At 39.5% G+C, this 144179-nt stretch overlaps 2 protein-coding genes across 8 annotated transcripts in view; one reads left to right on the forward strand and one right to left on the reverse strand.

Moving 5' to 3' along the window:
* Positions 1-6552: 6552 nt before the first annotated feature.
* On the reverse strand, positions 6553-68362 carry SEPTIN7 (septin 7). 2 transcript variants are annotated; one of them, XM_086468094.1, is made up of 13 exons: positions 68311-68362; positions 33741-33847; positions 27482-27582; positions 26758-26892; positions 23957-24074; positions 22063-22155; positions 20779-20875; positions 18602-18653; positions 17557-17682; positions 13064-13084; positions 10244-10379; positions 8100-8239; positions 6553-7572 (listed from the first exon to the last, which is right to left on the reverse strand). In XM_086468094.1, the coding sequence occupies exons 1-13, from the start codon at positions 68318-68320 to the stop codon at positions 7533-7535; spliced, it is 1176 nt and encodes a 391-aa protein (XP_086324220.1). In that variant the 5' UTR covers positions 68321-68362; the 3' UTR covers positions 6553-7532. The 2 variants fall into 2 exon arrangements, with proteins under 2 accessions (XP_086324220.1, XP_086324221.1); XM_086468095.1 differs by lacking the exon at positions 13064-13084.
* Positions 68363-123051: 54689 nt separating this feature from the next.
* The window catches only part of HERPUD2 (HERPUD family member 2), a 23816-nt gene continuing 2688 nt past the window's right edge, over positions 123052-144179 (forward strand). Inside the window, exons 1-9 of one of the 6 annotated variants that reach the window (XM_086467841.1) lie at positions 123052-123287; positions 129913-129990; positions 133297-133410; positions 135476-135633; positions 139609-139695; positions 140375-140497; positions 140817-141140; positions 142354-142468; positions 142808-143818. In XM_086467841.1, coding sequence (XP_086323967.1) covers positions 123141-123287; positions 129913-129990; positions 133297-133410; positions 135476-135633; positions 139609-139695; positions 140375-140497; positions 140817-141140; positions 142354-142468; positions 142808-142969 — 1308 coding nt within the window. In that variant the 5' untranslated portion in view covers positions 123052-123140 and the 3' untranslated portion in view covers positions 142970-143818. Of the gene's footprint in view, positions 123288-129912; positions 129991-133296; positions 133411-135475; positions 135634-139608; positions 139696-140374; positions 140498-140816; positions 141141-142353; positions 142469-142807; positions 143819-144179 lie in introns of those variants that run through there. The other 5 variants (XM_086467843.1, XM_009953817.2, XM_086467844.1 and 2 more) reach the window with 5 other exon arrangements.

Genomic DNA, 144179 nt, shown 5'->3' on the forward strand with positions numbered 1-144179 from the left:
TTTCCCACAGACACATCAGTTGCTGCGCACAGACACATAGGAGCAGGAGGAGGAGAGGCCAGGGCTAGAGGAGCAGGGCACGGACATGGGGAAGGCAAGCAGGAGACCAGGGAAACAAGGGCAGGATGAGGAGGCGGAAGGTCCTGGAGGTCACCAAGCTGCCCTGCAGGAAAGTGCTGGGAATGGAAAAGTGGAGATGTTTTTTCTAAATTGCCCATTTGAGAAGCCATTAAATAGCACACCCATACACATCCTTGTATTCAGGGAAAGCTTTTTTCTGCATCTTTCCCAAACCTACTAAAGCCACCATGTAGGGAAAGCACTCATCAGTACACGCGGAGGCATTCCTGCATACCCTCACACACCACCAACTCACTTCAGGTTACACTCAGTGAAAGCCATTTGGCAAACAGGAAAAAACCCACCTTCTCTAAACAGGAACCATAGCATTAAATTCAAGATGCTTCCCCACTGTGCTTCTGAAGACTTTCATTTGGAGGCACTGACAAGGTGCTCCTGAGAAAAGGCACAGTCTGCGAACAGAGCCTGAGGTTTGTCCTGCTACAAGACAAGGAAAACTAAATCCTTCGTGAATCCCTAAGCTGAATTTCATAAGGCAGCAGATGTTGCCACCTGCTGCTTAAACACGGACAGACATTAGTTCCCTGGGGTTTGGGGTATTCCTGTGGTTTGAGATGTTTTGTGGCCCAGTAAGCCTGGTTTGGGGGGGGGGCGGATCGAGTTAGCCAGTATGTTCCAGGGATTAACAGCTGACTTTTTGTGCTTGTAACTCAGGTGTCAGTGACTCCTCTTCCGCTGTACTGCTGGCAAACACAACAGACCATGAAACATCTCCTCCTCTGCAGTTTCTTTGCTGTAATCAGGTTTGCAAATCAGATGGGCTACCACAGCAAGCAAACATCACCTACAAAGCCTTCAGAGGAGCCTGGGTAGATACTCAGCTGCCACTTCTTCCCTGGTGCCTCTTAGTACAAGGTACAAATCCTCAGGGACGATGAGGATCACGGCTGGCCAAATCTTGGGCACTCACAAATTCAAGACAGAAGGGACTTTTAAAATTATTTTTAAAGAACTGTAAAAAAAATACATAGCCTAAACACTCTAGGAACAGACATTGAACCGCTGCCCTTATTTGCAATTCAAAGAATTAGGTTGCAGTATTGCGGATTAGAGTGTACACTCTTTGTAAAGGATTAAACAAAAAGGCACGTGTTTCTGTGAGACAGTGGCTTGGTAGTCAGAGAGAAATGAAGTAAAACCAGCCTGGGTTGCTCTGCAGGCAGAGCTGATGGAGCAGCAGCACTGATGGAGCAGCAGCACTGGATTGATATCCATCCCCCCCCCCGGAAATGCCTCCAGGGAAAGGTCTATCAATTACAACCATCTGGAAGAGACCCTCAGGTGCTGGTGCCGTTGTGATGGGGAGTGGAGGGGCAGGACAGAGCTGGGGACAGGGCTGAGCAGCCAGAACAGTGCTGGGGGAAAGGACAGCACATGGTGACTATGCCACATCCATCTGTGGGGCCAGGGGAGAAACCGCACCAGGGTCTGGTGCGCAAGAATGGACATGCAGAGTCCAAACATGGAAGTTGTGCTGATGTAATCTGAATCTACTTTCTGTAAGGTCTCTGGACAGGGTGAAATCATGCTACTTACTTTTCTTGGTTAGTTTTCTGGGTGTTGAATCAGCTCCATGCAGGGTCTAAACCCACAAAAGCAGCAGCAGAGAGGGAAGGCGAGAAGCTCATGCTGTACCAGGTGGCAGGACACTCAGCCACCAAAGGTGGCCAAACCATTTAATCCATTTTGCCAAGACTCATGCCCCTTCCTCCATCCCCTGGAAGAAAGGTATTTTTTTCTTGTGCAACAAGACCAAAATTTGTTTTCCAGATGGAAAACTGTAGAAAACTACAATTTAGGTGATTTTCCAGAGTTCTCAGAGGCCTTTACTAGCCAGTAGTAAGCCTGAATGCTGTCAGCACAGTTCTTGGACTTGGCACATATGAAGTAAAGCCTTCCTCTTAGCGAGGAACCAGTGGGGTGCTGGTGTTCTCACACTGCTCCAGTTAACGTTTGGTAAAGCCCATGGTAGCTTTTTCTAGGAAGAAGAGGATGACGTTGTTCCTGAAATTTAACAAGCTCTCCTCAGGTATAAGTGAAGTTCAAATCAGCAAAGATTTCAGACCTTCACCCTCGCATTTGCCTTGTGAGAACCATATGGATGAATTGTCTGCGGAGAAGTGATTCAGCAGCTCCTAAAGCAGAGGAGCAAATTATTCTCAAGGTTATCTAAATGAGAAGCTCTTGAGAGTAGAAAAGGGATTCCTCTTGCCTCTCAGTAATCTCGATAAACTCCAAAAATCTGCCTTGGTCATTGCGACATGACTGCTTTTTCCATTTCCTTTCATTGGCTTCCATGAAGATCATTGCTAGCAGACTAAGGGGGGGCAGGGGAATCAGAGAAGCCAGAGGAATTATTCCCTTAATAAACCCACAAGTTTTATCTTGACTTACGTGGTCTTGCTGTCCCTGGGCAAGCTGAAAGATGATCACCTTCATTAAAATATTGCTCTGGCTGCACAAAGGAAGCATCTTGGCTGCCTCAGAGACCTCTCCAGATGACAGCGTGGAGGTGATATATTGCAGAAAGAGAATCAGAACTGCCTTGCCAATCATGAGGGCAATGGATAAAGATTTCTACTTGCTTTCCTATGTCAGTCAGCAGTTTCTTCTCATGATAGTACTCGAAAATCCGTTCCCTCAGCCACCTGCTTTTAAGAGCTCATTAGAAGAAAAACAGGGTGCAGCACACAAGGACTATTCGCACCCACAGCCACCTGTGGGTCCAAGCCCACTTGCACATCCCCCAGTGCAGCTGCTGGGCCCCCACCCATAGTCACAGATACCCTCCTGCATCCCTCCTGCTCACACAGGGATGCCCCAGGCACCTGTGGGTACCTGATGAACAGACCAAACTCTCCAGTCTCACAGCTGTATATCCTGGTGACCACAGGAAGGGAAACACCTTCTGCTTACTGTGCTTTCTCACTGCTGTCCACAGTCAAAGACAGCTACTAACCTCTATCAACAAACCAAAACGATGGGAACGGATCCAGCAGCAGTGGGTGGTTAGATCTGGGTGCAGGGGAGGAATCCCATTTGCACTCTCTGAAGAAGACCTCTGCCATTTTTACCAGGACATAGCGCACATTTCTGAAGATGAACATTTGCGACCAGTGGGAAGCAAAGGAAGCTGCCAAGAGCAAGAGCTGAATAGTTCCTGGGAGAAGTAACCACGTGGCAACAGAAGGGAGGAGTGGGCAAAACTGCACCACAGTGCAAATCTTCAGAAGTGCTCCATTCCCGAAGGCGTTGGCACGGGCAGCTCATTTCAGGAAGCACAACACAGCAGATCCTGGTGTCAGGGGCAGGCTATCGTGACGGCTGGCCATCAAACCTATCACCACTCCGCAGAACAGGATACGGGATGAAGCAGGCATGGGTTGTGGGGAAGGGAATAACTGCCTTTGCTGAGCCTTAAACAGCCTAAGGTCAGGATATGGAGATGTTGGCAGCGGAGAGATGTAAGCTGTGTTAAGAGAGGTTTGTAAACAGTAAGGTTAGGCTGGCAGGAAGCCCGAGAACTGTATGCAAAAGCAGCCTCAGCAGCTAGTCCCCATGGAAAAAGCATATCCTTACCTTGGGCACCTGCCACAGCCCACCCTCGCCACCCAAAGACACATGAAGCTTGACAATACTGCGCAAATAGGAAGAGGAACCCCTAACATACCTGTCTGCTCCACAAGTTCAGCTATACTTTCTGCTTATTTCCAAAGCATGAGCTGGTAATCCAGCCCAGTTCTTGACTTCCGTATTGATTTATTTGTACTGAAACCTTTAAAAGCATTAATATTTCAAGCCATTTTATTTCAATCAGGTTGGGGGGTTTCTTGAATCAAATGAAGACAAAAAACCAGTCCTCAAACCATTAAGAATCGCTTCTTTATGCTTACTCTGGAAATTATGAAGGGGAAATGTAGATGGGCTCGCTCCCATGGGTGCCAGGCTGAGGAATGGTTTTGGTATTGCTTGAGCAGCCTGACCCCAAGGAGTACCCTGGTGACACAAGGTCACCTGAACTCAAGAGGTCCAACATAGGGCTTTTTGAGGAGTCAGAAAGGGCATCATTGACTACCGAATGGGAAAGCCACCGTGAAAACTAAAGAACACCACCACCACTCCCTCAAAACTTGGAACTTCGTATTCCATGCTGGAAGCAGCAATATTAGCATCCAGATACTTCAGATGCTGAACCTGAATCGTGGTTATGATATAGGAATGTATTTTACATCAGAAGAAAGTCCCAAGTTTGTGGTCTTTGTTCACTTCCACATATAAAAATATAGATGCATTTTCATACCTATCTCTATATGAAAGTAAATATACACACCCCACACACCGCCCCCCCCCCCCCCCCAAAAGTAAGGGCTAGTGTGGTTGCACATTCCACAGGGCTGTTCGCAGTGCCATGCTTGACAGGACCAGGATTATTTTCCCTTCCCCACTACCTCTTTGACAGAACACACTCTAAGCTGAATTGAGATCTTCGTTCTAAAACAGAGTACCAAAATTTCCAGCCTCATGTCTGCCTGAAGACTAGACTATATTATTCTAACAACTCCTGTTAAAGAAACATGCAGATGTGCACAACTGCTCTTTAATAGCCCTTGTCTTGTGCCTCAGCAGAGCGGGTAACGTTCCACAGCATACTGCAAGGGAAACGAGACAAGTCTAGAACTGTCCAGTGACACTTGGATCCAACAGGTTTCTCACCAACTAGCACACACACCACGAAACCTCTGTTGCACACTGAGTTGTGACACAAATACAGGGAAATTTAAGTACCTATTTATTAGCAAGTAAAACGAGTTTTGACTTTACAGAAATAACGCATTTAAATTACGATTTTTTCAGTGGAAGAAAAAAAAAAGTCCTGGGCTGTATCATAGCACCTCTTTAGCTTATAGACTCCTTATCAGCTGCACAGCTCCTATACTGCGAGCTGCACAGGTTCATGCCTCCTATTCTCAATTTCATTTTTTTTTAATACCCGCCATGCCCAACTAGAGAGTGCAGAAAGTCTGAAAAGGAATTCTAATTTTTGGCAAACTTGTACTCTTCTGGTGCAGCCCAAATTTACCATAAAAAGCCAAAGCATTTAAGAAACAATAAGGTGAAACAAGAGGTGACCAAAGTCTTCCCAAAAGGACAATGCTCCATTTCAGAAGAGAACTCAGAACACTTGATTTCTATATGCTCTAAGTTTTCATTCAAATACAAATGCTATGTTACAGAGTATTTATGGGCCCTCATACAAAAGATCTAATGAGAGCTTATACTAGTTTCTTGTTATCCCGTGTGTGTTTGTATGAAGGCAGAGGAGTGGGGAGAAAGACGACAGGCATGATTAAAACAAGTTTCCTGATAAGAGAAATCTCTGTTTCAGAGCAAAAGGGAACGCTGAAGCACTAGCATATGCACAGACATCATAGCCCGAGTTTTGATGAGTCTGAAGAGCAACTCAGAATCTGCAGCTTCTGTCCCAGACGGTAACTCTTGCCTGTTCTTTACATTTAGTTCCTTGAATTAAACTGAACCCTGAGGGGCTACGGGGCAGACACAGGCAGTGTACATCCTCCATGATAGACTAAAAGATCAGATTTTGCAATTGTTTACTTGAAAGGGAAAGCTATGTCCACTTACGACAATCAGTGTCTCCTCTGAGAAGTGATAGGCAGTGTATTTGAAATGAGTTATAAGGAGGCCTTTATATAGACTACTGAAAATGTCTTCATTTCTTTGGGAAGCTAGCTGAATAAATGATATTCCTAATAAGCATAACTCATGTAAAAGAAAAGTGAACAGACACAGAGCAACAGCAGGGGTAATACAAAGGACATCTGCAAAAAATGAGACATTATTCATGGTTTCGCAGGCAAAAGAGACATAAAAAGTCCCCATCAATTTTTTAACAATTTATAGGCTGTATTTTTAATATCAAGTTCCTAGTTACTACATTTATTAGAACCAACACAATTAACTAAAAACAAGGACAAAACCAACCCCTCACCCTTGCCAACGAGCCGAACAGAAGTACCCGAAGAGGCTGCAAACGTGTTGTTACACAACGGCCTCAGAGACGCACAAAAGCTTGCAGAAGGCGTAAGGGACAGCGGGAGCAGTGTGACCACCAAAGGCGGAGCTGGCGGGACACAGCACAGCGTGTGCAGGCACTTGGTGCCCTCTCCTGGGCAAGCCAGACCCTCGTTTTGCCAAGTCAGAGCACAGCCACCGAAACTCGATTTTCTAACCATTCCACAATGCACAGGCACTTTCCATACCTTAAACTAATTTCTCTGACAAATCACAGACACGGTCAATCAAGCCTGGATGGCAGCGAGAATGTTCAAACACTTCCCACAGAAATACTTGGCTGTTGAACTCCTTTAAAATTTCTGACACAGCAGCACGTTACATCACAACATTGTTTATTATGTGACTTTTTACAATACAAACAAAAATACAGAAATGCAGTATATGAATACAGCTAAATGCGAAACGGTGATATTTTTCTTGAGGCCATTTTCCCATTTCTAGTAAAATAAAGAAAGACTGCACACAGGTAGAAACAGGTTGGTAGTTAACTCCACAATTTTGCCTAGAAATGACCTATAAATGCGTTTTCCTGCTACTTACCATAAAATGTAAAAAGGGAGTTAAAGGAAAGTTTTACTCACTGGTTCCTACCATATGAAAGAAGCTATATTCTATTTAGGAGGGCCAATATATGGAAAAATATCTAAATTAAATGTTATTACAAAAAATGAAGCAGTAATGAGATCCTTCTGACTAAAGAAGTTACTAAATGAGAATAGCATATATTTAAAGAATCCAAAACATAAAAGGGTTGTTATAAAAAGCTTAGGTGCACTGTAAGCCTACAACTTTTGTTTTTCCATGTGTACTTTTAAACAATGGAAGTGTCAAAAATAGGGTCAACCGTGTTAGACTAAATTACATTATTGTATATGCTGCACTGAATGGAATTCTTGTATTATAATAATAGAGAAGCATTGTTTGCATCATATTATGGCAATTTATCCTCACTAAAAACCATCTAGAGTCCTTGCATTTTTTAATATCCTGTAAACCATCAAACCACCAGAACATGATTGTACAACAGTAAAATGTTTTCTTTTGCATTAAAATGACATGTTTTTTAAAAAAGAAAAAACCCAGGTACTTAGAGCTGTTATTTTTCCAAGTACACAACACCCTAGACAATTCAAGGCATCTCATTCTCCATCAAAATTAACAAAAATTTGTCATGCTGTTAAATCCATTACTATGGATACAACTGGTGCAAAATTGGTCAAATGGATCCAACAAACACTGATGTCCAGGCTGGCATATTGGCAACTAATACATAACTGGTGGTCAAAATGATGCATTTAAAATATCTTCCCTTTCTTCTTATTCTTTTCCAAGGTTCTAAAATGATAGATAAAAAAAAGTTTGTTAAATAACGCATACAGGCTCTGATTTAAAAAAAAATTACCAACTTACATCTTTTAAAATAGGTATTTTATAAAGCTTTACTGTTTGCAAAACAATGCATGAATCTTATTACGTGCGCAGTACTTGTATTACATGAAGTTAAGCAATGCATTTATCGCTAGATTTCCTCTTCCAAGGACTAGGAGAACTAAAGGCTTTCGTTCTCAAAGCTTTAACTCTCCATCCCTCAGAAGTCTGATGCAATCTACCTTTCAAATACTGACACAATTTTTTTTAGATAGTTATGTATGGATACAGTGGTTTTTCAGATTAAAATCTGGTTTAGAAGCTAATAATCTTCCCAACATTTCTGATATATGCTCATTCGTAACCAAAAGCAGTTCCAAGATTTTTCTTGGCTTTTAAGTGACACTTGCGTAGTGGTCAACCACCACTGACCATCTTTCAGCAGAACACTAAAGAACATTTACTGTGAACTGCAGGACAAGACTCCAGTTTACCTGGAAGAATTCTGTTGTTCCAAAATACGTTGTTGAGCTTCCCAGTTTGCTTTCTCATCCTCAAACTGGCGACGCTTTTCCTCTAATTCTTTGTGTTGTGCCTCCAAATTCTTTTTCATTTGCTCGTGGCGTCGCTGCAGCTACAGAAAAAGTTATGAACACAGTCAGTAAGCACAGAAAACACAGCAACTTTTGGAGCTGTAATAACAAATATCAGCAACTACACTAATGCAAGAAAATACAATACTATATTTTCTCTTCAGAGCAGGAAACTCTTAGACCAAAACCTCTAAGGTTATAGGTATTGCCAATAACAGAAACAAAAAGGGTGTTTATCCCATGGCCTCATTTTAGAGCTAGCAGAAAACACCCTAAATGCTGCCTGAGTAACAAATAGGAGTTGTAAGCAGCTACATGTGGTAAACAAAAGGATACTTTGATATTTGATGCAAATGTTAAAAAGCAAATTACAGAGCATTTGAGTATCAGTAATGCATAAATCAGCAGCATCTCTGACTTTGCGTGGGGGAAAAAAACCCAAACATGTATTTCATCCTATATTGTTAACTATATTAAGGATCTATTTGGGCAAACATTACTATTAAGTGGATTAATTTATTCACTAATTAAATGAATTAGTACTAGTATTATTGAAGTGAATTGTCTACACTGCCAGAACAGTATGTAAGAAGCCTCTCCTGCAACTTGCAGGGACAGACTGACAAGCAAACATGTTATATGTGAGAATGGAGACACTGTCAGCAAAAGTGGTTCCTTTTGTTCAGTGCAACACATTTCTGAATTGAGTTAAATAAAACTCCCTCTTTCCTTACTCTTGCAAATCCCTGGCTTACAGAAACCCTTCAAAACATATTTCCTTTTACAGATTTTTTTTTAAATGCTTTATACTCTACTGCTCACTTTTCTGCATTTAGAGAAATACCACAGAAGTTTATTAAGTCATGAATGGTGAAGGAAAAAAAGGAATGAATTGTACGAACATTTAAAAACTGCTATGACAGGATGCACTCACTCAAAAAGTCATGAGGTAGTACATGAAAAACAAAAAGAAAGAGTTTTGTTTGTTTTTCCTGTAACAAGGACAGTGTGGAGGCCAGAAGCACAAATGTGTCCAAAAAGATTCAACACAGAAATTGAGGAAGGATAAATCCAGTGACCAATTAAACACTGTGATCCAGATGAAACATCTAGCTTTACAAACCTCAAATTGCCAACTGGTGTATCCTAGCATTTATATCCTTATCTATTTGCTTCTCCAAAAGAAAAAAAACACAAAAAACCTAGATTGATGTATTTTTACCTCTGACTCAGTATGCCTTGGCTCCTTACAATGCCCACACTGCCAAGTATTTCAGCCACCCCTCCAAGTTTCCTCACTTCCCCTCAAATTTGGAGCCAAACTTCCTTTAGGAACATTGACAGGTTTGAAATTCTCTATTAGGCTTATTGTTATAAGCTGATTCTCAAAATTTAAAATTAATTTTCTACTTAAATGTAATTTTATGATAGTGTCTTAAGATCACTTCACGAGCTGCTTGAAGCCCATAAAAAAAGTTCACTGTGAGGACTTCACCTGGAGATGACAGAAATTAAGAGGTAACTAGCCTTAAAATTTGTGTGTTGAAATAATACCAAAACACCACCACCAACACATCCCTGCCTCTTTCTTACTCTAGTAATTCTCATTTAGATGATTTCTTATAGATATCGCATCAAATTCCTGAAATGGTGCTTTAATATGTAAAGCAAGTTATCATAACCACATCAGCTTATGAGACCGTGAAAGTCTCAAGAACTTCTTAAAGCACATGGAAGAAAACAGGCATAAAATATTCCAAAGAAGGAGGAGAAAAAGAGTGTAAGAAAGTCAAGGAGTATTTTAACATACTGTGAAAATAAAAAGAGAATGCACGTGAACATTAAAATTACATTTTAAGTTTGGGTTTATACCATTTCAGCAAAGACAACAAGCTGAGAAAGAGTAACCGAGTTGTCTTTAAACATAAAATCTAACTATGGAATCAATTCCTAGCCAGAGGTTATGTTGCAGAGCCTTGGCAAAAAGAGCCATCTCTACACTTGTTCAGCCTCAAGCACACTGCAGTTTAAGACACTTTGATTACCTCAGCTTCAGAGTCCTTCAGTTTTTGAACTTTTTCTTTGACCTTCATCTCAAACACTTGTTCCATTTCCATCTCCATTTTTTTCATTTTGGCTACATGCTCCCTCCTTTCCTCCTCCATCTGTGCCAACGGGCTCCTGCCATAAATCCAGAAGAAGAAGTTAGCTAATAAGAACTTTTTTCCCCATCTGTTACATTAGGGCATCTGTAAAAAACAAGGTAAAAATGCTGAAGCAGTAAGATAAATAACATCCCCATATGCACTGCTAGCTTAAATTCAATTTGCATTATCACATTAACTGTTTAGTTAAGCGCTCCTCAAAAAGACATTTCATACAACATCTTTTCCTCCCCCACCACTGATTTACATTATGTTTAGGTTAACAAACACTTGACTTGCTATCTTTAGTAGAACCTGGTCATGGGAAGAGAGGAAATCAAAGTAACAGCAAAAAATTTAACATCTTCCAAGTGGTCTTCCGGCATCTTTTTCTTTCCCATTCAAATATTTTCAAAAATTAAGGGACACAAAAATTTTAAGAGCACTGCAAACAAAATTCCCATTTCCTTTCTAAATCTTCACCGTTCAAAGTGAACCTAAGAGTAGGTTAACATTACAACTGTATCAATCTCTGTGGTCGTACTTCTGAAGAGACAGCATCTTTCAAAAAAAAAAAAGGTTCGGGCAACTGAACATCAGTGTTTCATGAAAGTGTTAGCTGGAAGATTTTTCATTTAGAAAGATATTAAAAAACCTAATGTATAAAAATAATGTACATTAATTTTCTATGTGCTTTATGGTAACTACTTTCTTGGATTCTACTGAATTTTTAAAGCTGTATAAGCCTGCTATCCATGTCACAGTGAATCAGGTTTTTAAATAGCAAGTTTCACATTAAATACCCAATAAACGAGGATGATTTTGATCTAGTGATGATTGCAACATACAGTCTTGTAAGACTTTTCTGCTGTTCAACAAAGAGCAATCAAAACAAATCACTGGCCTCTTGTTTCAGTTTTGAGTATGTATGGCTTAAAATGACAAAGTTTTAACTATCATGTTGGTAAAAACGAAGAACAACTGAATATATTTGGAACTGTTGCCATCAACCAGCAGAGAATGTCTACTGTAATGTATCCAAAAGTCACTCAGACTATTGCAAAACAGAAGCGGCAAGCCTAAACCCTATAAAAAAAAATATTTGTGCCTTTGATTCTTAAACAAAAACCCCCAACAAAAAAACCAAAAAGCCCACAAAAACCACACAACAACAACAAAAAAGTTCTGATTCAAATCATGCATAAAGTGTTCTAATAGGAGAAAAGAATTGACTGACTTTCAGTGATGACTGAAAGATCATTAGCAATGTCTAGTTTGATTCAGAATTTGCCACTCATTCTCAAAAGAATGGAGGTTATACATCAAACATCTGGTTTGACTATTAATGGTTCATTTTATCCTTCCTGCTTGCCCTTTTTCATCAACTAACCATACAGTGAAAGTAATCAATGTCATATGAACTCAAAGCCATATGAACTTTTTCCTCAAATACCAGTATTTTAAAGGCGACAATTGGGGCGGGCGAGAAGGAAAAAAAAAGCTATTTCCATTTAAAAAACTAAAATTAAATTGCATCTGAACTAATAGTTGCAAAGCCTGGATTGGTGAGTAAAATACTGTATAATACACAGAACAGAAACTGATCCTCAGTCTAACGTTTACTTTAGCCTCTCAAAAGGCCAACTGCTAACAACTTTTGTCAAGCAAATAACCCCCAATGGTGAAACACAGGTGAAGTAAAATAATACACAAAAATAATAAGAAAAATGAAAGAAGAGGTGAGTAGCAGTACTTGTGGAAGCTAACCAGCTGTCAAATTTTTTGTTGTGTAAAGTTCTCAAATGTATCTGCTCTTCAAAAATTAACCTAGGGAGTAGATCTGAATACCAAGGAATCATCGCTGCGGTTTCTACAGACTTGAAAGGGGAGCAGAACCGTCCTCCTATTGACAACCTAATAATCTTAAGGGGATGTCATGCCAGCTGTATTTGAGAGTGTGGTAAAAATCAGTCTGCACAGAAAATTTGATAAACAAACAAGCGAGCACTTACAGCTGAGAGCTTTACAACATAGGTCACAACTATGTAATGTGGGTAAAAGCACATCAACCTGTATTTCAGGATAAAATTAAAAAAGGTACTTGACCAAAAAAAAAAGCTGAAACCCCGCCCCCACACCGCTAAACAAAGCTGTAAAACATTTAATTGATTTAACAGGATGTATGTTAAAACAGCCCTCTAAGTTAATCTGCAAAAGTTAAAAGTTATTCTAGATGTGCGCAAAGTGGACCCTCTGCAAGCCAGTAGTAAGATAAACCCATGGTCAGAAAGACTAAAGTAATTAGTTCCCCAATCCAATGAAGAGTTATGAATTTATAGATAAGGATGAAAATTCCACTAACTCTTTATAAAGATAATGGACCTACGGATAGAAACTGGGGGAATTTCATAATTTATGCACTTCTACTCATTGTTGAAATTTGACCAAATTTGTCTCGAGGCTTAGCCAAGAAGTTTCTAAAGAGGATGGGTTTTTACAGAGATATTTGTTACTGAAAGTATTTATAAATTCCTAAAGTTTACATTAGCACAGCTCTAGAACAAAAAAAAAAAAAACCACTAGGGAAAAAAAACTCAACAATGCCAAGAGCGGGATAACAGAAAACTGTTTTAAATTTGAAACATTAAACAGTGAAACCCTTTTTGTGTTTATAGAATTTTTGTCTTAAAGTTTTTTGGAAAAATTTAAATGACCACTTACATGCCTTCAACTGTGTCAAATCTAAAAAACAAAAAATACAGAGGCTTAGCTTAGCATGCTTAAATAAAACCACAAAACCAAAAAGCAATAATTAAAAAAGTAAATTCATTATTAATAGATTCCTAAAGCTAATTATGCGCTCCCCCAAAAGCAAATTTTTTTACAGTAAAAGGAAAGACTGTTAGTTAAAGCTTGTTATACTTATTTCAAATTCAGTTAGTAAATCACTACACCATGTAAATATTAATGCAGGTTTGATGTGCAGATACTTTCAGGAACAGTTTCCCTAGAATATGAATGCTTTTAAAGCAATTTTGCATGTTTTAGTGACATGAACAACCACTTACTCTAAACAAGTTTTTGGAAACCGATGCCCTGTCGAGGCATTTAAAAACTGTCACCTAGTAAAGGCCGTTCTAGTAAACCCCGTGCACGTCCCTGTGCCTCAGAGGCACTTGACGCCCATGGGCAGCAGAGGTCTCACCGGCGGGAGGCTTGGCTCAAGGTCCCCTCCCCGGAGCATGATGCTTAACCCGAGCATGTCGTGTGTTAGCACCTCACTGATACTACAGGAGGGGAAAAAAGCCTGAAAACAAGATTCTGATATTAAGTCTCACCATACAGCAAGATGGGCTTAATACATTAGAACCATTTCACAGAATTCGCTACGACTATTGGCAGGAGGAGTTAGAAGCAGTCTAAGCTAAGCAGTTAGAAGGACCTACGCATTATGTATTTTGTTACCCTGTGTGGCAGGTTATTGAATGCATCAGTAGACAGGTAAAGCTCATCTTTACAGCGTACAATATGACTTTTCAATAAAATAAAGTTTTACTTTTAAACTCACTGAAAACAGCAGCTGCACACAGCAAAATGAAAAGATTTCTCAAATTAAAAATTTAAAATTTCAGAGCAAACGCCAATTTCTCACATGTCATGTAGTACACATGTGAAATGACAACTCACACAGTTTGAAAAGACAAGTTACCCATATAAGTGAAGATTAATCTTGACATTTTATTTTTTTAATGGTTAGGATGATGTTGAAAATTTGAAGAAATCAGACACTAAACCTAAAATACAAAAACGACACATAATCATGGAAAATACATGCTTTGGATTGCTCTTAGGACAACGAGTTACTTGTAGAACAGTCAATTAGTTTTACCAAATCAAAGGAGACAAAGTCAGAGAGAAAATTCTCAACTGGACAGAAGAAACTCCTTCTGCACATTATTATTAAAAATTGTAGCACATGCTTCTATTTGTTTTCACGTTTGCATTTTTGTTCAAAGAAATACATTAACAGTCGCACGAAAAACAACGATCTGCTGAGATTCTAAAAATAACAGCTGTTTTAAAGGTACAAAAGGTCAATCCAGTCTCCAACAGCTGCCAGTAGGAGATACTTTTGAAAAAGTGCAAGAACCACTGCATGTACGATCTCCGCTAATGTCTACTCTCCCAGCTTACAAGAGAACAGCAGCTTAGGAGGTGCCAGAGCCAGAGCCTGTATCTGTGTTTAACAGTAGGCTTGTAATACCACCAGATAGCATCAGAGCACGTCTCCATTCTCATATAGAGACATAGGATCTATCTCCAGTGAAAGAATCAGATTTCCAGAGGCCAGGTCAAATATTGCTCCATTTTGAGGCACAGACACTTCTTTCAAAAGGCAAGCAGGCAAGCATAAAATTCCTAAGGCGATGCACAGATAAACTGTAAACACCCGTTCTTCCCTCTTGCAATTAATTTCCAAGACGACACATGGTTATTAGGAAAATTCCTTCTATGCTGCTTCAACTATGCTACATTCAAAACTACAAAAACACATTGAAGCCAAAAAGAATGTTAAAGCTTAAAAAAAAAATGCTGTAACTCAACATACAGATAAGGTCACAAGACAAGAATAGCATCAGCTGCTTCATCATCAGCACATGCATTCAAGAATTTTCTTTCTTTACTTATCAAGTCATCCTACGTTTGGAGGAACAAACTAAGGAGGGTTCAAAATATTTCTTGCAAGTTTGCAATAGATTTTGCCATCTTTCAGATGGCTGGATCAACAAACTGTCATAATTTATTTCTTCCCTTGAAAAAAAAGAAAAGAAAAAAAAAAAGAAAATCTGATAGCTAAGAGTGCCAGTTGTACTTATTCACCTCCAAGCTGCAGTACTGCAGTGTTCTGAGCAACAGATTTCTTATGGAGAAAATTGTTCCAAAAGGCACATTTACCTAGAAATATTGAGGTGGGATAGCACAGTGATCTGAGATGGCCCAAGGTGCAAAAGTAAGCATGCTTCAGCAAGCAGGGTAATTCCAGGCCCTCTTAGTGTAAATTCTAGCTAAAAAGCAAATCTCAGCAATGCTGTCAGCAACTGACTGGAGGATGGCAGGGAGAATGAATAGCACAAAAAAGTTTCGAAACCTTCTGGTAGATGCGTTTACACAAAAATGATACAGTTCTTTACACAAAAATGTATCTTGTTATGTTTGCAAAATGGGAATAAAAATAACAAAACAAATCACTGTGTTACTCTAAGAACACAGAATAACCAGTCTTTAGTTGGATTAGGTAACAGACTAAGTTTGTAGGTGCAGACTAACACAAATCTAAGCAGGCACAAAACAAAGAGTGGCGAAAGTTATCACTAAAGTGAAGATTTTTCAAAATCTAAGGAAAACATATTAAGATTTGGAAAGGTATAAAAAAATAGTATTAAACAACAAAATCTAAACAACTTCCTCTCATATCCAAAATTACAACGAAAAAGTTTCACTTTTCAGTACAGTAATGGCAAACAATAGTACAGTAACAATTATAATAGCAGCAAGTTAGAAGTCCTGGAGGAAATGCAGAATTTTCTATTCTGTGCTACTATTAATAAACTATCAACTCAGCAAAGAGAAAGTTGACGTTCTTACGCTTAAGCACATTTTCTTCTGTGATGTGCCCACATGCACTGTTTTGTTCTCAAATGTGCAGACTACCTTACGTCCCCATCCCACCCACCTCACACCCCCCCCCCCCCCCCCCCAGCAATTTTTCCACAGTGACTACTTCATTTAGTAATTTTAGTTCTTAAAACTCCTCCTCTCCCTACCATCAACACTGTACTGTTAGGAGGATGAGCGTAACTTGAGAAATATTTCTAACATACTTGCTACATGCATTCAGAAGCCTTGAGATGCTAGTCAGGGATATTATGATGGCAAGAAACACGACAGTGAGAAGAAGTAACCACTATGTTACAGATACACATATTTGAAAATTATTACTTTTAAGACTTGACCTCACTACAAACTTTACCTAAATTTAAGTACACTTTTGAAGAGCTGATACAACTGACACATACTATTATATTTTTTGTCAAGGCTGAGCAGGGAAGCCTTGTGTAGGCTCACACTAGATGAAACTAAATCATGTCCACTTAAAATCATTCCCTCACAGCCACTTTCAAAGCATTAAGAGTGCAGAATAGACACTCCTTTACTGAAAAATGTCTTTGTAGCTATCTCATGGATGGGAATAGCAGATACTTCCATCTAATTTCAGGGATCCTTTTCAGGAAGAACATCTGTAATTTGGCATATCATTAGCTGAACAGACTAGTACCTTATATTTTGGCTGAGAAATTCATATTTAAATATAGAATAAATGAAAGAAATAAGAGTATCAATAATTATTATTTAATCACTAATGACTGTTAATAAATTTAAGTATTTTCCTGTTCTGCATGTAAGAGTAACTATTCTCAAACAGCATTATACAATACAGAATGCAGTAGAGCCTACTTTTAAATCTTCCAATAATCAGCTTGGCAAGCAACTTTCTGCCAGAGGCAATTAAAATTACATACTAGGGTTAAAAAATAAAAAACAAACCAACACTAACCAAAAAACCCACCCAAAACCAGTAACAGAACCCCAAGCCCCTGCATTGCAACTCTCCTCTCACAAAAGATAAAGACATTGCAATAATTTCCCTGCCATGATAAGCAACCATAGAGCAGCCAGGGCAGCATTTCAAAGACAACAGTAGTGGGTCTGGATTGTCAAAGTTTCTAAACAAATATTAACCCATTCTTCTCAAAAACATTCCTGACACTGAGCATTGAGCATTCATACCAAAAGAACCAATAATCCCCAAAGTAGTATATAAACTAAAATAGAAACACTAATCCCCAAAAACTTTGCAGTAAGTACCAGTGAAATAAAATTCAAACACAAATAGTAAATGTAAGGGTTCTCTTCAGAACTGAATCTAACTAAAACCCAGTTATTTAACTGGGGTAAACCTTAGTGAAACAGAAAAAAAAAAACCCAAATCATAAATAAACACGAGATATACAGTGTTCAAACAGAACACAGTGAAGAGGCAACTGACTGAAGGATATCTACAAACATCCGACACACATACAGGAAAACCAACCAACCAACTAAAACCAGAGCAAAAAATATTAAAGTGCAATACAACCTTAACAAGAACTTACTTTGTTAGCTGCCCTTTATTTTTGTTGTTGTCAACACCGTTGTATGTAACAGCTGCCAGTTTTCTGCTTCTGTAGTTCTCATAATGTACATTGTTAGTGACATCCTTCAGGTCCTGCATATGAGTTCTGTCAATAAGTGGAATTTATCAGCTTAGTGCACAAATACAAAATATTCTCTGAAAAAAATCAGTCCATGTTAATTTTGCAGATTGACAATTAAATTATATCCCTCCATTAATGTCCCACTCCCCACTATGTTGTCATTCTTCCATTTAAATTAGAGCTGTCAACACAGCCAAGTCACAGAAATACCCGATTATTTTGCACTGAACTATCTCAAGTTTGCAACATTCCAAACACTAACTTACAGGCCCAATCTTTGGAAGATCCAAGTTCTGTGGATAAACTTGCAAGTGTTTGGTGAACAGATATGAAAACTCTGTATTATGACTGTAGCAGGTGTGCCAAAGCATGTCAGGCAAGAAACAAACATGGCAAAACTTCCTGGTTTCTATATTTTAAGTCTGCAAGAGCTAAATGCAAAGTCCAAGACTAAGACACAAACATTATCTTCCTTTAATAATTTTTCATTGTCAGTCTGGAGAAAAACAAAGCTTTATAATCAAACCAACAGTTGTTACAGCAGACATCACTTACTGAACTGCTGTGAGTACAGTACCCGACACAATGAAGCACAGGCAGTCTTGCTTTAGACCACTGCGGCACTGAAAATTAAAAAAAATAAATGCCTACAACTAAGTACACACTAACACTAACTGACAACTTGGGTTCCTAGTGTTTATTGCAAATTTCAAGCACAAGTAATCAAAAAGTAAAGAGAACTATTTAAAAAAAATCACTGCCACTACCACTTGCTAAATATGTGGTTAAACAAGACATCACAAAACATAAGATATTGTTTACAATTAAAAAAATATGGGGATTAATTAGAACTCACTAGCTCAAACCCTTTTTTCAGCCAATATATGACACTCCAATCTCCCAAACATCCTAGAAAACTTAATGTTTCCTGTAAGTTACTTACCTTATCAACATGTTCCTCAGAATTGTGAAGTCACAGTGCTCACCGTTTTCAACTGCAAAAAAAAGTAAATTTCTGTTGAGATGCCAACCAAAATACGTGCTTCTCACAGAGGTAATGCTTTTAGATGTCACCCATCTCCCACATTCATTCCAACAACAGATTACTTCCAGCCTTTCCTTACTCAAACAGTATATGTGTTAACAGTAGGAGAGCATTAACAATCTTAACTATATCAACATATCTTACCAGCAAAGTTCCTACGCTCCCCTAAGCCACACTGGCAAACTGTACTCCAAGTCAGTACAGCAGACTAAGCTACCGCAACAGAAACACAGTTTCGATGGTTTAACTAACTTTATGGTCCTTTGGAGGCCCTGCCAGCACAATTGTATAATTAAGGACGAGACACTAACTAAAGACCTCAGCCTAAATACAGCTATATCCAAAACCTTTAGAAGACAGACTGAATGCAATGTATTTCTCCCTGCCCCACCAAATGAGTTGCAGAAGTCTTCATTTTTATTGTAATGTGGATTTAGTTCTGTATTAATTAAGCAACGGAAGGTCATGTATTTAATTTGATTCACCCGCCTATGGACCAAAAGAGAGCACTGGCAGTAGATGCCAGCTATTCCACTGTGCCTGCCATCGCATCACTGTAGAAGAGGCTGATGCTGTGAGTGGCATTTCCCTGATAGATAATGAAATGACACTGGAGAAAAATGCACATCCCGGAACTCTCTGGCTTGCAGACAGAGAAGGCAACGCACAAAGCTCTTAGCGCAGACAAAAGAAAGGCACGAGGCAGGTTCCAATACGACCCTGAAGTAGAGATGGACATTTTCATTGGAAGGAGGGAGAAAAAACAGGATGAAGGAACTAAAATAACCCCAGTAAGTTCAGTGAATCTTACAGAAAAAGGAAGTGTGTAGCCTCTTTGTGTGTTCATCCTATATCTGCACTCCTGCATTATTTTATTTCATGGTTTTACACAAACTGCTAAGTTCCACTGAGATAGTACATGAAGTCATACTCCCAAAAGAGCATCATCTCCGAGTATTCTGTCCTTAGCTGCCAGACTGAAAGCCACTTAAAGAGGTTCCTTTTAGTTAGGCTAGTTCTTCCCTTCCAAAAGTTGTACAATCACATGAATGTAAAACACCTCTGAAGTTTGTTTTAAAATAAAGAAAAGCAGCACCATTTTGTACATCGCCAAATGCTAATGCAAGAGCCTTAAATAAAGCTTGATCCTCTCTGGTGCAGCTGGTTTTCACTTTCTGCCAAAACCTCATTTCCTGCCAGACATGCACTTCAAAGTGCTACAGCATTGCTCTTTCAAGTATTGCTCCATATACTGCTTGATGGTTGGGGTTTTTTTGTCTATTTTACACTGCATTAAATTTACAGTCCATTGCCCTCGGAAGGCAGAAAGAGCGAGGAAAGAAAAAAAAAAAATCTTCTCTTTATTCAGTACATGCAGACTACAAGGAAAAAGTTCAGTGACCATGGAAAAACTGTTTAATAGTGGTTGTTTCACTATACAGCATGGTGCAAGCCATGCCATGTGTCATTGAAATAAGTGAACAGCATTAAAGCACAAGCAATGGTTGCCAGAAGAACATGCAGTTATCTTCAAGCCTCTATAACAGTAGAAAGTAAGTTTTGAATTAATTTAAAAGAAAAAAAAAAAAAGAGACAACTATCAAAAGTATTCAATTCATTACCAAGTACCTTCCTGTTGCTACACCCCAGCAATTAAGACCCAGATGTCTTGGGCAAAAAAATATTCTTCCAGAAACGTCAAACTGAAGTTATGCTAGTCAAGCTGATCTTTATAATGTGAATTTTTATTTATAATGTGAATACTCTGGAAAGAAGAATTTAAGAAATACATAGTTTTTATATGAAGAAAATTAAAATAAGAATGCTAGCAAACAGTTGTAATCCAAGCCTCATCATTACTGCAATTAAGCTACTACTAGTTTTACAATTCCTCAGCGAGGCTTCAACAGGGATCTGCCTGCTAAGTTACATGTTGCTGAACTTTTACACTGTTCCAAGACTATCGGGTATATTCACTAAATTTACAGACCAAAGCACATTCAAATGGAACATTTCAAACACAGGCTAATGTCTAGTAAGTTTTAAATGGCTAAAAAATAATGAGAAAGCCTTACCTTCTGCAACACCCCATGGGTACTGCCTTCCTCTAACTCTCTTGCCATTGACTTCAATGATCGTATTACTACCTACCACAGCAAGAGGTAAACGGTCCTACAAGATAAAGTATTACTTTAAAAATCAAAAAGTCTACTGCCAGAAGATACTGAAAGCACGCCCACGTATAAACTTGACGTAAGCTGGTTTGGTGCTCTGACACTGCAATGCAGCTTACCCGAAATGCAAGAATAGTTATGTTTACTGATCTCTGCCTAGTTTAATGACGTGTATACACACACACCCCCCCTTTGAAATTCCTCACACTGTTGTGTTCTGTAAATTTAGTTAAGAAACAGACATCACCATTACTTAGTAAGCTAAGCAACAGACAAACCATTTCCTATTTATTCAATTGCACAGTAATTATTTATCAATTCACATTCCCACTGGCTACAAGGACTGTTACTTCAACTGGATCTTGTTCCCAGTTCTCAAAGGTTTGGCAAAGAATGACTTCAAGTTCTTGTTTTCAGCTGAACCAAAATTCCCTCCAGTGTAACAAGCAACAGAGGAGCCAAGAGCTGAAAGGAACAGTGTACAAAGCAAAGTATTCTGGACCGTTGTCCTTGCTTTTATTCTGCTCTTCTCCTTTAGGCTTAGTCCCAGAATATCTTCCATTTGTGCTATTTGTGTTTGTCTATCCTAGGTGATTCCCGCAGTTAAAAAAAAGCAGCTTGTACAGGCTGTTAAAGCTACTGAACAAACAGAAGCAAGGCTCAAGAAACATATACAAGATAGACTCCAACACAAAAGAACAAACCCAAAACAAGAGTAAACAAAGAAAACACCTTTCAAGAGCTCAACAGAGCTTTTGATTTTCTTTAGTCATTCATCTCCATTATGGTTTCAGTACATCAATTAGTCAGACAGCTATTAACTGTAATGCACACACTGCGCCACTGCACACCTCTGAAAGACAGCCCTTACCTCCTTCAAAGCACAAACAAAATGTGGTAGGTGGATACAAGTCAAATAAGGATGGAATAAAGTGATCTTTCAAGAGTTTATTAAATGAACACGTGATCTAGCGCTCTCATTCTGAATTTTAGTCAAAGCACTTAAGTCATCTGTCTAAGTGTCATTCATTGCCTCTGCTGAGGAACAGTGACTCTTACAACAGCTTTACATCTGATTTTTATCTTCTAAACAGTTTGGTGGGCTTTTCATTAATGACAAAAAGCTTTTCACTTGCTTACTCTCCCCCCTTCCCATAAGCAGTTTTTGAAAAGAAAATTATTTACCTTTATCTTTTTAACAATCTTATTTTCTTCTTCATCATCTGTTTCCGGAAATTCATATATTTTAATTTTGTGTTCTTGGATTTCTTTCATTATCTAAAACCAAAAACATGTTATTTGTTTGAGGGATTCATACTTTGTAATAACTATTTCTTTCTGCAATCTGATTCTCCCTCCTTTTGTTCGATATGCAAGAATCTCATACATTAAGGTGACTAACTTACATCACAAAACTTGTACATGTTTAGCACCACCAGGTGACCCCAAGGAATCATTAGCGTGGCCATCTCTCCTTAGCCAGGAGAAGACAGGATCAGAGCCAGAGACTCACAGCTGACAGAATACCATCCATCAAGACAAGGCAGCATGAAAAAATTGAATGTCATTTTCCTACAATGGGGCAAACGGAGATTTACACTAATGGGAATTCTACCTGCACATGCAAAACTAATACCACACAGATTAAATTCTCAGACTAGTCTTGCAATTAAGTACCTTAAAAAAAAAAAAATTATAGATAACTGCAGGCGTATTTCAGCCCTTTGAGTTCCCACAATAGCTACTGCTGTCACTCCTATTCTTTTCAGTTTCTAGCTCACCTGAGCATCAGTTGCTTGAAGCAGGATCACCTGCCTATTTTAATAGAGCTCGTGACTGACGGACTGACTCCAGCAGTTTGTTGTGTTGAAAAATATTTGCAAACACTAATGAAAACTTAAGAATAATTGACAGCATCATCAAAATGAGACTGTACTGTTTTAGCGCTCGATTTGTCTGCAGGATATTTTTAAAAACAAGCTGATTAGTCTTCCAGAATTTTAGAACAGAAAAGTATCAGACCATTTCGCTGACAGCGACACTGCCGAGCCCTGGGGAATATTTCCGGTTAACGGGTTTGCAATCTTTTAAGAACATTAAATTTCCAATTCATGCATAGACTTCTTTTCAAAGTTTGATTTGGGAAAGTCTTCCCTATTTAACATCAACTCATTGATAAAGCTGCTTATATATTAAGAAATACTCTGCTTTCTACCATTTTTTCCCCCTTTACATCAATAAAACCCCCATAAAATGCAATCAAAACAGACTTCAGGACTGTAGCACCTTGCTTAAGTTCCTCCAAGGCAGAAAACATGCTTTGATTTTTTGTCTTAAGAGTTTTGCACACAATGCCTCTTAATGCCAACTACTTTTCAGAACCTGTGTTCTTCTAACCTAGGACTGGACACAGTTCAATAAAACAAACTTCATGCCTTGTCTTGTCCTGTTCTGGGTCCTCCTTATCCTCCTCACAGTGTACAGTAAAGTCTAAATGTTCTACTCTGATCATGTAGTTGAAATAAAACATTAACTACTTGGAGACATTAATACCAAAATTTATTCTACAAATACAAAGAAATGACATCAGTTGTATCAATGTTAGAATTATCTCACCGTCTTTAAAATGCATTACCACAGCCCAAGACTGAACAACAGGTATACCGATTTTCATTTAATACCTGAGGCAACTTTAGTAAATACAGCACATCAACACAAAGTGAATATCACAATACAATCAATAATACTGTTAAATACTTTTTTAAAAAAAGCACAACTTCTATTAGGCACCTAAACCTTCAAAGCGCTCTTCCTCCCTTACTGATTTTTATCTCAGCAGTGAATTATTTCACTTGCCAAGAATCATACTACACTTGAAACCTCTTCCCCTGAGGATAGAAAGAAGATTATTTCAGCAAGAAATATAATTAAATCTAGAGATATAAATTACTTAGCTTTGCTGTCTCGAGTCGTTGCTTCAGGGTTTAAACTTTGCATGTAAGAAGTTAAATCTCACCATTTCCATAGGGATCAACTTACTAAATTATCCCATGTTGTAAATATTAATCTGTCAACTCACCTGTTTTTTAAACTGTTGGCATTCCTCAGGTGTAAGTGTGTCTGCTTTGGCAATAAGTGGAATGATATTCACTTTCTCATGCAGGCGCTTCATAAACTCTATATCCAAAGGCTTAAGTCTGAAAAACAGCATTAGAGCTTTGCAATTTCTATTAAACAAGAATGTACAAATTATTTGAGATTTGCCCTGACAACTACTCTTAAGACACTGATTTATGAGTGATAGATGCTTGAATGAAATTCAAAAGGCTACCTGCAACTGCTATAAGAAATCCCCTACAATTGTATAATACCAGAGGAGTAAGTCGTAAGTTAACATTACTAGTAGTCATGAGACTTCTGCTAGCTGAAATTACACTCATTTAGGCAAGCAATAAGAACACTCCTACGAAGGCAGAAAAGCTTGTGTCATCAGCTGGAAGACAGTCCCATTTAAAGCCTGACTGGTAAGAGTTTACAGTTGTGAATCATGCTCTGTTCACAGACACAATGTTAGTTTCTGAAAGTCATGTTTATGTTTCTTCCTGAGAGTGGGCTGTGAGATTTTTTTTTTATATATTAGGTTGCTGAATACAGTAAACTCTGTGGCCTGTGTACAAATGAAGTACAAATATCTCATCTCTAAATCGCTGTGTATAACAAAAAGATCATTGTGAAAGTGGATGACGATGACATAAAAACTAAAAGACACCCACCATATGGGAATATAAAACCAATGTGGATCAAAGAGGTCAATATTTTCCTGCTTGCTGAAGTAAAGTCACAAATGTTTTGATGCATTAATACTTCAGAATTATAGCAAGTTTAGTCAGGCTTAAAGGATTTAACAAGATTATTTCTCATATAAAAGAAATTAGGATTAAGAACATTAAAACCAGATTCATTTGGTACTCAAATTTAGCTGCTTCTCCAAACCATACATAAAAGAATAAAGAAAACGTTAAAGAACAGATCCTTAACTTCACTTTAACATTTTCTACCCACCACTGAATTTCTCAGCTTCTCAATGAGTTTCCATTAAACAGCTAACATTAACACACATCTAGATGAAGAGCACTGGTTTGGCTGTCCATTCACCTGAACATACCTTCCCTCTCCTTGCTTCAAAAAAGCTACCGAGGGCAACACCAGGTTGAAGGGCAGTTCAGCCTACAAATGCTTTAATTCAATGTAAATACAATCATGCATTAACAGTGAAGAGTACACTACTGGATGGGTTACATGTGCTGCAGTCTGCACAGGAAACACAACCAAAGACTGCACCGCCACAAAAACTAGGTAGGAAGTGAGCAACATCCTTTCAGAGAAGACAGTATCTTAAAAGAGGAAATGAATGCTAACAGCAGCAACAATTTTCTCTGTGCTCCATTCATTTCCCTACTTGGACGACAATTCTGAGCATTTACTCAGTAATTGAAAAACACTGCGCAAACCCAGCTCAACTTTACGCTTTTTCCCACCCTCCAAGAATATACGTGTACAAGAAACATACTTCTCCAGCTTTTAGCCTCACAAATTTAGTGACGAAAACTTAATTTATCTGAAGCATTGCCTTTATTTTGCCTCAAACAGTTTGTACCTCCCACTGCTTTATTAAGTTTTAACAGATAAAAGCGGGGTTGTGTAGGGAAGACAAACGTCTCTTGAAGAATCTGAAAGTTCACTCAAAAAAGACTGACTAACACAAGGAATGGATCATCTTCACTTTATTTGAATGACATTTTGTTTTGCACACTAGTAAAACCGTGTATGCCAAGGATTCAAGTGTTTGCATTTAAAATTGACATGCATGTTTGGCAAAACTGACATCACAAACATTCATGTTGAACAACAAAAAAAGTGTTTAATTAGGGCAAGTCCACATAAGAAAAAACCCCCTCTTCTCCACCCCACAATATTTCTTTCCAAATTCGAGAAGTGTCTCTCTCGTTCAAAATGATTAGAACCATTCCAATGCTAGCTACAGAAGCTGAGCGTAATAGCTGACATTTTTCACTGCCTGAGGACTAGTCCTCAGATTTCCTTCATTACTCCCTTCAAGAAGTTTTACAATTTTTGACCCATACAATGGAATAGGCTACATATCTTCTCCTCCTTCTGGTTTTCAAGGTGTAAGTTAAGAGTCTCTGACAAATTTAATCAGTTATAATACAATGATAAAACTCTAAGCAACCAGCTTCAGATACAGTCAATCCGCATCTGGAAATGCAGTTCTCCCTCTCTACCACTAGATAGAAGTCTGAGCAAGTTAAAAACTAAGCAGGGGTGGAAGACTGTGTAATAACGGGAAAAAAATCCAGAATGCCTATACTGGAATTGTCACCAGACAAAGGATTACACCTCAGGCGAATTAAAGTATGCTTATAAGGATGCATGAAACTTCCCATCTTCAGTTTATCATTAAAATCAAAGGGATGGAGGAAGAGTGGAAAGGAAAAAATCGCGTTGCTTCAAGTGTGAACCAGTTTCTCCTTCTAAAGAGGAGTGTGTGAATAAAAGACATCCAGATCACACGTAGATCTAGTGCTTGTGAAAACTTGTGTATTTTAGTTTTCTAATACTATTTTTTGGTTTTTTGTTATTTAATTAATGGGCGATCATGTTTTCTGGTGTTCGAACTTATTACTTGTCTGGATTGCTGATGTCTGACAAGCCAAAATAAGCTCATCTTGAAATTAAGCATGGTCTGCAGGCCATTAAGAAAATCTTATTTGGAACTTTTCATAACTAAGAATGCTAAATTTGGATGTTTATCTGAGATAAAAGACAGAGAAAGGAAACATAAAATACACTAATACGAACCCATGTCCTGAAGGAGCAATGAAGTATAAACAACACTGCACTCTATTATCTGGCATCTGACGTCTGTTCACTCGAGATTCTGCATTCAGGTAGTCCTCAAATTTACTGTCAATGTAGTCGATAACTGGCTGCCAACTGCAGAGGTTACATGAATAAAAACCTGTAAGTTATATCATTTATGTAAAAAAGTCTGTCTTTGCTAACAAATAGATGTACACTATTTCCCCATGGCTTGCCTTTTTTTTTTTTTTCTTTAAATTAAGAGACTTCAAGACAGCACAGTTTAAATGACCAGCTCCTCAGCATACAACCAAGTCACACAGCTCTGAAGATACAATCTGTGAGTTCACTGGAAAAAAAACCACTTTCAAACACAATTACCTTCATTGTAATAGCATTAAATAGAACACTTAAGAAGTAGCCAAAGGAATACGCTTTACTGGTCACATCTTGTGACAGCACAGAAGTCTGTTCTGCACACTGCGTATGTGGATAGAGCGCCAAATGCTCCATTCACTTTAAAGGGAAAAGCTGATAGCATTTCAATCGAGCTATAAAGGTACTTGGAACTACAGTAGTTAAAATCTTCAGCTAACTGAAAAGTTTAAAGGTGTTAATATTTTAACTGAAGATAGAAGTGTGCATTTAAAAAAAATTATTACATCACACACACACAACATACAATTCAGAATTACTGTGGGAGAATATACAAAGAATGTCTTACCAATTACTATTATCCACAGCATCTCCAAATCCTGGTGTGTCAACTATTGTAAGTAGTAACTGAACACCACCCTCTTTGATTAAAACTTTTGACTGCTCAACCTGCAAAATGAATAAGGCAAGATTAAGTTTTTAGCAATTTAGTCACCCATCTTAAATTGGGAAAACCACTCAACGAATAAGAAGTCTGACAAAGAATTGCTAACTTTTCTGTTTCAGAGGGATACCAGGTTCATGTTTTGCTTATAAAATCCCAATAATTTGATAATCATTAATTATTTTTTAAGGATAAAAAAGGAAAATAATTTAAATAACGTTAGTATCTTACTAATTTAACTAGTAAAAAAAACCCTTAAAACCCCTAATCATCAACAACCAAAACAAAAAAAAAAAAAAAAAAAGAGATATGTTCTGAGGTATCTAGATATGCTGAGAAACCAGGCATTATACTTTATGAAATCATGAACTTTGGTCACTTCAAAGAAAATTACACTTTTCAAAACTAGTCCTCCTCCCAGGCACCTTAAACTCTACATTTCTAGTCCTGTTAATGTATTTTTAAGAATACATCTATTCTCCAGCTAATGTAATGCTTGGGAAAGGAATCAGACAGCAATGGTTTCCTGTTACAAATTGATATTGGAAAGTAATACAATCTAGCTGTGATCTGCTGATCTAGACCTCACGTGACCGTAATAGATCAGTTCCTGTTAGCTCAGGTCACTGATGGAAACCTGGCTCAGAAGGCAGCCGCACCAGCACAAGGCATGATGCAAGATCTGGGCGTGGGAACGCGTGCCTCAAGTTGTGACCACCCATCTGCAGCGCAGCTCAGTCAGCTTGCAGTAAGCATGACAAACAGATGAAGCATGACGTGACAGAGAAAATTCAGGCTAAACAGCAGATGGATTGCTACCTCCTTCTCTCTACTCACATCTCAGTAATTATTGATAATGCCAACATCAGGTGTATCTGCCTGAGAAAGTGCTGTATGCCACTGTCACACCACTCTGATCCACAACAGTAAGCAATGATAAACTCATGTTAGCGTGTTGGCTCTCACGTTTAATCATAGCTTTTCCCCTGATATGGAGACAATTTCTTTTAAATTACTAGTGATGCCATGTTCTAGATCTGTATGCAAGAAAGCAAATCATGTGCACCATTTATTCAGAGCCACACAAGAGTCGGCAGGCATTGATGCCACCCTGTTGCTCATTGCTTAACATTTCCTAAGCCTCCTGAACCGTGACTGGGGAGAGAAAAGAAAGTTATATTTAACTAGATGAACAACTGCAGGAGCATTCAGAAATGAACTTCCAGAGAGAGCAGAAATGTGGATAATAAATCCTATCTGGATAGTCTCTTGACCAGCTCAAGATTTGAGAGAGATCATATCGATGCTGCTTAAGCATTTGCACATGCTTAGTTACAGAGCTGAAACAGACTCTTTCACAGCCACACCTGAACATTCTTGTAAACACTTTGCAATCACTGGTTACATGATGCAACATAAATCTACAAGAAAAATTAACACTTTGCAGACAGTCAAACTAAATACCTCTTGCACAAGCAAAACTGATTCCAATTCAGAAGAGAATATACAGAAACACAGAAAATAGTAACTAACTGCAAAGAAAGCTCCATATTTAACCTCCGGGTACGCAGGGTGCTTTTTATCATCAGTAGGGATCCTATCCAAGCCAGATCAATCCCTTTCACTACTAGGTCTCAAAAAATTAACTCACCTACACTATGGCTGTCTACAGTATGCGATCATCATGAGCTAGTTCCTCATCCAACAAAGAGACACAAAAATATCAGTAAGGCAGCTTCATAAAACAAGAGTCCCTGACACTGGGCTACCTGCATGCTAGTCACAGAAGAATCCAGGTTGGGATGGGCTTGAAGGTCACCCAATTCAATCTCCTACTTGAGTAGGCCTTACGGCTAGGGTAGGAAGGTTTAAGAAAATAAAAAACCAAGCCACACCCATCACCTTAAGAGATCACCAAGTTACCGTTTACAATAACTGTACAACTCCTATCCTGAAAGTGTCCAGTCCCAAACTGTGAGAACATAGGAATACATGCAGTGCTTTAAAAACTTACATTTTAATTGTGGTGAACGTATTTTCCACCCTCAATACTTCTGTAGGCAAATTTTATTGTACACAATCAATGCCAGAACTCCAGCCAGTAATCCCCAACCACACAGTCAACTCAGCCAAGAGTTTACTACTCACAAGCTTTAGCACACAGGAGATTAACTTCTGATTCCTCGCATTCTTTTTGCTATCATGAATATAGTAACCACAGAGCCCTCCTATAACCAAGCTCTCTGCAAGTATAAGAAACCCATAACACTTTCAACACACTAGAGATGATGCTGTACTCTTGCCAAGCTTTACTCTCCGACACAAAAATTCCCAGTAACAACCATTAAATTATTAAGCACTCACAGTAGAATGCATTTACAAAAGAAGCAACTAATAAAACGTTATCTTGAACATGTGTTTATACCAAAGGAAAAGGAAGGTCAGGAGATCCCTAGAAATGCCACACCAAACATTTTTCCTGATTCTGCATGCCTGTACAACGTAAGTGTGGCTAAATTTGTGAGGTCACCTTCCAACAAATGGCCTGCACTAACAACCTCTGCAGACAGTGCTAATACCTTACTGTGTGGTTAAGGATTTAAGTTTATTCTTATTTCATAAATTCATGTAGGTACCTTGCTATTAGAGCAGAGTTCTCAAAAACCTACAGAACAAGAACCATTAGTTGATCAGATTAAATGTCCTATGCTTGTGTTGTGGACAACCAGACCATATCCACCATATATTGTAAGCAGCAGAGACCACTGGTAAGAAAGAGATAGTAGTGAAGAACCTGCCATAAAGCCTCTGTACAGTTGCATTTTTCTAACTTAAATGGATGTGTCCATACATGGTCAAAGGCACAGAAAGCAGCAACATCTGGAAAAGATCCAGAAAATCACTGTAAACTACTGTCATTCATAGTTAAGCCTCCAACTGCATCCTATCATCTAATTTACAAGTATTCCCAAGGGATTCGTGGAAAACATTAGTTCAAGTCTTGGAATTTAAAACTTTTTATTAAAAGTCTCCTCCAAATGGCCATTTTCCCATGCACTCCAGTCAACTGGGTCACATAGGCCTCCTTGGCAGTTACTACAGAGCATTCATGGCTTGATACTTGTTACAGCTTGACTACTTTTAATGGATTAAACAAGCCTTTACCATATCCTATTTAAGAGTGTCAAATAATGATCAAAGAAGACATATTTCATACCCATCATTTCTGAAGAAGTTTCCTTTGAATTCATCTGACAACAAAACACTTACCATTAACCAGTTTCCTGTGTTTTCCATGAAATTAATACAAAGGACTTGCCTCACAAAATTTCAAACTGCAATTGTTTTCAAGCCCAAACTGCAGTTTGTATTTATCGATGTGAGACTCTTATGCAATTTCTGATCAATAAGTTATTCCTACCATATAAGAGCAGGCAGTTATCACCACCAAGATTTTAGGATGCTCTGGTGGTCTGCATCTCTACCCTACAAAACCCTTGACATCCTCAACTTAGAAAGGCTTACACTGGCAAAGAGTACAAAGCTCATGGATCCAAATAGCAGCTCCCACTGTTATTTCTTTGATTTAATATTTGACTGGAATCACCTCCACATCATACACATAGTTGCTAGCACACAAAATTTTCAAGGTTGTAGGGGGAAACAATTTTACCCTTGCTTAGACATTGACACTGAAATATGACAGTTTCATTTCCCTTTTTAAAATGCTAAGCTACTGATTTTTCATTCATCACAAGCAACTGAAAGCAAAGCAATGTTGCACTACGAGCACACCTCAAAAAAACACTCATTAAAGTAAACAATAGTTTCTAAGGGGGAAGGTGGTCTTTAAATGTATTTTATTCCAATCATATTATTCGCTAAGTCATGGCAGACCCCAATTCACGACTGAAAATAGTTTTGGCTAGCTCTCAGCCACCCTCAGGCTTTAGCCCACACAGTGAAAGTAGGAAAAAAATGCAACGGCTTTTCAGTCAGGGCTCTGTTCAAGCCCTTCCCCTCCCCATCCCAGCTTTACATGCTTTAAAAAAAAAAAAAAAAAAAAATTTTTTTAAAAAATTTAAGTGAAGCTTCCTGAAAAGTATGGGGTTTTTTATTCAACCAGTAAATTAAACCACCTCTGAAGAACACAAAAGGTCAGGATGAACACATAATTTAATCTTGCCACCTAACAGAAGAAAGTACTTAAATCAGTTTCCAGAAGGTCCACACACACAGTTTCGTTTTTTCTTACAGTGATGCACCTTTAGCCACAGTGGGATCGAGTTATCTTTGAAAGAGGTCTTGTTATTTTTTTTTGTCAGTTTGTGTGTAAATTCTTCCTATTACTTTTTCCAATTTTTTTTTAAAAAAAACCCACCTTCTAATGACAGGGAATCCAATCCCCACTAAGTTATTTAAACTATTAAGCCAATGAACATAACCTGAATTGGTTTAGCTTCTCCTAAACCAATGTGTAATCAACAGTAATGAAATCACACTACATCTCTCTTCCAATAAAAAATGTGACACCTTTCTACTTAAGTTTTCCAACATTCACTGATAATGTCATTAATAAGTACATTATACCAGAGCTTAACTATTTCCACAGCTTTGCACACCTTTTCCATTCCACTTAACACCCCTCTGAAACAGGTACATAAATTAAACCCTTCTAATTCAAATAATGGTCTAATGTCCCTGCTAACAAGCTTTTAAGTCAATTTAGTCAGTCGCAATGGTTTTACATTGAACTGTTGTTCAAAAGGTTTCTTCATATTAAAAAATGGATATTCTGCAATGAATGCATTTTATATTAGTATTCAAGACTTTGATGTTGAGCTAACAGACAATGTCATGTAACCTTCTCAGTACAAGCGTAACTAACTTCTTCCTGGCCCTCTGGTAATTATTCAGTGTACTGGGATTGGATTAAAAAAAGCCTTACCCAAAACCCCAAACAAAAACAAACCAAAAGACCCACAGAACATTAAAGTCAGTGGATCATAGCATTGGAGCACAGTTATTTAATTCCATTGAATAAAAAAAGCATTAAGTTTTACAGCTTCTGTTTATCACCTTGAGCACCCTCCTAACTCAACAAAGGCTTAATCACTTTATGACAACTCTGTAATCCCACAATTGCTTCAGCCACAGCTGAGGGGGTGCGAGACTGTCATATTGGAGCTGGAGGAACTCTGCTGGACAATGGCAGCAACAGTGAGCACCCTCGGTCCTCATCCGTATGAAGTTAGATTACCACAAGCTACATTCACCAAAATCTTAAACAAGTGTGTGATGTACATCAAGAGAGATAAACAGAGCTCACACACCCTTATTCAGCTGCTCAGCTGTGGAGGTAGAAAATACCCCACTGAAACATAACATATCCTAAACTATCCACAACGTTATTTAATTGTTTCTTAGTATTAGATTTTAGGGGTGGGTTTTTTTAATAACCTTTTTATAATACAAAAAGCATGCTCCTTTTCTTGAGAGAAAATGTAACTGACCAGTAGAAAATTATTACACAAAACAAATGATCAACTTCAGTTTTCCAGTCTTTGACTAAATATTTCAGTTGTATCATGCACTTGGAGGAATATCATCTTTGTCTACGCAAAGTCAGGCAGCTTCACTCTAGTCTCTGATACGTTTCAGAATAACAGCTTCTAACAGGTAAAAAACATACCACAAAGAATGCAGGCTGCAGAAAATTGGTGGATACTTTTATACATTAGGTCCTTAGGCTTATTAAAAGCCACAGACTAGACAAAGCCTGCCTTAAACAGTCAGGGGGGTTAGTGCACATCTACGTATTTCTACAGATATACTCAATATTTTAATTGATAATAAAACATTGCATTTCCAAACAGGACTGCACCCGTATGAGGTTCCTAAAGCACGGGCAGCACACAAAGTACTTCACACTTCAGGGCTCCCACACTTGAACAGGCTGCAAGTTGCAGAAGCTGGAGGTTTTGTATAGTTAAGGCACGCTGAAAGACATTGTGAATATTTCTTAGTGGTTCACATCATGGCTAAACTTAACTGAAACATAGGTGATTATGTGATAACTGTATCACCTTACATCACTATTGCAAGTTACATTGTTCAAGCTGCAGTCTGTCCGTGTGTCATGTCCGTCCCCACCCCAACATACCTGTACAGTCTTTTTAATTCTGTGTGAAGGACCTGGATACTCTGGGGAATACAATTCTGTTAAAAATAATGAGTTGATTAATGTTGATTTTCCCAGTCCAGATTCACCTGGAAGAAAACAGAACAGTTTCAGTAAAACCAGGAGTATCACATTGAGTATAAATATTTAGATCTACATTTCAAATGCTCCTGAAACATCGCACCTGAAAAACATGCACTGTCTAAGATTTTGAGAATCTAACATCTTCTCCAACTTCAAGGAAAACCCTGCATACCCAGCTGTCACTGTTGGATTCTACAGACATGCGTTTTTCTGATCACTTAAGTATTGAATGCATTTAGCATTTCTCCATTGCTCCTATTACAACACACAAAGATGATATCACCCCATTAGATTTTCTAAATAAGGTATGTTCCTAGTCTGACTTGCTATCATAACGCCAAAGCAGACTAAGCTATCTCCTTTATTTCAAGTATTGTTTGAGAGTCTTATTGTCAGGGAGGGAAAAAAAGAAGGCAGCGGGGTTGATGTGTAAAAAAAAAAATAAATAGGAGGGAGAGACTGAGATTAGTTTGGTCTAACTACTAAAGCCACAAGAGCTAAAATGAAGCTTCGGTACGGTGGTTCGCCTGGGAATTTTATTGTTGTTGGGGCAGGGAAGGGGGGTTGGATTTGGTTTCAGGTTTTTTGGTAATTCGTTCATGAGCAACAATAAGCCAGCCTTGCTAAAGAATCCGAATCTGGAGATGCTACTGCCATGACAATCCAAGCAAATACAGTTACAATTCCCACAGCAAAGATTACCCCCAGTTACAGATCTACAGAGACCAGAGCAAGAATTTCAGATCAACTACTTATTACAGTATTTAAAAAGATACATCTTTTGCTTAGTTTTCTATTGTAAAGAACCTACTTCAACATGACAATTCACACTGGCCTGAGAACTAAGGAAAAAAGTATATGAAAGTGATGCTTTCTGTTAAGTATTCATATACACTGCTGTTAGTATGCTGACCTAAACAGAAACAGTCACACAGAAATGTGCTCTTAACCTAACAAATCCAGGTGCAAACTACTGGTGACATACTTTCAACTGATGGAGGAGAATGAGCTGCACTGCCCCCACACTTTGAAAAGAAAAAACCTAACCCGTTACTCTTCCCCATCCCCCCACCAATTCTGGCTGATTTAAAGACAAACTCGGAAAGCTTCACAACTTGTCTGGAGATAAACGTCCTGGGTTAATGCAACTATCTGAGAGTTACAAAACAGAAAGTAATTACAAACCTCAGCAGCCAAGACCTTGTCTCCACTGTAACAGCCGGCTCGATTTCATACACAAGCTAGCTTATACACATCAGCCATCTCAATTACAATGGTGTAGGTCAGCCTCTGCAGTGCCCAACAGAGCAATCTGATTAGCTATACTGTAAAACGGATTAGCAGCTGATGAAATGTTGCAACCAGAGCTCCTGCAGGCTGGCTCCGTTCTTAGTAGTGCTTGTTCTTCAGCCCCCACCCTGTCCGACAGAGAAGACAACCCATGCCGCAGACAGGGGCTGGCTAAAGCCGGGAAGATGGGCTGCAGCAGCCAAGGAACAAGGAGACACTCAAGTTATAACCTCAAGGTAGCAGTGCTGGGAACACTAACCCCAACACAACAGCTATATGTGAGCCAGAAGGGACAGGTTTGCTGACAAGCACTTCATCACCACCACTGCAGGTTTTGCCTTTTTCTGTGGTCAGATGCATTAGACATTTCAGAACTACACAGTAAATACAGTGTTTGAAAGTGTCTGGTTATAAGGGACACATCTACTCTGCGCTTGCAAGACCCTTAAGGCAGGGTCAGCTGCAGCTGAGAGGCTTCCCTACAAAGCTTGCTATAGAAAGAAGCTTCCGAAAAGCACAGCTTTCCAACCTCATAGCTGCAGCCAGTTTGAAGCTTAACCTTCCTCATCTCACAACTCTCCTCAAGGTGTACACATCATTCCAGTTAAACTGAAGAGTTTTATCCACCTTACTGAACCCCTCAAGAGGAGGGCTCTAATTTTGCAATGTACCATTCACATCCTTTCAGAAAACATCACTTTTTTAGTTGACCATAATCTTGCCAAAGGCTCTCTACTGCTCTATTGAAGAAAGATTTCTGTATCAGATTCTACATCAATATACAACAAGGGTTGTCCCTCCTCCCTTCTATTAGGGTTATTGCTGGTCTTAACATGCTGAGAACACTCAACAACCACTTGTCCCAAAAATCACAGTGCTTGTCAAGTTGCCTTGAAATTCAACATATGGAAGTAAGATTTTCAGCTTCAAAAGAATGTGATGGAAAACCAGCAGCTCACCGTAGATGGTTCCTGCAGATGGGACACTCCATACCAAGTACTTCCTGAACCGCTGAAGCGTTACACCCTGATGGATTTGAGGTTGGTTCCCTCTCACACACACACACACACCCTCACAGTAGCAAGGATGGGAAGGCAGTTTTGAGTTGAAGTTAGTGAAAAGACAAGTATGATAAGGATATTTATGCACCACCTTGTTTCCAAAGGTGCCCAGCCTCCTAGATACCCCACACCCATGCTAACTTTAATCAGACAGTGCAGATTGTAACAGTTTAGACCACTTAACTGCTACCAGTTATTGGGGTATTACATGTAAGAGTTTGCATCAATACATCAATCCTGGATGCAGTTAGGCACTCAGACCATGTAACAGTCAACACCTATGATGGTAGTAAAAGGCTGTAATATCAAATAAATCAATCACACTGAAGCTGTAGGTAAAAACCATAACTGGAACATTCAGTATCATACTATGGGGAGTCATGCTGCGTCCACTGTAATCAAACAGGCATTTCTCCCCTGACTACAGGGGATGCAGAACTAAAGAAATAGAGTGTATTTGAGCAATTCTAGCAGCCTTTTTGGACACATTAAAACATTCTGATCTTAGCTAGAAATATAGTAAGAAAAAACCCACAAAAACCCCACAAAACACCAAACCAACAAAACACACCAACCCCCCCAAAACCGCTTCTGTATCTTCCCTTGCTCAACTCAAATTCACGCAAAAGGATTCCCTACTGGAAAGGCTGGGAATGCAGCTTCCAAGGATGCAACAAGCTACGAATACGACAAAACACAAGAGAACAGGGAAAATAAGTGGATATTTTTCATATTAAGGCAAAGAATGAGGCATCCCAAATAAAATGCACCTTCCCACTCTCAGTAAGTATTTCTGATGAGACTTTGCCCTTTTACCATGACATGAAGTGGCATAAGCATGCAACATAATAGAACCATTTCAGCACTAATAACTTCCAATCACTCAATGCATCATGATGCAGTTAGATCTAGCTGCATAATTTTAGAGTGAGGGGTTTTTAGAAATACCCTGTGTCTTCTGTTTTCAGCATGGAATGTTTTGTTTCAAGAAGAAAAGGAAAAAATACTTTGGCTTTGCAGAGTAATCCTGAATCCAAGAGTTTAATTATTTTTGGTACCCAGCTACCGCTTTTACCTTGCCCTCACTCTCCCACTAAATGTTTCCTATACACTTCAAGTTCTTCTGAACAAATAAATGGTTCTTTCTCTTCGTTACTTTGTGTCTTACATTTATCAGCAAATTGTTTTAAAATTTCAATATTTTCTGAAGCTCTCTAGTTACATTCAAATACATGAAGCTGGCCACTCTTGTTGGTAGAAATAAGCAAGTACTTTTACTAACACATTCCTGTCAGTCTTGCAAAGGACAGTCTTTCGTCAGCCTTCACAGGACTAGCAAAAGTTCCAACTCTTCTCAAGTCCATGAATTTCTAAACGGCTGTACAACTACTCTTATACACTTGTGTTAACAATTCCTGTCAACAATTAGCATCTTTATACAGATGGCCCATGGCACATCATTTAAAAACAACCTTGGACAGCAAAATTTCTTCTTGTGTGACCAAAGCACTGATCAAGTACTTCCCTTTTTCTCTACACAGATGAGACTACTGTAATATGAGAAGGGAGGGAAAAAAAAAACCCACAGCACCCAAACCCAGATTTTTCTTTTATGTCTCAAACACATTTTGGGGGGTCAGAAGAGACCACCAGCAACCACTGGAATGGTTTGCAAACCATGGTAAATAGTCTCCAGAGTAATATTAAGGGAGGTAAGTAGGAAGAATTAATAATTAAAAAACTGGAACAATGAAGTGCAGTGCATGGGAATAGGGGGAAAGCAGTGCTCCAGAGATGAAAAATAAGACAAGTAAGTAACTAAGGCTGTTCTCAGCTGAGCTACAGAAATAGTCCACCTTCATTTCCAAATCACTCCCTGAAACATACCAGAAATCCTAATCTGTGATAGCTGGTTATTAAATCTACTCTCAGTCAAATTGCAAGTGTTCAATGCATGGGTCTTTTTTTTCAGTTCAACTTTTATCCATCAGCTCTTGTTAAGACTTTATTACTACAACGGAACTTAAACTGCAAGCATCTCCTCCCTATGATAACAGAAGCGAATCGTTATCCTTAAATCTTAACACTGCTGCTTTTTTCCCATTCATTGTTGTGGCACACGTTGAGAAAGTGGCCTATTTCCAATCTCTCCAACTTTTCAGCCTCTGTCATTCTAACTCAAATACCTACAGCAGAAACGGACAAGCAGGCCAGTCCAACCCAGCTTCCAGCTTTATATGTAACTTCTATTGGAGACTGCTATTTTCTCGTTCATATATTACATCTTCTAGCTACTACATCTTCTACCTACCACATCACTCAAAATCCAGGATCAGTTTTCTGCTGTATTTTTAGGATCTTGTTTTCTAAAATTCAAGCCATGAACTTACAAGCATGACTTACATTCTTAGATTTGACACCATGTGAGAGTTCATTAAACACATCAAGTTATTAAGATAACTAACCAATATTGAACATTATCAGTGTGCTCTCTGCATGTTTTATTTCCTGCCTCTTCACTAAATAAGAAATTACTCTTGCAGAAGTCACCAAAAGCTTTTCTATTCTTCATTAACAATTACGTGGCTATCTACCAGTCAAATAGTGTTTCATGCTCATGCCCTGTGACAGTCAACTACAGCACTGGGAAAGTGACCACATGTGCTATCTGTACTTCGGAATTTTAAGTTGTTTTCCCAAGCTCCAGGTGGGACTACGAGACTGCCTAGGAACCACCCACCTGCAAAGAAAATGCTTTTGGTGATTGTGGCATCATAAACCAAGACTTCAGTTAAACTGCTTGAAGCAGTATGCTTCATGTACTGTCACCAAGAAGGGGACCCAAGTCTCCACCACTGTATCTCTTAACTGAGCATGGTAGGAACAGCAGATTCAGAAGGTGCAGCAACTGCTAACAACGCTGGTGAGCAAGGGAACACAAGTCATCCCAATGGGGCTTGTAGCTTATTAGATACAAGCTACCAACACCATACATCACAAGGTAAATGGGTTTTCTACAAATTGCACAATTTTTTCCAAAGCTTCCACTGCATTCTAAGTAGAAATCTGTATTTAGACTTACTTGATACAGTCAAAAAACAAGCTGCAGATGTTTTACTGCTTTATCAGAATGAAGATAACCAACAATACATTTCTTCTCTGATGCAAGGAGGCGGAGATTTTTAGTGCATTTGATAGCCCCATGTTGTTACAAAGGCATCAGTTCCAACAGAAAAATGGTATACTTCTCCGCAACTTAGATATACGGAATGTTTACATCAAAACATGTTTTATTTTTAGCAGATGAGCCAGGTTTTTTTGTAGAATTTTTTTCATTTTATAAATCCTAATTATTATGACAGTTTTTGCTTAAAATATAATCCCATCAGTCTGACGCTGGTGACTCAAAGAGGGGTAAAAAGCTTGTCAGAAGACATAAAAAATAATGCATTTCATCTTCTCTCATCCTTGTACAATTCACAGTTTATGTGCATGACAGCACCTGCAGCTTTATGCATATATGCAATGGCTTTGATGACACTGTAACACACAGTTTTTGCTTTTATACAGAAGGGAAGCTACGTGAATGATCAGTGAGCCTGAACCAAACCGAATGGTATGATGGAACTGTCCTCTCACCAAGGGGAAATGATGCTCTGCCATGTCATTATGATGACCACAGAAATGGACACTACAAGACACTTTTAAGTCTGATTTTAGAAGCTTTTGTAAAGGCTAGTTCCTGCCCTCAGAGCTCTACAAATTACGAACCAACATTCCAACAAACATACCAGAACATCCAAATGAATCCCATCAGGAGGGTGGGCAGGAGCAGCACTGTGCTACACAGCTGCTCCAACACATCTACAGTTCCATGTAAGACAGTATTATGTGAAATCTTATCAAAAGTTCAACATCATATTTCATAGACATTTACACAGGAAAGAAAGCCAAAGCTCCACCATTTCACAACTTGAATTTGGAGCATAAATTGTGGAAGTAACATCTGTTAAAGTCACAAAGCTGATTCTAGCAAAACAGAGTAACAGGGAAGTCTACCAGGGATCAATTCACTTTTGCCTATCAGCAACTGCATCAACAGCAACAAAACTTTAGCATTTAGGATACAGTAAGGCAATTTAATCAACTTTCTTAGAGTAAAATTTAAATTTTAAGTGCAACAACCAAGGACAGACACTTGCCGTATAATTCTTGTCAGACATGTCATTTAAATAATTCAGAAAAGCCACTAAAAGCAAGAGTGGGAAGTACTTCAGAAGAATATTGCAACAGATTCTAGATAGCATTTTTAAAGTGCTATTTCTCCTCAGAGCAGAAGCGCTTCTAGTTTTCTACAACAGATTAAAATGGACATGAAACAATGGCTTAACTTCACAGCTAAAATTTTAGCTCCTGTCAAAAGAAACAGTCCCCTACTCCCAGCCCACCGCTTCCACTAGAATTCATAATGTGGCATGGTGAGGCAAGAAGCAATCCAGCAAACCAGGGCATCAGGAGCTGAAGATGGGAAAATGAGGGAAAGAAGACACCAGACAGATAAGGTAAGTGAAATCTACAGGTTTCCAAAAAGAGAGTAGGGGAAATGCAAAAATCTGCATTTAAAACTAAACTTCTTCTCTGCAACAACTACCAACAATTCACAAATTGAAGAATATGTGGCACTTCATGAAGAAAGTTACATTTGCTCTAACTATGTATATAGGCTTTGCCCCCAGTAAATAGCCATTTAAACCAGTATATATTATTAAACATGAGGCAAAGTAAGTTTTCAGCATTTTAAAGAAGTTCTAGTCTAGTAAAACCAGGGAACCGAAATCACAAGCTTCTCTTCATTTTTAGTTCTTCAACATGACTGCAGGTGAAAAAAATACCACATGGCATTGCTCCACCCATATCTAGTACCAACCACAGCTGAAATGTGACAACCTGGGCTTCAGCATCCAAGCTTCCATGGAATTACAAGTACACAATTAGCAGCTGCAGCTTAGGCTTGCCAAAGCTTACCTCACTTTGTTTTCTGTATTAGTTAAAAGAAAACTCCTATGTTGATCAAGCTGTAGTCATACTGCAATGCAGTTTCAGAGACATTATGAGCAACAATAAGTTGTCAAAACTGACCTACATGGAAAATCTGAATGCACACGCTATCTGTGAAATAACTGGGTTAAGGGATTCAACTGGAAATGACAGAAGCTGCAGAGCTTCAGGATAACAAATCTTCTGTGGTTAAACCTCACAACCAGCATATACCTTGAATTTTCACAGGCTTTGACAAAACCTAAATAAAGAGCATTCATAAGAAGAAAAAACAACCCATATTGCTTCAAAATGAAAGAAAGAACAACAAAAACAGTTGTGAAAGATGCTAAAGAAGTTGCAGAGCTGGACTTACTCTCCAGAGACATATACAGTGACAAATATAATTGATTAAATTCCCTAATTATATGAATTTTAAAAAGGAAAAAGGAAAAGATAATAGTAACATGAAATTTGCCATCCATACATTGCTATCAACTAACTGTACAGCATTTCCAGGACATAATTGCTGACTCAAGAATGAAAGGTATATTAATCAACAGATCACAGATTAATTAGTCACAGTAGGATCTTTCATTACTTGGGCAGAAATAAAACCCACACAGCTATCTACATACTGATGGGAAGACAAAAAGAGTATGATTTGGTTTACTTAATCTTTAAGACTAAAATTCTTGGTACAGATACAGGGTCAGTACCTTAAAGGCAGTATAGGTTGCATTCCTCACATTCTACTAAAGAACAAGTATTACAGATCAACTTGAGCAAAAGGAGAGACTGAACTACTGGAGTAGTTCTCAGAGTGCTCTCAAAATATCCCATGTGGGACATTGTGCTATTAAGCCAATCCACAAAAATCTGTCAGAGGACTAAACTTAGATTTCTAGTGCTAGTCAAAATTTCTTTCAATACCTTATACCTTGTCTCTTGATGCCTTCTCTCCTTAATGTCTTTGGAAGCACTTGTTATTGCAGGCAGCACAAGGGAAACTATGTTAGGACAAGCCACTTAACTGGCATAAGTGACAAGAGAAACATAGAGCTTGACAGAATTTTTAAATTTACCCCAGTGATACTATTTTTGGGCAGTAAGGAACGAAAAGTTAGGGCAATGCCATTTGCAAGTTAGGATAATCCTGTTTTTCAATATTTAGTCTACTGTTAGTCAAACAAGGAGCAAAAAGATCGCAGAGATGTGCTCTGCTGGACACACTGCTGCCACTTCTAAGCAACCTTGGCAAAATACACAAATGTAATCCCTCAGTTACTTGGGGGTGATTACATGCTTTTCTTTCCATAAGACAGCTTCACAGTAGTCATAAAAATGGGTATTTTATCTCTAACAAAGGCTGAGGTAGGTTGGAACAAGCTTGTGTTATCAAGACTACACCATTTTTAATATGGCGAGCAGAACTGTTTTGCTTAAGTTCCAAGCCATTGACTCCAAATTGCTACCACCACTATTTAGTTTTCTAATACATACTTAGAGGAAAACAGAGGCACTTTTGTAGCCAACAACAGAACCATACATTTACTAAGCTGAAAGGAAAACTGATAGGTCTGATGATAAAGCGACATCCTTAGGCCTGTCTAGTGTGCTTGCTATGTTTTGCAATGGATGAGCATGAACGACAGACACTGGAGGTGGACCAGGACTCCTTCTGGAATTCCTGCCAGCTAGGGAGGACACAGCCCTGAGCCAAGGACATGGAATCGGGTAAGTCACAGGTTTGTCCTTTACAGAAGGTGAGGAAGATAAGAGTTTAGGCAAAAGAAATACAAAACATAATTCTTAAAGTATTTTCTCAGATAAATTCTTAAATCATTCGGCCAAATGCAATGTAAAAAAAAAATACTGACTTGGTAAGTTAGTGAAACTCTGACATCCTCTTCTCTCAATGTCTGCTGAGTTGTCAGGTATTGGTTTCTGCTATGCCTGGCACTGATGTAGCAGAAAAGTGGGGAATAAATACTTGCCAACAGTCCTCTAAGTTAGCAACTTTGTATATATTCCACACTTTTGTCAGCAGTGTATGCCTCCAAGACCTAAAAAAATAAAGAAATCTTGCAATTTCTCCTCCACTGCAGTCTAATGGTATCCCTTTAAATTAGCCTTTTTAATACAAAATATTACAAAATCTCTCTCATCTCCTTTTTCATTATTTATGCTACTCGAAAGCTCTGGGTTTCACTCTGGATTTTAGTTACCTCCTTTTGTAGGGCTAGCAGCACATGAAATAGTCTAGTAATTTCTACATTCCCCAAGTTAGAATATGAGGATACCACCTCTGCAGTACTATGGATTTTCATCCTATCTGATCTTCAAAATCTGAAGTGGAAGCCTCACGTTGCTCTCCCACAGCAAAAAACTTCCCATTCCTCATGTGCCATCTTTCAGAAATTGCTTGAATATTGTCAGATTCCTATTCAAGTTTGTTGTTGAAAGCGTTATACCACATACTTGTTCACACTGACATAGTAATTCCACCAACGAGACTTTACAAAAAAATTAAGAAAAGCTTCAGTGACTCATGCAAGTGCAAATAAGATACATCTAATTAACATGTAGTTATTTATTTACAGTTTAACCTATGTGAAAGCTCCCCATTTAATAAAAACTTGGAGAGTCATTTGAAAATGCATACAAAGAAGACTTCCATACCCCACAAACGTTTCATTTGAGACACACATCCTGAACAACTGATTTAAAGCCAAGACTGTATGTGTGCTAAACAATGTGTCATTTACTTGAAGTTGTTCTTTCTAAACTGGGGAACAAAGACTTGCCTTCATGCTACACCACACTGGGCCGCTGCAACAACCAGTGCTTCAAAAAAGCGTCAACTCAAAAGCATGTTGCTAAAGTGTTATAGATCCATTAACATCAGCTGACAGGGATGCATGACTTCAGCTGAGCAGTCCTACAGGTTATGCTCTTCCTCTGAGCTCTCAAAAATTTCAGACACACATAGAATCCACAAAACACAATTTTTAAACATTTACCTAGGAATATTTTTCAATCGCATCCTCCAAGACCGACTTGTGCATAGCTTCATTTAGTATTTTTAGTATGAAGGTATCCACAGCACAAGCTGCTCTTCCAACTATAGGAGTCTTAAAATTCTTCAAGGAAAAATATCTCAGACAAATACAGATCCTTCATTACAACCACCACAGTATCATCAGTAATTATAACACTGAAGATTTTTTAGCCAAAAGCAAGCACTATCTCAATGCAACTGAGGCTCATTTTGACACGTTTCTGAAAGAAATGCCTAATCACTGTCGTATCAACAAGTACTGCCACAAAAAAAAATAATACAAAAATCCCAGCCTCCATGCCACCCCTTCTTTGTGCTGATACAGGATCTTTCTTTTGCCATGCTGCAAATGGACTGAAAAGTAACCTTCCTTGCAGCTCCCAGAAAACTCTCCAGCTGGATTAGCATACTAATCCAATTTGGCCCGAGTGCTATTAGTTCTTTCAGCAGCAGCACAGACTTAGGCCAGGTTAAAATCTGAACTTCAGCCTAGTGGAACAGCTGCTATTGTTGGATCACAGTTTTTTCCTAATTAAACCAGAACGACACTTCATAAATGCCACTGTGGCCAGTACGCCTCTTCAAGTACTTCAAGTGATGGAGAAACATTTCCATACTCTTTTACACAACTGACACCCTCTACATCAACCAAACTTTCCCATTCAACCATCTTCAAATGTTTGTTCACTACACTAAGAAACAGTGTGAAAACGGAATTCCAGAGTCTGTAAGGGGGGGGGGGGGGGGGGGGGGGGGGAACACACACAGTAAAAAAAAGCAGCTCTACAGAAAAACTAGTCAAAAAGAAGCTGACCACATATGGAACGCACAATTTAATTTTTTTCCCCTTTACATTGTTCTGTTTTTCATTAAGCAAAAAAAACCTTAAAGTTTTTGGGTTGGCTCCCTCACCCCAATGAAAAGTAGTCTAGTCATTTTCCTAAAAGTCACCATAACCTGTTTTGGGAAGAGAAGCTAAGTACACAAGTACACAATACTGAAATTAAAATAATCATTTAAATTTTACAGCTTTTAAAGAAGCGCAATTACTGAAAAGCTAGGAAAAAATGAGAAAAAACACGAACCTTGCAATAAACAAGTCTAATAGTGACTCCAGTGACACATGAAAAAAGTGGTTTTCTGCAGTGTTTTATCCATTAACATCTGTGACGCTCATCGTCCTTGCCATGTTCCAACGGGAAACCTCTCAAAGGAACCAACGATCTTGGAGACAGCAGCTCTAGTTATGTTCCAGTGGTAACTTTATGCTGGTCATGTTACAGATCTACCAACGTTAAAATGATTAAAGGAGGACTAGAAAAAGACAGTTTGCCACATCAGATCGGTCAGTGGAAAAAAGAGCTGTGTCAAAGAAATCCACTGGTATTGATATGAACAAAAAGCAGTCAGATGAGGCAAAGAACTGCAAAACAGAGTCATGGCTAAGGCAGTGACTGCCAAGGAATTTACATTGATTCTAATGTTTTTGAAAAAGAAGATACAAGTCTGGATTCTTCATGTTTCCAAATGCTACAAGGCTAAAATAGGTCATGGTGTAGTACAACATCCTTGTAAAAGGAGGTGGGAGTGAAATTTCTACAGTTTCAATAACATCAGTTACTATTAAAACTTACTACAACGAAAAAAACAGGGCAAGCTTTTGTATTTGATAATTTGATATTTATATACCCATAGTGTATCGGGAACTCTGTTCTCAAAAGTAAAAGCAAGACAACAGCAAGGTCAAGATCACAAAAATGAAGGCCTAAATGAAGCAGCCTAAAAGACAGGGAGCTAAAAGGATGAGCCCAGCAGATTCACTAGTTATGTTGCACTGTCTCTCAAAGAGCAATACGAGAAGGTAAACCAACATGCAACACGCCAGAATCAACAGAAATCCTGGATCTGAGATGAAAGGAACTGGGAGAAAGTTGGAAAAGTCTTCAAAAAGACAAGGCAGTTTGAATAAAATTGACAAACAAACTGCTAGCTATGTCTGAAAATAATAGCTTTATGTAGGCAGCCCAAATCTACGCTGTTTCTGAATACAACTTTTCAACAGTGAAGCACTTAAGCCATGCAGACTAATCAGAAAGAAAGCCAGGACAGAGTCCTAAATCGAGTGTCATCCTGGGAGACCAGTGCTAGTCAGCCCAGTGTCCAGTTACGCTGGAGTGAAACAGATCCACAGAAAAAAATCAATTGGAAAGCTGTGGAAAATGGTTTTAGGCAAGATTCAGACATCAGCAAAAATCTCTGCTGCCCTGAGCTGTGTTACAGTATACATCAATAAAAGCCCTCTGCTCTCCCAAGGATATTCCTTCCAAAACTGAACTCACCATAAACAACCACAACAAACTTCCTCTTTACTGTATGTGTTTCAGGTTAACTAGTCTTTACAGTCTGATCTAAACTCATCTGTACTGTAAAATAAAGATCAAAATTCTCACTACCACCCCTCCAAAACATCACCTTTCCTCCCAAATTTCCATGAAGGTTTTGGGTTGGTTTTTTTCCTCTCTCCCCACCCATCTCTAGCAATGCTTCATTTGAATTATAGGCCTAAATAGCTCCAGAGATAATTCAGTACTGAAACGATAAACCGACTTATTTGTAATTGGATATAACTTGCTACTTTTACCACCAGAGTTAGATTTCACATCCTCGTCCACCCCTCCAACTGCAGGCTGCAGAACTGCAATCTCTACCAGCACTTTTTCTTTCAACTATACAGGTAAATTCAAAAATAAAGGAAATTCCTCCTCTACTAGCCAACTTCCTAATTACTGGAAAAGAAGCATCCTCCTGACTCTAGCCCCCTGCAAAAAGAATAAGAGATGCATACTCTTGTCTCTTCTTAGATTTAAGGGCTTCCCCTCTCTGCATCGTGACCATCAGCGGTGCCTTTTCTGCTGCTTAAAACAATCCCGAAGGACTGGACACAAAGTTAGCCTATTTCTGGGTCAAATTTTTTCCTAAAACATATCTAGCTATGATTCTGTAAGAAGTCATTTAAAACATATCCAATAAAGATTCAAGTTGAAACACCTGTTTAAAAAGGGAGTGCTTCAACCAGCCACTCCTGAAGTCCTTGTACAAGGCCTAGTGAAGGTATTTCGGCAAAAAACACATGCTGAGGTTGGGGTTTTTGGGTTGTTCGGTTGGGTTTTGGGGGCATGCAGTATTTTTTAATTTGAAAGGTTTCATTGCAATGATTAAAAGGGCTAGAGTAAGAGAGACAAGATAAAGTGACCTGGATGACTTTTTCCAGTCCCAAGTATAGATTTTTTTAAATTATTATTTATTTAAATATAAATAGCCCATAAAGAGCTACATTAAAATCTTTAAAGTGATCAGACAACAGTAATGTCTACAGCACAGGAAGAAATATAAAAGGTCATTTTCAGATGATGATTATCTGATAGCAGATACGAGATACTCTTTAGCATTAAATTTGTTATTTCAAAACAGGTCAGATTTGCTCAAAGCTACACTGATTTCACAGTATTTGTATAGAAGCACAAAAAAAATTGGTCACATCTTTATTACCGACCAGATTTTAAAGAGATTTCATTGCTATCTTTTTGCTGCTCCTGATCTTAAAGATCATTACAACTATTGGCTTTTACTCGGCAGATGTTTGGAAGCCCCTCAAGTCTACTACAGACATACCATACCTACATTCCTGTGTGCTCCTACATGCTTATCTGACCATCTTCAAACATCACAAATGGGAACAGAGGGTAAAAAAAAAATTCATTAAAACCCCACCATCCATCCAAGAGGAAACAGAACTATCTGCTAATTTCCTCATTAGGAAAAGCAAACACAGCAAGGCCACTGCAGATCCTGAAGTGCTACCTGTCTATGCTAAACACCTCAACATTTATGGAATTCAGATGAACAGCCTTGAAGCTTTTACCATTGCCAAGTTTGAAACAGCTGACGAAGAAATCTATCAGGAAAAAGCAGTCAGAACTACTCTGGCTAATTCAATTTAACTTGAAATGTTTAAGTTACAGCTTACAGTCTGCATATTATATATGTCATATGCTTTTATGGATTCTTAGTTTCTGCACACAAAAACTCCAGACTTCTAAAACTTGCTACTGGACTCCTCACTCCTTTTTCTTCTTTTAAAGAAATCAGCATAACTTCACAGAAAATACAAACTACTTCCTACATACAAGAAAAGCCAAACACTGCAAAATTTGCATTAAAAATTGTATTACAGGAACTAATTAAGACTTGACTACACCTAAGGCCATGTTTACACTTTCACTGGAACAACAGGTAAGCTCAGAAAAATTGTCTGCATTTGTAAACAGGTAATACAGACTTATTTGCAAGTATATACTTACAAATATGTTTTATGCACTATTGTTGTACAAGTTGTTCTATAACTTGCAGAATCAAGTTTGGTTTTCTAGACACCAGTGGCCATCACTTCCTATCAGGCAGTTAGTACAGGTTCTTCTTTCAGCCCTCTTGACTCAATCTTTGTCTTCTTGAAAAGCATCCTCAAGGTAGACTGAATGCTAATCAGCAAGTGGACCATATTAGATGCAATCCCAGACAGAATCTTCTGATTTTTTCTGACAGAAATTGAGTTAACATGCTGCTCAACTGCTCCATGATGTGCATGAAAGCCCAGTAAATGGGAACAACCGGGAGATTCATTTCAAAAATGGTATTAAGATCAGAGCTAAAACTCTGTGAACATATATATATGTAGATTCAACTAACACACTGTTTTGCTGGACCAGAAACACAAGCAAGACCTGCTAGCCAGTAACACCTGTGCTAACTGATCAGCCAACTAACACCAACTGTAGAATAGAGAAAGCTTATTTATATTGTCCCCCAGGGAGAGAAAATTTAAAAATCCTACAAAAATTTTGTAAAACCAGTATCTATATGATTACATGACATTTCTAGTCTTTGGCACCTTTTGAAATTCTTCCAGAGGTGCCAGTGTCATCTAGTGAGAGGTGGTGAAGTAAAAGGGAGCTGACAACAGGCAGCAGCATCACTTAGTCTTCCATCCATAAGGAAGAACAAGTGTTCTGGTGCCAGACAAAAGGTATGGGGAAAAAACAGCACTGATACTTTACACAGACATCTGCAATCCCAAGTTAGGCTACAGAAGTATTGGTTTTAAAATATGAACACAGAATACTTCCCCAGTCTCAAGGGGCTCTTTCACACGATCACTGACAGTTTTAGTTATCTAAAAACTTTTTCCTAGATAAACTATCCAATTATAGGGGTATAATTTATATTCAATCCAGAAAGCAAACAAACTTCCCTTGTCCCCTTTTCCTCAAAACTTAAGGGTCTGTCTTCCCACACCCAGGGATGGGAGTGAGGAAGTAAGCTTCTATTCAACTAAGAGAGGAACACACCCCAAACAGTTTTTTCCTTATATTATATTTCAGATACATCTGTATTAATGCTTTTGGACTCCAGCTTCCTTAACCAGAGCCTTGGTGTCGGTCTGTTTACTCCCTCTCCCTTCAAGTGCAGAAGCACTGTTTCCTCTACAGCAGAGCAGTACTTTCTAGTCCTCACCCCCTCAGACTACCTAAAGCAGCCCACACTGAGCCATGAGCCGCTTTCGCTGACCTCACCAAACACGGTGCTGGTTTGCCAACCAAGGCAGCAGGATTCATGCAGAATAGCAGAGATGCTCCCCATTCCAGAGTCAAAGCTGAAAATCATAATAATGTTGGAAGCTGAATATCATTATTGGGAGCAACCAGTTGACTCCACTATCAAACAGGGACTAGAAATTAGTTCTCTTAACCTTCTATTTCTGGAATCCTGCCCAAAAAACCAAACCTGAAATAGCCTATGTAAAACCACGCAATTTTTGCAACCGCACTCCTCCCAGAGATTTCATAACCCACTGAATACATTTTATTCACAATTCCAACATTAGTCTATTGGCCCCAGCAGCAACAAGCTGCAGAATATAGCTAGGCAATTTTGAGTAGTATTTTGGCAAGTATATATGAATGTTTCACAAGAAAATGAATCGAGTACCTTTGGATCGTAGGGGAGGAAAACTTAATGCAATCTCTGCCCTTGCAGTTCCGAAAATGAAGGGCAGCACAATACGTAGCAAACATACTCCTACCTGGCATGTGATGTTATATACCAGATCTCATAAGACTTCACAAAAAACAACACATTTGAGAACCTTTTTGCATAAAAGCTTTAAGTAAAACTAAACAAATCAGTATTACTGAAAAGCAAAACCAAAAAAACCCCACACCACTGCAGCTTTCAAGTTGTTCATATCTTTTTCACTCACTTCTTTCCAAAAGCACTATTGGACTCAAAGCATACATAAAATACTGTTTTAGAACTTCAGTGCACTGAACTGAGAAGGATGAACATTGGACAACTACTACATTGCATATACCCTCAAACAAAAAGTGCCAAGAAAAACATGCATGCCACAAGACAGAAAACACTATTAATTTATCCTGTTCATAACACACACAGGTGCTTAGTTTTGATTTATGACCAATGCTAGCTACTAATTAGCAGGCCTAGACTGAGATATTAAGCTGTTCTGAAAGGCAAGCTACAGTAGTTTCAACAAGCTTGAGCAGTTAAATTATCAACATAGTACACGTCACAGTCACTATGCCTAAACTCAAATATGGCCAACAGGGAATATAGACATGGTTAAAGAAAAAAAAATGCCAGAAAACCCACATTACCTTTCAAAAACAGCATCACACAACTTACAGAAAGAAAGAAAAAAAAAAAGGTAAAATTTTAGTGCATTTTAGCAAAACTTACATAAAAAAGTTCCCAGCAAAGTACTCTAAGTTTTCTTTGTTACTCTAAGACTCTTACAAAAACAGCCAAAACACAGAACCATAATTTACATATCCAGGATTTTTTTAATGAAAAAATATAACATGCATATTCCTGTACTGTGAAGGTCTCTATACCTAGCTTTGAGTGAAATGACATGTCAAAGTAGCTAAAGGCAGCAAAGAACTTAGGAATAGCTTCCATCTATTCTTTTGCATTCCTCACAACCATCCTGGACTCCGAAAACACGACCAATACATTCTGCTGTTCTGGATGCAGCTGATTTATTATGAGCTATCGTTTTAAATGGGAGACTTCAGATCTAAGTGTTGTGCCAAACACCCTTCTTTGAAGTCAGTAAACTGACCCAGCTTCTCAACAAGCTAGAAGGCAAAAAGCTAGAAAACCCTTCAGAATGGCAGTAGTCAATAGAACCACAGCGTGATTTGGACCATAAACAAATGGACCACCACCTCTGTGCAAGAACTAATTCTGCACTCTTTGTTAGACATGAATCATGCAAGTCAGAAGGCGGGGGGCAGGGGAAGAGTTACCCAGAGGATTACCGAATGTATTTAGTGATACTTTAATGACAGAAAGGGCAGGACAAAAACACATTTAAGCCTTCAAGAGGAAACACCCAATGAGCTCACATGTACAAAAATGCCAAAAAAGCTTCTGATGAAAGAGGGATGGAGAAGAATTTATGCTTATAAAAAGTCCCCATGATATAACATTCTGGACTGTTATATCTGTTATATCTGAACATCTGGACGGAAGTGGAACATCAGCAATGGCGTTCTGAACAGAGCATCTATGCACAATGTCCAGGGCATGGACACGTGACCCAGCCAGTCAGACAACAAGCCTCCTCTGCCAGATCTGCTTGGTAGCAAACTCTGTTAAGTGGCAACTCATTTATCCTAACCTTTTAGGGAAAAACTGTAGAACCACCTCTATCTCACTTTACTGCACAACTCCAACATGTCCTCTTGCACTCATTTGCAAGGACTTCAGTCACCTCAAAGAAAGATCACAAAAAGCTGTGGTATTCAGCAGGTTTGAGATAAGAGAAATTGTTGCAGGTAGCAGGGTATTGTCCGACAAGCTCTCGTGGCGTATTGCAAGAGGCTGAAGAGAAATTCATCTTTGTTAGCAGATCTGACCAAGGAAACTTCTTCATGAACCACAGCTCTCTGCTGTCCAAGCCTACCTTACCACCAGCCAGCCACACAGTTACCACTTCAGCAGCACCCAGTGCTAAATTGGAATCGTGCAATTCAAATCGACAGGGCAGCACACAGCAGGAATATCTGTCCCGGTTGCATTTCCCCACCCTTTTATCCATGGAAATGCCATTATTAATTATTTTTGCAAATCAAAGTTTACATCTCAAGGCTATGCAGCAATACAAGAAGTTTCCTTTGTCTTCTGTTTTGACCTTCCCTTTCATGACTTTCCCACCTTCACACCCAGCATTATCAAGTCCCCACCTTCTCCTGCAGTAGCTTCAAAAACTACAGCTTTAGCTTGCTTCTAGAAGCAGAGAACTCTGAAGCTATACATATGTTTTGACTTCGTTAGAATATGTGGAAAGTGCTAAAGATGTTTTTGAGCAGTAAGTAATAAAAAGCCTTCTGGAAAGGGTCCAAAGTACATCAACAAAAAAGGTGCAGCCAGAAACAAGATCTCTACAATTTACTGCACGTGAAACGATGCTAAATATACTCAACAGTACCGCTATGACACAGCAACTTGAACAAAACAGGTACAAAGGCATGTAAGATATTGCCCTTGATCTTCTGTTCTCAGAAGCATAAACATAATCAAGGCAGAAATTAACTAAAGTCATGTGTGATCTTCTACAGAAACAAAGGTAGTCCTCTTAGCTATCTTGGTCTTCTTGAAAGGGAAAAAACATTTCTCCGTTACTTATTTCCACTTTTTTGGGGTTTGGGGTTTTTGTTTGTTTGTTTTTTAAAAGCCACCTCATCTAAAAGCTTCTCACTGTATTAAAAAAAAGAACAGCTAAATCTTTTAAAATTCTTTTGCTCCATATGTAATAAAACCTACCATAAAACTTCAGCTATGAAGAGGCTTTATATAAAAAACCAAGAGGGGAGTGTGTGGGAATCTTACACAGCAAATTAAGACTGCAGTTCATTACAAGTAAGAGAAGCTGCATATTTATGTCTCTTCATAATAAAAAGTAACATTTATTGAGGTGTTCATATCACTCAGACAATAGTGTCAGTACTAGTATACGCACCAGAAATATCTTATGTGAAAAAAACAGGTATTTTAAAGATACTTCACGGGGAAAATTCTCAGGAGAGGAAAGAATACAGCAATTATTGCCAACCTAAGTTTGGCATAACCAAACACCTCTGTAAAAGACACCACAATCTGCAATATTGCTAACTGTGTCAAAGTTAATCTTTTATCTCTACTGTAGAGTTACAAGTGCTAGAGGCTCTCAAATTCTTATCCACTAAGAGCCAGCCTCAAGCTTCATCTGAAGCACACTGACAGCGGGTGTTGTTAGAACAATGCGTCCACCCGAAGAACACAGACAGCTTTTAAGATGTGATGCTTTTTCTAGGAGTACTAACTCTTCCAGTATACCTGCAGAGGTCTAGTTCTCAGTAGCTGGACAATCAGCAAGCAGCTTTCTTCTCCTTATTAAAAGCCTACAAAAAACAACAAGAAAAAAGCAAAACAAACCAAAAATCCCACCACTTTATTATTGATTGCATAGGGAAGGTGGTTCTGGAGAATTAAAAAGTTTTACAGCCAAGGATATGGATGAAAATTCAAATTAAGCCTTTAATCACTTACCTGTGGAGAGAGGCCAACTTCTCAAGATGGATCATTCCATAAAACACGGATACAAACAGCACATAGAACAAGTTATGAAATCCCTCCCCAAAACCACAAAATGCAGTCAGTAAAGACTCCTCTTTGCTGAGGCTAGGACCCTAACCTTAGAGCTTATTTTTACATTCTGCAAGTCAAGGATAACCTAATCTTAGAAAGATACATCTAAATTAAACCACTTAGAAAACATATAAACAAAACCACAACATCTTTAGTGAAGCATGGTTGTTTGGTTTTCTTTTTTTTTTTTCATTATTTCATTGTAATAAACGGTTTATTTAAATATTAATCAATGTTCACGAAAATGACTTTTTTTAAGCTGACAGTACCAGTCAGTTAAGTAAACTGGTAAATACACAGTGTTGACAAACAAATTTATTTGAATAAGCAGAAAAAATTATCTGCATTCGCCATCAGCTCATCTTTCTCACTAGTAATAAGAGTTAAATGAGAAAGTTGAATGGTAAAGACTCCTATGCAACACCTCATCCATATGATGAAACCTAAGGTTATAATGTTGTCCATATGTGGAAATGCTTGGACTACCAAGTTAACATCACAAACTGATTTGACAGAAATATTTGTCAAGTAATTTCAACCACCAGACTGGAAAGCCTATGTTTCATCAGAAGTTCAAGAATGGAACAGATACCAGACTGCTGTATGAATTAATTTGTTCAATAAGACACGGGCATACATTGGACCAAATATGCTCTACCATACCCACAGTACTGAAATATGACTGTGCAGCAAACATCAGCAGGATAGTCCTGCTGGATTTGACCCTTGGCTTTCCAGATGGTGAATAGCAGTAAGAAAAGTGAATCGATGCTGCACACAAACTCAGGATTTCACTTGTTCCTTGCCTTCCTCCACTTAAAACCTACATTGTTTCCCCAAATATTATAGCCACAGCCAACATACAAAAGACCTTTCAGAAAACTCCAGTGTCAAGTGTGATCTCAAGTACAAGGAAAAATAAAAAGATATCTAGCCTGAAACAGAGCTGCTCTTTCAGCATGAGCACAAACCCAGACAATTGCTTACTAACGTTTTAAAATAATTCAATAAGCCTTTCCAATAAAAGCTACATATAGGACTTAAAATAAGCCAGGTCCCATTTTGAAGTCACAGTTGATGATAGTTTAAGCAAAATGTGAGCGCTTCAGGACAGTGCTGGCATGGAGCACCTGGTCAGACCAAAGGTTTTATCTAACCCAGTATCATCCTCCTGACAAAGGACAAAAGCAGATGCCCAAGGAAAAGCACACAAGAGTGATTCAAACAGGGGCTGGACCAGATGACTTTGAGAGATTCCTTCCAACCTGAACTATTCCATGATCCTGTAAAAAGGCATGTAAGCAAGCAGTGATATTTCCTCGAAATACCATTCATCTCCCAAAGTTTATTGTCCTAGTTGACAGAGATCCTTATTTTGACCTCTTAACAACACGTGCTTTTGGGAAGTTACAAACGGTAAACAAGAAAGCAAGCGTCATCTACCATCAGGCCCTGACACTATTCAACTCAAAATTTATTTCTCAAAAACCAAAGGCACCAACTCCACATAGTCACAAACTCTGCGTAACACTTATCAGCAGGAGGACTATTCTGAAGCCTTGTAAAAGGCCTCTATAGATGCACCATCAAGAAACTGCAGGAAGCACGCAACTGAAGACCTCTTCGCCTATCTTTACAGATACCTGCTTTCTCCAAATCAGTACCATGTCATGATTCCAGCTACTGTCATTATGCTGATCCTCCTTCTGATTTCCTGTATTTTCTACTTATCCTGCTGTCTGTATCCTCACGTGGTATCACAGTCAGCCACTCAACGCAATTTAACAGGCATTAGAAAAACACAACAGCATTCTACACTGTGCCCCAAAAAGCAAATTACTTGTAAGAAATTAAGTTTACTTTTGGCAAAAAAAGTAGACAGCTAGAAAGCTTCAGAAGTGCCAAAACTGAGGGACAAGAAGATACATACATATATATATACTGCCTAGAAGTTTGTCTGTTGATTACATAGGACAGTTGATGTTTTGAACTTGTAGGTCTCGACTCCTTTCTAATTAGACAGGTATATAAAAGTGTTTTGCAAATAAATGCTTTTGTTGTTACTTAAAGCAGCAGCTGGTTTTTTGAGTAGAACCTCAAACAGTCCAAGTATCTGCAAAGTTCGTAAAACACTTCCTCTGAGTCACACAGAATTACAGAATGTTAGGGGTTGGAAGGGACCTCGAAAGATCACCTAGTCCAACCCCCCTGCCAAAGGAGGACCACAGAGTAGATCGCACAGGAACAGTTTTATTTTATTTAGTTATCTGAATGCTTGCTATTTGACATAAATCGACCAAAGCAGATAAATTCAGTCAAAAAAAAATTTGGACACTGCCCTCAGTTCAAACCACAGTCTAATAGTGTATAAAAATCACATCCTTTTACTTACTGTATAGACTGAAATAACTGTGATAATTCAAGCCAAATTGTTCCAATTCAAGGAATACTTAAGGTTAAAATCTGGCCTGATCATCCATCCAAGTCCCAACTCATTTCTTTGCATTCAATCACTGAAAGTGTTTGATCATAGAGTGAACTCACTATTAAACAGTTCAACAACAACAGGTAAAAGGAACAGAATGTGCAGAGCAAGAACTGTACTTCAGAAACAGTGAACCTCCTCATAAGAAAAGCACATGGATTTAGTTTTCCAAATGCTAGACTGCATTAGTCTATCAAGTGAATTAATAAGCAACGCGCATTATTGGATTAAGCTCTACCTGTAGCAGAAGTAGGTGTTGATTTTGCAAAATCACTGATAGAAGATGTTTTTGTGCAGCGGTAATTGGTTTAGTTTTGTAGCCTCAGTTACTCAGGTAGAAGTAGGAAACAAAATACACCCTTGAAAGAACTGCTCAAATAAAAAATTTACATACTGTAAAAGACCATGAAAGAGTAAACATTGAAAAATTCCAGCACAACTTTACAAAACAAGTGAAAGTAAAATGCTGTTTTTATTGATACAGTAACCTACATACAGGAGGGGATTTAGTGTGGCAGGCAAGATCATGTTCTTCAATGTCTGACTTTGTTCCGGTTTTCCTGAAGTTAGTCAACGGGCCACCAATGACAGTGCTGTGGGACAAGCGGCTTCACTTGTCCTGCTCAGGCTAACCCCTGCATTAGTTCCCTCACGCAGACTTCACAGTATGTGGAATCAAGGTGATTAGGATTTTGTGTAACACTATTTCTTTCTGCAGCAGAAGACTCGTAGTAACAAGGTTACCTTTAGCATTTTCAGAGCAAGGAGTGCCATACTCTAAACATCTAAAAAGAGACGAGATTTCTTTTCAGAGCTTCAGTTCTGTTGCTGGCAGCACAGAAGATGGGGTAGCCGCAAACCCGTGCAACCACCTCAAAGGTTTCTATGCTACCTGAGTCTTTTGTCAGAAGTCTGAATACAAAAGATTAGAATTCTGGTGAACAAAATGTCTTACATTCAGAAGGGAAATCCCCCTAAAAATAATTAAAATTAAACTTGAACACTATTTTATGTTGCTAACCTCTCCATAGGTCATTATGCAAAACACCATCATACATTACCCAAGACCCAAGAAAACTGATGTTTGGAGACAAGCTTATCTTCAGGTCCTTTAAAGAGCTCCTTCTGTTATTTACTTGTGCCATCCTATATGAAGACAATGGTATTTTTACTTCAAGGTACTACATTACTTGTTCAAAGGACTTTGACAGACTGTGCCACTTTTCATGTAAAGCATTTTCTGGGGGTGGAAAAAAGAAAACAAACTAAATCTTTTTCATCAATGGCAGATGGTAAATAGCTAATAAGGAAAACAGGGAAAAATAACCAGAAACTGACAATAAGCTTTCTCATACCTTAAGCCAAGGAAGAACAGATGGTAAAAGAGGGTTGCTGACTTTCAAGACAAACAAAAAAGTTTGCTCTCAGAAAACCTACAGCTCCTTTTGAACTCTGTAGCATGGGACAGAAACTTTAACAGTATCTCCTTATGTGGATGTAAGGGCAAATTAATGGATCAGTTTACTACAGATAGAGTAAATCTTTTACAGATCTACCTCATAGGATTTGAGGAGATATTTATAGATGAAAGCTCAACTAGCTCTTTACCAGAATATTGTATCACAGGTGAACCATTCAGATCCTTCATGAGACAACTTCAGCATATTCCTGAGATCAGCTCAGTTGCAACAAAAATCAGATTATTCCAAAAGAATATAAACCCAACTACATTTGGTGCAACATAGTTCAAAAGCCTTTAATTAGTGAACTGTTGGTCTGCCTTGTGACAACCAGAGCCTTGATGACGAGCATTTCCATCGCAGTAGAACAACATAACATTTTGTTATATCACTGGCAAGTAACATTTAATGTCAAAAAAACACAGGTCTTGAATGAGAACAGATCAAGGACAGCGAGTTCCAAAACACTGGAACAAACTGAAGATTGCTGTCACTTGCTTCTAAAACATGTGATTCCCTACCATGCTTTTGAACACAAAGCATAGTATTTCTATATTGAAAGATAGAAGACATGGGCAATGTGGATCAAGGCAGCAATAATAATCAATGCATGCGTGCAATGAATTCCCTTTGTTGCTCCATACCATTTGAGCTTATCAAGTGTCACTAACTGCCTATCTGATAATTCTATTTTTCAGCAGTGGTTTGTTTCACGGTTCTTCATTTTAACACAAAGCTTGCTAGCCTGTACTGCAAAGCGCTCCACAGACATCCAACAACTGCTTTCAGACCACTGATTCACTATTTTTTAAACAGACTTAGCAACAGAAAATTGACCCAAGACTCAGGATTAGTCCATAAATTCGAAACTGAAATGTAATTACTCCGAATTGCAAAACTGCTATTTCAAAAAGCACTGCTCTTTGCAGTTAGAGGTGTCACCTGGAAATGCTTCAGATTCTTTCCAAATAAGCAAGCTGTCACCTTATATAGAAAGTAGCACCATTCACACATCCCAAGTAGTACAATACCAGAGCCAAATGCTGTTAGAACCGACACTTGCTGTCCTTATCCGGCCCACGTTTATTTGTGGCCTTCCATTGCATTGCTTCTCACTCTGCCGAAGGCCAATTAAGTCACAGACAATTTCTGCCCTTCTGGAGAAGCATCTGCCCCATTAAAAACCCCCACTTAGCCTTCACAGCAGAAGTTTCATGAACAGAGGTATCAGAATGATGCACTCTGCATTAGCTTTGATGCACCTGTCAGCATGATTTCTGGCTTAAAGCCTCATCAATGATGGAAGTCAAACTTCAGTGATACAAAGCCAGAACCACTTGTGAAATTAGGAAGTCAGGACCCTCCAAAAAGCTTTCACTTCAGGCTTAACAGAGGGAAGGAACTACATGGAACAGCATCATTACACTCTTAATACAGCTTATATCAACACTGACAGAAACTTAGCACCATTCCAAGACAGAATGTAGGAGTTATTACGTTTGTGCTCTTGATACGAGTAACAAAACGATCTACAGTGAAAAATCAGGATGGAAGTAAAGGCTGACAAGAAATTAAAAAGAAAAACTAATTTGAGGAAACAGCTGCAGCAGCCTTTCTCACCTCCAAGCACTGATCAGTGTACGTATTCTGCCTTAAGTATTATACTATGGTAAATGACTGGAAAAAATACAGACTACAACAACAGAATAAAAGTGAGAAAAAAAATTATTCTTAGAAGATGTTAATTCTCTTTAATAAAAGAAATTCTAGACAAGAGTATGGTGTAAACTCTTAATTTGTCAGTAAATGTGCTCAGAAACTCAACAGAAAAACATCCAAAACCCAATATGAAACAGAAAAGCACTAGAAAAAAAGGGAAAAAAATTTGAGAGCTTCAAATGGATTCACAGTGAAGATCTGAACTGACTATTGCAAAATCAGCCAGCGGGAAAACATGCATATTGAATCAGAAGAGTCACATTTAATGGGTCACAGTGGCTTTACTACAATTGGGTATTTAGACCACAAATACTCCAGCCAAGAATATCACTTTGGTTACACTATTAACCTATTCATTCATGAAATTGTCAGCATTTCTTGATACAGCAGGCAAGCCTAACATTTGCAGCCAACAGGAAGAAAGAAGCAGTTCAACTCATACAGCATATTTATCTATACAAAAAAAAAACCAGCTTCTACTTTGAATCTTGCTCTGGGCTTGTAGCAAAGATGGCCCAAAGAACAGTCCTTCAGTAAACTGGCACCTTACTATCCAGGGCTAAGGAACTGGAAACAGTAGTAGTGTGACTTCTAATAGATGTGCAACATTTAGCTCACACCCTACCAATGCATCACAACAGCTCAGGACAGCCTGTTGACTTTCGAGGGGAGAATCAAAGCAAGCGTCGGCCACCTGATAATCAATTTAAGAAGTAAAGTGTACCCATTAGTTAGGTACCTTCTCTAAGATGTGTTTAAGTTCACATATTACATTAAACACCATTACATCTAAGCGCCTACAAAAACATAACTAGAACATCACGCAGTGACTAATTATTCTTATTCTAATATCAAAACCCGCAGATTCATTCATTTCAGTTAAACTGCAATCTACAAACCCTGTCACCAACAGGAACAAGGACCATGTTCAAATGCTGATCTCACCATAATGAACAAGCATACTGTAATATATGAAATACCAACAGAGTAATTGTGTGTTTCTGTGCATGTGTGCACATATTCAGATGTCTAAAAATCAGCAAGGACATTATTATTTAGAAATAAAAACTGGTAAGCTGGGATAAGAAAAAACAGAGCCAGAACAAAAACATTTATTTAGTTAGAAACATACCAAGAGTTACAACTGGCCTGAAGAGGGCTAATACTGTGACAGGATTAATTATGTAGCTAAATACTGAAAAACTCCACAAAGCTTAAAAAAAAAAGCGACAGTGAAGATGACACCTACACAATTCAGAGCACAGTATCTCATCAGACGGTTTTCATGAAATTCCCTGAATTCACCTATTAGAGACCCAGTTTTAAATACAGATAGAAACAAAAGTACTCATACCATTTGTTATGAGACTGACAAGGAAATGATATATGAAATAGAAAAAAGAAAATGTTTGCAACAGAATCATCATTTATTTAAAGAAATAAAAGCCAATTAGGCTACAGGCAGATTTCTGTGAAACCATGGGTTCACATCCACATGCTTCAGTAAAAGTCTCTTCCCTCAAAAACCTTTGCCAGGAAACAAACAAAGAATCTTAAAAGAGAAATTAGGCTCTGACCAAAATGCTGCCACACAAGAAACAGTTTGGTTTAGTTTAAACACAACCACCAAGGCTTTACAAAACCTTGCCCTAATTTTTCAAAGCAATATTTTAATATAACAATACTTGGTATTTAGGGTTACTTGTCAGTACTCAAGATTCATATGACAGCAAGCATCCAGTAGAGATACCATATTGAGGCTGGCTTTCATATAATCTAAAGAAGCTTTGTAGCCAAACAGTTAATGAACAAAAAAATCCAAAGGCTCTTTAAAAGTTGTCCAGTAAGCAATACAATTCCAATTTATGTTGTAGTTGCAAACAATGGAAAATTGAGACTTGAAGAGCAATCATTTTAAAATACCAGCTTCAGTTCTGGCCATTAAGAGTCTTTAAGCATCCTTCAGTACAAGCCAAAGCTACTGCCCAGTGAGGGAAATGTTTAAAAGGAGCTTAACAAAAATTAAGGTAAAAAAACGCAGGTTTTTTCATATTGAGTGATTAAAAACCACTACACTACAAGCAACTTGTTAGAGTATTTGGAGAGCTACGGTTTCCAGATAAACTCAAATAGGTAAACACTTTCCCCAACAGTAACTTTCGACAATAATACAGTGTAATTCCTCCACCAGGTTTTAGACTTTGTGCAGGTTTCTTCCCTCAACACTACCAAAAAGCACAGGAAAATACCACAAAGGCAAGAGCAGCAAGCACACTGAAAACTGTATTTTATTGCATTGCAAAAGAAACAGGGCAGGGGGGGAATGGGACAGGGGGACAATGACATGGACACCACCCACACAACCAACAAAGAAGCATGAGAGAAGATTTTCTAATTGAAGCCAAGTAGTCTCATGAATCTATATTTCAAGCTCTCACCCAAAAGTAACTCAGTGGAAAATCATGCACTGCAGGACAGTAAACTGTTAGATTAATCACCTTTCACATCTCTAAGAGATACTCACTTCTTTTCTGCAGAAAGATCTTCAGAGTTCATCTATTCTGTCTACTCAAAAAACATTTATCAACTTACTTCCACGAAAAGGAGCGATATGCTATTGATGAGGTATTACTCCATCAATAGAGACTACTCCAGAGCAACGTGTCATCTCTAGGAATATCCTGACTCCATTCCAAGTTCTACCAGTTTTTTACTACTTTAATTTTTATCTCTGCCAGTTCTCCTGAACTGAACGTATTTTGCTTTTGCATCCCCATCAGGTATATGTAAGCATTATGCTATCAATTTTAATACTCTGTAGACATCATTGCTGGAAATCACATCCACAGAACCAGTACATGAAAGGCAGTGAATTATTTTTTTAAGGCTACAAAATTCTTCAAAGAACCTTTCTTATTTCTGTACTTCACTGAAACCTCATAATCCTGTCAACAGAATATCTGCAACTTAAAATATCTTACTTTTTTTTTTTAATCTGGTTTCCTAAGTGAGCCATACCTGCTAGACAACAGTTGAACCCAGACTACCACCTCCTTTATGGAAAGAGTACCCTGGGAACTGAAGGAGTGCTGTCTAACCTGGCTCTAGCCCGGTGGAACAACAGCACCGGACAGGCAGTCAGCTGTCACACAAGTAGCTCAAAACGGGCCACAGCCAAGGTCATAGCATGGAACATGTGACAGCTTTCAGAGGATGACAGAATTACAGGAATTGGGGTATTCTGAAGAAACAGGGGAAAAGGAGGCAGGACACATTCAAGAAATAAAAAAGGCTTTGCTAGTTCTTTTCCATAACACATTTACTCTAAGATACATACTCCAGCGTACACCCCTCACTGTATACACAAGGAAAAGCTCCATAACCAATAATGCAACAATACAGCCCAGGGAAGCTAAGAACTGACTGGAAAGGGCAAAACTCCCTTTTTTTCACTCCTCCAGTAGGTTAGAAGAAAGAGTGTTTTAATTTAAGCTATATTTGTATGCTAATAGAGCCCAGAGGCCTCTCAAATAATGGCAAAGTTAGGCAATGTGTACTGAGCAATGATACTTCACTGACCCTAAGAAGCCAAGTATGAAGGTCATACCAAAGGCCGAACACGTACTCAGGTACTGCGCTAGTAGCGACACTGCAGAAATCTTAATTAAGGGGATTTCGAGTCACAGCAGGTCAACAAGAACTGGGAAGATCCCAAAACAGTTTCTACTAAATTGTACTGCCCATCCACAGGTTATTTTTCACTTAATTATTCTTCCTATCCTGTCATATGCTTAATGATTTGGGGGGGGGGGGGGGGGGGGGGGGGGGGTGCAGGGGAGGATGATATAAGACTAGCAAAGACAAGCTGTGAGCATCTGAGTCTCTTGGTACCAACTTGTTGGCTTGATAAATAAACGGCCCCAGAAAGTGAGCAAATGAAAGGGGTAATTCTAATCAGAACATGATCCATCACCAGAAGATACCAGTATTAAACCAGTCCAAGTTTTCTCCAGTGAACAATAAAAGTGTTTTAAAAATCAGTGTGCTTTTTCCTTAATATAACTTCAAGTCTTGCAAAATACAGCCCTTTCCTTTGTGCCACGCCAAGAAGCCATGTTTAAACCAAAACATTTTAGTGTGCATATAATTACAACTGAAACACTATGGCAATACTGCATGACACTTTCCTTTAAGTTGTAATCCACAGGTGACCTACAAGGCTAAAGCGACAATTAGAAAACAAAATAGACAACTGACTGTAGGAGAGGTTTCAAAACAGCTTTCAGTCAACATGCCAAACAGTTGTCCAAGAAATAGGAACTGTATAGAAAGGTCCTCTGGAAAGTTACTTGACTGTAAGTGTTCTGCACTTTGCAAACCAGATTATTTGAAAATAAAAATAAAATAGAATTTAAGAGTCTAACCTCTAATAAGGCTTATGAAGCCTAAACAGGTTAAAGTACATAGCTCTAGGAAAAGCCACCCCAAATAATTATTTAGATACATAAAGTCTATAACAGCAAATAATTTTTAAAAATTACTTTGCATCTACTTGTGCGTTGCTTCAAATCACAAGTTACCAACATAATTTTAATACAAGAACAACAAAAGAGGAATTTCCTGATTCAGTGTTTAGAAAAGAGACACACTGAAAACTAACTGTTCCACATCTCATTACACTAAAACAAAAACACACACCCACTACTTAAGCAAGTGTAATTACATTAATGAACAGACATAACTACACTTTCACAATTAAGATTTTCTTTAACTGTGAGCTGCTAACCACGGTAGTATTACTTCTGCAAGTTTTCTTTTCTTAAGCATCTGACTTAATTATCTACTTGTCTCCAAAAACCCTATGCAGCAGAGAAATACAGAGAATAAACTTTGGAATTCAAGAGACCAAATATTTATGTCGGATTCTCAAGCATTTCAACAACTATCTTGTACTTGAAGAGGTTACACAAGATTACGAAGAAAGCGGCCTAACCAGGCAAATGCCATTTTTTTCACTGGTGAGCTTTAATATTTCAGATGTAGAATTAGTTGCTTTAAACCACTTTTTAAATGCCTTCTTTTGAAACTATCAAGAATGAAGCTCAGTTTAGTGCACATTTCTGCCTACTTAAGTCTTATCCTCAGAGGAGCCGCTTGTTAGTTTTTATTCTACAAAACCAAGTCATTTCAGAAGTAGCATGATTTAAACTGCTGAATAGCCTTTCAGAATATGACTAACATGAAATTCATCGTCTCATGATGATTTTAAAGGCAAATCAATGTCCAATGACAACTGATCAATAAGGAAAACAAAAGGCTATCTCAGTCTTCCATTTACTAAGAAAAGTTTAGAAACACTACCAAAAGAAATCATATTACTTAGAAAAAATCATAAATACAGTTAATGAGATGGAAACATTGAAGTGTTTATTATGGATACATATTATAGAGTAATCCCAGTTCCTATTAAGGTTAACTTTTCAATGATTCTTAAAACATTAATTATAAAAAGATTACTTTAACATCAACTTTTTATATCTGTATGTGTGTAGTTCATAAACACTTCACTCTTTAGTTACATTTAATGTAAATGCTGGAACACCTGGAAATTAGCAACTATATTTACAGACAAGACTTCACTAGCATTATGAGCCTCAAATAAAGTAATCTTACCAAGTCCTGACTCAGTGAGCAAGCCACAGGACAGAGCGCTGCCCACACGGCTGAAATGAAGCCACTTCCCAAGCACTGCCCCCACACAGCTTAGATCAGCTCAGCTAAGGAGGATCTACATCCTGAACCTGCTCCAGAAACCACCCTCTAGGCTATTCAACAACTACTTGGCCTTATACACGCTCAAATTTACAAGCCCTCTCTCCAACTTCACTGGCACAACAGAGGCGCAGGAAGCCACCACACACTGCTACGAGCAGCCCCATCATCTCCCGTGACAGTAACCTGGTGGCCTGGTACATTCATGCTCTATGCACAAGAAAGGGTCTGTAAAACTGATCTATCTCCCTGCAAAAACTCTTACTGGAAACAATGTCAGATCTGCTGGATGCTGCACTTACTACTTCTTCAGCAAAAAGTATCTTACAAAGTTTAATTGAACACGGAATGGCTTCTACAACAGTCAGCACAGCTGCACAGCCGTATTGGCAAGTCCTCTCAAAATGCTGATCTGGTGACTTTCTATACTACACTTTTCAAGACAGAGAAGCCAGATACCACGCTATGTGCACCTATTAAGTTTAACTGATAATTCCAGACTAAATGGACAACTGGAAAATAGTTTCTATACAAATGCATTAGCTGCAATATCAAGCCTCACAGACACCTAAAAATAGCTGGACACAGAGATCACAGATCACAAATCTGGTTTGTTTTCTTCCCTATACCTCTTTAGCAATCACGAGCATTGCTTTTCGCATTTTTCATTTCAGAACAAACAGGTAGCATGCTGACACTGAAGTACCTATAAATAAAGCACAGCCAGCAGACTAGTAACTGTGCAATCTACAGTAAAAGGCAGCCACGTACACATGATTGTTGGTAGTATAAAGAGCAAGAGAATATTTTAGATTATCTCCAAGAGACATTCTAAAACTTCACTTTTAATAAGGAGATTATAGATAATTCCATTTACTATTACAGAACTGTACCACAATGTCAGCTAAAGACCTCAAACCAAGTCAGAGTACACTATCTGAAAGGATGAACGCAGCAATAAATAACTGCAGTTCTAAGAATCTAATTACATTACATTGCAATGTTTACCAACAAAAGTGATCAGTAATACCAAACTAATTTATACTCATGTTTAAAATAAACACTTTTTTTTCAGGGCATGCTATTATCAGACATATCACTTTGAAACAAAATAATTTCTCCTCTCTGCTCCTCCCCAGGTGTTAGAGTACTAAAAGACCAGTCATCATTTTATTTAAACACTCACTTTCAAGTATCTGATTGCTACACCTGGGGGTTGGACAAACAGAATTAGATGCATTTTTAATTTAGAAAACTACTGTCAATTCCCCCAGTAAAATTCCAGACAATGGTACAAACTGACATGCAAATGAATTAAGTCTTAGTAAGTACAAAAATACTGAAAGTAAAACTAGTAACAAAAATTTCTGATCAACATCTCATTTTCAATCTAATTTTGGACCAACTTTTCTCCTCAACTGCCACAATTTTCTACAGTTCTCCTGAGTGCAATTGCATTAGGCTGTACTACAGGCAAACATAGGAACACCAAGGTAATTTTACACGCTTTCTCCAGTTCTAATACATCACTACATCTACTACTTGCGCTTTAACTGACTAGCTTTTTGTGAGAATGAAACGTGGAAGTACAAATTATGCCCCATTCTGGAATAATACTTAATGAAGGCAGTTCCCTCCCTTCCTCCTCCCTTTTTCCTGTAGGTAGCAGAAAACCAAATTTTATTTAAGACTAAACAGTTTTGTACCAAATAATGAATTATGTACTTGGATGCTGGATTACAAAGGAACCTGTAATCAAGTTCCAAAAGAAAAAAGCAACCCTCAAATTTTAAAATACTAACTCACTTTGTAATCGCAAGAAAACGATAAGTGATCTACAGTGAGCTTTCACCAATTCGACCTTGATTTCTAACTCCGTCAATAGCACTGTTATGTAACACGCTACATGTACATAATGACCGCGCAAGATATCTATTGTATTGGTGACAAAACATCAAAGTATTATCAAGCTAGCCAAAGTACAAAAAATAAAGGTAGACATCAACAAAGAGACAGTTGTTATAAAACATTTCTAAAAATTATTAGTACTATTTTAACCACCAGCTTATCAAAGTGGAGTCACATATCTGGTATATACATATCAGTTACACACAAATGTACCCAACCTTAGTTAAGGTCTACTATCATACAAGTACTCAAAAGAGGGGGGGGAAAGAGGAAATAGGATGTCTTAGCAGGAGAGATGGCAATTTGGGTCATCACTGAAGCCAAAATGAACTGCTCTGCATGGCATTATTCATCCATACTAACTATAGTTTCTCATTCTCTGTAGTCCATAGGGAATGCACTGTTTACATTTGGTTTTCTTTGCAACCATACAAACTAGAAAGGTTTGTTTAAATTAAAGCTTTGATTTTGTAGCACAGTTTTGTGGCCACAGAAGTGCAGGATATACAGGATCCTGCTGCCTGGTTATGTGCAAGGAAAGATTCCAACTTCACTTCTGGATCCCAATTCGCCATGCTGCACTCCACGGTAAAAGCAGTTCAATTCTTTTATTCAAATGAAAACCCAAGTTCAAATTACTTCTATTAAGTCATACTCGCAAATCACATTTTAGACTAGATCCACACCAAATTTTTTTCTTAGACCTTACAAACTATATGGTTCTCATTCTTTATTCTCCTCCTCATCTACTTGTATATCAGACAACAAGTTCTTTTTAAGAAGTTTAGAAAAGGAAGATCCATATTTTCTTATGAGATCATGCAAGACCTATTTACGTCATCACCATCAATTTAAGAAGTACGTCAACCTGCCTCTACTGAACACCACTCGGAACAAAGCATCTTACCTACTACCATGAGTGTGAATTCAAATCCTCTCTTCACAGACTTCCGGTAAACTTGATTTGGAAGATTCGCAAACCCCACATATCCTTCAAGGTTCTTCTGTTGCTAAAGGCAAGAGATATTTAGGAAAAAAAAAGTTAAAAGAAAAGCCTGTAACGTCTTGCTTTACTCGTATTTTTTTCAGTTATTTAAACATTCATTTCATTTTTACATTTGTGAAATGGTGTTGTCGACCCAACCTCTCAACAACCTAAGCGGTCTACATCGAAGACAGTGCAATCAACTGCAACAATAAAGAAGAAAAAAAAATGGTTTTTGACTAGATAGCCAAAAAAAGGGCACAGAAAGTTAGCTATGCTAACAGTATTTCGAGGAAGTACAATTACCACGTTACGACTGTGCAAGCACCACAGGGTACAACCACAAACAGATTAAAACACAACCGACTTTATTCCAATGCCCACTTGAGATGCAGGCAAGAAATACATGTGCAGCTTTCCTACACTCCCAAGAGTCATAGTGGGACTGTACCAATACGACGGGGACTAACTTGACACCCTCTGCTTCTGGATCACACAAGTGGAGGCCTCCCATGTTAAATCTAGATCAACACTAATGCAGCCAGCACTGCAACAAACCCTCCATAAAGACAAAACTTCAGTTACTTTGTACTGCCCGGTTGTTACTCAAAATATTGCCTACTATGACAACGGAGGAGAATTCTGGATGTTAGTCATTACTTCTCCTCACCACATCAATGAAAACACTGAAGGTGCTTAAAATGCCTCTCCCCCACTGTACTAGACCCAGTGATCCTCCAGAGATCAGCCATGCCACTTTTAAACTGCTCTTCCAGTAGAATCCTAGAAATACGTTTGATATCACAGCAGGTCTAAGAATTGTCTTATGAGACAAAACAGTTTAGTTTTTTTACAGAGAATCTGAAAATACTTTCAGAGACACCTGAAGCAACACACAACACTGGTTCTCATGGAGCAATGATTTCAGTGTTTAGGCTTTATGTCCATCCAAAGTTGAGAGGATGTGATTTGATCTACTACAGGCACTACTGCCTCAGAACTTCTCTGTATGGGACAGTGTGGTTAATTTAAGTTTGGTATGCAGTTGGCTCATGCTTATTTGGATGTTTTTTCTAAAATTGACAGAATAAACTTATTACAGTAATAAATCCTAGAGTTTTAAAAAAATTAAAGCAAACATTCCTTGCAAGGATATAAAAACACTATCCCTTTTAAAGCATTGAAGGCAAGAATAATAGCTTCTTTGCAATCCAACAGCACTAGCCAATCAATTGACTCTCTGCTTTAAGTCACATAACTGGATTTCTCCATTTGGCAAACAAACCATTACTCTCAAGCAATGCTACACCACCACAAAGACATATTATACTGGAGCCATCATCAAATTTAAGTAAGTCTGAAAAGTCCAAACCTAGCAGGACTATTTTGAAAAAGACAGATCTAACAAAACTGCAAATTAGTAACAGCTCCCATACAGTGATAATCCACTGCATCAATTCTCCTTAAAGATTAAAAAGGCAGTATCTTTGAACTCATTAAATCACACAGAATAAAAGAAGAACATCTAACGATAGCCAGCTAAAGCTACATGTTATAGTTTCAAGTTCAAACACACACAATGCAACAAATGTTATTACTTCTCTAAATGTAGCAATGTTTGCCTTGTGTCATCAAGAAACACTTTTTTTAAGATGCTTTTTGTGTCAGTTCAGCCCTTGGTGCAGCACTAGTCTCATCTGAAAGGTTTCAAAAGATTAAAAAACAAACTCAACCAGGAATCTAAAAACCCAAAGACTGTTTTACTTTTCCAATCTATTACAACAGCTACTTGTGAGGAATACGATCTATCACAATCTAAAACCCTGAACAGGAGCCAAAGTTTCGGAGGTATTACATGACATGCAGGTGGGTGCTCTTACGATATTAAAGAGCTCCTTAACAGTGCAGGTCCTTAATAACTATTAAGAATACGCAACTGCTATTTTACCCCCGGTAGGATGAACATCTAATCAGAGTCAGACACTCCTTACAGTACTGCCTGTCAACCACCTGCATCTTTGAATGCCTGCTTATCTTTTAACGTATGTCATACTTATCAGAAACAGCTCACCCCCTCTAAATTAAATCATTTAAATCTAAATAAAAAAAATATTTCTTTTGCTTCAAAGAATGAGTTTACGTGCAATTCTTGTTTTAAATTATTTATATTTCTCTTCCCTTCCTCTTTGTATATAGCTCCACATTTAGGATAGTTTTACCTCTAAGAACTTTAAGAACGCTGAGTATGAAATGCTAAACAAGAATAGATGGCAACTTTCAGGCTGTTTGCTCTGTTAAGTAGGTCTGTAGCATTTACATCCACAATTTTAGATAATGAAATATAAATTTTACCATTTTACCAACCAGGAAGATGTATGAAGTGTTACACTTGGCATTAACACTGTATCTAATGCAAGCATTTATACTCCATAAGAAAGAGCCTTTTAAAAAACTGAAGTCAGATGCCAGATTCAGATTTCTGGTATAATTCAATTAAATTTGAGGCTTTCAACATACTGATTTTTAAACAGTCGCAATTATTCACAATGTGTTACTTCTTTACAGACCGAAACAAACTAGGAATTGAGTTTGTTAAATTCCTGCAACAGCTTTTAAAAGAAGTTACTTACACTTTTTTTGTTCAAGCATTGACTTCTGCTGCATTGATTGCTGTGCCACGTGAGATCTTGTTTCTAATACTTAACAATAGCTTCCCCTTAACTTTGATCCCTTCCTGATTTTCAACCAGCTGCTGGCTAAGCTCAGTTTCAGTTCACCTACTAAGACCCTAATGCTTCTTCCCTTTCTACAACAGCTGTAATACATCTGTATCAAAGTAATACTTACAGCTACTTTGTGAATAACACATTTCCATCATTTCCAGTGTTGAAGGTATCAACAGAATACATCCCAAAGCAGGCCAGTAAAATGATGGATTTGAATCATTGCAGCAACGAGTCCACGCAGGTGCAGCAGCAATCCAGAAAGAGAAACATGGGTCATGTGAGGAGAGAAGGCAAAGGAAAGAAAAAGTTACTTACATTTGACCAAAGTTACCCACAATACTTTCCATCTAGTATGTATAGTATACAGTGGTTTGTGTAACCTTACTTGTATACATACAACAGCTTCATTTCATGATAATACAATACACAACCTCTATGACTTCTAATGATCAAGACAAGAAATTATTTGACAGTTCTTTTTACTCTAGTTATTCACCGTGCTTTTTTGTTTATCCTATGCTATCTAAACCCCTAATAAGTTCAAGGGTATTTATTTTCTTCAGAGGTGTTCACCAGAACATGTAATCCCATTTCACCAGTACTGCACAATATTTTTATTTTAGAGTGGAAAAGGTACAAAGATCAAAGCCATCACCATCATAAACGTCTCTCAGGTTTTTGTACTTCTATGTCACTTTATACATTCAGTGAACAGTGTCAATTCACTTCATTCGCAATATTGAGCATTAGAGCACTACTGCAAATTTATCTCATGGTTGAACAGCCAGAAAATAACAAATTGGGGGGCACAAGTTAAGTGTCTGTTCAGCATCACCGAACTGTGGATGACAAGAGACCTATGCTAGTTCTCCAATGTGGCACTTAAAATACTTTAACTACAAACACATATCAGAAAGACCCTTTAAATTTCTATTTTTCACTAAACACCTTCCCATGCTTGAGTATTTTAAGACACTGATACCAAAAAAAGAAAAAAAGAGAGGAAAAAACCCTCAATGATAAATTCTAGGCCAGCAGTCAGTGATGCTTCTGCACCCTAACACCTGATTTTTTAATCAATCCCATACTCTCAGAGGCTCAGAGCCTATTTTTAGAAAATTTACACTGTGATGGAGACTACAGTTCAAAGTGGCACTGGGGTCCCTTTCTCCTTTTCTACCTGACGGGATATAAGCCTTCTGTTTTTACAGTCCCCCTCATATTCTGTCAGTGTCCAGAGCCATAACAATTCAGCACATTGGGTACTTGCTGCTGCATTCTTCTGAGAGGACAAAAAAGCAAAGCACTGCTGATCAGCTCCCATCCCTCTCTGCACCCTGCAGAAAGGCAGCACAAGACACTCCGTGTAGCTCTGGGAGGAGGACAGATGCATATGCAGCAGAACAGGAGCAAGCTGTACAGGCTGGAATACAACTAGTACTGCAGATCCTGCAGCAGTACAAATGCCCAAAGGTTTTGCTATCAACCACCTCAAGCACTATATCACTATCCTTTATCATGTCACACATCACTACTTCCAAATTTGGAACAAACACGGGCGACTACTACATCAGTTCCCCAAGCACACAGGAGGGCCTGGTTCCCTAGACAGAAAGCAGCATTATTAAACAGTGCAATTTTAAAACCAACATCCAACAAGAACAGCCACCTGGGTCAGACCAAAGTTCCTGCTTTCAACAGTGGCCAAAGCCATACATCTAGGGTAGCGCATATAACTGAGTAAACAGACAGCAGTATTTCTCTAAACACCTCCATAGCCACCTAAAATCTACTTCTCGAGCATTTCATGGGGGTATTTTTCCACTTAAACAGCTTTTGATTGGTTTCTCTTCTATGTACTCGTACACTTCTTAGCATCACATAAAGTGAGATCCACAAAAGCCCCTGTAGTGAGGACTCCCTCTGATTACCTGCACATTGTTAAAGGGAGGACTTGTATCATTTCAAATCCACCACTTGTTAGCTGAATCGCTGCACAGTACTACCTGTGTTGGAAACCAGCCTTAATACTTCATACTTAATACAGGCATACTTCACTGAGAAGAAGCTGTTTCATGCCTCTGATTGCCTCTACTGCTCTTCCATAACACTCTCCTAGCTCTGTACTCCTCTTCTGCAGAGGCCAGGGTGAGAGCTACATTCAGCATCGAAGAGGCAACACAGTCACAGATCCACAGTCCGTTCATGTGGTATCTCTTGTTCTCTGATCCCTTCTTACTGATTCCCAACAGACAATTTGCTTTTTTGACTACTTCTGAGTACCGAGCTGATGATAGTGTGAACTGTACACAGGCCCAAGACCTTGCTCCTGAGCCTTAACAGATGCTCACAGCTTATCACAGAGCATACAGCATGAAAGCAGTCTGCGTGTACATCACTTTACATCCACCTACACTGCATTTCAGCTATCGGTCTTCTAACATTAAGTCCTTGTAGCTGTCCATCACCTCTGCTCTAACAGCACAACTGAAGGCAAGCCATACAAACTATAAATTTGGCCTTAGCTGACTTTTGATGCATCCACTCTGCACACTCAATGTTACTTTAATGTAGGTCTCCCCCAAGCAAAATGTCAAAGCCTACATAAACCAGCTGCAGAGCTGGTGGTTTTAGATCCATCATCTGAACCGATGGATTAATAGCCAGCAGCATGTTGCTGTAACTATGCAACTGAGCAAAAAGAGAGAAAGGAGGCACCAGCAGAGGCTTTCCAAGGAGTTCTAAGATAAGACACTGACAACCAAAAAATCCTCTTTTCCTTATTTTCTATCAAGTCTTTGTTACTGCCCAGACACCATAATCTGCATCTCTTCTTTATTCTGTGCTGAGTGTGTCCAGGAACAATAAATCTAAAGTCATTCTTCAGGTACTACCACCTGGGCCAAAAGATGACAGTCTCTGGCATAAGGTCCACTGCCTGACAAAACAGCATACCTTATCCCTCTGATTAAGAGGAGATGCAAGTCCAAGATGAGCTAAAGCCATTTTCCACCTCTACTACAAGCAACTCGAGAGCTCAGCTCACACGCTACATGGGTAAGTGCAGCTGCTGTGCACTGGTAGCAACCAGCAGCCTGTTACATGATGTTATGAAAACTCTTCAAGGATTCATGACCTAGCCAAACTAGCAGCAAATATTAATGAAGCCAGATGGAGACAAAAAAAAGTCAAAGCAGAAAAGCAGTTTGGCATTGGCGGAGTCACTGTCCTTTCCAATCAAAGTTGGCCTTGGAGCTTCTCAATCAGCTTATTCTAAGAGAAAGAAATGCAATACTTTTTTTTCCACTAGTGATCTTCTAGGAACAATTATTTTAAAAAGTCCCCAGAAGCATCACAGAAAATCTGTTGAAATCTGACCACAACTATAAGGAACATAAAACAGTCTTAGAAAGGGCACAGATACCCATTGCCTAGGCATGTGATAGCAATGTTACTTGTCATCAATAAGGAAAAGGTGATCATTTTTAACTTATTTCACATCTTTGGAACAGGGAGCATGTAATTTTTTTTCTACAATTTACATATGCTATTGAGTCAATTTGTTCTTGTAAGATACCCAGACACAGGGCAAGTTTCCTTTAATACATCGTTTACTTCGAAAAGATGTCAGAGCTGACAAAATGTAAGAATTTGCACCCGTTCTAATACTAACTTCAATAAAGCTAAACCTATCTTCTTAGAAGTTTTAACTAATTTCTGCATACTCTTTAGCCACAGTATTTCTATTCAATTTCCCACCATCATGCTATGAGTAAGATCAGTTTAACAAGAGTTTCTAGTTTTACATATAATAGTGTATAAAACACTGTGTATTTATATTTCCTCCAATATACCTGACACAGTAACTTTCTACTTCCTTCTTTCTAACAGTGCTAGCTGTTTAAAGCCTCCACATCAGTATCTAGAAGCCTCTGAAACCTGCTAGAAGACCTAGGGATTTACCTTACCACACCTTCAAAGCGCCGAAAAGCCTCCTACACTTTAACAAAGTCTGCACTTTTTCTGATTGCCAATACGGAGGCAATACATAAAATGTTCGGCTAATACATACCCCCACCTTGTCCTGTCACATCCCAGAAGCAGAGAGCAACTGCACTTGTCTTGCACCTGACAGGTTTTGTTACCAGATTCTTAAAATAGGAGCTTTAGGTAGCAGCATTTAGTGTAGTAATGCTTCTACAAGTCCTGAGCACTTGTTAATGTAACAGATAGGACATTAACTTAGACTTTTTTCCCAAAAAACTTTAAGATATATTCAATACATATTTAAAAAAAATACTTAATTTAAAAAGTATGGAAATAATAATATAAAAGGGGGAAACTCACCAGCTCTAGCTATAAAGCTAAACTTATGCTGAACATCTACAAACATGTTTGTCCTTTCACTATTCAAAGTCAAGTAAAAACACCCGCCTGGTCAGTAACATCTGCTGTAATCTGCACAGTAGAAGTCTAGTACTAACGTAAAGAAAATCAGTACTTTTATTCCTTCCTCATCTGCAGACAGCAGAAACCTATTAAAAGCCTTCTTTTATAGTAAGACAACTTGGCTTCCAAGTGTGAACCTAGGGTCTTGCCTACATTAGAAAAAATTAAAACTATTCTCATAAAGGATGCAAAAAAAAAAAACCTTTTGACACATAATCACAATTAAGAAATTAGGATCTTTTTCAGTCTCTAGGAGCAAGCTGATTAAGTCAATAATCTGTAACTTCAACTACCGATCCAGTGAATGCACTTCCAATTCAACTGTTCCTCAAAATCTCACTGGGCACAGTGAGTGAGTCTAGGTGCAGAATGAGCTTTAGACACTCTCTCTTTTCCTGTGCCAGACACTATCATCTGGTTTATTAAAAGATAGTGCTGAAACACATGTGATGTCCAACAGCAAGAGGATTCTGCAAGGATTCTGCACTGTAAAGATCAGAAGGAGCAGATAGCATAGTCCATCTGTTGAGCTACAGGCAGTGTGCCCCGAAGGAAAGCAGAAAACTCTGAAGAAAACAAAGGGGATGTAGCACACACACTAGTAAACCTTAACTTGCCTCTTAAAAAGAATCTGGCCAGCCTTCGGAGCCAGCGTACAGTATACAAGGGCAGGCCCGAGCAAACTGTGCACAGACTGCAGCAGCTATAGCGAACACAGCCAGCACTGCCGTCCTACAGCAGCCAAAGAAGTGCAAGGAAACCGGCAACTACAGGAAAATGAAGTCAGGTAACTGTTTAGAAAAACTAACTACAGACAGATGAGGGGAGGAAAGAAGCAGGGGGGAGGGCTATCAAACTACAAAAGCAGACCTGTAAAACCAAAACATACAATATCAGTTGTTCTACCCTTGATGACTCTCCAAAACTCAGGCCAGCCACATATATCGACAGTTTTTCTGTGATAGTTCATCCTTCACTAGAATTAGCTACCCAGCCTATTACTTGAAGAAAAAGTAAATATTTTTTGTGCATTTTAAATACAATTTAAAAGTACAGGAATACAATTTTTGTTCATTTTCCCCTTTACTCTGGCTTTAAAAAAAGCCTTAGCGTGCCTGCAGAAAGCAGAGCGCAAGCCACCACTGCACAGCAACTTGCATCTAACTGAAATGACCAACTCGAAATCAAATTTGACAGTAAAGTGACCAATTACCTTCCACTCCATAAAGTAGGGGTCAAAATGACTACAGCAACAAATGGCACAGAGGACAGGAAAGCTTATAGAAAGAGGTCACCAAAACAGCAGCTGCGGAACTAGTGTCAGGAACAGCAGCAGATCAAGCATCAACCATACATCATTTACTGTGTCTATCACCACTTTTAACCTTCCTTCTTAACTCCTCCTCCTCAGTTTTGCTATTGCTGAATGTTTATTCCAATACAAGCACGAAGCCAAGGGTTGAGGATGAAAGATGCAAAGGAAAAATATTTTGAAAAAAAAAGCTATGAAAGGTTCCTGGATACAAAACCTCCAAGGGAAAGGGGAAAAAAAAAAATTAAAAAAGTGTACTTCACTTCGTATTTAACATGTCTCTTGCCTATTTGGTCTGTGGAAGTTTCCCAAAGAGATGTAAATAAAAATTTTTAGAAGAATTAAAAAAAATAATGGTGGGAACTTTCAGTCAGTTTTATTTCACACTACTTTCATCTACGAAATCACCTAACCCGGGGCTTTGAAAAGACCCACTTTTAAGGAAAAAGAAATTCTCCACAAAATAGGTCAGTGCCTCAACCTGGAGACCATTTCAAGAGTCTTACTTAGCACTGGAAACATAGTAGAAAGAAGAAACAAAGCATACTAAGTGTTAAGAAACACACTAAAGTCTATCACGTTATAATGTATCATTTAGTTCCTTTAACATTTTAATCTAAATTACTGTTGAGCATTTTTCAGTTCCTTCAGGTTCACCTTAACGTTGCATTTTCCTTCAAAATTTGCACAGATTGGTCAGTGAACACAAAGACTCAGCAGGTGATGATAAATTATGGTTTATAGAGACCTATTTAAAAACAAAAACAAACCAACTGATTCCTTCCTTCTCCCACCCAAATCTCTGGGCAAAGCAATGGCAAGGGCATCTTATATCTGCCCAAGCACAGGAGTGATTTTTTCAGAAAGAGCAGATTCCTGCAATCCAACTGGCAATATTTCAACCAAAGGATTCGGAAAAAGACATTTGCCGGTGTGCACTCTGCTCTCCCTTCTGTCTACGACTTGAATACCAACAGAAGTGGGATATACTCCTGGGGAGATCATTCTCCTCCTCAAGCAGCTGTAAGGATGGCAATACAAGAAATAGTATTGTTACATTTCTAGCCTAAAGGGCTACTATCAGATCTAGTAAAATTTCTTGAACATGTAGGTGCAGAAATGCTAATGAGAGGTGAATCACTCATGCAGAAATACTCAAGTATGTTCAACACATTCTAAGTGAAGACTGTTCCACTTAAAATCATGAAAGAAATTTCAGCATTTCGTCTCTGGTGCTACTGTTAACATGAGGAATTCTCATTTAAAGTAACTCGGGTGAAGGGCTTTTACCATACATTTCTGTATGGTAGATTCACCTCGTTCCCATATGGAAGCCATCTGTTTTTCTGTCTATTCTCTTTATTTTCCTATACCAGTTTCTATGCTGCACACTTCCTGCTCTGACTTGTAGAAGCCTTCAGAAGCCCTGTAGATTTCACCAAAAAAGACATTTTGCACTAAAATTTTACGAGACTTGTTCCTGTCACTTGTCTTTTAAGGTTTACTTTATTTTGTGATGTAGCAAGCTAGCACCCCAGAACAGTGAGAACCAAGTACTTCTGAAGGCACAGATCTTTTTGTCTCTGAGGAGCAATTTCTTTGAAATACATCTTAAGATTATCTCATCATCAACAAGCTGTTACCAACTAATCATTTAAAACACATTTTAATGAAAAAAAAGCCATAGTAGTAGTTCAAAATTAGGTTACTGTATTTTTTTAATCACTTCAAGCAGGTTAGGTATTTTTCCACAGTATTTATTTCCTCCCATGACAGCATGTTTTGATGACACTAGAACACAGACTTTGAATTATAAACTGAATTTTCAGGATACTCTGAAATCATTTTTATTTTTATGTTTTAATACTTCTGCTACAAAGTTCATCAAACACTACCAGAAGAGGTCCTTAAGGATATTATTAAATTACTAATGCTTAGAGGGTTTTACTTTTTAACTATTTCCACACTGTCTGAGGAGTTCTGTATTTATAATAAAGAACTCTAATGAGACCAAGAGAATAAAAAAAATTTAAAAAAAAAAAAAAAGAGACAGGTGCTATGTTAAAGAATTATGCCAACTAATAAAAGACTCTCCATGTGTTAAACTTATATGTTTTGAAACACAGCTGGCTGGCTGCATTGTTTTTAATTGTCTTTATTTTTAAGCTAGAGAGATAACACAGAAAGATAGCTCCCATTATAATTACTGTGTAAGTAAGATAGTAAGTAAAATTCAAGATTGTTTCCCTGAGGGTTGCAATGGCAACTGATACAAAAGACTGGCCCATACTGATAATAAAATAGTACACACTGATAATAAAATGTATCAACCAGGTTTAATATTAAGACTACTGCAACATATAATTGGTATAATTACCATTCATCTGCAGTATACATTGGCAGTTAGAAATGAATTCCTTACATGGAATAAATGAAATCATAACTTCAGGTTTCTAAGTTGGCATTAAACCTGTACGTTTTTCAAAGAGGAAGACAACCTACTTGAGAGCATCCACAACACCAGCGGTCTAAATGCCCTGGATGACAGAACTGAAGGCTGCAAGGACTGAAGGCACAGCTCAATAGCAAATCATCCCAGTGATTGACAGCACCAAATCCATTGGTTTCTCAACTTCCCAAGTACTTTTAGTTTTGGCATTAGTAACGAGGCTGGCTGCAAAGAGCATGCATTACATGGTCCAACACATATACCAGCAGAGCAGCTATCCTACACGATAGGCCCTGCTAAATTTTAGAGTGGGAATTAAATCCTCTCAGTACCTGGCTACCACACCAAAGTACTTGATGGCCAAGATTCACAACCAGAAACACAATTCAGAAGGACAGGAAATCCAGGATCGTTGTTGCTACCCACACCAACGAAGAACTGAACGTAGCGAAGAGTCACCGTTACCTAAGGGGATACCGGATGCCCTGCAGACATACTGCTAGGCAAGAAGCCAGTGACACACAGCTAGGGCCAAGTGAAAGTTATTCTAGCACCAGGTTAGAGGCCATCCATTGACCATTTCTTTGGAGAAGCTGTCTTTATCACTTTCAAAGTCTTCTCCAAAATCAACTCTTGCATATGTTTGGACAAACAAGATGTCAGTGTCCCTTCATTACTAAGATATTAAGACTCAAATAACTTAACTTGGTCTGCATAAAATACTGAGTACTGATATCATTTTGAACTCACCTTAAACTCAACTGTTTACGGATTCAGATCACAACAAATCTTAAAGACCTTTTACAGACGCCCTGCTAAACACCTACAAAGGAACAAACACCAAACAGCTCAAAAATTAACTTGCTAACTAAAATTGAAACTGCCGGTAAGGAAAAACTCCCTGCTGAAATTCCCAGCTTTCCTTGCCAAATTTTTATGGGCTCATTAGCACAACCTTCTCCTCCTTTCAAGCATCTAGTTTTCAGTATTGTTTTGAACTTGTAACATTAAGGGATTTTTCCTACAACTAACTAAAAATGAGATTCCTTTTATTCACAATCCACAACTTTAGAACATCTGAAAAAGGACTGAACAACCACATCCTCTAGTTTTTGCCCCAGTCTCTTTAAGGTCTCATTCCCTATTGCTTCAGTTTGTCACTTACTGCAGGTTCCTTTCACTGCTCTGAAAACTTACAGGTATGCAGATGCCCTCAGAATTGCTACTAAAAGCACCGAAGGTCAATACTTGGCACAGCTGAACAGTAGGAGATGACCGTGAGCTTTGGTAACTAACACTGCAGCAGACTATTCTCTGTAAGTTATCCCTCAACTAAGTGCTGAAAAAAAATCAAGAACACAGGAGGCGGCAACAGGACAGCTCCCCTATACCCACCATCAAGAGATTACTCAGACCTTGATTTCGCACCATCTGGCAAAGCCTCCCAAGAGGGAACTAATTTAATCTTGAATCTCTTGCTTTATTAGTGTACCTTCACCAACTACAATTAGGAAGCATTTGTTTCCAGAAGCAGGGGTAGGGGGTAGAAATAAGAAGATGGGTTTCTTAGCCTCATTCTAATTTGCAAATTTTCACTGTCCCAAACTTGAAAGCATTCGTTACATTTAAGCCAGCATCTGGAACTCAGATTTTGAGCCATATACTCTGAGTTTTGCACTCTTCTTTTAAAAAGCTACAGTGAGGATTGGCAAGATTGCACAGCCAGAAAGATCTCTGCTGTCAGAGGGTTTCCAGAAAAATTACATTTCTCCAGCAACAGCTTTTTATGCCTCACAACTGCTTTGTTTTTGACAAGAAGTCAGCTAAAACTGGTATCTCAACTTAAAGATACCATCACAGTTAGGATCTGGTCAGGATTACAAGACCCTCTTGCACTGACAGATTTCTGCAGCCATTGTTGGTCAGGGCTTTAGTTTTGCACATCACTGAAGAAAGTCTTAATGTTAATATTAGTATTACCATAAACATTACCATAAGTAATGATACAACAGCAGATAATAAAAAGCAAGTGACCTCACCCATTCAGTGCTCAAGAAGTAAACGACAGCAGCTGAAACAAGACCCATTAAACCTTGCCCACTTGTGTTTATCCTCAGCTAAGTCACCAGCTCAGCACCAAGGGAAGAGTACTACCTTCTTAACCACTAGCATTAATCCCTCCAACAGGATAGGGTTTTCCTCTTTCCCTATCTTAACCACCAGTAGAGTGGAAATAAACAAGTTGTACAACTAGATCAGCTACCACGTATCTCTGCTGCCTTGGGCACACTACCACAACTTACAGCCTACGTTAAGATTCAGTGTTTGGGTGGGAACAGAAAACGAAGCTCGCTTCTCTCTGCAGCAGTGCCATGTTACACCAGTCCAAAACAGGCACTAAACCAAGATTGCGTGTACCTGCCTACTGCCAAAATGGTCGAAGTTCCATCTCTTGCCTAGGGCATTTCTTTTTTCATGACAACACTTCTGTGACCCCATAATATGAAAGGTTCAGGGAGCTCAACTGACAGAAAGAAAAGTCATCTTAAGGAAGAAAGACCAGGCAGTTCCTGTGAGCTGAGCTCCATGAACTGACTCGCTGTCGGGTTAAAGAGGCACCACTGCAAGGGTGGCAGGAGCAGCAGCATTGCCTCCTTTCAAGCAGCCGGCCAAAAGATTCACCCAGCAACCGTGCCATCAGGGGTGAGCTCTGGCTTCCCTCGTATTGGTTCTGATAACTGTACGGCTAGGGAACAAGCCCGATTTGCTCACATATTCAGCTGAAAACTACTCTACCAGAAGGTTAACTTTCCATTATGTATCAGCAAGCTCATCTCATCATACCAGTATATGAACACCAGAGGTAACACAAAAGAGAAAAAAACCCACACAATCAAGACAGTATTTTTCAGCTGCAGTCCAGTTATATCAGCATAAGCTATGAAATCACACAATAAGGTTCTTAATAAAACATGAAAAGGAAAGCACAGGATACTGTTTGGAAATACTGCTGGGCATACTAAAATTTCCTGCAAATTGGGAAAGAATTGCACATGAATTAAAATACTCCAACTGGCCAAGACTGGAAAAGGTTTGATTTAAGCTTTATGCTAACATTAACTTAGGCATTCTTGGCAATATTGACCACCTCACTGGGTCAAGTTTCATTTTATTTTAAGTTAAACTTGAATCATTACATGAATGTTTTTTTAATGTACGGGATATAAAAAGAGGTAATATTTCAAACACTATTCTTCTAATAATCTGCCTGCCCATAATAGAGTGACAACCACTGGCACCAATACCAACATTCATGCCATCTTACATTTTTCTGAGAATTAACTGCAATGACTTACAATGCTTTTTCAGACAAATGTCACACGAGAAATTCTGCCATCAATGACTTCAGCTGCATTTCTGAAAGGTCTCCTTGTAATAACATTACTGTATGATAGACTGATTTCTACATATAAGACGACCATTTTGATTGGAATTTACTAAACTGCTACTTAGCAGTTCAACACTCACCAACAACGTTGAAGAGCATGCCTTACATAGCTAGTTTGCACTTTTTTCTGGTCATTGTTCCTGTTATGCTTTACCCCAAAGCACTGAAAAAAGCTTAATATGTGATATTGTGTCCTTTGACAGCATGCTTCTAAGACCACTGTCACCCCTTCGTCTTTTTTGTGGTCAAATGAAAGACAAGTCTAAAGTAAGTTTTGGGTTATTTTTTTTTTCTTTCTTCAGGTCGCGCATCTTTTCTGAGCATGATGCAAACTTCCCATTTAAAAAGCTCTATTTTAAAAATGCTGACACCAAAACTAGGTGCTGTTATCTTAATATTGATCCCCCTAAAGCTACAGTAGGTCAAAGGAGGGAGAAATCTGCCTAATCAATCCTCCCCCTGCTTGTAAGTCCTAACATCTTTACTATTCAGGTTAAAATAAACCAAATCAAACAAAAAGCACACAACCATTAAGTTGGAAAAAGGAAATTAAAGGCCATTAAAAAAACCTACATCTTGAGATGCAATTTTCAATGTTGACAAAAAATTTCTGTGCTACTAAGGAATAATTCAGCTCTATTTTAGTTGCTTAAGTGCTTCTGAATGTAACACCCATAGAGTTATTGTTCTCTAATAATGCTTCCAGAATTATTTGCAAATGCATTCTGAACCATCATTGCGCTAAATGATAGAAAACTGGCATGAAAGGGGCCACACAAAGAGATATTTCAAAATAAGATACAGAGCTAGAGCCACTGAAGAACAGATTCCCCCTAAGTGGCTTTATGAAGGGCTACCAGGCAGTGCACTGCTCTGTGCAGCAGCACTACCAGTCCAGACCCTGAAGTCAACACGCGACTGGCAGGTTTCTGTGAGGCACGTTCAGAAGCGTGGAGCAGTGCTGATGCACAAAAAGGAGAAGATGAAGTGACTTCTGCGGGACGGAAGTCCAGAATGTACATCAGAACAAGGTTTAGTCAGGTGTTCCACATACCCCCAGCTCAAACTCTGCCAGAAGGACACTGGCACTGTCTCCTGAAGTGCTTACAAGCTTACTGCTTACTTTTTGATTTTTAATTGTAGCACAAAGAATGTCATAACCTACAGTAGCTTCACAGCCATGCTCGTGCAATGCAGCAAATACGTGGTTTTGCTGTGCAGCTGCACTAAACTAAAGCAGAAGGCAAAACTACAAGTTACGCAAGCAAATATTGATTTGATTCTTCCCCATTAAAAAGCCCCCACAAATAGAAAAGAGCTACCTGATGACATTACAGAGCTATCACGATGTGACCATTAGACCAGGGCTGGAAAAAAGTCCAATTTGACTCACCTCTGACATACATGAAACTCACTCTGACAAGGTGAACAGGAAGTCACTGGTTTCTGTGAACCAAGTTTCTGGCCCTTCGTGTTGAGAAACATCTCTACCTCACCTATGCCACCATCCCCACCTCTGTAAGACATCTATTCCATAAACATCAGTTCAAGACATTCAAACCCTCCTAGGGAATATTTGTGACCGCCTACAGTTTAACACTACTCCAAATTTGAATTACTAATTTAAACGAGACTTAACTAAACTACTTAAATGGTGACTAAATGCCATTGTAATTACAGAGAACACATTTGCAATTAACTAGCTTATTTCAGGAGCTAGAGCACCAACTTACAGAAAACAGAATGTCGCTCATACATACGCATCTCTGGTCTAGACAGGTTAAGTGAATAGTCTGGCAATAAATTAAAGCTAAAAATGTATGTCACACTACAGTTCCGAGTAGAAACCTCTCCCCTACACTTTCTCAGAGGCAAATTTTCCTTCACTGACTTTGTGTTTAAAATGAAGGTTTGCATCTGTAGCCACTGTATTTTAAAACTATTTGTTGTCTTAATGGGTATTTTAAGATAGTATTAAAAACACCACCACAGGAGCATTGAGCTACTATAACTGGAGAAATTCAAGTACAAGAAGTAAGAACCTGACCCTTGGAAGAGAGTAACAAAAGTATCACTAAGTTACCAAGTTACCAGCCAGTTAAAGGGGGGGGGGGGGGGGGGAAGTTCTGCTGTGCATGCTTAGACATTTTTATGCAAAAAGATAGCAAAAGCTATTGTATTTTAGCATACAAAGACAAATCTGACCCTTTATTTCTGCATAAGACAAACAATCAAGTTTTTATCCATATATACACAAACACACGTTTGTCACGCCGAGCATACATCTGAAGCACCATTTTAACTGAGACTAGTAGCTTGTACTTGTGGGCAAACTGAAGGAAATGCTGTGAGTTATTATCAGCACACAGACCGATAGGCACAGATCTGGGTACACTTGCCTCAATTTCAGAATGACTAAGAAGCAACCCTTCCTTCCATTGTAGCAAGTGCAGAACAGGTGATGTTCTTACATTCCAATTCAGGTTTCAACACAGACAAGGCAGAAATTGACCTTTAAAGCAATGGCTTTTTGAAACCTGCTCTCCTAAGAAAAATTTCCATTTATTGCTTTTTGCTATTCACGTGTCAGCTTGAAAAAAAGAAAAATGCAGTCATCCAAAGCCAGGACAAAATAACGCTCTTATAATCCCAAGTCACCAACCAAAGATGCTAGTAATCTCACAGAGCAAGCAAGACACAAACATTACAAACTAAGCAGGTATAAAGTGAAAGATGTTAAACACTACACAAAAATACATCTTCCTCAATTTCCTAACCTTTCAGCAGGAAAGAGCTTTAAAATACATGTAGACAGAATCATAAAGGAGAAACACTTTACAATAACACTAGTTTGATATCTCAGTGAAAGTTCTAGCCAGAAATTAAGTTACCACTTAGCACTGAAAAGCTACTACTACCAAAAAAAAAAAAACCTTTGATAAGAAGGTATGGTCTACCTTTCAGCCGAGATACACAGCAGTGACCCATCTAACTTTCATGGGAGCTGAGCCTGCATATTCACATAAGCTGACATTTTTTTGGTCCTGATATTAATACAGATCATAGGTATTTCTACATATGGAAGCATTTCTTTCACTGAACATAACCTAAAGCCACTGTCAGTCACAGAGAGATTCCAATGGCCAAGAAAAAACATTCCGTAAATGGGTACTTCTGACAACCTCCTGTTCACTGATTTTTCATCTGCAGGAGGCGGCACACAAACTGCACGCAGAAGATTCTTGAACGTTGTCTTTCACAGCATTACACTTGTACATAACTGGTTCAGCGTGAAGTCAACAACTTCACGCTAAAATAAGTTTAACTGCTTTTCCTTAAGTTGCCCATTAAACACCTTCGTACTCATCACCCCTTCTCCCAGTCACCCTCCTGAAACGCTAACCCACCCTCGGATTTATTTTGCCAGACTGATTCGCTAACCGAGAGGATCACACAGAAACTGTTCATAAAGCATTTCATACAGTTTTCCGGGGAAGTGGTTCGTAAAATGCCATTTTTAAATCTTTCGGTTTAAAATCGACCGGCCGAGCCCTTGGCCCTGGCCCTCTCCCGCCGCCGCAGCGGCCGGAGCCGGCCGGGGGGGAGCGGACCGGGCGCCCCGCGGAGGCGGCGACCAGCCCCGCGCACACCCCGGCGGGCGGCGAAGAAAAACCAGACCCGAGCGGTATAAAACCCTCCTAAAAAGGCCGGGGGGGTGGGGGGGCGCGGATAAAAGCAAAACAACAAAAAAAAGCTACAGAGGCGGGCAGGCGGCTGGCGGGCAAGCACGCCGCGGTGCCTTCGGCCCTCTCCCGCTGCCACACACGCACCCACCCGCGCACAGGCGCCCCCTTCCTCCTCCTCCCCTCGCCGCTGTGATTTCAGTCCCACCCGCTCCTCTCCCGCATATTTGAAGGCTGCTTTAATTCCTGCAGCAAATTCCTCCCTCCCAAATTTGGGCGCAAAAGGAGAAAAGGGGAGGAGGGATAAGGATGGGGGGGAAGGGGAGAAAGCGAAGGAGCAGAAATATCTCCGGCATTTTAGCCGCCTGGCTCCCCAGCTCCGCGCAGGCATTATACAATTTCGGCGAGGCAGGAAGTGACTGCGGGGGGGGGGGGGAGGGCGGCGGTGAGGGGGGCTGGAACCGCATCTGAGGAGGAGGAAGGCGGGGGGCGGTGAGAGGGACTGGGGGCCCCGCGGCGGGGCCGCCGCTCCACCCGGCAGCCGGTCCCCGCCGCCAGGATGAGGGACTCGGTGGTGCTCGCTGCACCCCCACCCGCTTCCTCCCGAGCCCACCCATCATGGAAACCCCGCGGCCGCAGGCTCCCGCCTCGGACTGTCACGGTCCCCTCGCGGCTCGGCCCCGGGCTGGAGACTCACCCATGGCGCTGGCCGGCGGCGGTGGTGTCGCTGCCGCTGCTGACGCTGGGCTCCGGCTGGCTGCTCTCCCGCCCGCCCTCCCTCAGCCGCGGCAGCACCGAACGGGCCGCCCCCTCCTCCCCGCGCGCCTCCCGCCAGCCAACCCGGCGGCCGCCGCGGCGATTCTCCAACGCCCCCTACGCCGACTCCGCCGAGCGGCCGCGGCCCTTCCCCACAGCGCCTACGCGCGCCAGCTCTGGCGGCCGGACGGACTTAGCGGCTCGGCTCGGCACGGCTCCGCTCCCGCCGCCGCCTGCGCCTGCTCCGCCTCCTTCTCCCTCGCCGCCTCCGCCCCGTTCCTCACACGGTCGGTCCCTACCCGCCTACCCCGAGCACGCAGCGGCGGCCGCTTCCGGCTCGGCGTGGGGCTCGCCGCGGTCCCCACGTTTCTACCCCCGCCCCTCCCAGCCCAGGATCTGACTGTTATTTCCTCCCGCTCAGTGTCAGAGAAAAAAGGGACCGCTCGGCGGCCATTTTGAAACCGGGCACACTCAGCAGCGCGAAAGCCCCACAGCGGCCGCCGGGCTTTGCCCGGAACAAAGATGGTCGCCGGCTTTGACGGGCTGAGCGAAGCGGTTACTACACCTCCTCCTTTCTCCGGGGCTATTCTCGGAGCGTCGCTAGTCCGTACGCGCCTCGCGGAGCCCAGTGAGCGCTACGGCGCCTTACGCTTCCTCCGCCCATCCGCTCACGCATTTGGCGTGCGAGAGACCGGCAGGAGAGGGCGACCCGGGGCCGGGGGCCCAGCGGGAGCCCCTGGGCCGCCTTTAGGCGCCAGCCGCCCTTATCTCCCGGGAGCGCTCGGATCGTAGCACTGCGGTGGGCAGTCAGGCGTCTGTCCCACGTTTTCCCTGCTACGCTTTCCCGCAACCCCGCCGCCCGGCTGAGGGGGCCCCGCCGCGGCGTGTTGGCGCCGGGCTCTCCCCCCGCCGCGGCTCCAGCGTGCCCGCCCCCGAATGAGGCGTTTGGGTCCCATTCGTAACCGCCGCCTCATTAACGGCGCCACCGCCCAGGCGGGTACGGAGCCGCTCCCCGCCGCGGCTGCGGGCCCCAGCGGCCGACACGCCGGCCCGCCCCGCTGGGGCGAGGGGAAGCGGGCCCGCCTCCCCGCAGGACGCTGGGGGCTGCCTAGCTGGCCTTCCCCGGCAGGTGTGGGCTCTGCTGGGCGGCCCCTGCGGCGGGGAGGTGAAGGCGTTGCCGAGCCGGTCGTTTCCCCACCGTCAGACCTGCAAGTGGGCCCGAGGCATGGCCTTTCTTGCCTTTAGCAAGTGACAATTTGGTACCCAAGTCCCCCAGAATGAATGGGAACTCATTTTTTTTTTAAAAATAGAATACCATTTGAACAGCCAGCTGTTGGCAGGCTCCAGATAAAATCTTTCTAGGAGGTCAAAGGGGTGATCATACACCCTGGGAAACGCATTGACAAACCCTACAGCATGGGCTGGTCTAACACGTCCCTGAGACCCTGAACTGGCTCCTCTGAAGTGCTACTACGAGTTGGGGTAAACGTCTGCTGCAGTAAAGTTACACTGGAAAAGGATGGACTCCCATGAGAAGCAGAAAAATTACTTTTGCCTTTTCTATTCCAATGCAGCTCTCAATGTACTTCCTTTTTATGTTTGGGACAGGTATCTTTGGAGCCTTTTAAACTCTGGGATATTTTGTGCCCAAACTGAAATACTGGAGACCTGTATTTATGATGTGTGATTTGAAATTTAACATACTTTCTTTTGTATTAAGGATTTACGAGTATGGCCTGTCCCTTGCCTTTTGTTTCACGCAAGGCCCAGTGCACTTCTCTGATATGAAAAGGTACTTGGCAAAAAGGTAAAAAGATACAAATTTATTGTTATTATATTTTTTTTCTGCCATTATTAAGAGTACATTTTAAGAGCATGCCCTGGTATTAGAAGGATGAAAGGAGCAATTGCCATTTCAGCAGTAAAAGGGAAACTTTCAATAATGCAATATTTCTGTAGGCAGAGTTGTAGCAAGGCAGACAGGAACGACATTGAAGACACTAAGGTTGTCCTTGTTTCTCACTGATTTCCACCCAATTCTTTTTTGTCTAATGTCTGACTTTCCTTTTTGGGTGTGTTTGATAAACAAATACTTTTTATGACAACAAGGAAAACTCATCATCTTTTCAGAAAAGTACGCAGCCCTGCACAATGTGGTTCAGCGCTGTTTGAGAACTGGAAGTGTTACAATATACTGTGGTTCTCAGATGCCCAAGGGAAAGAGATTTTTATTATCATTGGTCACAGGACTGCCAAATGTTATCTCGTAAATCTGTGTCTTTCACAATGAATGAGGTAAGAAATAACCTTTTTTTCATTCTGATTGGTTTAGGTGGTAATGTCCATGGCAATGAGATATAGCTACATTGCTTTTGTGGTTATTTGAGTACCAAAAAGAGATGTTTTACACCACAGAAGTTGTTCACTGAATACAAAATATGGTTCCCGCAGCTCTCCCTTAAAAATACATTGTGGGAAAACAAACAATATGAATAATACTTGTTTTCTCTCATAGTAAGGGCTTCAAATTGCTCAAAAACGTTTATCTTGGTTTTCAGATATGCAGTGTTGAGAAAATAGTATGTAACTGATGGGGATATCTTCAAAAAGGGAATGATGCTTTTTAAGTAATTTCCTTTTTAAGTAAGACATTACTTTGCGGCTGATCGTTGGAAAAATAAAAGTGGGCTTGCACCTTTGAAATCTACTGCAAAACTGGCACAGGCTTAATGAGGAAGCAAGATGCAAGTGGGTTCTATGTGAGGTTAATGTCCCATTTTTCTGTGTTGTGAACAGCAAGAGGGATTTCTCTTTTCATACAGTAATTTACAGGGTTAGGAAGATTCTGAAAAATTGTGTTCATTTTGAGAAGAAACAAAGCAAATACAAATGGGTCCTTGAGGTTTGAAGAATCCTGTGTTCTGCGTACAGTATAATAAATACAAACTTTACCATTCCTGTAGCGATCTGCTATTCTTCCTTCAAAAGGAAAAGCCTTCACTAAATCTGTCACTAAACTTTAAAAAACTGAACTCAACAAGTAAATTTCAAGACTCTTTAGATCCTATTTGATTCTTTTGAAAGAAGATACAATTTTGTGACTGCTTTTTGTGATTGATATTAATAAAAAGCTTTGCAACCTTAAGTGTAGAACACTACCTGCATAACTCAGAACCCATCTGTGTCCTTCTTGTCTTCAGCTACAGAATCAAAATCCACTCACCTTATTTACAAGATCTGCTAACTAGTGTTGCTGCCAGCTTGGTTCCCAACCAGCCTAGCCAGTTTCTGTGTCTCCTTGCCAGTGAGACATATGAAGACTATTTTGTTTTCGTTGTTTTTTTTTTAATGCAAGCAGACATGACTCACTAGGTGAGTTTGCACATAGCATTAGCTCCAGCATGGGATGTGGTGGAATTACTGTGCTTGTACCCTGCTGACTTGCTCCTGTGTGGCAACTCCAATACCTCCTGGGTTTGTAGGGCACGTGGTGCATCTCCAGACCGAGTCGCACTTGCTCGGTTGGTCCGATGTATGCAGCAACCTTTTGAGCTGCTGCGCAAGTGTAACAGATCTTTGCATACCAAGTAATCCCTTGCCAAAACAACCAGTTTCATTGCACTGACAGGGTGAAGTCCTGAACTCCCAGTCCTGTGAACAATCCAGCTATTGCAAGATAGAAGGCTGAGGATGCTCCACACTAAATAATGAGCACAGAATCCTCCTTCAAACCCATCCTTAAATCTCAGCTTTGCAGTAATGCCTACCAGCATCTTGACCACTCTTTGGCCGCTGCTTGTCATGCTGACCTTTTCTGGTCTCCTGTCCTTGGACTTTGTTTCCTCTTTGACATCTGTTGCCCTTGACATCAGATAATCTTTTTGTAAATGGTGCCATTTTGCTTTATTTGCTAGAACAAGAATCATCCCAACACAGTGGTGATACAAATGCTAGCAATAGTATGAGACATCTGTTGTCACATCTAATTAGGCCCTGATGTCTTGTCCATCAACCCTTTCCTATTTTGAAGCATACCAAGTCAGTAGGGCCTAAATAAAGGTTTTCAGGATCAGGCCTGTATTTGTGGCGCTTTTCTGTATTCAGAGGAGGGCTGTCATGAAACAGAAAACCCTTGCAAACTCACAGCAGCACAGTAATGAACTATCCCGTCATTGCTGCCATCATGGCTGTTGTCTTTGGGAGCCACGTACAACATTATTCTATAAATACAGAAATGAAGCAACATAAAATGTATACCTCTGTGCCCCCTTTTAAGTCTTGCCATTTGCTGTTTTAAAAGTGCTCTGCAATGATAAGAAAGAGCTATGTTCATCAGCAATTGCTTATAAAATGCTGTAAAAGTTATGAACACAGGCTTCTATTGAACAATTGCTATGGGAAAAATACAGCTTCTCTTGTTTTGTAGTGTGTTTACTGTATCGTCCTGGTATACATCCATCACTTCAATTATCTAAAGAAAGAGGCTTTGACAGATTACAGCCCAATGATGTGATCCTTGTGAGAGGCACACACATGCACTTATTGTTTAAGGTAGAAAATGGTTGCTTTGTGCAGTTATAGTTGTGTAGCAGAGAATATAGATCAGTAGAAGCAGGAAGGCAGCCTAACTCTTAGTCAAGTACTCATACCAATAACGATTACTTCCTCAAGTGAGGTGAGATACAACCTTCATGATAGTTTCCTTCATCCTGGTGAAGGACTCGCCGCTTGGGAAACGCAGCAGATTTCCAGTAATATTAAACTACTTGAAAAAAAGCACTATCCAATACGTTGTTTGTGCAACGTTCACAGATGCAAGCCCGTGAGCTGACAGATGGAAAGATACATTTCGTACACCAGGGAGTTGGAGCCCTAAGCAAAGGCCCCTCTCACCCTTCTGCCCCTCCGCTTGCAGGCAGCAGCAGCAGCAGCTGCTCAGATGACCAGAAGCAAGGCGATTGTGTGCAGCATCCGTCCTGTAAATCCAGTTCTCTGTTTGTTTATTTGTTAATAAGTAAACCCTGCTGGGGTTGGGCAGGTCTTAGTAAGTCCTTAGGAGGCTTTCTGTATACCCAGATGTGTAATTATTAATAACCAGTGCTGCAGCCGAACATATACTGAGGAACCATTGTGTCTGAGCAGAGTCCAGTGGGCATAAACGGTCTGCTTGTATCGCCACCGCTGCCAGAGCACGGCCTTCAGAGTCAGGCTTAATGCCTGTTTGCATTAGCAAGTGCTTCCTAGCATAGCATAAGGTACTGCTGTCATACTTTGCATATGACATAAGGAAAAAAAATAACCAGACATGTAATGCAATGTGTAATTTTATTACATTTTTTTTATTTAAGGAAAGGAGTTATGCCATCCAAAAGAAAAATAATTTTCCTTAAAATGAATTAATGAGATAAAGTTAATTTCCTGCATAAATGCTAGATTTTTTTTTTCATTCCAGCAGTAAAATATTATAGAATAAACAATAGTAAAATATTACAGAACGAAAACAGTAATTCTATAGGTACAGTAGTCAGCTCTTTATTTTCTTTATATCATATCTGATATTGTTCATATCAGAACATGGTTTCTACAAAAAGTAAAGTCAATGACGGGCTCTGATAGGAAAGAAGTACTGTGTACCCTGTGCCAATGCGGTCCCAGCAGTCCGGCTTTGTATTTTCCAGTTGTCCCCTTCCAAGTAAAGGGTATCTACATCACCCTGGGAACACTGAATCAGGCTTTGTCCTTGCAAACACTAAAGCAATAGTATGTCTAGTACTTGACATTACGCTTGAGGTAGCACTATGCCACATCAAGGCCTTGGGTGCAAATGTTGAACAACTGAAGCAAAGTGTCGCAGATTGTGCTACTTACTGGCACTTTAATCACTTTGTCACTTCCTTCTATTTCCCTTGCCTGTGAAAATGTGACTCTAGCTTCTGACACCGTTACTGGGCTGCCAACAATGTAGAGTCCTCTCCAAACTCTTCCCAAAGCAACGAGTCTCTCCCTTTGTCCCACAAGTTGGACCAGCCTGGACCTTTGTCCCTCTGGGTAGGCAGATCCCGATCCACCGCTGCGCTTACTCTTCTGACCTGCATGTGACTTGGCTCCCAGATCCACCCTTTGAGGCTGCACCTGGCACTTAAACTAATCGATTAAGCAAAATGAATTGCTTATCGTGAGCATCAGGAGCACAGCACTTCACAGAGAGGAGGACTTGAACCTCCACACCTCTCTAATCTACCATGTATATACATGTAACTTGCTCAAGGTAGTCAGACCATCCTTCCTAGTTTTTTTGGTTTGTATGAACAAAATTACCGGTGCCTCGGCACCAGAACATCAACCCTACACACCTCTTGAGCATAACTTTTCAGATATTCAGTTGCACTTTTCAGTTTCAGATGTTCCATGTGCTTTTGACCTTTAGGTTCCAGTGTAAAACCAGTTGCTGAACCCTTGGGCTAGAATCAATGAATACGATCTTTACAGTTCACTGCTTGGCTTTATCTCCTGCTTTTGTCAGAGGATGGCTTATTTGTACCTGTCTTTTGGGCTTTGGCGATAGTTTATCTAGCAGCAGCCATTAAGCTGACCACACCTATGTATGTAGCTCCAGTTAATCCAATAGAGCCTCTCACTTGTCCCTTGCAACAAAAGGTGATATTGAACACTTATCAATAATTAAAAAGCAAACCGAATTTTTTCTTAGCCCATGTATAAGGATTGGTGTTTGTTTACATATGGAACTGATTAAAGCCCACTACCACTAATGACAGCGGGAATTTTGCAATTGGTTTTAAGGGTTATACAATCTCAAATCTGCCTGTTATTAAAAAAATTGTCAAAACTATGTTTTCTAAGAAAACCACAAACAACTAAAATATGAATGTAATAGTATAGAAATACTCAAAACACACAAGAGTTCAGTCCAGTTAGTTTGATTATACATGCATAATGTGGAAAAAAAAACCAACTGAAACATAGACCAAGGAAATGCTGTAACTTAATTCAGATTACTTTTCCATATTTGTATTCTGAATTACATCATGCTGACCTTTTTACATAAGGAGAACAGCACTTGGTGATTTTCCTATCATGACTGAGCAATACTAGAAATAGAGCACAGTTCTGAAAGAATCTGTTATGTAGACGTTTGGGATTCATAATGGAAGATAATGGTCTTTTTGATAATGAATCCACTATATAAGCCAAGAATATTTCAAGAGCTTGTTTCAAAGTAGATCCATTAGCACAACCTAAGACATATCTTCAGTCTTCCAGATAAGAAAAGTTCTTGTATTGTTGTGATAACAGAAAGTTAGAACGTTAGAGAGTTTTTGAAGAAATTATGTGCTTATTACGGAGCCAAACTTCAGGCTCAGTTCTTCCAGTGTATACATTTTAAAGAAAAATACATATTCTGTGTTAGTATAGAAAAAAATAGGGTTGCGGGTTATTTGCATCATATCATAGACATGTTTTATGAAACAACAGTTTTTTCCCACTTCTGGATCATGGGGTCATTAAACGTCCTTCTTGGACTAACTAGCAGTGTGGACTCTTCCTACCCAGGATGTTCCTAAGCTCCTTGCCCACATTTCTTCTTCTCTTTTTTCCTAACAGTCTGATGTAACACCCAACGTTCTGCAAAAACCGTGGTTAAAAACCTGTGGTTGAATATATGTGAAGCATGTACTGTTTGGTTATACATTGATAGCAGTTTTTGATAGTAAATCTTGTGCTCTACAGAGTGCATGGGAACACCTTTGTTATATAATATGCTAAATAAACCCACTTTTTATTTTTAATATATGGAATGCCTCATTGCATGACTTCATGTTTTATGAATACACCAGTATTTGTAATGCCCATGCCTGTTTTCAGATATTACTCCACCAAAGACATCGTGATAGAAATAGTCTATTGGACACGACACTTGGTTACAGACTAGTTGCTGTATTTGTATTCTTTGTATTCTTTGAAATATCCAGCTGAAGAATTGACTGTTACTGAAAAAGTGTTCAGTTGTGTAGAAAGCAAGTATTTGTCTATGTTATCCTTCTTTAAAAAGTGTTTTGACTACTTCTATTGCAAAAAGAATCATAGTATTTTTCTGCCTGTAGCATATTATTGTGCAGCATGTGCAGTTACTGTTGCGTTGGCTAGTTAGTCCAAAAATTCAGTTCGTTTAATTCCAGTTTGCAAGCCAGTGATCTCCCATTTTATGTCAATCTATTTCTTGGGTTTTTTCTAGTTTATTGTATTTTTCTCAACTATTTAAAATGTCTGCAAATATTCCCATGGTAATGGAATTCACTTGGCAGCAATATATAGTTACATGAGTCATAACTAGACAGTAAATACATGATTTAACGCATAACTAAATACCAAATGGAAGTTGATATGTTTGGTAACAGCAGAAGGTGTTTATTGTGACTATACCTCAACACCATTAATATTCTTTCCTGGAAAACCCTAGTTCTAGAAAAAGTTGGTTTGGGCACATTTGAGGCTTTGGTCCTGATGTTGTGGGAGATGTCCCCCAAAAGAAGCACTTTCCCTGCAGAAGGGTGGATCACCCCCTCAACTCTCTTGTGGCTGAGCCCAGAGAGCAAAGGTGGCTGTGGTAATTCTATATGAAAGAATTTGGGATCATTGAATTTTTATTATTATGGATCTGTTAGTGCTATGGGCTCTCCATAGCAGATAAACGGAGAAGGTTCTTAGCTTGAGGCCATGCCTTTGACAGAAAACAGGCTAAAGCAGCATTTACAGACCTTCAAGAGATCTACTGTATATGCTCGTAACTTCCAGTGAATAAACAAGTTGCTGTTTTTTTGTAAGGTCATGTAATGGAATAAGATGGCTGAATACTCCCAGAGCATTTTTTGCAAGAGAACAGTATTCAATTTTCTTGGGCTACAATTGGCAGAGAAGCCTTTTTCAGAGTATTCATAATTATCACAGCTATGAAAAAAGTGTCCATTCAACTTAATGTTTTAGATGGACCCATTAGCTACTGATGTCTTGTTGCATAAATGCACACAGTTGCAAAAGTGACACAGCTTTTTAATGTAGGACATCTTAATCCATTGTGATAGCTAAATGGCTTCTCCTTCAAATACAGAGGGAAGACTGTGCAGTCAAGTGTATTTGAATTCCATATCTAAAGTTCAGCAAATGGAAGAGAGAACATTGAAAGACTTAAATAAACCACAAAGTGATAAATCATAACGAAGTACAAAATGAAAACATTCCGTTTATTTAGAGAATGTTCTCAAAGAATGGAATACATCAGTCTTGAACCAAAGCATACATTTATCCAGACTGCTGTTAATTCACAATTTATTTATAAAACGATTCCATATTTGATAACATCTGTGTATGGCAAGATGCCTAACCTCTGGGGCACAATGGGGAGAAGTTATTAAGCTAGCATCCTCCTTCCTCTTTATCTACAAGTAAAGAAGCTGGAAAAAAATTGCAGTGTTACTCTGCTGACTGAACTCAGGCAGCAGCACCAAGTGAGTCTTACTAACTTCCACTCATTGGAGAAAAGACAGAGCTCCTCTAAAATGGAGACAACAGGAAATCTTGGTAGGAGGTTCTCAGAATGGCCAACCAAAGCACCCTAGGTACAAGACTGTAGACCTGTTGTGATACAGAGTCAACACTTTGACTTCAGTCATGGAGGAAGCTAAACAAAAGTGATCACACAAAGCGACAAAATTAAATCAGAAATTACTGTATATGCTTTGTGTCAGTTTGTGATAAAAACTCCAGCTGTTTATGGGCAGCACAAACCCCATGGTTATAACTATGCTTTTCTCTCTGATTACTTGACTGGGAAAATCCTAAAACATAATTTCTATTTGTGCAAATTTTTGAAAGACCAGTGAGTGCTTATGAATAATTCACCTATAAGGTGAAGTACTTGTCTGGACTGAAACAAAGTTCTTAAAATACATTTTTGTGTACAGACATTCCATTTGCTGTACATCACCAACAAATTTAGTATGGCTGAAAAAATAAATCTGATTTGCCGCAAAATGTTTTCTTCTAATAGTTATGACCTAAAATATATTTTTAATATTGGAAAAAATAACATCTTGGTCATGTTCTCTGACAGATTTTACCACTTCCTGCCTGATTGTTGAGGAATTCAGAATGCTTTTTGGCCAACAAGAAGTATGTCCACACTAGGGAATTTCTTTCTCTCTTTTCAGGAAACACAGCTACATTAGCACTACTAATGCAGGCTTTCTCACCACCATTTATCTAATGCTGTCTGGCCTCCGTTGCTTTTCTGATCCCTCTTATCTGCTCCACAGTGGGCCCCTATCCTGCAATTAATTCCACTTGGTACAGAGGTTGGCAGCGCTCGCCGTGGGGTCCCAGCCATTACAGATATCTGTATGTAAACACAAAGGAGATAGCAGTACCTGAGCTAGTAAATACCAAGCCAGCAGCTTTCTCACATTTGTGTGGAGATCAGATTAAACTCCTTCAGATACGGTTACAACAAGCGACCATTCACCCTTCAGCATGTGAGCCTTTGGGGCAGGGACCGTATGCTCCCACAGCAATGGGGTCCCCTTCCTTGATGGGGCAAGTAATTAGAAAAAGAAGATGAGACCTGGCTGACCTGCTTTCCATTACCTGCTGCTGTCTTCTCTCTGCATGAGCTGAGGAGGTACTTCCCTTTCCACCCTCAGAGTGGAGTTTGGTTTTTTTTTTTTAAATAAAGCTTTTATTTTCTAAAACATAACAATTTTATTTAATAAAAAATAACACATTAGTAAATGGAAGGGTGTTATTAAGACCTTTCTCCTCAGCAAACTGTTTTTCACTGGGCACTACACATGTCCCTGGTAAATAAATTAAGAAATAAAGAGCATTAAACTCATAAAACAATTGCTGTATTTTGCTGACGGTTGGCATCTCCGCAATACAGCTGCTTCTCCCGGCCTCCTGGGAGCAGAGAAAGGGACAATAGTGAGCTATGCAGTGTGACTGACATCTCTTCTACCCCCCCAGCCTAAAGGCACATACACACATATTTACCCATACTCACCATCAAATCAGAATAATTTCTAAGGTTTGGTATCATCATAGAAGACTTTCTGTCACCCAACCAGGAGTCAACGGATGGTGATGTGCAGGAGGTCTTAATTCTTTTCACCATGCAATCCATCACTGATTAGAGAATCTCCTTGTATCTGTCAGTACATCTCTTTTTTCTTAGCATCTAGCCTAGCAGGTGCAGCTCTGCCTGTAAGCTGCCCAAAACAGCCAGCTGTGCTTGCAATGAAACATTACAATCTGTGATCGTCAGAGGAGAGGAGTCCTCGCCGAAGGCTGTAAATAAAAGGAGAAGAATGTAGTGGCTTTGGGCCTTCTGCCCAAGCAGATAAACCTTGACTGCTATTGCGCCTTTGCTTTCTTAAGAAGCCCCAAGTCCTGTTTCTGATCAGAGAAGAAGGAAGTCCTCTGCTGTGACCCTTGTCATGGGCTGTGGCCGTTCCAAGCTGGAGTTCACACTGAAGGCCAGCAGAGCCAAGACTGAACCCTCAACACTGCTCCCCTCCATGTGCAATCCCCCCACGCTGTCATCCACACGCGGCCCCTGATTGCTCTAGCCCAGTCCTACACATTTCCTTCTCCAATGCTGATTTATGAAGGCTTTATTAGTCACACCCTGTTTCCCAGTGCCTGTGTCCTGTGAGGAGCCCTCTGCATTAAAGTAGGTATAGGAAAGGCGAGAGGGAACGGGAAGGTAATAAGTAACTGGGTGATGGGTAACTCAATTAGCCTTCCAGGAGCTAAGAGACAAGAAATCTTGCACACTCTAAGGAGAAGTCACTTCTCAGGAAATCCTTATGGATCATTGTTCCATGGAGCAGGAAAACAAGCCTCTCACAATAGAAAATATCTTCCCATCAGCAGCATTAGAAAATGATAAAGCAACCAAACTGTGGTAGAGTGAGTCACCACTCAACAATTTTTCTTCAGCACTTTCCCAGTGATTGCTAGCAAAGGTCATGGGCTGCTAAGCCAGAGTTTGGAGGCTCTAAGGTGGGAAGGGCCTTCAGGAAGCCGTGGTGATGAGAAAGACGGTTACTTCTAAATTTCAGTCAAGCCCAGAAGTTGGGTATCAGGGGGAAGATCCATCTTCCTTATTCTAAATTAAAGACTTGCGTTTTAGCAAATCTGAGGGAAGTGTTGTGGTTGCTATGGATAAAGTATGTGTAGGGTCCAAAACTCAGAATTCACTCTTTTAGTAGATAGCAAAGAAAACAGGAGAAGTTAAAAGAGTGTAGTGCTGTCACATCGTCTGCTGAGACATCCAGTTCAGGGTTAGCTCCAGATTATGACACAGAAAGTAGCTTTGACTGCAGTGTTCCCCTGCTTGTTGTCATAATGTGTCCCTAACGTCCCTCTAGTCCACTGAAGGGACTAACCTATGGAAGGTCTTCAAGTCATCATTCAACTCCCTCTCTCCCTATTTGAACCGTCCAAGTAATTCGTTTGCCACCTGTAAATCTGTGATAGTAGGAGGAATTACATTCAAAAAAGGAAAATCACTGTTTTCTGCTTCATTTATCTTAAAACTAAATCTCTACAGAGGTGTCACATTCCCTTCCTTCCTGCAGATGTAGGCTTGTCTAAAATAGCCACCCTCCCCTAACATCCAGTTATCTCTGCTGTAGCACCATCGCCTGTAGCAACACTGAGAACAATGAAGATAAGACATCAGTGTTTTAACGCTGTGTGGTCTAACCTGACTTAAAGCAAGTCTGGTTGATGTAGTAATAAAAAAAATACCAAAGCCTAACAGTACCTCTTCTGCCCTAAAGCTCATATTGCTATTGACAATCCAGCCATGAGGGAAGTCCCAACAATGGAAGACGTTACAGAGAAAAGCCTGGTGGAGACCCAGGTTTTGGAGTTACACAGGGGCAGCAGGTATAAGGACAGGAAAAAACCTGGAACTAGATTTCACGTCCAGTGTGTTCTCGTCTTTCTGCAATATCCCTGTGAAAAATGATAGAAGAGTGCTTAGGTAGTGTTAATCAACCACTGGTGACCTCCTGAGCTCCAGGGAATTAATGGATTTCATGGAGGTTTCTGACTCTTTTTTTCAAGATTACAGGGAGATTGTTTCATTTCTGTGTTTCATGGTGGTTTGATTTACTGTGATTTCCCCCTGCAAGGGTAGAGCAACAAGCTGTGCTAGGGCAGAGCTTCTATCCTGAGAATGTCCAGACATGCCCCATTCCCCTAATGAGATTATTTTTACTCTGTCTTAAGGGTATTTTAGGTCTTCACAGAAACTGGGCTTTAGCTGCATACCTTACAGGCATATTATGTGTATGAAGACTGATGTTGGCTGCATACAGTACTACGTAAAGTATATCAGAAATATGTAGCGTATGATAAACAGAAAGATGTGCTTGGAGTTTCGATCATCTTTCTTCTTAGTGAGGTATTTCAGGACTTCAACTAAATGCACATGTCTTTCATTAGAGAAGCTTAGCAGGCTCAGAACACGTATATCCCCATTTCCCTTCAGCCTGTGAGGCTGCATTACTCCCAAAGCTGAGTAAAGTATCTTTATTGGGTCAGTGTAAACAGCTCCTATTCAGCTCTCAGCCCTGCAATCACACTACTGCGTGGTTTTTTGGTGGTTTTTTTCCTGCAGCTTTTTTCTTTTTCGGAAATAAGAACCTTGTCATGCCTGTTGATTTCATCATTCAGGAATTTAATTCAGCAGTCACCTTAAAAGGCCATTCATTTAAACTTTAGGGAGGAGTGCATTTGCTTCCTTTGCAAAACGTGATGTCAAAGCTTATATTTTTTTCCCCCTCAATTCATCTTAAAATAGGAAATGCAGAAAGAGGAGGGCCTGTAGTAGAACAGAGCACACATTTATATGTCACCTAAATGAACAGAGCTGAAAGACTCACAAGGAATACGTTTCTCACTGAACACGAGTACACTGGATGCTCTTGCTGAGGGTCACAGGTATGGAAAAGGCACAACCTATTTCGGCAGGGTGCTAATTCAAGCTTCTTAATTAGCTAGCTAAAGAGATCAAAGAGCAAAAAGAAGTCAGATGAAAGCTAGGTGCTGGTGTGGCTGTAATTCCTCTCCTAACTATCTGGTTCCCAGATTGCCATGATGTCAGGCTGTATCTGTCACAATTAACATGGTGAGGAGGAGGATAAAACAAAAGCCTGTTTACTGTAGGCTTCACCAAAATAGTTTTTGTATAGATTTCTCCAAATGAAATCAGTTATTGTAGGTGAGGCTGGTGGCTCCAGGTATTATTAGAGTGTCTGCACATCTCATTACAAAGCCCTGTTTCTAGTCGTTTATAACTTCTGGGTTCAGCTCCTAGAATTGAGCCATTCAGAGCTGTCTGGCTGTACTAGGTACACATATGTACACGTGGCTGTACTTTTCAGATACAGGATAAAAGTGAAATGTGTTTCTTGCTCAGGTCAAAGGGGGTTGGAGTGAGAATTTGGCCTTTGCAGTCAGGAGGTGTGGGGGGAGGAGGGAGGAAGTGGTCTTTCTGAAAGGGCTCTCTCTTTTATACTCCTTCAGCCAATTCAGCCACAGTTAGCTCAGGCAGAGAGAGGCCTTTGAAAGTTTGCAGCTCACACATGTTCAACAGAAACCTTTACAATTTTAGCAGCTAACCTCCCCAATGATTTTGTCTGCCTTGAGAACACCTCAGTCTGAATTTAAGAGAATTTTTTCCCCTGTACCATTGTTACAAGGCTCTGTGGCAGGTCTCGCTTCATGTTGAGGTCTGAACTGAGCAGAGGGGCACAGCCTTGTTTCCAGCCAGCATCCCCTGGCTGGGACTGTGGAGGGAAGGGGAAGCTGCTGAGGAGAAGGAGCCTCAGAATGGATGGAACTGGCCCCAGAGGGGGCAGGAGGAAGGGCGAGAGGTTTAAACCTGCAGCAGAGATGGGGGGAGAACACTGGTGCTGAAGCACACTGCAAGGCAGAAGTTGGAAGGAAGCTGGGAAGAAAGCATCAGAGCAGGGGGACCTGAGAAGTACCCACAAGTAGAGTTTGGGGCTGAACTTGCCTGAGGTGGTGTGGGAGAAAGGGAGAAAGGCAGCGGTGACAACGATGCCGAGATAAGGGGAGGATAACGGTGCTGGTCCAGGCAGTGGGGCTGATGTCTGCAGTCCACTTATCACGGATTTGCTAGGGCCTAGGATTTGCTGAGCAAGAAGATTAGGGCTGGGTGGGAAATTTATGGAGCAGAGGTGAGGACTGTCTCAATCAGAGGTACAGGATTTAAAACTGAGGGCAAGGAGAAGATGTGGTGCAGATAAATGGCCCCTGGGGTTTAAATGCTGCCTTGGATTCTGTTCCACTGCTCCAGAACTCCTTGCACACCAGGGAAACTTTGCATATGTTACCTGGAAGCTCCTCATTTCCCCAGTGACCAAGGTGATGCCTGATGTGAGAAAGTGCTGAGTGTTCAGAGCTATAACTACAGTCAATGGGGGCTATGTTTTTCGTGTATACAAAAAAAAAAGTCAAGTTCTTAGAAGGATCAGGTTTTAATATCTCAAATTGGATGCCAAAATTAATTTAACTTTCCCCTCATTTTTAATCTATTTATTTCAGAGGTTTATTTAAAAAAAATAATATTTATGAAGTACTCAGATTTTATAACATTAAATGCCAGTAAATAAGTACTTGGGGAATAAACAATTATTCCTTCAGAGCAAAATAAAAGTAAAGTGTGCAGTACAGTAAAGCCTGAAGCCCCACTGAACAACCAGAGGAACACAAATCATTGAACAGTTGCTCATTACATGACCAGCTCATATTCTGTGTATTGGCTGAAGCAGAGCTACTCTGAAAATATAGTATGTATCATGCTACTAGGAGCTGAGTCATCCATGGAAGTACAAATTGGAAAAATACTATCCTTTTCTTTTCATGTAATAGTGTAAAAGCAGTGGTTTTGAGATTTCTTCACTCATAGATCCCTATAAACTTTGCAGGAGAGATGCAGACCCTTGGATAGGGATAAGACAACAGCTGGTTCCTTAGTTACCTCTTCTACAGCCCTTGGAAGTCATCTGTGGAACCCTGGGGGTCTGTAGACCACATGTTGTAGACCACTGTCTCTGTATAGCTCACAAAGGCAAAAAACCCCTGTTAAATCAATAATCATTTTCTTGGTCTTTCCAGTACCATGCTCCGTGTAATAAGGATGTGTATGAAACCTTCAAAGCCCTTGCTGCTAGCAGTAATCTTGAAAGAAGGGAACAAGTTTGTTTTGACTTTGCTGTATCAGATGTTCTGCCCAAGACTCGTCTCCTTGTTTTCTCTATTTGTTTTCTCTCCCTCAATCGCCACTGCCATATCTTGCCTTTCTCTAGTTGACCATTATTACTGTACACTCAGTCTGAGTTAGGATCCCAGTACACTAGCTCACCTCTGCCAACTTAGTCTAGCTCCTAACATGCACCATAGGGCTGCAACCTGGTTTAAAGGCTGACATACTCAAACATTTCCATTTCATTGCAAATTGAGAATGTTATTTGATTCTGCAAAAACAAACATTATGAAGGTGTTTCCCCTTGGAGTTTGGGAACTTCTGTCACCGATGTGCAAGGATCTGTAATTACAGCAGTGTTCCCTTCCATCCACCACAGCTGTCTCCGGCAATGTTCCCCCTCATTAGGAAACTATCCTATAATTTAAGATTAGCACTTGAACATAAGGCAGTAATTGCCCCTTTCTGTTTGAGTCTTTGCAGAATTTACGTTGTCAAGCTGAGGCGTCTGTTGTGCTTAAACCTTTCCACCCCTCGGCAATAGGTCTTTACTTGAACTTCATTTCGCTTAGCCACGTTTGCATCAGCAGTTCCCCCAGTTCAAACACTGTGAGAGCTGGCTGTAGATAGCATTGGCTTCAGGGGAGTGCAAGCCTCTGATTCTCTCAATAATGTTACAGCCACTGATGTTTTTTGCTTACCATCTGACATTCAGTTTTTTTGCTGTGTTGGTGACCTGTGTTGCTTTCCTGTTAAGCTATTCTTGCTGTGAAAATTATGGAAGAAGAATTGAAAATTATGTGATGCGATAGGTTTATGCAGCTCCCTGTTCTGAATATCTGCTCATTTCTGGAATATGGATCAAGGCACATATATCTTCATTCATTACCCTTTAAAATGACACATTTTAAAAAATCTTATTAGTTACATCTACGTGATATACGAGATCTTCCTGAGCTCAGAATATGTCACTGCTGCCTTTGTATCACAACCTTAGTAATAGGGGCTGGGCTGGTTGCAAAGGATGTAACTCCCTACTCACTTATTCCTGCTTTTTTCTTCTTTTAAGCACTGAGCCCTGGCTGCTTTCCTCTGAAAAACTCTGTTTGCTAGCAGAATTATAACAGCACATAGATAATACAAATTTGCCAGCAAGCTCCTTTTAGCTATTTATTTATTTTGATTTCAATTTGCAAATCATAAAAAAGCATGTATTCTGGACTGCAAGCGCATTTAACGAAGAATTGAAAAAGCAGACCAACCCCTAACAGCTTTAGCAAACCACTAGCTTTTTTTCCCACATGCCAGGGCTCTTAGTCAGATTTTTCTAGACTAGCATAGTGGACAAAAAGGGCTCAGTGTGGGTGGGCTCGGGACAGAGGTCTAACACGTGTGAACACGGGCTCAGAGCGCTTCAACTGTTTGCTTCTCCAGTTGTTTTGCCTCTTGCCTCAGCATCGGCGTGGCAGTGGTGTGCACATACATACACACATGTGTACACATGCATGTTTTGATCCAGGTGCGTGTATAACACCCACATATTGGGAATTATGTATTATGTATTAGCTGTTCCTGATGTTTCCTGTTCCAGCTTCCCCCCCCGCCTCGAACCACCACTGTTAAGTAACTTCCGCTTTACTGCCAGCACATGACACAATGCAAAAGATATATTCTGGAGTTCCACGGATAATTTATAACACTCTTTCCAATTACTTGCAGTTAGTGGGGGTAAATATTTCCCCAGAAGACAAAACACTAAACCACATTCCAGTATTTGCCTTGACTTTTTGAGAGACTGACTTTTACAAAGCTATCTGCTGCTTAATGGGAATTCTGTCCTCAAAAGTTCTTCTGAAAAATCACACCTTTCTTTTTAGAGAAACCCGTGCATTTTCCATTTGCTGACTCTCTTCATGTGTTGTCAATGAGTGGGGATGGCCCGAGCCTGACTTTTCCTTTCTTGTTATATTTGATGAGTGTTTGCTTCCCTCGTGGGCTGTGTTTTGAATGTGTTTGTTTAGTTTCTCGCTGGTTACCATACTGACCTCTTTATTCTTTCCCTTCTGAGTTTGCTGCATATTTTATTTCTCTTGCATCTGCACTCTGCTTTGCTCAGCTGCGTTTAGCATCCTGATTGTATGAGGATGTGCCTTTTTTGTCATTTTAACCTCTTGAGGGTTAGTGCTCTGTGGAAGAGAGAGACTGCAGAGGGAAAGTCCAAAAATTAAAACCCTAAAATAAAGTCCTACTGACAGCAGAAAGAAAATTAGAAAGCAAAAAAAAAAGTATATGCAAAACTAAAATTAATAAAACAGACACAGTATCAAAAAAGCTGCATAATTTCTTTCCACAGATATAATCCAGATGTTACTCAATAAAACCATCATGTTTAAATATAAAAGAATCATATTTATTGCACTGTATAATCACTGTATTTTTGAGTTCAAGAAAAATATCAAAAATCCAGGTTCAGCAATGCACACCTTTCACAGGAATCCAAACCTTTCTTAGCATAGTTTATGGCCATTGTGCAATATGATCCTTTTATCTCTGGTAAAAGTCTGCAAGGTTTATCAGCAGCTTTTGACACAAATGAACTTTAGATCTGGCTGCATTTCCACAGAAGATATCTAGGATCAGTGAGGTCATTCTAAAGATGAAAATTATTTGCACTCCCTGCAGAAATATCTGAAAGGGTCATATTGGTTATCTTCCTTGCTTCACATCCCCTTGTGGAAAGCTAATTGTCAATATTTGTGTCAACGAGGGGTCACTTGATGAGATACCTCCGATTTTTAAAATGAAGAGTGATATGTACCTCATAATCTGTACAGAACATTACAATCATCCAACTATAGCCAAGCCTGGGAATAGTGAATGTCGGAGAAAAGAAGCTAACTCAAAATAAATTTGAAGAAAAGATGAGTAGAGCTGACAGATGGTACAGCACTTTAAGGAAATCACGACTTTCCCCTCCTTCCATCAGTTGCTAAGGAGGGATTATATATGAGAGAGTATCAAGAATATCCGCATTCAGGTAATACTTAACGCTCACCAGTGTTTGGACACCCATGAAGTCATCTTACACTCCTTCCATCTTAATCCAACCTGCTTCTTGAGACCGTGGCATTCATCCCCGTGACTCTTTATTTCTAAGATGGAAGATGGGAATGCTCTATTATTTAAACTGACCAGAAAGCTGCTCAGAAGCATGAACCAGTCCACCATGCAGTTATGCATCTCTTGATGCATCTCTTTGCAAAGGCAAATGGGAACATGTCAGAACATATTTCCTGACAGCTTAGTGACTCTGCATTCAGTAGCTTCTTTAAACCAGAACAATGATCTTTCTCTTTTCGGCTTTCCACGGGATAGGTTTCAACCCCATTAATGACTGTATTTTCCTCCCTACCACTCCAAGGATACTTGCTGAGAAGGGATGATGTAATCGTCATGACTGAAATGAAACTCAGATCAGTTGAGGAGACTGAGTGTGAAGAACACACATTTGCTACAGAAGTTCATCTGGCAAAGAAAAAAAAAAAGAAAAAAATTGCAGAAGATCATTGCTTGCTTTTTTTAAAAGAAGACTGCAAGATGCATATTGTTTACTCAAGCCTTCGTTCAACAGAAGCAGGGATGTATTGCCTGCTAAATTACCACCCTCATCTCCTACATTAACTATGTTACATCCATTATTTCCTCCAAAGACAAGAGCTATAGTAGAGACATTCCAGCTGAGGATGATCAACACAATCCTCAGGGCTGGGTGAAGCCATTTTTACACCACCTTCCCCTTAAGTGACGTGCAGCATGCTAAAAGGTGGCCGTGGCCTATCTCCTCTCCCATCTGAGGTAAAACTGGACCTTGTTTTAGTAACATGATGCAGAAAATTGTGTCTTCTATTTGGTGACCATACAGAATAATGACAATTATGATGGGAATGCATACAAGTTAATGATGAGCACGTACTTAAGAACTGAGACCTGCCAACAAAAGTGTCTGCATGTCTATAGGAGGGATTCCCTCACCATCGCAGGGAAGGATGCAACTACATGCCGCAAACTAGTATTTCATGAAGAGACTTCAGGGAAAGGAAAAAGACCAGGCTTGTACATCTTTGCAACAAAAAGCACGAAAGAGAGCACAAAGCCCCCTTAGCGTTACTGGGAGAATCTCTTTGGCTGTAGTGTAGGTAAGGTTAAGGTGACTGGCAGGAACACGTGCTGCAAATTAACTGCACGTGGTTGTGATGATACCCAAAATGGAAGGCATAGAAAAACAACAGACTTTTGTTTTCTAGGGGAGCTAGAATGGAGGACAGGGCCAGTGGTGGTAGCTGGGGATATTCATAAATTTTATGGCTAGAAAGGAAGATACTAAGAAGCAAAGGCTGTAAAAATGACTAATATGATTTAAGGCTGGTAGGGAGAGGGGGCAGAGACAAGTGGATGAAGCAGTCAGTGGAGGCATGTTTTTGGGTCAGAGCACAACAGAGAGGGTGAGGGTAGACAAACGTCTCAGGCTTGTTTACCAGACCTTCCTCAGGATGCACTGCCTCACTTATTCCCCATAACAAACACTTAAGATCCTCCTTAAGATTCCTCTTGCTTGGCTTGGCTTTGACTTGACTAACTTCCATGCTGATGCTACACAGCCTCAGTCTTTCCCTTGTTTTTTTCTGTGTAGTCTGTAACTTTCTCAGTTACTCCAAGCTCCATAGTAAACCATCATAGCGGTGAAACATCAAGCGCAGAGCACCTAAATGGTATCTGAAGCACACCTATGGTGTTCTATGAATAATAACCTACCCAGCTGTAAAAATTAATTACATAAATAGATTACAAAAGGGTAGGATGTAGAACTTTTACTGGTGGAACAGCTCCTGCAACCAGGTTGGAATACTAGCATAGCAGGCTTTTAGGGGAAAAAGTAGTAGTAAAAGAAAGTTAATTTCAGTTTTGAGAGGATCTCTTCTGCAACAAGAACCTTCTGTATGTTGTGAGCATGCAGAAGAGAGTGATGCCATCACAACAATACAATGAACCCGAGCTCTGGACAAATTAAGATGCAGTCAAGAATTTTAAATATCATGCTACATATTTTATCTAAAGCATTTAGTAGCACACAGAGAATCTCTTCAGTTAGTGAGAAGCCATGACGTATTTCTAAAGCAAGAAAAATCACAGACAGAGCTGTCACCAGTGAAAAACAATTTGGACTCAAGTGAAAGAAATGGTAAAAAACCTGATGGTAGGAAGCCATTATAGGACACTGGGGGAGGATGAGAAAGCAGAACAGGAAATGTTTATGCAGATGAAGGAAGCCTGCGAAACAACTATGAGGAAGATCGTAGGAATTTCAATCGGCCTGTCACTGAGAGGAATTGTAATTAGGAAATATCAAATAAGTGTGAAAAGCTAAAGACTTTGCATAGCCCCAAATTGTCTTTAGACAGTTTATGAATGCGCAGCTATAGATAGAGGAGCAATGGCCTCAGAAACCTCACATCCTTCTTTTATCTCCAGCTCCAAAATAGTGCAGGTCTGAAAGAATCAGTTTATTGACCTTCTGGGTTATACTACTAGCTCTATTTTCTCAGGCCTTTTGCAGATGGCTGGGGGCTCGTATATTCACAGAGGATGTGGTTCGTTTAACTTCTGGGGATTGACTCTTGTAATGTTTGTGGAGGGCATGAACTTAAAATTGTTGGGAAGACAACTTCGCAAGCTATGAGATAGTTAAGTCTTTAACCTTCTGGAAGGAGAAATGGCTGTATGTTTTTAGCACCTGAGTCATTCTTAAATAAAGCTGGAATATATAATAGGCAATAACTAGTCAATTCTGGAAATTACAACATAGACTAATAAAAGGTTAGTTCCATTTGCGGTTTAAAAAAAATGGGTACAAACTCCATTCTGCTGTCAGCAGTATCATCTTGGCTGCTGTGAGGTTTAAATTCTCCACTGCAAAAGTCTGGTTAATAATGTGAGGGTTTGGCAAAACTTCTCTGTGCTGCAGTTGTAAGAAAGAACAGTTAAGTGACAATTACTTGATGTTACCTAGTTGATGTTAAAGCATCAGGTCTGGCAGCATTGGTCTTCTGTCCATCTGTAGCTTTTGCTTGCCTTCTGCTCAGGCTCTGTGTGTCTTTGTCAGCGGTTTCCACCTGCTTCTTCCAGTTGCCACTCAAATGCCCTTGATGCTTGCCCCATCCAAAATCAGTGTGTTCTGCCATGGGGCCACCATAAAACAGGTGGAAGTCCCTTCTGGTGCTGGACTTAAATAAACTCAAGGAACATCATCTTATACTAACGGGACTGCAGCCGGGAAATAAGAAGAGTTGCAAGAGTAACCACCAAATATTTATGGGCGATAGTTCAAAGCATGTTCATCTGAGAAGCTGAAGCTGTAAAATTTATTGCTCTAGACTTCATTTTTACAAAGATTCATCTGAACAAGCATGTGGTATGTTCCAATTCATAGCACGTCTGCTAGTGTATCGTTCTGCACAACAATAATCACTTTAAGATTAGTCCTTACTTCGTTCAGTATTGCTACTATAACGCAGATTATTCCTTGACATCTGCTAAAACAGACAACATACTTTCATAGTCTTTTATCTTTTCTGGTCTTTGTTTGTCCTGATGAAAGATATTCTAGCTTGATATTTCTTGAGACATAATTGTTGTGTCTGGAGTCATCCTTGTTTGTGTAACAGGGATTGCAGTTGTGAGACTTGCAGGGGATCAGAATGAGCAGTGATTTTATAAATGAACTGATTCACTGTTTTTGATGAAACCGTGGGAGAAAAGTGCAGATAGTTAATTCTACTTTTCTCTGGTTCCATGTGTACTCTGGTATCCAAAAGCTGTGCAGAGAAGTTTTCAAGAACAAACTCTAATTAAACCTTTTCCTAGGAAAGACTTGTTAGCAGCCTGCAGAAATGCCTACTTTATTTTAATGATCTCTTTCAGCAGTATCACACAACTGTTTTCGTGATCTCAAAACTCTTATTTAAATAGGTGTGACAATCAAGCCAATTATGCTCTCATGGACCAACTTATAGTTATCTTTGGTCGGCTTCCACTAAAAACATGTTAGTGTCCCTTTGCTGTCAGCCAAAATATTTTTTTGGAATTCAGTATTATTTATCTTACTAATTACCCTTTAACTTGCTTTTGCTTATTTTTACAAATTTCCCTTTTTCCCCCCTAGTAGATTATTTATTTTTTTAAGGCTTGCTACTTATTGTTTCTACTGACCTTCGGATCCCTGAGCCTATGAGGCTCTGGGACATTTTTCCTATTTAAAATTCAAAAGGAGACATTTCAGTTTCCTTTTTTTTTTTTTTTTTTTTGCCCTGCAAATATTTTCTGCCAGTAATTCCCTTTTATATGATTGCTTAATTTTGTTTCCCCAACTCAAGGAAATTCATGTTAAAATAGGAGTAGAGGAGATTCTTTTGGCAGCCTGCCTGCTGAACTCTAGAAATGCCACTTCACATAGTCCATGCTTTGGATGGTTGAATGAGTTCCAGAGAATATAGCTGGGAAGACAAACCTGCAGACTGAAGCCTGTTAGTCTTTAGTCTGAGGAGAGAGGAAGCCATCCTCAAAATTGTCTCATCTTGATCATCACGTCTGTTTTATTCTGAGTGCTTTATCTTGGCAAAGTAATTTGTTCTCTTCACTACTTCATTTGCCTGTCACTGTGATAACTCAACCAGCAGGCACTAATGGTGCCAGTGAGTTTGTGACACTGACACTCATTTACTAATAAGCACATTAAGATACGGCATACAGACAACTATACGGTTATTAGATAGTAATGACTTTAGACCTGTGCTTACCTGGGTCTCCTTTAAGACAGGGATCTGGCTGGGAAAGAATGGCTCTGTTGTCACTTCATGGTCATCTCCCAAACAAGACAATCCTATTCATATAACTGAGAACTCCTGAAAGCATTTTAGTCTTTCCTAAGGGAATATAAACTGCAAGTTTACACTCAATCTTTGTATGGAAAATGTTAAAATTCACAGCAGGTTTCCAGACGTCTGCTTCCCAACTGTTTTTAAAATCTAGGTCATTATATATAGGTGGCATCAGACAAGTCTCCATAGAAATCTCAGAATATTTTAAACAGCAAAATAGGTCAGCTTTCTTTAAAGCTTGTAACCATCTAACACAAGTTTTTCATATGTGTACAGTCCAAGAAAGGTTAAATATCTGTCTTGACCCCTAACTGACTGTGAATTTATAACGTTCCACGTTCTCATAGCTCTGTAAGACAGCATTTTCTACGTAAATTTCCCTGCTATATCAATCTGTTTGGCATTTTTTGCCATCCAATATGAAACCTAAGGCAATATAAATCCTATCTTGTTCCAGACCTTGGTCATTCATTTCCACCTGCTGTGCAGTCATTCCTTGACTGCAGACATTTTCCATGAGCTGAAACCTTTTATATGCCTCAGCTACTAGTTTCTTTGATTTTGCTATTATTATTCTCCTAATTATATTGGCCCAGACTGGGGCTGAAACAGCACTTCTAAAAGGTGCCCCACTCCCTCCGTGCAGTTTTACACACGCTCGGAAACAATTTTCAGACTAGTGAGAAAATACACTTTACTCTAAGCCACAGCAGAACAGAGGTGCGGGGTAGTGCAGTGCTGGAGAAGGTTACTGGGTGGGTGCTGCTGAGAAGTAGCAAGGGGATTGATGGGAAGAGATGGTCGCCAATGCTGGCAGTACCACCGGTAGGGAAGCAGACCCAGATGATTTCAGTGGCAGAAGGATGCTGGATGGGTAAGACATTGCTGCGTGAGGAAAGCAGTGAGTGCTCTGACTCTTGGACTTTCTACGAGTAGAAGCTACTTTACCTGTGGAGCAAAATATTGGAGGGGATCCTGCCATAACTGGCTACAGACATGTCAGCTTGGGATCCTTTATCCTGGTTCCCTTGGCCTGGATCAGGTCGACCACTTAGGGGCATAATCCAGTTACAGACAGAACACGAAGGAGATTATGTGCCTCAGAAATAGAGCCATGGGGGCTCCTAGCAGCCCCAAGACAGAACTACAAGCCGAAAACCTGCCACATTTTTCCATAGTCAGCCTGAGTGCCTGAGAATCCAGCTGAGAGCCAGGCCAGCGTGAGAAGGTCCCAGGCTAGCCTGAGCGAAATGCATGACATTTGGCAGCTCTGTTGCTCTATGAGCTATTGAAATGGATCCTGCCTACAGGGACCGTTCCTTGTGTTCACCCCAAGAACACAGATAGTGTCACAACATAAATCCACCTGTGTATGAAAGTGTTTACTGTGTTTTTTCCTAAGCTTTTTACATCTGCTGCTTATTTTCAAGTATTTACCCACAATTGCCAAAGAATAAGCTCATCACTTTTTTAATTTCTTTCCATTGCAGCCAACACAATCTCCTAGTGCCTGCTGCAAATTCCTCCACCACTGAGCTCTTCTGGCATCATGCTGGCTTGTGTTTTTAGGGCAGAGGGGAAGGGGGTTTTGTGTGGTCATTTAATGCATGAGAAAACTCATTAACAGATTTTCTGGGTAACTGAAATGGTTGTTTTTATCTGCAGAACAGAGGGAGCCTAACACTGCAAGCTTCCTCCTGATGCCCTGGCAGTCTCCTGCAATTCCAATTTGGTGTGACTGGTTTTTTGGAAAGAAAGAGTAGCTCAAACTCTATGCTTATTCATTCTCATTGCTGGGGCTAATCAATGAAACAATTGTATTTTTTGGTGATGTGAGCATCAGTGTGTTTTAAACTGACAGGAAACCATTCACGCATATGTTTGCTAGGCCACCAGGTGAGAATGAGAAGGAACCAGGACAGCGACTATGAATATGGACCAGATTTGAGCCCACAACACAGCTGAAGAAACGCACAGCACACTTGGAAACAGTTGAAATACACAGTTCCTCCATAGTGGCTTACTTGTGATTTCACAACCTGTTGCTGTGAAATCAAGGTGATGTCAAGAGCAGATAATTACTTCAGCTAAGTTGAATAAAACAGCAACAGACAGACTGCTCAACCAGAGTGTTAAAAAGATTTTGTGCAACTAACAAATAACTACATAAAAATAAATAGAGAAACAATATTGTGTGCAAACTGAACCATTTTAAAACAGCAAAGTGCAAAGGTCTGCATGCACTTATATCCCTGGGGAAACGCACTCTCTTTCTTGGCCATGGAGATGCAATTTTCTTCCCTGAAGGTGGCTAGAAGCAATACAGCCATCTACTGACTGACACGGTTAACCACAGCATGTTTATGTGCTTGTCATTGAACTTGCTCTCTATTTCCATCCTAAAATTGTGGCCCATGGAAAACTGGTTTTCAGCAGAAGCTAATTACTGAAACACACAATTAATAGCTGATTAGTAACTTGCTGACTCTCCTTATTACTCATTGCTTTGACATCTGGATAGGTAGCTGTGTGTATAAGCACTCCTAAGCATGTGCCATGTATTTCCCAAGTGTAAGATGGCATCACATCTTGCAGTTGACATGCAAGGGCTCCATTCCCACATCTCTGCTGCTGTGCAGGGCTAAGAGAAAATCATCATCACAACACATTTCCACCGAAGGATGTGACAAGACTCCCTGAGGCCTGTTCCCCTTTTGATACCTCAGGTGTTTGCTGAAGACCGATCACTTTGTAGCAGTCAGAGAAACACTCTGGACACCAACACAATGTTGACAAAGCAACCTGGCAAAATAAGGGGACACGAATCTTTGACTCAGGAATTATTCAGGATATTTAATTGCATTTAAGAGCTGTTCATAAGTTGTGTGATGATGCACACATAGGTGTCTGAAAATGGAGCCTGATGTGTACTACCCTGTGTGTTATGTGACTTGAGGGCTCGCATGTCCTAAGACCATGGAATCTTGCTGGAAGTCCATGTCTTGTCACAGGCCCTCATCGAAACAAATGAAGAACACCTCAAGTTCATACCACTACAATGAAAAATGCAAAAATGAAAACAGAATGAAAGCAGATGGAATACTGCTTTTAAAGAGAGTTTGTATTATAGTAACACCTAGATCCTGGATGGATGTCAGGAAGTTCCCTTTTACCAAAATGCTTTTGTAATCCTTAAAGGAAAATGAAGTGTTGGTTAATAAACATGTAAGTCTCAGCAGGAACAGTGTCTGTGTCAGTAAACTGAAAAAAATACCTGGCATACTTGGTGCACAAGTAGCTGCCTGAGCAGTCCAAAAGGCATTCATGAAAACATAGTGAGGCAGCAGACTATGTGTAAATATAAAAACAGTCTTACAGTGTTATGAAATGACTGTAGGGATCAAGACCAGAGCAACCAACTCTGCACAATGAGCCTCATGACAGCTTATAGAGCGCGGTTTTCACAAATGGTGAATGAAGTCCCACGATCTCTCTAGGTTTACAAGGAACCGTGTAACCTGCAGTGCCACTGTGAAAGCTCTAAACGCTCTGTAGGCAGAAGGCTGATTATATACACACATATGATTCCTACCCTTGCTGGAACTGGAGCATCCAGATTTACACGACTAAGACTTCTCTTTGAAGTGCCACTATGAGGAAATTTGGCCTTTCTTCCTCCTGAAACCACTTCAACATTGCTTGAATTAAATTTTAACTATGTTTAATCCCTATCATTTACATAACATATAGGCTGAAATCACCCTTTGCAATCTTTAGAACAACCAAAAGCCAAGGCATCAAGAACTAGAGGCAAAACACCACTCCTAGGTTATTTCATTGTATCTTGCCATTGTAAATGAGATGTTACTATAGATTCTCAGAACATTGTGTAAAGCTCCACACATATGAGCAACAAGCATTTGAGACTTTAAACTGAGACTCAAGACTCTCCTTATGATATTCAAAACTTGTAAAATTTTTCTTTAAATAAAAGTGTGATATTTAATGGACAAAGATAAATATCACGCTATTATAAAATCTTATAGCTACAAGAATAGCATTTCAGGCTGAGAAGGTTATATTTTCCAGAGTACAGATGTCAGGATGACACCTAAAAAGACAAACAAGCATAGAGAAGCATTTGGAAAGAAAATATTTGGAAGCAAAACCTAAACCAGCTTGTTTCCACTCAAAAATAAATGAGAGTGTCATCACAACACACATGAGACAATGGCTCAGACAGAACAAATTATAAATATACAAAATATATGGATTTCCAGAACAATTGGATCTTGTTTCTGTAAATACTTATGCACATGAATGGATGCATTGAGTTTCCTGGGATTGCTCATGTGTAAAGTTATTAGAGTGTAAGTCTTCAGTCATGTGTAGTGACATTTGCAAACCTGTAGGACTGGAACTTCAAAAATGATAAATTCTTCTGAAGAGCAATGGTTTCTTTTCTATGGACTGGATAATACTTAGCAAGCATTTGGTCATTTCTGCTATAAATAATAATAAGCTGTATATGTAAAGCTATAAAGCAGAGGCTGAGGAAAGATCAGACATCTCATAATCATTAGACAGTTTCAAAAGTTTTTCCTCTTCCCCCTCACAAAGGCACATCGTCAGCCTTGCATGCTCTCCCAACAACTTGTGAATTATTTATGTGGCTGTTTTCAACCTGTGTAGCATTGACATACAGGGTGTATGGTAGCAGGGGAGAAATGCTGAGGGCAGTGCTGGGAGGGATACTGCCAGGAGGCAATGGCTACACCAGAGTTGCAAGCAGGGAGGAGCTGCCTTGCTAATTTCAAGCGTTTTCATCACTGTGCTCCCCCTTCCCTATTCCCACCCAGACACTTCTGCTGTAACCCCCCCCACTCCTAACTCCATTCCTTGTGCCTCAGATGCCACTGGAAGAAGGCCGTGATGCTGGGCCGTGCCATGCCCAGAGCGTGGTGAAGAAGGCTTGGAACTAGCAGTGCTGCTCTGCTCTGCCCTTGCCACTTCCTCACACCATGTCCCAGGAGTTGGGAACACTGTAGTGGTTAGTGGGAGACAATCCTTTCTGTAACAAAAAGCTGGGTATTCACTTACATATCTTAATTCTTTCCATACATGTCCTTTCTTGCCCTCACCCCCTAAATTTTGTTTAAACAGAGAAATAGGAATTTGGCCTCGTGTCTGGGATTTCTGGATAGCTAGCAGCCTGACTGGATGTGTAACAGTGCAGCCCAAAAGATGGCTGTCCTGATAACTGGCCAGCGTGCATACACAGAGCAACTGCAGTTCAAGTGAATATAAATCTGAGCTATCTGGAGCATGTCACACTTACTGCACAGGTGCTAGTTATCTGAGTACATGCCAGGAGATGCCTGGATCCCTGTTTCTGCCTGTGTTGTCCACAGCTGAAATTAGAGAAGCTGGCACAAACTTTATGCAAGATAAGATAAAACACTCTTAAAAATATCTGACAGAGCCCTTGTAATGTAAATCAGCAACATATCAGGTTTCAGAATAGCTTTTCCTTTGAGCATGAAAAATTCTGGCTACCATCAAGTCGCTTGTTTTCTTTCCTAGGTTTTTAATCCTGAACACAGTCAGAGAAAAATTTAGACTATAGGAAGGAGTGATCTTTCCAATGACAGTAAATTTTACATTGCCATTGATCCACATGAGTCCATCACTGCTTCCTGGAGGTGGAAGGGATGATACCCTTATAAGCAATGCCTCAGCTTAGCTTGGACATTCTAAAGAACAAAACAGGCATCTTTACAGACTGCACTTGGGCAGTTCTTACCTGGGGGAGAAGTTACTCCATTCCCCCTGTAAACTGTGCCCTTTCCTAACCAAATCCTTCCTGGCACTGCCCTCAACACTGGGGCTTGGCAGTATCTTGAGACAGTAAGTTCCACGGACTAATGATACGTTATTGTAGAAAGAGCTAAGAAAAAGGGTCGCATTGGTTTTAACTTTGTTTCCTCTTAGTTTAATTAAGTATCGTATTGTTCTCAAATTATAAAAGACCCTTTAGGACTTATGATTCCTACGGTTATGGGACCCAGAATTCTGGGACACCGTGCACTGTGCCAGGATGTGATGCACAAATAAGCCCTGATCCTACCTCATGTCATGCATGTCTGTAAAGTACAAGGTGCTAGTTGCTCAGCCTACAGCTAGGCACTGTGGAGAATGGTCTCTGCTCCAAAGGGCTTATAACCTCAAAAGAAAGTAACAGAAAACAAGGAAACACTTAGAGTGAGGACTACTATTTCAGGTCTTAGCATCACTTTATCATACATTACCCTATCAGTGTCTGTATAGGCACTGACTGCAATTTCTTTCATGTGGGCAGACTGCTAGGTCCCTTAATGCTAATGGGGTGTCACGTGAATAAAGAATGCTACGGATGAAAGCAGAAGTTGGATCACAGCACTGATCCCCTCAGTAGCCTCTTGTGGGCAGTAAGGTCGAAGGCTTTTTGAAAGTTAAAAAGCAATTACATTAGTAGATTATCTTTTATTCACGGCTCTGCAAAAGAGATCTTCCTTTGTAGCAACACTGATTTGTCTCCAATTTTTCATGGTAGTGTCTTAGAATTATTTGAAATTTAAAAAGACAAGGAATTTGCTAAATGGAAATAGTATTTTTTACAAAGACAAATGCTCCTCTCAAAAAAAATTGTCACAGTACCTGATTTTGCTAGATTTCCCAAGGCCCTTTTAGCAATTTGTTTTATATTAAATATTTGAAATTGTGCTTCTTTGGCATTCTGCAACGAAACAATTTATAGACATTTTAACAATGGTTTTGATAATTCTCAAAATGTTTAAAATGGATGAGAAATTATTGAAAAAATAGGTCCAATCTGAACCCATGCTCAGGAAGAAGAAATAGTATACACACAAAAAAATCTAGATAAAACTCCATGCTAAATCTGTAAGCAAAAAGCCATTCTACACAACACAGTCCCTGCCTGAGATCAAATCAGAGATCTGATCTGAGACCGTATAACCCAGTGGTCTAGCTTTTTATACCGCAGTTTTACAGGATAAAGAAGGGTCCATTCAACTCTTGTCCCAAAAAGCTACAGCTAGCCTAAAATTTTCCTATCCCTTGAGCTGTTTAACTAGCTTATTTACTGTTTTATTTTCCTTGAAACAAGAAGAGACCAAGACATTCTCCTACCTATATGTCTCTTTTGAAGCATCTCACATGTAAGAGGGAAAGTTTATGGGTAACTGCTACTCCGCTTCAGTCTTGAAGCTGTCATCAGGGCAAAAACATTTGCAGATGAATCACATTTTCATTTAACCATTTCAGTAAGTTATTCCTTAGACACACGTCACCAACTGGATTACCACTGCTAGTAACACTGCGCCCAGTTATAAGTGCTTTCAGGATTTGTCAATAAAATTATCTTCACACCCCTGTTTGAAACCAGATACTGGTCTTGCAGGACTTTATTCCAGAAGCCATCTGTTGAAACTGCATAGCCCAGCTGAATTCGTTAGAAGTCCACTTCCATGTTGCAGTCCATCTGCCAGCCACCTATTGCAGACTAGTGGGGCCTTAAACTGTCACGTTCTTTACAGGTGATTTGCAAGTGGAAGCAAGTAGTTCTGTATTTCCTCCTCAGCCTGCTCCATTTGAATTCTCTAGTGGCTAGGAAGGAGAAAGCTTATGAGCTTTCTTATCAGTAGGTATGCTTGTAAGGTCTCTCTCTCTCTTAATAACCCCTTAGTTCTTGAAACCTTCAGTCTTGTAATACTCGAGACTGCTACCCGTTGTGAAGTTTGATGGAAATTGGCCACCGGGCTCACAGGTTATGGGGAGGATCAACTGGTACATATAGAAAACATCAGCATATAGGTCCTGACAAAAAACTGAGAAGCCCATCATTATATTTAAATATATGTGTATTTCAGTTTGTTTTCTTACAGAAATAGCAGGGCCAACAAAATGTATACCTCTTGTTGAAAGACATGTAGTCAAACCTGGTTTTCAGTGTTGCTAAAGACTTGCAGAGACATTTTTCCTCGTAGAAATCCGTTATGGAAATTCCTATGGTACTGTTGGGAATTATCAAAATTTCTAGTACAGAAAAGATGATATACACTTCCAGAGTGAGAAAACCCATGTGAACATGACCTTTCCCTTAGTTTTCTTAAGGAATAAACCTCTCTGGCTTCATGTACACAACTGAAGGGAGTACAAACAGCACAAACCCACTCTTTCCTCCTTGTACATCAAGTTTTCCAGATCATTAAATGAAGTGTAAATTCTGTGGTTTAGGACAGAAAATCCTGGCAGGGGCTGAAATACCGATTTTCTCAAAGCCATTTGTTCTGAAGAAGGAATGTGGGAATCCTTGTTATCATTTCATGGTAGGGCACAGTTTTTAAAAAGTCTTGGAGAAAACTGATGTGTCTGAGCATACAGATTCTCAAGTTCCTTCTGGTTGTCATCCCACATACAGGTCAGTAATTTCACATGACCCCAACTATTAGTATAAATAGCATAAGAGGCTGAAATTGTTAGTTACAACCCAGCTTGTAACTGCTATGATTTTACTTTGTGTTACAGTGCCTGGGCTGAGCCCTGCTGGTTTGTGCAGAGGAATGAAAGCAAAAGGTGATCCTGAGTTTTTATAGACTGTATGCTATTATCCTATCAGAAAATAAATAAATAAAACTAATCAAGAAAAAGAGAAGCTATTTTATTGGCAATAACTTGAAATTTTGATCTATTCCAACTTGATAAACAGATAGCATCATAGAATAATCATACACTGTACCTTTTGTGCCTAACTTAACTAAGAACCTAGAGACATAGGATCTCACATGTTCTGAATTTTCCCTTGGATAGTCTAATGGCTGTATAAGAAGCCTCAACTCTCAAATCGGGTACCCGTTTTAGACATTTCAAGAGACAGGAGACGATCCCTCAGTCTTTCATAGCATTTTAATGCATGAATTCCTTTATTTAAAAACATTACTAAAGTTTTGGCATTCTTAAAGATGATTTGCCATAATTTTTTCTCTGAACTGCAAAGGTGTCACAGGCAATAAAAGTACACAAAAATATCACTGTGGATTTGTCAAGGTATGTCATGTCAGAGAAGTATTAAGAATAACAACATCATTTCTTGCATGTTAAAATATCAAATGGCCTCTTGGTGTGGTACTTCATCATACTTCACAATGTATATTCATAATTTTTTTTTTCTGGAATGTAAATCAATGTCAAACTATGTTTACCAGGTCCTAAGATTTAGTCCTAAAATGTGATTGCCACAAGTGTAATTCTGACCCCAGAGGGCCTGTGCACAGTACAGGGATCTGCTCACAGAGCTGGCACAACATGCAGCTTCTAAAATGACACCACAGAAGAGATCTTACTGTCCTCAGGTTGATGACTCAGGAGATTTCCAGGTCATCTCAAGCCTGGAGTTCTGTATAGTAGCTAGTAGGTGTGTTACAGAAATACTATGTGTACGTAGACGGCCAAATTGTCAAACAATAAAACTGCAACCATCCTAAATGCAAAGTTTAATGCTCACCATTTGCTTTGATTTTTGTGTATTAATCATTGCAAGTGCTTCTCTAGCGGATCCATTTTGGTCCATCACCCTATGTACAAATATTTGCCTAGTGCTTGGAAATGCTATTCTACTCTTGGAAATTCCTGGGAATTCCAAATTACATTCCCTGGTAACCACAGCATGTTCAGAATTTCAAGTGCAAATAATTATTCTCATATAACAAGGGAGGGAGCTGGGAAACTGATATGTCAAATATTACATTTGAAGGTGTTGTCAAGTGCCAGTTATCCACGTTTACCATTTGATAAGCCATCTCAAGGACAACAGGTGCCGTAGAGACACAGAGGTCTCATGTTCCATCTCAAACACAAGGTTTGTTTGAGTGGTTGTAGTGGAAAATAAGTAGACGTCAATAAACTTAAAAATTAAGGCAATTTTCTCAACTTTTGCAAATTCTTACATTAGCTGTTGTCTGTATCTAGGTCTTATTTAAAAGGAAGCATTAGGTACTGGGTGCTAACGATATTCCTTCAGGCTCTTCTTTTTATCTTTCCCTTCAGAAGCTGGAGTTCCTTATGGTCCTGTCTTCATTAGCAAACCTTTCTGTGCCTCACTCCTTGTTCATACTGCAGAGCTTAATGAAAGCTCTGATTCTCTGGCACGGAAGAGACACCATCTACTTGAAAAACCAAACCTGTCTGAAACTCTTGTGCCTTCTGTAGTTACATACAGCATTTGAAGACTGGAGAAAATAGAAGGAAAGCGCTGTTTCTCGGTTCAAGAGACAATTTAAAGTATTTAAAAGTATAAAGTGAAAGTAAAGTCTAAGCAGTTTATGGTTTTTATCGAGTTAATGAGGCCAACTTTTACTGCAGAGGTCAAGTGAACTTTTCCCTTATTCCTTGTCATTCTACCCATCAAACTCAAAGGTTATCCTTTAAAGGATTTTCTTCTCAGCAAGTGAAAATCACCGAAGATGATGAGTTTGCCATGCTAATCTGGGACTTCAGGAACTTGTTTTATGATTTTAGACAGGACTCTCGTGTGACATAAGACAAATCTCCTCCTGCATCTCCATTCAGGTTATAAAACAGCATTTGCTGACCTCACAAGGGTACTGGGGACAAGCACACCGAGGTGTTCCCACACAGTGGTGATGGAGGCGAGACACACAGCAAGCAATACAGTTTCAATTCCGTTGCTAAGAGGTATTTAACCCTTTCAGTCTTGAGACCGCCTTGTGACCCAACACCTTGACCCAAGAAGTCGGCGGACACCGCACCTCCTGCACCGCAGGCCCCCGCCTACGGCCACGAGCCCGGAGCCCGGTGACACCGAGGGCCCGCCCCTGCGCCTTTCCCCGCACACCGCCCCGCCGCAAAGCACCATTCCGACACGCCCCAGCCCCGCCCGGCCGAGGCAGCGCTTCCCTCCCTCTCCTCACCCGCCCCACGCACGCACCGACCGCCGCCACTTCGGACCACCCCGCCCGACCCCGCACCGCGCCTGCGCCGTGCGCCGTGCGCCTTGCCCGACCGGCCCGGGGGCGCCCCCCAGCGGCGCGCGCGGGGAGCGGCGGAGGGAGGAGGGACGCGGCCCCGCTTCCGGTCTCCATTTTACGCAAACGACAGCGGGCCGGAGGTCGAGGCGGTGCCGCGGGCGGAGGGGCACGGCCCGGGCGGGCGCGTTCCGGGTATCGGCGTTTCCCGTCTTCCGTCTGCTTTCCTTCTCCGTGGGTGTGGGCGCAGCGGGAGGGGGCTTGGCGGGAGGCGGTAGCGGGAGGTGCGGGTGCGCCCCTTGGCCCCGCAGGAGCTCCGTCGCTGCGGTTACCGGAGGAGGGGGTGCGGAGGGGTTGTGCCTGCCTCTGTGTGTGTGTGTGTGCGTGCGCGCCTGTGTGTGCCGCGCTAAGCCGCCGCTCTCCCTGTTTGCTCCCCCCGCCTGGCGGGCAGACCTCGGCCGGTGCCGCCGCCGCCCTGCCCGCGGTGTGAGCGCCAGCCCGGGAATGGGCTCGCCCAGCGTCCCCAGGACGTTCTCCCCCGGCCGCTGAACTCCCCCCGGAGCGCCCAGAGGTTCGAGCGGCTTCGTCTCCGCGGGGAGGAGAGAGAGGCAGGGCCCGCCGCCCCTGCGAGCAACATGGACCAAAGCGTCGTGGATCACCCGGTGACCCTCATTATCAAGGCCCCCAACCAGAAATACACCGACCAGACCATTAACTGCTTTCTGGACTGGACTGTGGGCAAGCTAAAGTCTCATCTCTCTAAAGTCTACCCCAGTAAACCGGTGAGTTGACGGTCTGCCCTTTTTCCTCATCTTGCCGCTAAGACTGGCGTTGCAGTAACTCACGGACAGTCGGTCAAGACTTTCCTTAGGTACTCTGCAAAATACACAGGAGCCTTACTGCCAGGGAGTCAACTCTGTAAAGGCAGCAGCTGTCTCTCTGCTTTCAGGGAAGTTGGCAATATAAATAGCTGCTCTTCCAGATGGTTTAAGAAGACCACAGTGTAACATTCTGAAAGGTGGTGTCACTGAAGACACTTATTAGTCCTCCTTTTAACTTTTTTAGGAGCTAGAGTTTAGGTATCTCAGTTAACTGAATTTAAGACTTCTGTAAATGTAAGAGTTATGTCTAAATTAATTACAGTATAAGCGATACAGCTAAGGTTACTACGGTCTAGTGAATTCACGGAGGTGTGGAGCAGATAGATGTTCATCCATAATATTATTTGAAACATGCAATTGAACAATGTCCAGAATTACTTCCTTCTTTTTTTCCTCTTAGAAAAGACATTTTTGAGGTTGTGCTGAAAACATTGCTCTCGGAGGTTCTACAAACTTATGTGACAGTTGTGACTGTATTTTGAAATTTAATATAAAGAGAGCATCTGTCATTCATTGGTGGCCAGCCCAGCCTCAACCCTTGACAAGGCTTGCAGCTCTTTCTGTTCCCTCAGGAAAATATGGTTTAATTGTAAATTCGTTTAAATTCAAATTTGGAAGTTAAAAAAAGGCTGTGAAAAAACAGACAGATAATAAAAAAAAGGTAATACTCCATCTGTTTAGATTGGCAGGCATACAGAACAGTATATTTGAAAATTTATTCCAGAAAACTGTATGAAGGGAGTGACTACCTGCATCAGCATGTGGGGCCTAGACCATGCTGCATAAAACATGAGACAAAGGTTGTGTTTATATTGTAGATGATTAGCATTCACCTAGTTCAATAGAAGAATTATTGGCGTTGTTGACTTTTTTTGGCAGGGGGGTGGGGTGGTGGTGATAAAATAGTAGCTTTGTGTCTCGAAGGGTTTTTTTTTTGCCTTTTGGAGAAAGAAGAAAAGCAGTCAACAACTTGGGCTGTGTCACTGGCACACTGAGATCTGTTAAGCAGTATTTCAGAGTTTGTGGATTTAGTTATTGCTGTAATTCTCTGCTGAGAGTGCCTGTCTGCTGTGAAAGAAACAAATACACGACTTCAGCTGGTTGCTTCTTCCTCCTTACTAGAATCTCCTGTGACGTATTTGTGTTTAAACACTAGTTTTCTGACTCATCCTATGATCTTGCTAAATTGGGCTTCTAGGAAGAATCCTTAATGAACAAGAGGTTTTTTATGTTGTGCTGTAGGTTTTAACCACTACTACAATATTAAATTTCAGTTTCCTGGAACATCTTTCTTCTGTTGAAAATTGATTTGTCAACATGCCTCTCATTATTAAATGACTAGTTCAGAATCCCCAAAACTCTTCTGAGTTAAAGAATGGGGATTTTCTTTAGTGAAAATTCCCTCAGTAATTCCAACTTAATTTGGATTTACTCTACTTGCAGTTAAAGTAATAACTGAACACGATATTTTAAAGAACCTTTCAAATTAAAGTAATAACATGGAAAAGGAGAAGGGTGTTCAGTAGGATGTCTCCTATATATAATAAAGTTGAAAAGTGTATTTTTGGCTTGATACGTTTTTGATGTTGAGTGTTACTGGTTTTTTCAAATTTGTTTACATCTTTGTGCTTCGAGGAGATTTTCCTACCCTCCTTACTACTTTCTTTTTTCTTTTTAAACCAGATCAGTGTCAAATGCTTGTCGATCGAATTACTACATTCCCTGAGTATGATAGGTCTGAAAATAACTTGTCACAATGCTCTTTTAAGAGTGTGAGAGTACATCAGAACGCCCATGCTCTATACAGGTATTGCGGTGTTCTTGCACTTAAGGTGTAAGCTATCACTGCTACATGTAGTCTTTCAAGTTTTCGTATGTGGCTTATACCCCATTCTTCTGTATCATCTGGAAATTAGTCAGTAAACTGATCATAACTGGAAAGGCTGCCACTAAATTTACAATTTATTTATTAAGAGTCTGTCTTCAGAGAATGAGGTGGTTAAAATAGGCAAACGAGAAGCTAGGCCTTGAGGCAGTGTTGTTTGTGATTTTTCCAGATTAATTTGTGTAAACAACTTAGCTAAATATGTACAAATTCCAAGTATAGGCAGATTAAAATTGGTTTAGTTGGTATTAAAGTTGGTATACTTACCAAAGTAATTGAATAAGCTATAATGGCTTTAAACCAGTATTAAATTAGTTTGTGGGCCTATACTAAGCTTCACATTCATCACATTTTTCTTTTGCTGACTGGACCAATTTTTCATAAATAGAGTACTGCAGTTATAGTGTCCCTAAATGAAATGTTTGTTTAAGAAAGGAAAACTTGGAAAATCAACCTGCATGTCTCATTTTGGCATATCTTACATTCAGTGCGTTAACTGCTGCCAGTGGTTACACCCATAAACATTAATTTAAAATTGCTGTTTCTCATTTCCTGTAGTACCTGTCATCTGGCATATACTTTGCCCACAGTTCTGACCAGATGTGGTTGTTTGGATCTTTATTTTCTATGGAAGAATGGAAGAGAGGTTGAGTGACCAAAGTAACAAATGTCTTGCAGCTGAAAAAAGATAGCCCAGTGATGATCTGTGTTTCTAAAGGAAGTTGTTGCATTAGCTTAGGTTTGGTGGTTTTGGTAATGTGCTAGGTACTGCTAATGCGGACTAGGCATTGTAGAAGGAGTTTTGCTTGAAAAATGGAAGAAAAAACCCACTAGCTGTTGAATGCTTTGTTTTAAATACATACCTTTTGGATTATTGATAGGGCTAAGATTTTCTTGTATTTACCATGTTAAGCCTGGTTGTTTTAAAGTGTGTAGTTTAGTCTTTGAGAACCATTTGATGTTACACACTCTGTCTGTAGTTTACGTTGTTTTTCAGAGAATAATATTTTTATCAGTTAAGATATAGGGAACTTAATCATGTGTTTGTGTCAAGGAAGAACAGTTTGTGTGGCCTTCGGTGTCTGGAAGATACAGACATACCAACATATTAAATAACAGGAACTTGGAAAAACACCCAAGTAAAGCATGAGACCAGGGGACACAAAAATATGTTCAGAGGACAGCTGAGCATGCGTGCCGGTTGGGGTTAAAGAAAGGACAACGTGAGGAAGGCTACTGAGGACCACCAGAGGGAGAAGAGACCCCTACCACAATTTAACTGCACGTGTTCCAAAATCATTAGCATGTAGTAATGAGTTCTAGGAAAGTACTGGATATTGTAATCTGTTCTGAGAAATGTAATGAATACGCACGAGTTAAACTGTACTTCAGCTACTTTGTGAGACCACTCCAGCAGAGCACTTGTGGTGGAGTGATCCCCAGTGCTGCCCAGCACTGCAATAAAGAATGCCTGCTTAATAACACTCTATTGTTGTTGAGCATTCGTCTCAGAATCCTTATCCAGCCGCACCTAGCCTCCCACCTCACCTCGGTGAGAAGCATTAGAAAGCAAGGTGGTTTGGAAGCTCTGAATTTTGTTTCCTTATGATCTGAAAACTGTCTTCCATCTCTCTAAACTTCGGGTTCTAGAATCATTTTATCTGATGCTATGTGCTTGCTTCTTAAAATGGGGCCACTCTTATCATACATGTTTGTTTGAAGTGTTTTTCCATCACGGTTCAGTGTTTAGGCTAGCAGTGAGCATGCTGTTCTGTGAAGCAGGAGATGTGGTAGTGAACCTCCTCTGGCAGAGGATGAGTGGAATGCCGTTTGCATTTACTTTGGCATATATGTGAATTACTGTGTGTTCACATTTATCACTTCTTCTTCCACCTGCATTTAACCCCCCTCCACATTTCAGAATTCCAGGATGCCTTTCACCCTGAGAATTGCAAGTGATAATCCTGTAGTGCATGGTTAGGTATTTTAAGTTACGCAGGGAGGAGTATGGGGTTTAAGACCTCATCTTCCCCCATTAATGTGTCTAGCTTAGTATGATTAACGGTACTCAGCATATGTGTAACCTTTTCTTTTGCAGTTTTGTAAGGAGCTGAAGCACATTACTGAAGGCTATGTAGTTGTCAGCTTTGAGGGGTCATTTTAATCTAGCAGTTTCTTCTCTGTAAAGTATTCATATTAAAAAAATAATTTGCACTACTTGTATCGTGTTTGAGGAGATACTCAATTAGATGGGGTTGAGGGGAGGTTCACATAGAAGGTACTGAAGAAAAGAATCAGAATTTAACCACATAGAAAGCTGTATTGAGTGGGACAGGCAAAACAGCACTCCGTTGCCATGTTGCATGATGATACAAAGATCTGGAGTTTTTCTTTTTTTTTGTTGCCATGTTTTGCTTGTTTTGTTTTAACTACTAATCTGTTCTGATTAATCTCCAGATAATCTATCTCAGGACCCAGAAACAAGGTTTCTGAGAATTCTAACTCCACTGGTCATTCTAATGCAACAGGTTTCTAATTTACAGGAAATCAAAGTTTTTTGTTATCTTAATGTATGCTGCAAATTCTCGTTTTTCTAAGAAGGCCTTTCCCAAATACAAAATGTAAGTAAGATTATATTCTGTTAGCAGCCTGTTCCTGCTTCAAAGGAGCAACCAAAATGGTATAGTTCAAAAGAACTTAGCCTGACATTAGAGACAGGCATTGTTGTTGTTTTAAACATAAATAGTGCAGCATCGGTGTTGAACTCATTGCAATATTTTATCCATTGGAGCTGCAAATAACTAGTTTCCTGTGTTGTGAGACTTACACATGTAATGTATTATGTTGCTGAATGAAAAAAATACAGGAGAACCTAGAAAATGAGTCTTCAATAAAGTGATCATAGAATCATTAAGTTGGAAGAGACCTCTAAGATCATCAAGTCCAACTGTCTACTGAATACCACCATATCTAGAAACGCTACATCAAGATACAGTACCGAACAGATAAATGTACAGTACATACCGATAAACAGGTCTGTACTGTATGTGGCAGGTGATGCAGTCATTTTCTTAAAGACTTATTTAATCATGACTGTCTAGTGTAAATTTTGGAAAAAACCCAAAAGCTCAGATTTAATGTGCACTTTTTATACTTATTTGCTTAGAGTATCTTTTTTTTTTTCTCTAGTGAAATGACCAGATTTTTTCAGGGAAAAAATGGGTTCTACAAATTTTCTATGTTCTACTGAGTTATTGGGAATCTGTAAAAGGCTATTGCAAGGAAAAAAATAATATCTCAAAACTTCTGTGAAAGTTCTTTCTAATCACAGAGATCTGGATCTCAGGTATTTGTGTGGTAGTATTAGCATGAATAAGACTGCAGAGTGGGCAACAGAAGGCTGTGAGAGAACGAGGAGGGAAGTTGTAAGATAGCTGTTTGCATGATGGGGAAATTCTTCAAATATTTCATGCTGATAATGCATGTCTGTTCCACTGATGTTAGGCTAGATTTCTTCATTTAGCATTTGCTTATGTTAGTGCTCTCTTTCAAGTGATAAACGCTATTCTGTTAATTTAGGATGCAAGCACTTGTTAAACTGATGTAACAGTTGGATTCTGTTTAGAAGTCTTTCACTATGGGTTAGTATTTAGGAGCTTTTTTTTGTTTTAAAAAGAAGCTGCTTATTCACATGTTAGTGACCCACTAGTATTAAGACTATTTTAAAGTCTTTCTGACAGCATAAACTGAATTGAGTGGGGTTGGGGTTTTTGTTTGTTTTGTTTAACCAAGCAAGCTGCCTGTTGCTTTAGTGTACGGGACATCTTACTATAGATAGATGCCCCATATAATTTGCTTTCAAAAAGAATTTCATCATTATCTCTTCCGTGTGGAGGAGTTATGAATAGCTGTGCTAGAAGTTATGAACAATATGAAACCTTACTAATAGTGTATCATTTGTGTGGTAAAAAAAAAGTCTTTGTTTGCATTACTAAGGTATGTTAAACTGTCGAAGTGTACAAACAGCAAAAAAGCTTGCCAAAGTTTGAAGGCTACCCTAAAAAAATAAGCCTTTTGCTGCTTTGTGCTTTTTAATACTTTCTTCCTTGTTTCCTTTTGTGATTTTTTTTTTTTTTTTGGGGGGGTGGGGGTGGTGATGGGGGCAGAGACTAATAACAGAAATTCCTTGTTGAAAAAGATTGAAATTTGTGCCCTCCTTCTGCGTATTTTAATTATCATTCCATCATTCTGCTGATTATTTTTGGATTTTGTTTTTTTTTTTCCTTTGCCCCAGCCACTCTTCCATATACTTTTTCAGTAAGTGCCTGGGAATAGGAGTAGGGTAAAGAGCAAATCTTCTTTAAAAGAAAGGAATTTTTTAATATTCCTTATAGTTTTCTTGAGCAGCATTTGCCAGTTAAGTGTTGTTAATTGTTACAGCACTCTTGCTGAGTGCATAATAGCAGAATTCTTTTTCAGAATTAATTTTCGAGTTGGACTTGTGAAGCCTCTGAAATACTTTTAGGGCTGTCTGGTGGTGGTTGGAATTTTAAGGGATTTTCTCATCTGCAAATGTTATCTCCAGCTGTATATCTCTACAGCAGGAAAAAGCTAAATTCCTTTCTTTGTCCCATCTCCTAGTCTACAAAGGATCAGAGACTGGTGTATTCTGGCAGACTGCTTCCCGATCATCTGCAACTGAAAGATGTTCTCAGAAAAGTAAGCTTTATATCAACGCCATATGATATTTGATCAAAACCCATTTTTGGGAAATAGGAATTTAGATTTGTGTTGTTTAGCTTCAAATTTTCATTGTCATATTGAGAGATGTAACCATATAATGTTCATGTGTTCTGAAAAATGTATTTTCAAGTATCCCTTGCATGTAGGATTGTGATACTTGTGGATTGAGGGATGTTCCTGATTGGTGGGAGAGCAAGTAGAGCATGCAAGTCCCAAACAAGTGATGGGTAGTGTAGAGTGACTTCTTTGGACAGTTCCCACTATGACATAAATGGAATCATTTAATAGACTTGTGTTGGTTTGGGACATCATTTCAGTTCTTGTGCATACTTAAATCCGAGAACCTACATTAAAAATGGCACTTGTGTAAGCAAGTTAAGGGTGATATATACAAAACCAGAGTTCTAAATTCCTGAATGCTTTTGCTGGTTAAGATATTTGTTGTCCTGGTTTTATTCATCAGCTATTAACTGTTCTGATGATGTTTGAAAATTTGTTTGTTCTTGTGTTTTCTTATTTCTTTTTTTTTTTTATTCTGCTGGTTCATCTTGGAAAAAATTATTTTACCAGTCTAAATTTAGATTCTTCAGTCAACATTTAAATTAAATCCAAATCCTGAATACACATGACATCCCATGTAGGAAATCTTGAAATACATGCACTTGGTTCTCAAATTGGTTCAAATAGTTTGGATCAATGTTACCAAGTAATAGGGACTTCATTAAGTTAGTAAAGTTCTTTAAAATATGTAGAATAAGGTGATATTTAGGGCAGATTATCAAGAACTTTGTTCCAATTTTGATGGTAACAGAGAACATAATGCATTATGCTGAGTAGTCTTCAGACTCCTTTAAACAGATCAGGATGCATCAATAGCTATATTTGGAAAATACTTTAGGTCATTAAACAATTATATACAATTTTTAGTCCTATGAAATAGGTAAACTCTGTCATACAGTACCTGGATGTTGGTAATTATACTTTTTTTTGTAATATATTGAGGTAAAAGTCAATGTACAGACTGCAAGAGTGGGTGGGTTACATTTTAGTGCCTGATATGGAAGAAAGTCTCTAAAGGAGAATAATGCTCGTGTGAAAGTGGGCAACTGAACTTCGGTATTAAGTGTGGAGAAGCCAATGCGCAGGGATCTTGAGCATTGCTGGAGCATGCTAGCACTGTTGTTAATTTATAATCTTTGTTCTGAAATAGACTGTTAAATTGGATTTAGCTGCTAACCAAAAAATGAGTGAAATTTACTATGTATAGGTTTACTAGAAAACTGGAGCTGAACTATTGCCAATGAGTATGTCCTGTACCGCTTACAAGTTCATGAAAATGCTTATGTAACTCACCTCAAAGCTTAGTTTTGCTTGTTAAGGACAAAATGAAGTCTGATTCCCTTAAATTCACTTGGCCTGCTTACAGCAGACTAGTTTCAGGAAACACTATTTCAAACCTTGCTTGTGTGCTAGAGGAGAAACTTTGCCTAAAGTCTTTCTTTACTATACAGGGGCTATATTTGACTTTAAAGGCATTTTAGTAGCTATAGGCATTGATTTTAGTTAACTTTAGTGAATTTACTCATCAGTGTTAAGCATGAAGTTGAAAACTTGTGTTGGAAGAAGAGGGTTTTTTTGGTTTTGGGCTTTTAAGAGCTTTTGGAAAAAAGGCATGATTACTTGTAAATTCAGTCTCGTTCTCTGCCATGTTCTTCCTGCTTGATTAGCTATAAATTCCTAATATCTGAGGATTTACTAAATCTCTCAATTTAGCTTTGTGATACTTGCTTTTTGATACTGAGCAGTGTCATTTCTCTGATATAAAATACTTTGAGGCTAGAAGTTGGGGCACTCCAAGCATAGCGATATCCAACATGTTATGTATAAATGTATTACAATAAACTGTCACATTGGATAAAGCTGTACATACTGTAAGCGTACAAGTAATATGTCTAACTTCCTTTGTCTTTTCAAATGGCCTAAGTTTTTACCTAGAAAGACTGTAACTAGTTAGGTTAAAGGCTTTTCATGTGGTCAGAATGCAGATCACTTGTGTTCAGTGCACTATGATCATTGCCTACTATCACGGAGTGTTAAGAAATTACACTTGATGTGATAGTAAGCCTGTGCTTGGGGCTAGAAACTGATACATGTGGAGGGGTTTAAATGAATGCCATTATAGATAATGCACAGTGGTGTATAAAAGCAGTTGTCCATTTTTCTTTATTCCTAAAGGTTAAAACTTAAAAATGAGTAAACATATGCGTTAACTTCTTTTTATAGTTCAAAAAAACCCCTCCAAACTTGGTATTTCTAAATGTCATCTTGTTAAAAACTGCAGCTTGACTGCACCATGCTGATTTTGGAAGAGGACAGGGGTTTTTTGTCACTTGTTTAAAATTTCGTTGCTGAGGAAGCTGTAGTGTGCAATTTAAATACACAGGCATAGCTGTTTTGGTTGCTATGGCCATATAAGCTTCAGGCTTGCTGATATAATGGGGTGTTTTCATTTGTTACAGTGAAATCGCTTCACATTGAAGTTGTTATGACATCTATATTGGGGGGAGCATATTCATGAAGAATTTGCATGGGCTGATTACTCGCATGCTGACATGGCTTCAAGTGGTGCCACTCGTTCAATTCCTCACTTTCAAATATTTAGGAATACTGAAGTCCCATCTAGCACTTCAAATAGTATTCCCTGAGTGTGGGGTAGCTGCATGGGCAGGTTGGGTGTCTGCAGGTTAGGCTGGAGCCAAGTTGAGACTGGAGTGAGGTGAAGGCAATGGCTGGTAGGTTTTTCTTATCTTGTTCTGCTTGTGAAATTCCAGTGCCTGCATTTTTCATTTACCCTGATGTTTATATGGAATAACACTTCATTAGATCTCAATGAAAATGTGAGCATTCTTACTGTTAGGGAAACAGAGTCCTGTAAAGGGTTTGAGATTTTTCCAAAATGAAAGTTGAAAGCTTGTGGTTATACTTCCTCATGTTTCTCTGTGTGGTGTTCCATTGATTCCCCTATACTGCAATTCTAGGGAAAACTGGGCGTAAGTGAATGTTCAATACATTATTGTGGACAGCTGCTAAGAAAACGTCCATTGTGAAACAGGAAGCTTCTCTGGTGCTAGGCTCAAGTCTTGCTTTATGGTCTCTCCATTTCATGTAATGTTTCTTTACTGATTGCAAATGCAACTTTGAAAGTGGATTTTTAAAGACAGTTTTTGCTTGTCAATTCCTCAAATGTTGTTGCTTTAGCTCTTCAATTTCTTTAATTTTTAGCAAGATGAATATCATATGGTTCATCTGGTATGTACTTCTCGGACACCCCCAAGTTCTCCAAAACCCAGCACCAGTAGAGAAGGTCACGGAGCTTCAACCTCCAGCAGTAGCTCAGTGAGTTTTTTTTCATACACAGGACATGCATTTCTTCTACACTGAGGAAGCTTTCCAGGAATTTTTCTTTCAATTTTTAAAATGTGGCTGTAAAACAGTGTGGTGAAAGTAGAGCATGCCATATGAATTTGTACAATTAGACTTGATTATTTAAAAATGTTGCTTTATTTAAACAAAGATGACGTTTTTTCAAATTGTAACACAGTTATGTTTATTAGATGATAAAGCACTACTTTTTCTAAGCTATTCTTTCTAATTCTTTTTCTTTATCCAAAAGTACGTTTTCCTTTCTTTCCCTATCCCTATATCTTTGGCAAAAACTGAACAGAGTATTCAGATAATTATTTTTTTAAAAACCAAAACCCTAAGTTCTGATTTATTGTGAAAATTTCTACTGCTGAAGAGAGACCAGTCAAATTAGTGCCCTTATTGTGAGATAAACAGGTGGAGCTTGACCAGTGTTCATTCTGCTTGGCAGGAATTGGCCGTTACTTATGTGGTAGGTTCAAGGTAGTCATAGTGTCTGTAGGACAGTGAGAAGTAGGAAGTGTTCTTAGTGTTTTACTAGTTAAGCTGTCCACAGAACACTTCTGTTTAGGATATTCTGGGTCTTCCCCTCTTCACACCCTCTGAAAATGATGATGTTCTTTGATCATGCTCTGTTTTAACAGAAGTGCAGGTAATGTTTCTGTTGATGACTTGGTCATCATTACTGTAGTTCTCTTATTTTTTTTCCAGAGTTGGCAGTATCACTAAGTGACCCTTGAAGGTTACTCGGAATGTATACAGTATCATTGTAGGTACTTTTCATCTGTGGTGTGTGGATTATCAGTATATGGGAAATACCCTTCCAGTAATAAGCTGTCTGTCTTCATTCTTGTGTTGTCTGACTGCTATGTGACAGAAACATGAGCAGTTTAAGCAGTAGTAGAGAGTGGACAGTGGTTACATCATCTTTACAAAGGCTGAATTTATATTTCTTTTTGCAAGCAGGACACAGGGGGCCTCCTTTGTGATTGTTCTGTTCCTACATAGATCAGTTGTAAATGTTGTATTTGACTGTGTTAGTGACTGCTTAAAGCAGTTGGTAAGCACAGTGTTGATAAGTTCACAGTACTTTGAAGGCAGCAAACTAAACCCAAACCTTGAATGGCCTTTTTTCTTCCATTTGTTTTTATTTTTATTTACCCTGCTGGTAAATTTTTCTTGTTTTCCTTTGTAGAGCAAATGTGATATGGATGTTAAGTAATTGCACCTCCTCACTTCCCGAGTTGTCAAAGTTGAAGAGGATTTTCTCCTGAGTAAACATGACAGTGATGCTTAGCAACATAATCGGGGGATTTATTAAAACTAAAATAATGCATCTCGATGGCCACATTGCAGTCTTGTTATGGTGACAGATAACCTAGGAGAGCCAGCTGTTGTCCTGCTTCCAGGGTTAAGTATTGCTCTTGGAAAGCATTGAAGGTCTGACGCACTAGCTTTAGGTGCGTTTCTGGGAGCCTGAGTAGTTCTTAGCTACCTCCCTATTCCCACCCCCTGCCCCGTTGCAGCAGTGAACACAGCAGTTTGGATTGGGCAGCTGGCACAGTGAAGAGGATGATGAGTAGAAGGTGAGACTGAAGACAAGGAGGAGGAATGGTGTTTAAGCCACTGGAGGCACTGTTGTCTCTGAACATGAAGTCGTATCCTGAGGTTGTGGTTACTTTTGTTAATGATAGCCACTAGAATTTTTGTTGCTAAATATTCTTTTGATTAAGCTTTAGTTTGGTTTGACTTTTTGAAACTTTGATTCCCAGTGACTTGTGGTTTTCTCTGGGACCTATCAAGTTTTGAATCTTTTTGAAAACTTCACTTTTTCTATGTGTGTACCTGAGTGCAATTTTGAATTTCTGCTTTTACTAAAGGCTTGCAAGAAACAGTAAAACCCCAGAAGATTTTCCTGGTGCTTATATTCTGAATAAAAATAGTGACAAAACATTAAAGCAAATATTTTTAAGACACAATAGTAAATCTTGTATCTGTGGCAAAAAGATCCCCAACCTCAATTGTACTTATTTTTAAGAATTTAGACCATTCTGGATCAACTGCTGCCTCACCCACAAACCAAGAAGCTTCATCTACATCTTTGAACACTAGTGCAGATGGAGTGAGGCATCGTAATCTTCCACAAGCACAAAGCAATCCTATACCAAGCCACCAGTTCCCTTATTTAATGCAAGGGTAAGTGAAATTGAAGCAATCCTTGGCTCTTTGATACTCTTAAGTACTTAAATGTTCAGTTACAATTATGTTTCTTTCACAGTCTGCAGAATGACTTGGCTAGTTCACCTTGAAGCATAAGTCACATTAGAAACATTTTTCATATGAACAGTAATGTTTTTAGACAGGAATCAATCAAAGAGTAAATGTTCTTGGTGCTTCCCTTCAGGCTTTTTATTTTTTCTTCATGCTTTCTGCCCTCAACTTTCTGTTGATAAGTGCGGCTGTAATATTTATCTAGTGGATGTAGGTTATTCTTGCCACATGCATCTTTACAGAAGTCATTATACTTGCCTTTATGACAGACTAGGTGACACCAGGTTGACTGTCAAGACTGCTGTTAGGTGTAATGTAACTTAGTTCCAGAAGCAATTTATTGTGTGTTGTATAAATTACTAATCTGTAAGAAGTTTTTTCTAATTAGCTTCTCACGTAAACATACTATGAGAGTGAGGGTTTTTTGTCAGTATGCATGGTGAACTGAACAGGCTATGGACTTCAAAAAGGTGACAGAACCGCTGCTCAGTCTTTTAGCTGAAATAATTAAATTAAAATAGGGTGGGAAGCATCAGTTTGGAAGACATTACTGTGTTTGAAAGAAAGAGTAACTTAAATATAGTAAGTCTGTATCTATTGGCAAGTAATGTGGATTGAGAGGAGTGGATCTGTAGACTGAAAGAGGTGCTGAGAACCTGACATGAGCACTGCAGATATTTCAGGGTTTTCTGTCTTATTTGGACTATGTCTATTTGATCACCTGGAATAGGTGCTTGTTTGTGGCTTGGGTGTGTTAGCAGTGCACCTAAATCACATCTTTCAATTTAGTGTAATCCAGAAGAAATCCAAGAGCATTCAGTGATGCAAACAAAACTGTAGTAAGAGGAAGTGACTGGAGACTTGCTTCAGAAGTGCATTCCTGATCTGAACAGAAATGCCAAAATAAATGAACCCAAAATAATCTTAGACTTTTTTTAAAAGTAATTTAATGGAACGCTATCGGAACTTAAGGTAGATCTCTGCAGACTGCTGGACGATGCCTCTGCTAACTCCAGTTAGTCTGTGCCAGTACCTGTTGTAGTTTGCTGTCTTGAAAAATGCTTTTTAATGCTTTCAATAGTCTTCTCAGATGCACCTGATTTTGCTTCAGGGCACTGCTACTTGTATTCCTGCAATAAGAAATGCCTTCTGTTTTTTAGCTGCTCTCTTAAACATCATCTAGGGAAATGAAATCTTGCTTTAACGTAATGTATACACAGACTGAGATTTCTTAAGAACAGTGAAGATTTGTAGCTGAAATTTGTGTTGCCTTGTGGATTTTTCTTACTGTTTCATGACCAAATACTTTTATTCTAGCTGTGTGATAAACTATAGACTCTGCTGATGGTGAAAGTCTCCAGATGTTTGAAAATGTATGTGAGGGTCAGTTTTCTGGAGCACTTTGCAACACTTTCATTAGTGAAGTAATTTGTATAAGTAACATGAACATTAGGTGATTAAATGGAACTGTTGACGATTTTTCAGTTCCTGGCACAAAGCTTCAATGTGTGGGTCCAATACCCTTAGGGAAAACAGCTAATTCAGATTTTTAACTTGCTTTCTCTGTAATATTTTAACACTTTCTGTAGTACTTGGAGGCAGTAAACAGACAAAAAACATCAAGGCAATGAGAATATTGTCAAGTGTGGGCAGCCCATCTAGTGAAATGTTTTCGTATTGTGTACATAGTAACGTGTTTGAAAGCGAACAACAAACTGACGTGCTGACAGCATGTGGTATGTTCTAGCACATGAATACCTTGCTTCATCAGTAGCCTCTGCTTGCTGTATTTTTTGCTTTCAAAGTAGCAAATAGTACAGTGAAGGATATTGAAGTATTGTTTGAAGCATATATCCCAGTTTTGTGAGATGAACACTGAATGAGATGTCTGTGTGGGTCAGGGTCATTAAAGAAGTGCAGTTATTGTCAGTCGTGTCTATGACAGAGATGGAACTTTTAGGTCTGAGTAAAGTCTTATTTTTCTACTGGTGGTGAGCAGTATCTTCATGGTGACACTAGCTAATTAGTCTGACCTTACCCTCAAATTTAATCCCAGTTAGCTCATTTTAGGTGTCTTACATAGACCAAAAGAAGTAGTTCTGAGCTTTCTAGCCATTTAAGGAGTAGCATGCCTCTTTCTTTTCAGAATATTCTGAAGCTACTTCTGCCATTTGAACCTTAAAAACTGTTTTCTGACTTATCTAACTGTTCTACTGTCTGCTCTGCTTTGTTTTACAATCTTGGAATGTTTGTGCCTATCCAGTTTGCTTCTCTGCTCTTGTGCTGTTGCTGCCGTTCTTTTGAAATACTCTGCTTCCTGCATCTTTGTCCCCCGTTTGGAAAAAAGATAAGGAGAGAGCATGTGCTACTTTCCTTTTTGTTCTAATAGCAACCCAGCTTGATTTGCTGAGAAGAACCTCTTCCTTTGGAGAAGTGGTTCTGACTGAAATACATTACACTGTGTTTAGAGTTGTTCCTGGATTTCGTAAGCTCGCTTAATACCCTGGCAGCTGTAATAGCTCTATAATTGACATCATCTGCCTCATTCTGATTTTTTGATGAGCAAACAAAATACTGCTGTGCTTGTGGGCATTCTAAGCCAGGAGCTGGTTCTTGAATATTGATGTTTACTTTTTCTTATTAATGGAGACAGATCTTGAAAAGTAGATCTTGCTTCTCAAAAAGTCACATCTCCTAGAAAAGCCATGGGGGAAAAAAAGAAAATAAAAACCCAAAATATTTGAATGGGAAAGAACATGGCATAACTGAAGTCTTTTGTAGTTTGTCTTGGTTGACTGGTTTCTTAATCCACTATTTAGCTTTAAGACATCAAGAAAGCAGCTTTTGAAAGAGCTTGGAAGAAAGCAGACTCAAATCCTGTAATATTTCTAAAAGACATATCTGTGAGGGAGAGTTGTTAGCCTAAGGCCTCTCAGCTTTTGTTGAGCTCAACTTTGCAGTTTTAAAGAACAGCAACCCTAAAATCTGTAACTGATGAGAAAAAGAATTGGTGAATTCCTGCGGAGCTGACTCAGGCAAGTTGGGTAGCACTGCTTGTTGGTGATTGAGCTGGAGAAATAGGCATGGTTGAACAGGGAGTGGTTCTGCCTGTTCACATCCCCATGTGATATTCTGCCTGCTTGAAACAGACGTCGCTCAGCGATTTGTCACAAGTAGTGCTTAACGACACCCGTATAGAATATTTGAATCATCTTTACATTTTGAGGGTCAAATGTTTTATGAGGGTCAGTGTTTTATGAATTTTGGAGGAGTCTTATTTCTCAAAGTGTTTGCCAGTTCAGGGGATAGAAAAATGCATTCTTAAAGCTTGCAGCCATAAAGATAAAAGCGTGATTGATACTTTACAATTGCAGCTTGACAGCTTTGCTGTTCCAGCATGTTAATTGTGCATAAGTAAGTAGCATCAGCAGGGCTGCCAGTTTGCCCTTGCAGTTTATGAAAGAAATGTAGAGTATTACCTGTGATTATCTCAGCTTGTATGTGGTATCAGGAAGGTAGCTTTTTCTTGCTTTCTGCCTCCCTCCCACCCCTGCCATTGTCAAAACATGTTATGACTAAACACAAATGTAAAAAACAGTTTTAGCAGAGGTCATGCAGTTGCATGGCAGGCTCTTGTCCAGACGTACAGTGAAATACTTAACTCGTGTGTAACATGGAAAAAAGATTTTAATGTCTTCCTCCCATCTTACTTTCTGGGCATGTCTTGTATATCTGAATGCCTGGTAGACTAATGAAATCTCTTGGTGATATCTTTGCAGGGAGTGCCTTGCTTAGGGAACAGGTGTAGTCTGCAGTACAGTTACAGCAGTCTCAGCTTTTGCTACCTGCAGTCTGAATAAACTTTTCTTCATGCTTTATACTCTCATGCTGTCCTGAAAGATGCCCTGGTTTACTACAGTTCACTGCATCAAAATCTTTGGGGAAAGAGTTGGAAATCTTGCCAAAACATGCTATATGCTCTAGGAGGTAAGAGAGGCTAAGAAGTCTAAAAGCAGACAAAACCAAACCTGAAACTTATGTATAGGAGCTTTGTATCTCTTGCATGTGAACTGGAGTTAAGAGCCCCCAGGGAGGAGAATCACTTATGCTTAAAATATTGAGGGGGGGGAAGTAAATAATTTATAGCGTTCTTAGTTGCAGTCTTCAGAAGCTGTATCTGAAAGACTAGTTTGTTGTGTTTGCTTACATTCATTTCTTCATGTCTTTGATCGCAGTGGTGTTTCAAGTATTCCTTCTAAAAGAAAGCTATAGATAATTTTTCCATTTACAGCTCCTGCAGCACCTTTAAGGGTGACCTCTGAACTTAAAAGGAATTATATGGAAAATTTTCTGCAGTTACACACTAGTTTGAAAAACTTTAAACATGGTTTTGTCCCAGAGATACAGCTAGTGACAGACTTCTAAGTACAAAAATGTAAATCCTCTTTTTATAGAAATAACTTTGCTTATTAATTTCTTACATGAAAATATACTGCTTTTTTTGAATGAGTTGGATGACCTCACCACATGTTGTTGCAGTGTTATTTTAGTGCATTTGTAGGGGGACAAATGAGAGAAAATGCTACTCTAATTATTTTTTAATGTTAGTGAATTTTATAAATGTGTCAGTCTAGAACTGAATATTCTTCTTTAAATCCTTTTCTAGCAATATAGGCAACCAATTTCCAGGCCAAGGTGTTCCTGCTGGATTTTCTATGTATCCTGCATTCAGTCCCTTACAGATGATCTGGTGGCAGCAAATGTATGCACGTCAGTACTACATGCAATAGTAAGTCTGCATCAGCTTAGGTAGTACTGAGTTACACTAATGAAAGGAAGTTAATAAAAACTTAAAATGTTTGCAGGATCAAAATGTCTGTGTTTATTTTGTCTGGCCATGCTATTTTACACTAAGTTTTGTCCAACAAATTATGAAATCAAGTTTTGGATTGGAATTAAATTAATGTATTAATAAGTGACGATTTAATGCAGTTTGTTTTGATGTGTGTTGCATCTGAAACTTTGTTTTTATTAGTGTAGAAAAGAATAGGCGTAGAAATTTTGGTGTGTGTTTTTTGACAAACCAGTTCTATGTTTAAATTTTTTAGCCAAGCTGCTGTTTCAGCCCAGGTGACTTCCAGCACTGAGCCAGTGAGATCTGCAGTTGCCCAGGCTGTAAATTCAGAACATGCTCCTGCAAATGAGCCCGCAGCAGCGCCAAATGTAGCCGTCCAGGAGAACAGACCTGTAAACCCAAATGTTCAGATGAATGCACAGGGTGGCCCGGTAGTGAATGAGGAGGACTTCAACCGGGACTGGCTGGACTGGATGTACACATTTTCTAGAGCAGCAATTCTTCTGAGCATTGTATACTTCTATTCTTCCTTCAGTCGATTTGTCATGGTAATGGGAGCCATGCTGCTGGTTTATTTGTGAGTACAACAGTTGCGTACAGCTGCAGATCTGATATGTCGAGTATGGTGCTAGTGTGTAATCCATTTAAACTGAAAAACTATCCAAATGCAAAAGTTTAGGTGTCGCTGTCTTACGATGTGGGGTGGGGGAGGGTAAAAACAATTTCAAACGAGAAGCTGATATGAAAAAAGAAATAATTCTCAAAACACTTACGATAAGTTGCGTGCCACTCATACCTGAACACAGTGCTCTTAAATGTTGGTGATACTAACAGATCAGTTTTGTAGAAATGTAGCATTTTGGGATGGAAATTTAGAAAGTGCGAGTGAGTGAAGTTCATAGAGGTCAAGTGTGTACGCTTGCATAAACTTAGAACACTTACTGCTTGGATATGAAAGGAAATTTGCAGATCTAAGCTCGTATCTCACATATAATGTGTGGAATTGGTGCAGTAAATCGTGTTAGGCAGAGTTAAGGTAGTGCTACTGTAATGGTGGGTACTAAATCTGGAAAAATTGCAGGGACTTAAACTTTTTTACAATGCATCATAAAGTCCTGAGCGTGCTCTGTGTTTTATTAAGAAATGAGCACTGTTGTCATCAGTTCCCTTTATATATGAAAATACCTTAGTGAGGTAAACAGAAGTGGAAAACAGCAGTAATACTTGATATTTTGGACTGATGTCATTCATTGAGAGTTTCCTTATGTTGTAGTTTCACAAGGACTGTTCTGTTTCTCATGCAGATATGATAGTTGAAATCAGCATATAGACACTTGAAAACGTAGGAGAGGCTTATTTAGTTTACAGTGGTAATGTGGTTCAAGCCTTAGCTTTTTTTTTTCCCACAGGAAATCAACTTTGAACGATGAAAATTAAGGCTGCCTTTGAAAATTAATATAACTTAAGTACCTAAAAATTGGGAGGGAGACACCCCCCCCAAAGAATTCTACACATTTAATTGTCTAATCATGGTAAATTATTCACCTTCTGGTACGGAGGGCTGGGAACAGGACTTCCGAGACTCAAAGAACAGCTCTTGGCAAAAGCCTTCTTAACCCAGACATCAAAGAATAGCCATTCGATCTGGAAGTGAAACTTGCAGAAAAACACATGTAGCTTCATTCACATGAAAGTACTTGAAGAATTTACTGCAGTAGTTAGCTGCAGCAGGAAAATATTTTCGTTCCTTTCAGAAGAGAGGTTTTCAACTACACTGTTTTCTTACCTAGACACCAGGCGGGATGGTTCCCCTTTAGGCAAGAGGGAGGCCAACAACAGGCAGCCAATAACGTGGAAGTGAACCGTGATGGGCAACAAGCAAATAATCCTGATCTTGAAGAGATGGTGAGTAAAAACACACGTGTCTTTCAAGACTCCTGTGTATTATATTGTAAGCTATGCTGCAATGCCTGGACAGAAAATCCCGTTTTGTGAAACGTAGTCAGCTTAACGAGAAAGCTTTCAGCATTGTCCTTGATGTTGTGCCTGCTGCTTGAAGTCTGTATTTTTCCAGTCTGACAGTTACTGATTGTCTCTACTTCAGTCACAGACTTTCTTTATGCTAGTTACTCTTCAGGAGGTTGTTCTGAGAGAAGTCACTTACTGTAGGAAGATACTGCTGGTCACCTTATATCAGAGCTCTGAAAAGAAGTAGTTGAATTGCTTCAATTTCTGTTTTTAAAGGAACGACTTATGGATGATGGGATTGATGAAGACAGTGGAGATGATGCAGGTGAAGATGCCAATACAGAACAGCAGCCTGGATTCATGGCTTCTGCTTGGTCCTTTATCACAACCTTCTTCACATCACTCATCCCTGAAGGGCCTCCACAGGTTGGCAATTAAAGTGGAAAAGGAACTGTGTCAGGCAGCCTCAGTAGCCATATGTAGAAGTGGCACAGATTCTAGAGAGTGTTTTAAATACAGTGCAATTTCTGAAAATTTGTTCTTTTTGATCATGGTGTACAAAAATGTGTATTTTTTTCTTTTGGCTTACTCATGCATTGAATATTTTAAGCACAAGTGGACTACTAAATGCTTTCTTTAAGATTCTTCTTTTTCTGAAGAATAAAATGTAAAGATACTGGTCTTCCATGTTTTATTTTAATTTCAAATGTGTATTATACTGAGGCAAAAAGCTTGTACTTAATCTACACCATTACCTCTTTAAAGAGCTGTTAAAAATACGAATGTTGACAGACCTTTCCAAATGATATCTATTAACCTGAATAACTTCAGTGTATCTTGTGTTAGTTTTATGCAGGGTATGAATTATCACTTGGGATTTGGAGTTTATATCATTCCTGAAAGAATGCTGGAAACACAAGGATTACTTGTTAATGGCATATTGTCTTCATGCCACAAAATACTAAGTCTCTTCTCATACATTTAGAAAGCTAAAAGCTTTTTCTTGAGGCTATACTGAAGTTCGTTAAAGTTGGAGATGTTTGACAGCTCTTCAAAGACAATTGAGTGATGGGATAAACCTTAAATGTTTGATACATACAGTACTTTTTAAGAAAAATATAGCTGTACTGGGGAAAAACATGTACATTAGGTTTTTTAATAAAAACTGTTATGGTAAATCTTTTGGATGTTTATATGCGTATTTGAATGCAAACAACTAAGTGCATCATTAAGGATGAGGATATGGTTGATTTGAGTGGAATAAAGCTATCATGGTGGCATTACTGATATCGACTGAAGTGGTATGTTTGTAGCACCGCATGCACAATTACGGGTATGATCTCAACAGCTGGATATCTGTGTTCTTAAACTTAATTAACCTAATTAAAACTGAGAAAAGGAAAATTGTACATGTGATAATGGCACAGTGCTACTGTCAGGTTTTCGGTTGCTTTCTTTGGATTTTAATCATAGTCAAGAAGTTACATTTGGTTTTGTTCCTAATTCTCAGTTTATCGTGTGCTATCTAACTTAAAAATGGCTGCTAAGATTTCTGTTGTACTACAACCAGAAGAAATCCTATCCAGCTTTCTAATTTCCAAGTATGGAGCAAAGCTCTTAAATAGGTCTGAATAAGTGAGAAACAGGA

The sequence above is a fragment of the Leptosomus discolor genome, chromosome 7 (genome assembly GCF_034619465.1).
Source record: "Leptosomus discolor isolate bLepDis1 chromosome 7, bLepDis1.hap2, whole genome shotgun sequence".
Taxonomy (NCBI): Eukaryota; Metazoa; Chordata; class Aves; order Leptosomiformes; family Leptosomidae; genus Leptosomus; species Leptosomus discolor.

What these genes read in the sequence shown, in the direction of transcription:
- SEPTIN7 (XM_086468094.1), bottom strand. An exon ending in GAATTAAAAAGACTGTACAG is followed by an intron (nt 27,583 to 33,740) that starts GTATGTTGGGGT and finishes TTCATTTTGCAG; the next exon opens with GTTGAGCAGTCAAAAGTTTT. An exon ending in GCCAACAGTTTAAAAAACAG is followed by an intron (nt 22,156 to 23,956) that starts GTGAGTTGACAG and finishes TTTTGGTTTTAG; the next exon opens with ATAATGAAAGAAATCCAAGA.